This window comes from Malus domestica, chromosome 05 (assembly GCF_042453785.1).
Source record: "Malus domestica chromosome 05, GDT2T_hap1".
Lineage (NCBI taxonomy): Eukaryota > Viridiplantae > Streptophyta > Magnoliopsida > Rosales > Rosaceae > Malus > Malus domestica.
The window spans coordinates 34,657,131-34,780,892 of NC_091665.1; the positions used below are offsets into that span (position 1 = coordinate 34,657,131).

At 36.6% G+C, this 123,762-nt stretch overlaps 10 protein-coding genes across 14 annotated transcripts; 5 read left to right on the forward strand and 5 right to left on the reverse strand.

The window, feature by feature from the left end:
- Window positions 1-9,260: 9,260 nt before the first annotated feature.
- Window positions 9,261-10,853, reverse strand: LOC103427947 (zinc finger protein CONSTANS-LIKE 5-like). 2 transcript variants are annotated; one of them, XM_008366031.4, is made up of 4 exons: window positions 10,327-10,853; window positions 10,027-10,173; window positions 9,656-9,820; window positions 9,261-9,503 (listed from the first exon to the last, which is right to left on the reverse strand). In XM_008366031.4, the coding sequence occupies exons 1-4, from the start codon at window positions 10,840-10,842 to the stop codon at window positions 9,426-9,428; spliced, it is 906 nt and encodes a 301-aa protein (XP_008364253.3). In that variant the 5' UTR covers window positions 10,843-10,853; the 3' UTR covers window positions 9,261-9,425. The 2 variants fall into 2 exon arrangements, with proteins under 2 accessions (XP_008364253.3, XP_070678727.1); XM_070822626.1 differs by having other exon boundaries at window positions 10,027-10,149; window positions 10,327-10,836.
- A 7,656-nt stretch (window positions 10,854-18,509) lies between these two features.
- On the reverse strand, window positions 18,510-22,531 carry LOC103409043 (uncharacterized protein At4g15545-like). The gene is made up of 10 exons (XM_008347865.4): window positions 22,055-22,531; window positions 21,292-21,360; window positions 21,014-21,067; window positions 20,813-20,864; window positions 20,595-20,666; window positions 19,878-20,135; window positions 19,573-19,618; window positions 19,399-19,477; window positions 19,162-19,291; window positions 18,510-18,787 (listed from the first exon to the last, which is right to left on the reverse strand). Exons 1-9 carry the CDS (start codon window positions 22,355-22,357, stop codon window positions 19,199-19,201), a joined length of 1,026 nt encoding a protein of 341 aa, XP_008346087.1. The 5' UTR covers window positions 22,358-22,531; the 3' UTR covers window positions 18,510-18,787; window positions 19,162-19,198.
- Window positions 22,532-26,960: 4,429 nt separating this feature from the next.
- On the forward strand, window positions 26,961-33,923 carry LOC103419851 (peptidyl-prolyl cis-trans isomerase CYP59). Its single transcript, XM_070822627.1, has 17 exons — window positions 26,961-26,996; window positions 27,126-27,179; window positions 27,533-27,639; window positions 28,142-28,246; window positions 28,385-28,502; window positions 28,674-28,724; window positions 29,450-29,541; window positions 29,651-29,750; window positions 30,190-30,312; window positions 30,419-30,496; window positions 30,580-30,626; window positions 30,730-30,785; window positions 31,041-31,081; window positions 31,721-31,823; window positions 32,773-32,908; window positions 33,009-33,782; window positions 33,875-33,923. The coding sequence occupies exons 3-17, from the start codon at window positions 27,542-27,544 to the stop codon at window positions 33,900-33,902; spliced, it is 1,950 nt and encodes a 649-aa protein (XP_070678728.1). The 5' UTR covers window positions 26,961-26,996; window positions 27,126-27,179; window positions 27,533-27,541; the 3' UTR covers window positions 33,903-33,923.
- A 183-nt stretch (window positions 33,924-34,106) lies between these two features.
- Window positions 34,107-40,739, reverse strand: LOC103435416 (cyclin-T1-3-like). 2 transcript variants are annotated; one of them, XM_008373809.4, is made up of 7 exons: window positions 40,579-40,739; window positions 38,223-38,537; window positions 37,591-37,672; window positions 37,087-37,221; window positions 36,154-36,329; window positions 35,917-36,068; window positions 34,107-35,574 (listed from the first exon to the last, which is right to left on the reverse strand). In XM_008373809.4, exons 2-7 carry the CDS (start codon window positions 38,447-38,449, stop codon window positions 34,592-34,594), a joined length of 1,755 nt encoding a protein of 584 aa, XP_008372031.2. In that variant the 5' UTR covers window positions 38,450-38,537; window positions 40,579-40,739; the 3' UTR covers window positions 34,107-34,591. The 2 variants fall into 2 exon arrangements, with proteins under 2 accessions (XP_008372031.2, XP_028958619.1); XM_029102786.2 differs by having other exon boundaries at window positions 38,223-38,533; window positions 40,579-40,737.
- A 9,883-nt stretch (window positions 40,740-50,622) lies between these two features.
- LOC103435415 (cyclin-T1-3-like) lies at window positions 50,623-57,038 on the reverse strand. Its single transcript, XM_008373808.4, has 7 exons — window positions 56,868-57,038; window positions 55,323-55,620; window positions 54,065-54,146; window positions 53,142-53,276; window positions 52,499-52,674; window positions 52,270-52,421; window positions 50,623-52,021 (listed from the first exon to the last, which is right to left on the reverse strand). The coding sequence occupies exons 2-7, from the start codon at window positions 55,523-55,525 to the stop codon at window positions 50,967-50,969; spliced, it is 1,803 nt and encodes a 600-aa protein (XP_008372030.2). The 5' UTR covers window positions 55,526-55,620; window positions 56,868-57,038; the 3' UTR covers window positions 50,623-50,966.
- Window positions 57,039-58,310: 1,272 nt separating this feature from the next.
- LOC103435414 (uncharacterized) lies at window positions 58,311-60,479 on the forward strand. The gene is made up of 3 exons (XM_008373807.4): window positions 58,311-58,664; window positions 59,021-59,209; window positions 59,482-60,479. The coding sequence occupies exons 1-3, from the start codon at window positions 58,482-58,484 to the stop codon at window positions 59,971-59,973; spliced, it is 864 nt and encodes a 287-aa protein (XP_008372029.2). The 5' UTR covers window positions 58,311-58,481; the 3' UTR covers window positions 59,974-60,479.
- A 148-nt stretch (window positions 60,480-60,627) lies between these two features.
- LOC103435413 (acetylornithine aminotransferase, mitochondrial-like) lies at window positions 60,628-62,902 on the reverse strand. The gene is made up of 3 exons (XM_008373806.4): window positions 62,277-62,902; window positions 61,608-62,042; window positions 60,628-61,322 (listed from the first exon to the last, which is right to left on the reverse strand). The coding sequence occupies exons 1-3, from the start codon at window positions 62,694-62,696 to the stop codon at window positions 60,783-60,785; spliced, it is 1,395 nt and encodes a 464-aa protein (XP_008372028.2). The 5' UTR covers window positions 62,697-62,902; the 3' UTR covers window positions 60,628-60,782.
- Window positions 62,903-73,967: 11,065 nt separating this feature from the next.
- On the forward strand, window positions 73,968-78,927 carry LOC103409042 (probable potassium transporter 13). 3 transcript variants are annotated; one of them, XM_008347863.4, is made up of 10 exons: window positions 73,968-74,149; window positions 75,234-75,465; window positions 75,562-75,810; window positions 75,910-75,960; window positions 76,163-76,423; window positions 76,517-76,569; window positions 76,846-76,960; window positions 77,352-77,606; window positions 77,691-78,228; window positions 78,326-78,927. In XM_008347863.4, exons 1-10 carry the CDS (start codon window positions 74,108-74,110, stop codon window positions 78,780-78,782), a joined length of 2,253 nt encoding a protein of 750 aa, XP_008346085.2. In that variant the 5' UTR covers window positions 73,968-74,107; the 3' UTR covers window positions 78,783-78,927. The 3 variants fall into 3 exon arrangements, with proteins under 3 accessions (XP_008346085.2, XP_008346086.2, XP_070677327.1); XM_008347864.4 differs by having other exon boundaries at window positions 77,706-78,228; XM_070821226.1 differs by lacking the exon at window positions 73,968-74,149 and adding an exon at window positions 74,934-75,070.
- Window positions 78,928-80,937: 2,010 nt separating this feature from the next.
- Window positions 80,938-81,828, forward strand: LOC103427945 (uncharacterized). The gene has a single exon (XM_008366029.4). The coding sequence runs from the start codon at window positions 80,997-80,999 to the stop codon at window positions 81,603-81,605; it is 609 nt and encodes a 202-aa protein (XP_008364251.2). The 5' UTR covers window positions 80,938-80,996; the 3' UTR covers window positions 81,606-81,828.
- Window positions 81,829-120,631: 38,803 nt separating this feature from the next.
- LOC103435412 (auxin-responsive protein SAUR71-like) lies at window positions 120,632-121,484 on the forward strand. The gene has a single exon (XM_008373805.4). The coding sequence runs from the start codon at window positions 120,832-120,834 to the stop codon at window positions 121,249-121,251; it is 420 nt and encodes a 139-aa protein (XP_008372027.1). The 5' UTR covers window positions 120,632-120,831; the 3' UTR covers window positions 121,252-121,484.
- The last annotated feature ends 2,278 nt before the right edge of the window (window positions 121,485-123,762 follow it).

The following is a 123,762-nucleotide window of genomic DNA, read 5'->3' on the forward strand; positions in this document are numbered from 1 at the left end:
TGTGGTACTGTGGACACTCAGGTAAGCTCAGGTGAGTTATGTTTGGTTATGTAAATTATCAATGGTGTGATATGTGATTGAATAACGTTGAGCTCATCAAACTGCACCTAGGGTGATTGTGATTTTAGCCAGAGATATGGCACAGGCCTGGTTATTATGTCACCTCCCGCACCATATGCTCATATTGGATCCAATTTAGGTGCACAGTCATGTCGTATAGACCATCTTAGGTGGTTCCAACTCGTAGGTGACTAGCGATTTATCGCTCAGTTATTATGTGTGAGTAGTATTGAGCATGATTATATTACACCCATTATTGTCGTACAGACCTTTTCATTTGGTTCCGACTCTTGTGCAGTATAGTGCCGTATAGGTCATTGTAGTGACTCCGGCTAGATTGACATTTAAGCTACTAATTCAGCCATTTAGACTACCACATGGGTTCCGGCTAATATGTTATATTTCTATGAAGTTATTCTCACCTGAATTACTTACTCTGTTATATCTTGGCATGGCATACATATGAATATGATTATGTGAAGCATGATTTGAATTGATATAATTACAAATATATTTATGTATATGCATATATCTTGATTCTGAGAAAAATTATACATGTTTTACAGCGAGGGGTTAGATATGTTGATAAATGAAATGGTTTTGTAAAACATTTGTTTTTGCCCACTCACGTTTCCTGTTTTGCGCCCCTTCAGGTTTTAGGTAAGCTTGCTGTCGGTGGCCTTGAGGATTTCAGCGGTTCTGACATATCTAAATAATAATAGGACATTCCTGGTACTGCATAAATAGTATTTGTCCTACTGGACTGCACCTAGACTTATTATGCTCTGAATAAGAGTATTTACTTTTGTAATTGACTCCTAACACTTCCTGTTTTCTAGTGCACTCTAGTAGTTTCGGTTTTTAAATATTCGTATATTTCTTATCTTAATTGCTTCCGCACTGTGCACATGGCTACGTCACCCTCACATGACGGCCATCATGTCTTGATCTCGGTTGGGGTGTGTCAGTAATAGTTCCTCAACTAAAAAGTCATGACTATTGGTCCCTTAATTCATCAAAATGTGCAGGTATGATCATTTTTGTCAACTCTATCAAAAAAGATAAGGGACCATTGCTCCAGTTGCGTTAAAGTTGAGGGACTATTGCTACAATTTTTCTCATTTGGTTTTCCATTTTTGCCTCCTGATTCAGCCTCACGTGTATGGCACATGACTTATTTTGACGGATGTTCTAACAGAGTTAACAAAAAGGACCATAACTGCACATTTTGATGAGTTAAGCGACCGATAGTCAAATATTTTTAGTTGAGAGACTGGTGAGTCGATATTATACTATATATTTTACCCTATTCTTAGTTATAATTTAGTGGTTATTTTGTGAGAATTTTGATACTTTGATTTATATTCTTAATGTAGGACATTCAATTTCCTCTGGAGAAAAACGTGATCAGACGGACGAATTTTGGAGTGATTCATATTGGAGGACGTTCATGTGTCTCTTGGTGTGTTCGTATCAAAATTTGGGATTTTTCTACCGAGTGGTTATTTTCTGGCGATGAAATAAAGAAGCAGTGCGCAGTATTGGAAAGTGACGTTTCTGGGCTTAATTGTGAGTTTTGAAGCCCAAGATGACATCTGATAGGTTCGTGGCCTTCTGAATAAGTGTTCAGAATATTCCAAAATTTAAATTGAGCTATTTTGGGCCTGTTTTGGAGCCCTGGAAATCCAAAAACGTGGCTGATTTGTGGCAGTGCACTAGAATAGGAAGGTATTTCTTAGTTATCTTATTCTATTATGTTTCCTAATTTATTTAAATTTATTTGGTTTCCTAGTATTATTCTAATACCTTTCTTAGGTAGGGTTTTATTTTCTAGTAGTATAAATAAGGCTTTTTAGCCATTAGGCTGAGGAAAGACAAAAGGAGAGGAGAATAACGCATTAGTTTTTTTGGAGAACTTTGCTAGACTTTGACAATTTGTATTTCAAGGTGTTTTCTATCCTTTTTTTTATAATTGTTAGTAACTAATTTCCGTTTGCTAGGGCGAAGCCATGAACCTTAGCAAGAATATGTAGTTTCTTTTCAATTTGCTTATGATATTATGCATGCATGTTTGAATTATTAATCACCTATTTATACTGTCTAATTGTCTTAATGCTTAGCTACCATTAAGATCTTTAGAAAAGTAATTTGATGCAATTTTGATCGAAGGTCGGTCCCTGAAATTGACGAATGCTTCTTGTGGTTATTATGTACAAGTTTACTTAGGATGAATATCACGTCTTAAGGGTTGTATGGTTTTTCAAAAGGTTTCACAAAGCTTAACGAGTCATGCATGCTTAGATTTGATCTGAATACCATAGACGGGTTGCATGTTTGATATACACTCTATGTTGGGGGTCCAAGTAGGCATATATTAGGAAAACCTAACCTTCAAAATATGCATATGTAATTCATAAGTAATTGGAAGAACTACATAGGATTTTTAAGGTGACGACAGAATCCTAGGCTTTTACAATTTAATTTTCAAAAACCATTTTCTTTTAGTTTATTTTATTTTGTCACTTTATTTAATTATTTTCAATTAAATTCGTTTTTATTATTTGAAATCACAAAATCAACTTTTTCTCAAACTTTGTTTTAAATAATTAATTAAGATTTGATTTAACATAGATTATTCATTCAATCCCTGAGGAGAACGATCTTGCTAGAGCTGCTATACTACGATAACCTTGTACTTTTGCAAGTATTTAAAGTGTTTTTATCCCTACTTTTGCAGGCGGTAAAAATCCTATCAATAAACTATCGCTCCAATTGAGTTAAAGTTAATAGACAATTTATACAATTTCTTCTATCATCGTATGCGTGTTTGTTGAGATCATCGATATATTATTAGCAAATGCAATTACCTATAATTGACATTCATTTCCCATCAAAAAAATTTGGTCAAACATTTCCCATAAAAAATTTGAACTGCTAATGTGAATACTTTGAGAAATCATGAATTTGTCACTACGTTCAAACCCCCAAGGGAGTTGTATTGTATGATATTGAAATGGGGTCACCTAATCAACATGATGACATTGGTGTGACTTTGGGAGGGTGCCTAGCTAGTGGTTTCTTACGATTGTAAGAATGCTTACTTGTGACACCCCATTTTCCTTTTCTTTACTTATCCCCATTTCCTTTCTGAGACAAAGAAGTGAAGTGTAAACAAAGTAGCCGAAAATACTCAAATTTTTTCTCCTATATATATTGCCTTGTCATGGTCATGTTGACTCAAAATATGTTAGGAAAAAAAAAAAAAAAAACCCCTGCCAAAAACCTGAATCGTTATGACAAAATTTCCAAGGGAGTTAGCCTTGCTGCTTTGCTTTCCTTGTTTGCCTTGGCATGCCTTTAGATGCCAGGGCCAAAGCAATAATCCCCTTCGAGTCAACCCATATCTAAATGGAGAGAGAGATACCCAAAAAACACTATAACATGTGAAGTCTTTTTTTTTTTTTTTTTTTTTTTTTTTTAAGCAAATGATACTATCTACACTAAAATGAGAGAGTGTGCTTATGGCTGGTTTGATATTGCTGTGCTTTGAAAAAAAAAGTTTGTTCTGTTGTGCTGTGAGAATAAGCAGCTGTGAAATAAAGCAGCAGAGTGTTTGGTAAACTTTTTTTTGTAAAAGTGCTTTTGAAAAAAAAAAGCAATATTATAGTGTTTGATAAACTTTTATGTAAAACAAATGTGGAAAAAAACCTGTTTTTCAAAGCTGGGTTTTGCAGCCTTGTGTTTTTTGCTTTTTTTTACCCAAAACTGTGAAAAAAAAAACTGAAGCTGAATGTTTACCAAACACAAGAAAGCTCCCAGCTTTTTTTTATACCCATTTTTTTCAGAATCACCTCAGTACCAAACCAGGCCTTAGTCTCATAAGGGGCTAGCAATAATGTGGTTTAAATTCGCCTTTGGCGAGAATCGAACCTAATACCTCTCACTTACAAGTGAAGAGGAGTATCACTAGACCGTAGTACTAAGTGACATGTAAAGTATGTTTTATTACCACTCAATAATTTTGGGAGAAAGAGAAAATGGTACAAAATCTTTTTACAAGATTCAAAATATAAGGAATAGAAATTGAAATCATTTTGATTTTGGAGTTTAGTGCATTTATTAAAATATGTATAAAAGAATCATTTCACTTCTTAACATTTTTTATATTTTATTTACACGTAAGGAATCGAAAAAGTAAAACTTTCCTTTGAAAATAAGGAACTGGATCGACTAGGGGGCACTTGTTGTTCTAATTCTCTTTCCTTAATTACTTCTCCTATTTTTAAGTTTTTTTATTCCTTCATTTTTTTTTCATTTTTTTATTGAGTAATTAAGAAAATAAATATAAAAGGATTAAGAAAATAAAGGATTTGTCTGCTTGCTTACAAAAAAGCCCAAGAATCGAAAAGCTACGAATCGTTTAAAACTATTTATTTTTTATTTTTAGTTTTTATTTTTGTGTTTGATATAGGGTGAAAATACATGAGATGTTGGGGGAATGCAGTATATATGGTGGTGGGAGGGAAAGAAATAAATAAAGAATAAACAAAAAAAAATTGTTCAAAGTGAACAAATTAAAATTATTTTGGTTTTTTTTATTCTCATTTTGTGTCTCATTCTCTTCATCCATTTATTATGCATTTTCACACAATCCTTCCTTCCTCCAACTCTTATGTATCTCCGGTTTTTCTCATGATGTGATGAAGACTACAAACTCCAGATGAAATGGTTATCAAGAAGCTAGTAACTCAATTAGTTAAAATCATTTTTCCTTGCACTAGATATCTCGAGTTCAAATCTCCTTCCCCCAGTATCACTTATATATAGTAAAGAGAGATGGTTACCAAATGAGTCCTAAGAGGTTAGGCTTGAAGCTTACATATTGACTAAGTCAATAATTGAAAGCTTTAATTAGTCCAAACCAAGATGCCTTACGAAATTGGTGTGTGCGTGTATGTATGTATTTGAGGAACAATGATGAAATTCAATTAAAAAAAAAAATATTTTAACGAAACACTCCGGATGCTGTTCACTTTAACGAAAAAGAACAATTTTACTCTAAAAAATCACTCATGATACTATTCACTTACAACACCTTTTAGTCATTTTGATTAAAACTCAAAATTTACAAGCACTTTTCATTAGTTTTTCTAAAAAAGAAAGCCCAAATAAATGAATTTGGATGAGCTCAACAACCCCAAATACTGGAGGGTTCATATGTTTCTTGACTCCATTAGGATGCAGATTGAAGTGTTTTCCTAGATTTGGGAAGGTTCTCATTTGTTTAGGTTTTGGTTTTTTTCAGATAAGTGGAATTTGAAACATGCATTTAGAGGAGAAGCCGATGGTATTGTGAGTTTTGGTGGTTTAGACCTAGTGGAGATGAAGGCTACGTTCAGATGCTCGTCGGAGTCTGTCGGGAGAAAGGAGTGGCATGCCCTTCTTCTTGGTGTATTATCTCATACGGAATTAGATCCTCTCCGGATCCCCTCATTGGGGATCCCAGGGATCAATGCATAATAATCGTTCATCAAAGATCGTGTGGTCATAATTTTTTATTTTTTTATATTTTTCATGCAAAACAAAACTGCTTTACTTCTGAAAATATAAAAAATATTCAATTGTGGCCATACAATCTTTGATGAACGATTATTATTCATTGATCCCTCGGATCCCCAGTGAGGAGATCCGGAAAGGATCTAATTCCATCTCATACCTTGAATTTGTGGCCAATTGTCGACCGTTGGGTTCTAGATAGGACACTAGTACCATTGTGCGCTGGAGATGCTCATATTTTCTTCTAAATAAGTTGAGATTAGTGTTGATTTTTTTTCCTCTCTGTTCATGCCCTGTATTTTATATTCGTTGTTTATTCTGTATTTTTGAGAGAGATGATTATTGTCTTAAGTTTATGAGCGTACCAAGATATGAGCTCATGTTAAAAGTTGTATGAGTACCACAATGTGAGCTCGTGTTAAAAGTTAGCAAATCAACAATACTACAAGAAAAGCGATAGCTTTTACAGCTACATTTTGATTTTTTATCGTGTTTTTAGCAATAGCTACTTAATAATCATGTTTGTTCCATTATTGTTCTTTTTTTGCTTTTTAGTCAAAATGGTCTTTGAGATTTGCATAATACATCACTCTGGTCCCTGAGATTGAAAATCAATAGAAATAGTCACTGAGATTGCCCACCATCCATTATTTTGGTCATTCCGTTAAAAACTTAAGTGTCCCGGAACTCTTGGCCGGATACTTGAGCAATTTTTAAAGTTTCGTAACTCAATCGTTTCTTAACCAAATTAGACCCATAATATATCAAAATGAAGATAGGAAAGTGTAAAACAAAATTATGTCTATTTAAAAGCCCAATGGTTGCCGGAGATAGCCGGAAAATAGCCTGAAATGTGACTGATCCGCGGGAAAACTGGAAAACTCGCCGGAAACTGGGTAAATTTTAAATGTTCATAACTTCTTCAATACTCCACGAAATCAATCGATTCAAAAACGAAAATCATACTTCTCGACAAGATGAAGAGACTAGTACCTTTCTTGATGGCTAAATGGCCGTGGTTTGGCCGGAAAACTGCTCGAAAGTGGCTGTCTTGGTCTCAAGTTAGCCACTTTTGAGTCGTTTTCTGGCCAAACCATGGAGAATTAGCCATCAATAAAGGTATCATTCTCTTTTTCTCATTGAGAAGTATGATTTTTGTTTTTGAATCAATCGATTTCGTTGAGTATTGAAGAAGTTATGAACGTTTAAAGTTTACCCAGTTTCCGGCGAGTTTTCCAGTTTTTCCGCGGACCAGTCACCTTTCAGGCTATTTTCCGGCCATCTTCGGCAACCATTGGGCTTCCAAATAGGTATAATCTTGTTCTACACTTTCCTATCTTCATTTTGATATATTATGGGTCGAATATGGTTAAGAAACGATTGAGTTACGAAGCTTTGAAAATTGCCCAAACTTCCAGCCAAGAGCTCTGGGACACTTAACGGAGTTTTTAACGGAATGGCCAAAATAATGGATGGTGGACAATCTCAGGGACTATTTCTATTGATTTTCAATCTCCAAAGACCAAAGTGATGTGTTATGCAAATCTTATAAACTATTTTGGCTAAAAAGTCTTTTGTTTTCTTGTATGTATTGGCTTTCGTATGGAAAATGTATTAATGTTGATTAAGAAGATTTATTATTAATTAGTTACCACAGAATAATTAAAAAAAAACAATTATCATACAACCATACTAATTCATTCGTGATTTAAAGTATACTGATTAAAAAATATATATCATACAAAAAAAATTGACTACTTACTGAAAAACTATGTCAAGTATGTGCCCTCACTTTCCAGGCATAAGAACGCATCTTAATCATTTTGCGGCGGTGCAAACGCAAGTTGGCCTAACAAAGTGCGCCGTGCTATCATTATATTTCATTTTTTCCCAGATCGATAAGAATATGACTAACACAGCTAGAGCTAATGACCAGAAGCCCTATATATAGTGAACGTGATCATACATTTTGAGATTTGGTGGGGAATATTAATTATCATGAAAATAACAGCACTAGGAAAAATTCGAACTAGGTGAAGTTGACAGTTATTAGGAAGTGATTGAAGGCTGGAATCAATAGTACTACTACTTTTCCACAATAGCAGAGTAAAACATTTAGGGAATGTTATTTTATCAAACTACATTATGCATGGTAACAAAAAAATACTTATGCTGCAGACTTCGAATTAGACTATTAACTTTGACATGTTACCCTCCACCTCAAGTGCATGCAAAAAGTGATTGAAATTATGGATCCTTGAAATGAATCACAGAATTCACCGTTTTTCACCAAGAATTGAAGACAAGGCAATCTAGGGTTTTAGAGAGAACTTACAGAGAAAGATGAAAGACTGAATTCTCATTTTCAACAACTTATTATCATAATTACAACTGTACATGCTACGCTTATATACTATAGGAGCTAATCATCTGTAAGCTAAACGTAATAACTGATCATGAAAATTGTCCTAACTAACTATATATAATTATATATCTTAACTAAGCACAAGCAATGAGACCCTAGCTAGTATACTTTTAGAACAAGATAGAATCTGGAAGGGAATTCTGTCATACTTTAACATACCTCTCCTGATTCACAAACAAGCCTTGTTGATGATGGACTTGTAAGCTTAGGAAATAAGAAAGGGATCCAAGATCCTTCGAAATCAAACTTATTTCCCATTGTAGAAATCAGAGAGTTAATTGTATCAGTGCTGGTGATTGTGAATCATCGACATAGAAAAGGAAATAAATTTGCTTGATGATGTTTAACAAACAAGGTCAAATCTAAATTTGATTGAAGAAAATTGACGGCTCAGTAAATAACCTTTCCATGACGTTTATAAGGCAGAATCTGAATTTGGTTGAAGAAATCCAAAATTAAGGGGTCATTTGATAATTATTTCGTTTTTATTTTCAGTAGTTAAAAAACAAGTTTTCTATATTAAAAAAGTGTTAAAAAAAACCAAAAACTAAAAACAAAATGGTTATCAAACGTTACTAAGTAAATAACCAAATTGGGTTGACTTGCCATATATATGTAACATGTTTAGTTTACAGACCAAGTTGAGTTGATTTGCATCCACAAAACCTGGTGGCTCTCCACAAAGACATCCTCAGTGAATAGCATGTAATCATTCTTCTCTCAATTTCTCAAATTCTAGGGTTACGATATTGAGAGATTCCACAAATTAATGCCCCCAAGTCAACTAATCTATTCGAGAGTTCGAGTATATTAAAGATGAGTCAAACTCCAAGTCATCATCCCAACGAATTATATTACTTGTTTGATTAATTAATCACGCACAGGGGTGAGATCTACCATGCATACAGCAGTCGATTCCTTTTTTATATATATAATTTAATTTAATTTATTATTAGAGCCTGTGGAGAGTGGGGGCATACATGCATACTGAAGAATATTTATCCATAGTAAAGAGGAATTAGAAACCTTAATCATAGTAAGGTTAATCAAATTATTGTGCACACGCCCTCGTACACGTACGCATTGATCTGATCCCACGCACTAGAACAACTTTTCAAAGCCATGAAAGAATATAATGTCAATGTCCTGGACTGTCTAAAAGCATCAAATTAATGATGGAAATTGTCTTAACTACCTGTACGTATATACTAGAACTCAATGAGAAATTTTGAGCTTTAATATATCGATTGACCAATTAATTTTACAAATATTAGCTAGTTAATTAGAGCGTACAATTCTTCGATTAATATGAAATTCCATCTTCGATCAAATTACTGGTTACTATAACATTGAAATGGAAGCTAGCTAGCTAGGTTTCACCATGTCAACCAGCTGTGACATAAGGGAAGTACATTAGACTTGCCATAGCCTCTTGCAGCCAATCATCATCGTCATATTTCATCTAAATCAACGAGTAAATGGTAAGTAGTTATTGCAAACAAAAAATGATAACTAATTATTGTATGTGTGGGTTAATTTGCATGCATGCATGCACCAATTAAGATATTTCATTTGCCTGGAGAAATGTTATATATTATATATTAAGAACCCTACCTGGACTGTACCGCTACTACAATACAGTTCTGATCGCTGATCTTTGCAGGTTTGAATATTGTTCTCAGTCTTCTCTTGTGCCATTTCCTCATGATTGTCAGTGTTCCTTGCAAATCTCCCACGAACTCGGACCCTTCTATCAGCTAGAGTTTTGCGGCAAGCATACTGTAGTTGCACATACAATTAGTAACGAATTCCTAATTATTGTAAAATTATTGTAAACTGCTTATATTGTCAAATTATTGTAAACTGTTTATATTGTCAAATTATTGTAAACTTAACGCATTAATTAAGTTCTTTTGTCTCATTTTGTGATTTAGATTCACTTTCTAATAATGTGATATCCATGTTTAAATTTTAAATCGTTGTACCTTAATAGTTTTGTTGAAGTTTCTCTGGTTTCTTTTCTTCAAATATCTGTCAATCCGTTCTTTCCTTTCTTCTTCTGAATACCTTCCCACCTTCATAGTAGACTGATCTTCAATTGTAGGCACCTGCTGATTCGCTTGATTAATTGCCTACACAAAATTTTACGCAATTCATATTCTAGCTGAAATCAATTAACCATATGCACAATAACACTATGCACCATATGTATACTAAATGATCGAACACAATAATTAATGCACAAAATCATTATGATGAAATATGATCAGCTAGAAATAGAATACCCAATTTTCTTGGCCAGCAAGGCTAAACGGCTTGAAATCGGCTGACATGAGTCCAGTACAATGATCCTCCCCCAACTGATCATTCATATAAGGTAGGTTTAGTTCTCCACCAAAATGCGGAGTCCCTGCAATTCCATGCATCCCCATATTACCATATTCCGAATATGTACCAGGGACAGCAATATCTTCCGAAAATCCTAGTAGCTCCGGGAACGAAGCTACTATAACAGACGAAGAGATGTTGGATTCTGGTGACACCACTTCAATATTAGCCGCAGCATTGCTAATATCACAAAACGGTACCAAGCTTTCTTCACAAGTAGTACTAGCACTCCACATTGTTCCACCTAAAACTGCAGTACTGCAACCATTTTCTCCACTCACCACTGGAGTCGGGTACCCATAAAAATGAGAAGGGAGTGAATAGTCATTGTAGAATTGATGAGGAATGGAAGCCATGGACAAGAGAGCTAGCTGGTGAGGGGCTAATAAGGAACTGACTTTTTGTGTGCACATAGCGTTGATGAGGCTTTGAACATTTATATAGCAATGGCAAATTGGATAGTAGATACTGGCTTTTTGGACAAGTTGGTCTACCCGTACAGTTTCGGGCAACTGCCGGGGTGCTGCTGCTTAGACAAAAATAGCAAGTTGGAGCTAATCATATAGCTAGCTCCGTGTAACTATCACACTTTACTGCTATTGTGAAGTTGTAAGCGCGTAAACTTTTGGTTTTTAACCGTTTAAGGTTACAGACAAGTTCTACCTAAAGTGCTGTTAATTAACTATTAAGGTACGAATTTGTTCAAGATGTTACCTACACATGTGGGAAGGGGCAGGGCAATAATTAATTGTGCTTTCTCTAGTGATATTAGTGGTGAACCATGTTTGGGCTTATAAAGTTTCTCATGATATTAGAGAAAGGTATTCTTTAGACACATCCTGGGCCGATTTACTGGGATCAAATTTGCCTCCTTAAGTTGAGCTTTCGAAAAGTTGCGCTAGCTCCAACTTAAGGATATTAAATGATGGGCTGACTCTAGTACCTGAATGATGTTGGGGCTCTCGAAAAGTTGTGTTTGCTCTGGTGTAATGATTTGACCAGTTCTCGATGTGGGAATTAGTTTCCCTTGTGACCCTGTGTGTGGTCACTCGTGAGGAGCGTATTGGATAATAGGATTCTACATTGATCATATAACAAGAATTAATATATGGGAGTTTCCATTCCTAATATCACTTAGGCCTTGTGATAAAACCCAACACCTAGTAATAAAATGATTAAGTTGGGACAATATTGTGATATTAGTGATGAATCATGTTTAGACCTATAAAATTTCGCAGTTTGTACAATTAATATTTTACAAAGTAATGTTAACAGTCTTTTATATAAAATAGTAAGGGGTTTGTAACTATCCTTCCCTAATAGTATCTCCAACAAAAAGTACAATAAAATAAAAAATGTGAATTAGGATATATATTTTAGGTCCAATTTGTTATTGTTTTTTTCACTAAAAGCTGCTTCACTTTAAAGTTAAGCAGTAAAAAAAATGTTTAGTAAAATAAGATATCCTACTTATATTAAAAGAAATGACCTCCAAACAACAGCTTTTAGAAGCAGTATGTAGATTACTTTTAAAAGTTACTTTAATGAAAAGCATAGTTGAGCCTTTATTGAATATTTTTAATTACTGTAATATGCTCATTAATTTTAAAATATGACGTTATTTATCCTTCTAGACACATTTTATCCTTAGAGAACAAAGTAACCTCCACCACCATACCACAATCGCACCACCACCACCACCACCACTACAACGATACATGCTAACACTACCACCACAACCACAATTGTCATAACCATTGTTGCCGCCACCAACCGCCACCGCCACCACCATAAACACAAACGTCACTTCTGCCACCACAACCACAACCGCCACCATCGTTGTTGTCGCTGCCCCTACCACCATTGTTACCTCTGCAACCCAACCACCACACTCATTTATTGGCATCACCACCAACATCACAACCATTGTCCTCGCCATCGCCAACATTGCTATCATGTTCATTTTTGTCATTATATACAATATATCAATTTTACATTAAAATTTATCAAATGCTTTTACATTGTTTTTCATACTCACAACATTTTTAAAAATACAATTTATAAAACACTCAACTACTTTAATTTGCTGCTAATTATTCTTAAAACACGTCAAAAATAGTTTTTATAAAAAAAAAAAAGTAACAACATTTCCAAACTAACCCTTAATTGGACAATACTTGACGAAAGTTAATTATGTTCCATGGTAAAATAATTAGCAGCGGGAGGAGTAACTCACCTTCTTATAAGCTTGTGCAAAGTTTCTAACTACTTATCTATCTTTTAGATCAATCTCCATTGCGACCTTCCCTCTTTGGTTTTTTTTTTTTTGTTGACACAAGTGATATTAAGATCGAACACAAAACTTCAAATACAAAATTAAAATACTCTTAACCACCTAAGATATAAATTGATTATCAATCTCATCATTTTTTAGCGTCTCTAAAACATGCGACATTCGTTAATTCTCAAGTACATGAGACTGTTTAACTTCACAAGAAAGCTAGCCAAACTTTGGATGCCTATAGTGCTAGCTGCATACGATTCTATCCTACCGCACTATTTAATCACAACAATGTCTTCTGTTACTAAGCAAGTCCAATCAAACCATGCATGCCCTATACTCATTCAAACACAAGATATTAATGCCTTCAGTTCTACCAATAATAATGCTAAATATAGAGACTTGGATCCCAAAACCCTAGTGTCGTTTGCCTCTCATTAATGTGATACATGATCTAGTAGAATGTTGTTATAAACTAATCCCTTATATATAAGCAAACACCCCTTTAACTATGGTAGGCAATTAGGAGCAGAACTACACTACCAAGAGAGACTATGAAATAATATAACGTATTTTTGTTCATTCTTCAAGACAACTGTTTTGAAGAAGCATACGTATATGATAAAGTAGTGAAAGAATATGTAGGCAACTTAGAACAAAAAGTTGGCCTGATGAGGAGACCAGATAAAGAGATACAGAGGGACTCATGTGAATACTATTCTTAATGTTTAAAGCTGTACACCTATAGGTACTACTAAAGAACTGACCCAGTTATAGGCCAAGAATCTAACACATGGGGCATGTATGGTTTTTGCATCAACAAATCAAGTACAAGATATATGCCTGCCTTAAACTTGATCAATTCCTTTACACATGCAAATACAAGTGAACTATTTCACTGTCATTTGCTTCTTACATGTAAGAAGTGTTTTATGTGTAATTAATTCGGGTTACGGCAATAATATATGAATGCTTCTAGTAGGAAGATATTTGTTTGATACATATGTGTACGTCTGGCAAATGCCCCCGTCGTTTTAGGAAGCTGTTTAGTTCAATATGCCTGAGCATGGGAACATGTTCTGTTTTAATCACATTTTTGGTAGTGTTCTTATTGTTCTTTATTTCTTGTTTTAGGTAAACAAGTAAACATGGTTTTAGCATTGCATGTGAATAATGTATATGTGATTAGATATTAGAATTTATCCTATGTAAAATGGCAAATATATATATATATTGCTCGTTATGCTTGTGAGACATTCTAATGCTAGGAATATATCTCAATCATATCGTGGCCCCATATTACGGCTGTGTAACAACGCCAATAAATCGATTAAGCCTACCATATTATGAAATTAATTATATGTTCATAAAGTTTCTTAGTTTGGTAGAGATTGCTTAATTTTCCTCGTATACAGGGCATGGTCCGAAGAGCTATAGCGCTTTTTTCATTATTAAGAAAATGGATTCTCCACCTATTTCAAGTTTGATTATGCTTAATCATTCACATATAAATATAAGATAAGGATATTTAGCTTAGGTAGGAACACCCTATGGAATATGGAGATGGAATATAACCATATGCTTTTAGCTTGAAAACCAATCATCTAAACACAATTCAAAGGTTATCTTGATTCTTATGATTTGATTGAGTTTTTAAATTGTGAATCCCAGATGGGTTAACCAACCAATCTAAACCATATAAAAATGAGTAGTGTCAAGTTCACCCAAAAGATTTGTGATGTGGAATATTTCTTCTGAATTGACCAAATTACCAACTCAGAAATCATCTTTCCAAATGATTTATTATGATAAGTTAATTATAAAAAAAAATTCTACGTTGGAAGCTAAGAGCTATATACTAAGAAAAAAAATGTTCCCACACATTTAAATTCATTAGGGGTTAGATGAGGTATGTATGCATATGCTGTTTCTAGCTAGACGCATAGTAATTTTCCTTCTTTTTGGAAAGATTAGGAACTTTCGTATGCACCGACTCCCTTTTCCTGATTTTACAGCATCCATTACTTGGGTTTTTAACATTTTGGCAAAATGTTGATGGTGGTAAAATGCAGCAGCAAAGATTGTCGCACAGAAACAGAAACGAAGCACGGCTTCGATCTTCTTATTTATTCTTGTGAAGTTCTGATTTTTGTGAAGGTATCTGGTTCAATAAGATTTCTTGAAGAGGCTTTGCACATTGTCTTTGAAAGATTCTGGGATTTATTTTCATACCAACTCAACTCTTGTATCAAATAAAATATGGAGGAATTCAAAAGCGATCACAAGTTGGGGAACCTGTTTTCTAAGAGATTTCAGAGTATCTGAAACATAATGTGATACACTATGTGTTATAATATGAGTGAAGAGATATTAAAAAATATATACTAAAATGGGACATATCAATCATGTCATCTACTTATATCATAACACGTAATACACCACATTGTATTCCGGACACACATAATGTTTTTGAAGGGAATTTTTTGGTACCATTTTTTGATGCAATTTTATCTGTCACTAGCTATTTGCCACAAAAAGTGAAATTTGAGATAGAATTGAAAGATATTGTGGGCAGCAGTAGTACATAGTATCAGGTCCTCTGGTAAAACTTTCCATGTCATCAACCAGCCAGATTTGCATGCAGAACTCTAACACCCACTTGCATGTGAAACTGTTCCTCACTAAGCAACGCTCTCACTCTTCTTTTGACATTCACGAAAGAATGAAATCCAGACACAATTTGCCCAAAATCTGAGAGATATAAAAGATCTTAAAGAAAAAAAAAAATTATATATATATATATATGATCTTATTAGGCCAACCCCTTATTTCCTAGGGTACATATGTAAGTGCAAGAGCATCTTTAGTGGATTAGATAAACTCACTTTTAAATTCCGTCAAATCAGACACTAGCTTCTGATCATTAGTTAAATCTAGTTTTGTAGACACTGACTAACCTGGCCATAAGAGTAATGTTAGAGAAATTATCTATATAAATTATATTTTGTGAATAATATGACGTGGTTGTTGATAATTGGATTTCACTTAAGTGTTGATTAACATGCTTATTTTCTATTTATGACATATAACATAATTTGCAAACTTGGTCTAAAAATTTGGACTGCTTAGCACTACTCCTAGAGAAAATTAAGTTAGCCAAGTTTTAAAAACTTGAATTAAATATTTAATGTATTTTTATTTAAGTTAGCCAAGTTCTTCCCATGTACAACTTGAAGTAAAAATAGGTTTATTTTTTAAAACTTAAATTAAATATTTAATGTATTTTTATTGACCTGATTGCAAGAGTACATCAAACACGTGTATAAGACAATGGAGTGTTAAATTCTATCATTTGATCTACTTCAATTCTTCTGATCTGACGACCGAAAATTAAAAAGATGTGTAAGAATAAAAAGAGGTGTGTGAATAGCACATCTCATTATCTTATACAAAAGCAACAAATATAAAGGGGCAAAATTTACACAGACATAAAAACCGCACTAACAATTAGAAAATCCACAGAACAAAAATTAAGCCAAATTTCCAGGCAAGCTCACACAACACAGAACAACCTGACTCTAAAGCAAAGCTATAATCCTAAATCATAAGCATATCATCACCACCAAGAGTGCCACTATCAAACCAATCACTTCCAATCAAGAAACAAACAGGATTGTCTCTCTGAGATTTTTAGGATCCTGTGCAAAATTTATAAAAGGGTCCCTCCTTAAGATAGTTTTCAAAAAAAAGTAGGACAATGACCTAAATCAAAACAAACTTTAGAACTCACTAATTGTAAATTTACAATTATTGTTAAATAATAAGTAAGAGGTCTACAAACATAACCTTCACTAATAATCAAATATGTTCAATCTTAAACAACTAAACAAGAAAAAAACCCTTAAAAAAATTTAACTTTATAGTTTCACTTGAATATATAGCATTATTATATAATAACTTAAAAAAATATATCATTTTGAGGGTATTGTTATTGGCATTTCAAATAGTGCACAACGAGATTTTAAAGTGTTAATAGAAACAATTTTTCAATATATAGCATTATTACAAGTAAATTTTACAAAAAATGGGGGGGGAGGGATTTGAAGCCCTATGCGATTGCACCTTTCGTTCCCTCTCAACGCTCCCTCCAGCAACAAATATTATAAAAGAACGAATATTGAAAAAAAAACTGAGTTTGCGACGATTTAACTGGCATAATACCAAATAAGAAGAATCCTTATTTGACGACGACCAAAACTAACAGGAAAAATAGCAACAAAATCCTTCATAAACCGAGTGGCACTAGTTTTAAAGAAAATAATAATAAAGGGAGGATTTTTGGAGAAAGATTAAATTAAAAAAGGGTTTAGGGTTTATGTTTAAGAGATTTCTAACCCAAATTCAATTAGACCAATCCAACATGTTCATGTTGGTACAAGGTGCATGTTGTTTGGAAATAAATCCAAAGGCAGATTTTGTTGGGAGCATAAGATCACCACACCATTTTTTTTTTTTTTCTGTTTCCCATCATTTACCCTTCAAGATCCTCCTTGCTCAGATTTGTCCGGACTTTACAGTACAGGCTAAATCCTCTTCAAGCCTAAGCATTGCCCCCTTTGTATAAATCCCATTACACTGCTTTTTCTTGTTCGTATTCCTTTGGAAGATATGTTTGTGACCAGAAAGATTTTACAAGAAATTAGGGTTGGGGAAGAGTCAATCAATAGATATCAACTGGACATTTGATGTATATCTCTTGAAAATTTTGATATCTATTGGAAGATATTATTTAAGTCTAAACCCTAATTAGAATTCAGAAAAAGTTTCTTTTCTCTTCTTGCACACCTATGTTTATTTATGACATTTCTGATCAATAAATTACGAATGAAATTGTTATTAGAACTCTAAAAATCTCTTTTGGCATTCTAAACTTTCTATAATTAGAAAGAAAAATACACTTGTAAGAAGTGTAGAATAAGATTTTTGGAATGCTAATAACAATTCCTATTATTAAATTCTCATATTTTCTTTCAAATTCAAAAAGCACATTAGCAATATTGTTTTGTTCGAGCGATAAGCTACAGTTAAACCTTAATTTAAACTTGGGAAGAGTAATACGAATATAGATGCATTGAGAGGAGCACTCAGTTCTAACCAACTTGATTGAACTCAAGTCGCCGGCATTTGAAGTATTTCACATGCGCGTGACGTGCCAAAAACTTGCGAACCCCAGATTGTGGAACAGTGAATAACACACTTTATTCCTTGTCTCAATTTTACGGCATGCATTCACATGTTTCAGTACTTATCTTGTACTCGGCACAATACGAGAAGCAGACAGAAAAATACTGCTGAATGCACGCACATCTTGAATCAAATAATCGACTCCGAGCTGAGAAAAAAAACTTTACATCCAATCTCAAATCCAACAGCTCGAAACAAAATGTTCACGATGTCGAGAGCAGATATTATGCTATGCTAAGTCACTGTAGCTGTTCAAAGAGATAAAGCCATAGGAGATGCCTTCCCAATTTCTGTGCCACAGTGACTAGGAACATATTCTGCAATCTACACTGATCATCAATCCGCTTGATTGTTTCTAAACACTCAACATTTATCACGCAGCTCCGACACATTATGCAGCACAATGGTGATAGATGCGAGTGGATATGACTATGACCGAACAAAACAAAGACTAAACTTGCACAGCGGTTGAACTATTTAAGAAACCTGAGACTGGATAGATATTGATATTTTTCGATCTAATATAGTTGAGAGAGAGAGAGAGAGAGAGAGAGAGAGAGTTGAAATGTCAATTAGCTCTGTTTTAAATGAACAGGCAGGTAGTCAGAATAATTAAGCAATTATTTACACGGCAAACCTGCATTCTAGGACATTCTGAAGCCTACAAAACCTTACTCTAGTTTGCTGAAACTCAACTCGATGTTGATTACATCTCAAAAAATGATATGCCACAGAGGACAAGCCATGAACCTTCCATCCAAAGGACCAAAGCAGCCAAGAACAAGCTCAACCCACAGCCTAACCAAGGGATCTGCAAATAACCTTTGCACAACCTGTCAAAAAGGACTTGACTGTTCACTAACATCGACAGGGCCCAATGATGAACTCAACATTCGGGATAATTCAGAAGAATAAACAGTGGTGGTGTATTTTTAAAACAAAGAAAACTCAAAAAATTAAAACCCATCAATTATGGATTTCACAACTTAGAAAAGTAAAACAGAACTGTTTTTTGTTATTAAGGGCCCATACATTGTCCAGCGTCACAGGTCAATCTAAGCCTTAAGGGTGTGCCATCTCATGCGACTCATAACAATGATGTCTGGAGCCTCACTACATAAACTTACATCAATATGGCTAGCATGTGCAAACACACGCACACACAGATTAAGGCCGGGTGTGAGAGAAAAACTAGGGTTTGACATACCGATTATTATCTGCAGCAAGCAACTGCACTGTGAATGCTAGTGTATATTGCGGCTAAGCAACCCTTGGAATGATAAATATAGGTCTTTGTTGTCAGTCCCGAATATTTCTTCTGCTTTCCTTAAAGTTTCCTGAAAAAGATGCACATAAAATTTTAACTACATTGCTAAACATGGGTCTTCTAAAAGTTTAGCTGTATCAATTTGGCAAACCATCGAACAATTGACTATTGCTTTACCTCTCTGGTTTGTTTATGAGCATTTAGTTCCTTGATGTTAGCCAGAAATGCACTGAACTGCTCATATGATAAACGACTCCTGAATTGCAGTATATTTAGATCAGTCCGTGAAGGGCAAGTTACTATTGCAACAAATCAGTCACAGTATACTGTAATTGCAATTATTGCACCAACCTGGCTTGACGAAAGAACTCTTTTCCATCAATTCGAGGAGTGCGCCCTACCAAATTTGCAATGCAGAAGATGAAGAGTTTTAATTCCAAAAGGTAATTCAACATAGTAGAATTAGTATAATTGAGTGTTCATATGGTATCATCAACAACTGACAGTTGTACAGAAAGACCCAGAAATTTTTTACTTTTGGAGTAAGAGGGGGGAGGGGTTGGTTTCGAAACATAACCGCAGATTTGTGGCAAATGATAAAACAGGCCACAGAGAACCAGAAGTTCCCGAGTTCAGGTGCAAAAATGAATTCAAACCTGAATGTGAACGCCCACGAGGTGGAGAGTTTGCTGCTGATGACTGCTGGCTTGATGAGTACCATGAAGAGAATGAAGTCCGTTCTTTATAGGCGGGTTTTTGGGGAGATGTGGCACCAGATGATTGCTGAGGAGAAGAAATGGCAGAATACCCTCTAGGTGACCCACTTGTGGAAATAATCTTTGGAGTTCCAGTTGGAGTAAGCCGCGGAGTGATATATGGAGTTATAGAAAATCCTTGAGTGGAATTCTTCAAGACTGTCAGCCAAGAAGTTGGTTTCATGATTTTCGTTAAAAAGAATAACTGAATGATAATTGAATATGTTACTTCATCATAACAAATTGAGATAATTTAAGTAAACGTACTAGGAACATTTTTTTAAGAGAAACAAGAAAAAATATAAAAATAGAAATAGCCGGATACAATTGTGTGTTCACCAAATTTATTAACTAATCTATCAGTGCCCACCCAAAGAAACCAGAAGGTCCAATGTCACAAAAGACACCAAACTGGCTAAATTATGGATCCGTACCCCCTACAAAATTCAAAAGATTCAGCATCACAAAACCCTTCGTTAAAATTTCAAAAATCACCCACATATTCTTTTCTAATCCAACAAAAAACTATGCCTCAGAAATGTTTGTTGCAATGTTACTTATTCTAACAGGCATACAGGCAGGATCAAGGTCCATGGACATTAGAGTCAGATTATGTACCTTCATCAGTTGCTCCCTTATCTGTGGAACCACTTGAGGAATATTGTCCTATGTAGCCATTTGTCTCCTCATCTGTAGCAGAACAGAGACACAATCCACATTAACCACCAAATGAAAGGAAATAATAAGAAACAAAGTTAGAATCTACACCATTGGGCCAAAAATGCTAGACATAAAAAGAAAATATGGAGCACTTGGTCAAGTCAAAGAAACCGTACCCTTATCAGGATATGCCTTCGGAACAGTGCCAATATCAACAGTTTCAGCTGGCTATAAACAGAAAATATAGTGAATGAGTTCAATAAAATATATATAAGAACACAAATTTCCACATGAAAACGTCCATCACTGGATGAAAAAAGACAGAATTAGATTTCCAAATATAGAAAAGAAACCATAATTGGTAGAGAAGTCCTTACAGATCCATTATCATCATTTAGTGACTGCATTAGTTGTCTCTTAAATGTCTCCAACTGTTAACAGGGTGAAAAAAAATCAGTCCATAGGTTGACATGCTACAAGAATGAAAACATGTTGAAGAGCAAGTTTGCAATATTACGAGAGGTGGAAGGATGAAGGAACAAGAAAATAAATCATGAGTTAGCTTCAATTTCGAAACAAGAATACTACATGCATTAGGATACACTTGAGCAACAAAGAAAAAATCCACATCCTTTAAACAACTAACAAATCGCACCTTTGATAAGTCACGGCTGAGCTTTTTAGTAGTCAATGCCAACGAATCTCGCTCTTTGGAAAGCTTCAACTTCATGAACAACAAGAACATAACAAAGTCACAGTTAATGCAAGTTTGTTTCAACATGAAACTCAAAGGTGATGCACCATCCATTGTCGAGGATGTGAAGTTAACAAGAAAACAAAAACAATGCTTGAATCTTGAACACTAATACTCTTTTGTTTATTGAGAGACAGTAATACAGCAAAAAGAAGGTGCATCCACCTTACTGAATGTCACAACAAGCTGATGTAAATGTGATCAATGTTTATCCTTTTCATAAACCAAATCGAAAGAAACACATGTGCATGTTTATTACAAACAATATACGTATTCTAACAATTCCAACCAATTTACTCAGCAACCAACCAACCGAAAATTCCCACCGGAATCAAATTCAAAAGCAAGGTCTTACATTTTGCGGATGCTAATTTTTTGGTCGAATTACTTGATGGTAATTTAAAAAGGTAGACAACAGTGATAACCTTCGACCCCCTCCCCCTTCGTCCAGATGAAAAAAAAAAAAAAAAAAAAAAAAAAAAGAGATTAAATTGTCTCCCTTCTCTTCAATTTCCACCAATTTTCAGCAGCCAAGCAACACATAAAGGTTAAAATATACAAAAACAATAAAAAAAATTGGGGAAAAAGCTCCTGAATTTCAAATCCAAAACAAAAGGAGATGAATTTAAAAAAAAAAAGGAAAATTGGGGGTTGAAATTCTTACATTCTCATCCAAGGAAATTCTCAGGCGGGACTCAGCCTCGTGGTTGGCGTGCTGGAGGCGCGAGACCCTTTCCTCGAGCTCAAACACAACCCTATCTTTGTCCTGCAGCTTCTGCCTCATCTTCCCCATCTCAGACTCCAGCTTCGAAACCCTAGACGCTATGGCCATCGACGTGATCTTCCGCGCCAGATCCAGCTGGTCGTACGGGTCGCTCGGTATCACCGATAAGATCTCGTCCGGCAGCTGAAAGTCGAGCCCACCGCCACCTCCACCGCCGCCGACGCTTCCACTGCCCTGCGACATAGCTGACTCCTCCTCCGAGCTTCAGAGTCTCCGCGCGGCGATTGCAGTCGTTGGTTTGATTCGATTGTTTTATTTTTTTAATTTCAATAGTTTCATTTGAATAAATTCCCACTCTCTGGCCCTTCCTTTTAATTTTTTTTAATTTAATTTTTAAATATATTTTTTTTCCAGCTTACTTTTGGCCTTTCCGGGGTTGCTGCCTTATTTCGAAATTTGCGTGGGGTTTCCCTCCAAAATCCAAACAAACATTAGGCCTGAGACATATCGTGTTTGAGCCCAAAACAAACCCCGATTTTACAATAAAGGCCCACCAAAAAAACCTTTTTTTGGGGCCATCGGAGCTTCTCCTTTGGTGTCAAATTTTAAGGATTTGGATCCTCTCCGAGGCAATTGATCGGGACCTTCCTGATCGGTGTCTGTGGACCGTTGAATTTTTATCTAACGACTACAAATATGAGGTCCTCTAAAAGTTATAATAATTGTAGCTGTTAGATAAAAATTCAACGGTCTACAGACACGGGTCAGGAGGATCCCGACCAATTGCCTCGGAGAGGATCCAAATCCAAATTTTAAAATGTAAAATTTAAGTTTAACATCTTATGTGAAGTCACATGACTAGTAGGGGTATTTCTCTTTAGTTGTAAGTGAAGGGTTTTAAATTCGATTTTTATCAAAAGTGAATTTGAAGCATATTATTGTTAGCTCATTGTAAGGCTAAGTCCACGCCTCTCTCCCTTATGTATATAATATTTTTGTCAAAAAAAAAAGTTATGTATATAAGTTTAACAACCTATGTGACGCCATTTAGTATTCTTTTTCAATTGTAAGTGAGATGTCTTAGATTCGATTCTTGTCACAACCCGTCCCAAAATTATATTTATTGACGGTGTGAAATGACGGAAATACCCATGCACGTTAAATTGTGTGATGTGGTCTAGGTGTTATGCATGGATCATTATTCTCAAATTCTAATTATTTTGGACCAATTAGGATTAGGTATATTATGTGTTTTGAATTGTTGACCAATTCTAGGCCATACACCCACATCCACATCACCCTCTCTCTCTCACTCCCGTACTCTCCCTCTCGGACTCGCTTTCTCCTCCCTCTTCTTCGTACGGACAAGGTCGAACCAAGCCAAATTTTCACAGATCGTGGCCAAATTTAGTATCATTGTGTTCGTGAGGACTATACGAGTTCAAAGGTACCATTTCAGGACAATCCAAGCTTATAGTGAGCTTATTGAGGTCCCAAGGAAGCTCGGAGTGCTTCGTTTGAAGGTTTTGGACGTCGGGATCACGAGGTTCGAAGTTGGCCAGTTTTGGTGAAATTGTCCCGATGAGTTTTCGAAGGATTTGGAAGTTTTAAAAGGTGAGACTTATCCCGAGGACGAGCGTATCCACGGGCGAATCGGGGGTTACGACCCTTCGACTTATCAGTGAGTAGGCTTTTGTTTTCAGTATATAATTATATACTTGATATAATTCCCAGAAATGTGTTTTAAATGAAAATATGCTTTGAAATAATATGCCAAATGCCATTATATTTTGAATATGCATTTCATGGTTGCATATATATATATATAATTGTGGTGCTGTGGAGACACATGTAAGTTCAGGTAAGTTATGTTTGGTTCATGCGAACTACGAACGGCTTGATCCCTATTTATGGTACGTAGGCAGCCTAACGAAATGTTAGGTGCAACCATACAATATATGACATGAAATAATTGAGATATAAGTTTATTTGAAGAATTAAATAGCGTGATGAATATGTTTGGTTGGATATATGAGATGTGACTGAGAAACGATGAGCTCATAAACCTGCACCTCGGGTGATTGCGATTTAGCCAAAGAGAGTTGGCACATGCCTGTATATTATGTCACCTCCCGCACCATATGCTCACATTGAATCCAATTTAGGTGCACAATCTTGTCGTACAAACCACTATAAGTGGTTCCGACTCGTAGGTGACTAACGTATAATCGCACAGCTAGTATTGAGAAAGTAGAATTGAGCATAATTGTATCTCACCCAACCTTGTCGTATAGACCTTTTTTAGTGGTTCCGACTTATGTGCAGTATATTGCCATATAGGTCATAGTAGTAACTCCGGCTAGATTGAGTTTAAGCTATGAATTCAGTCGTACATACTACTCAGGAGTTCCGGCTAACATGTCATACTTCTATGAAATCATTATTACCTAGATTGCTACTTATTATATTTTGACATGGCATACATATGAATATAATTATGTGAAGTATGAATTGAATTGATATGATTTCATATATATATTATGTATATGCTTACATCTTGATTATGGGAAATTTTTTACAGGTTTTACAGCGAGAGGTTAGATATGTTGATAAATGAAATGATTTTGTAAAACGTTTGTTTATGCCCACTCATGTTTTCTGTTTTGCGCCCCTCCAGGTTTTAAGTAAAATTGCTGTTGGTGGCTAGATGACGTCGGCAGTTCTGACTTATCCATATAATAATAGGACATTCCTGGTATTGTATAACTAGTATTTGTCCTACTGGACTGCACCTAGACTTTATGATCTGACTAGGAGTGTTACTGTTGTACTTAACTCCTACCACTTTCTGTTTCGAAGTGCACACTAGTAATATGATCTTTAATTATTCGTATGTTTGCTATATTTATCGCTTCCTCACTGTGCACATGGCTACGTCACTCTCATGTGACGGCCAGCATGCCTTAACCTCAGTCGGGGTGTGTCAATTCTCGCCAAATGTAAATTTGAACCAAATTAGTGTAGATAATATAATTTGTTATAAATAAATAAAACAGCTTATGTGACAATTTAAATTTTAAAATTTGCTATCATATGTCAAATTAAAAGTATTTCATAAACAATTGAAAAAGAATAATAAATATTTATAAAACAAAAAAAATAATAATAATGATAAAACATTTAATAATCTATTAAAAAAAGGGACATTTTGATCCAAGTCCAAAAAATTCAAGTCCAGTTTTATTTAATTTGTTATTATACCGGTTTTGCTTTTTAGAGTAAAAATAAAAATCGATTTGAATTTCTTAGATTTAAAATTTTATATGGCTTTATCTACCCACTTCCTAATAACAAACATTTTAAAAATTCATATACTATAAATATGATAAGTTTATCACAAATTAAAAATTGTGGGAGGCAAGGAACCTGTGATATAAATATAATTAAGGATCTATAACATAGATATATTAAAAAGAAGAAAAACATGTGAGGTAGATTATAAACAAAAACCTATTATATAGGTAGACAAACAAAAGTATTGTCTACCTCCATATATACATATGATATAGGAAGGCAAATACGTTGTATCTAAAAAGCAGATATACTCTACAAACTATGAGCAAAAACCTTTGGTACAAATTGATAAACATTTAATTTGAGATAAATTATCAAAAACCTATGATATAGGTAGATAAATTACTATTAATATATAATACAAAGAGTATATAAGAGGGTAGATTGATTTAAAATAAAAAATAAAAATCCTATAATACAGGTAGATAAACACCATCGAAACCAAAAGCGCGTTTACTAACCCGTAATTGGAATAACAATAAGGAATCCGATTCCGATTACAGATTATACATGTGTTTACTAAAATTGGGAGGAATCAAAGGCGCATGGAGCCCACACAAAAAATGGAATCCAATTCCTGAAATTGGAGGATTTGGATTCCCAACATATACAATGTATTTGGATTCCGGATTGCCCAAGCAATCAGAATGATAATTTTTTTCCCTTTATGCCCTCACTTACTTTCATTATTTCCAAGATTATCCTTTTAACCCTATACTTATTTTTCTTTTCACCCAACTCCTAATAATTTCTTTCCATATCCTTCTAGCTCATTAAGCATAATTTTATGCTCATTCACATTATGCACAACTTCATACATAAGTCGAAGAGAAAAAACTACAACTTTAGCGAGAAAATTTAAATATTAAAGTCAATAATTAAATTTATAAAAAAAATTAAACAAAATCATTTTAGTATGTCTATAAAATAAAAAAGCAGTTTAATTTTTTCTTACTAATATATACTATTTCAAATTTTATAAAAAAAAGTATATAAAATATTTGATTTGAGACAAGGGCATTTTAGTAATTATATTGGTTTATATTCCGATTCTGCTGAATTAGTAAACAGCTTAATAAAATTGTATTCCGATTCTGGACAGTTTTAGTAAACAACTTCGATAGTATTCTGATTCTGATTCCACCTTATTTCAATTCTCCTCAATCCAATTCCTCTTCAATTCAATTTCTTTCAATTTGATTACGAATTAGTAAACGCGCTACAAGTGTGGCATCCGGATCACTTTCCCACGCCATACCTTGCATATGAGCCACACTGTATACTTCACTTTAACCATCATTAAAACGGACACAAGAAGTTAAATGCAAAAAAAGCACCCAGGTGGAAGGATCATCATCATTAAAACGGACACAGGAAATTAAAGCCCAATAGTATTTGGGCCACAAACAAAGCCCCATGTTGCAATAAAGGCCCACAGAACAAAGATTTTGTATTTTGGCCCATAAAAGAAAAACCATACCCATCCCTCTCTGCATCCAATTGCTTGGGACGTAACTCGAATAATCGAGTGAGTTCTTCAGACCCCTAATTTCAATCGTGAAATTTCCCGCAAAAATTTGTTGTTCTTTGCTATCTGTTGAGTGTTGAGGGTTTTTCTTAGGTATTTTTCTTCCCATTCTCTGTTGTTGCATCGCAGAAGGCTTACAATAACAGCTCTTCAATCAGCAGCTTCAACAAGGGAAATCGAAAGGTTCGTCAAAACCCAACTGTTATTTTTGGATTTAAAGGATCTTTTTTTTAATGTGGTAGATTAAAGCTGTAATTTTTTGGGGATTTTTTTGGTAATGCAGTATTGGGTTGTTAGAGTTTCAAGCTAATGAATTTTTCCGGGTTTGTTTTCGATATGTAGTGCCCAATTTCTGTTCAAGAATAATGAATTGAAAACAAATTAGTAAATTATTAATTGAAAACGTAAGTTTTGGACTAAAATTTGGTGCAATTTGGATTTTTCAGCTGTATGTAGTGTAATTTGCATCAGGAGGGTTCTGTTTAGCTTCAGTAATTATCAAAAAAGCGAATTGAATTAGTTTTGTTTTAATGCAGTGAGAGACAATGTCAGTGCTTATAGTGACAAGCTTAGGGGAGATAGTTGTGGATTTGCATACAGACAAGTGCCCTCTCACTTGTAAAAACTTCTTGAAGCTCTGCAAGTAAGTCGATATTCATTCTTCACTTGCCCTCTAGTTAATAGCATTTGGTTTACTTTTGGTTTTTGTCACTGATTGATGGCAGGTCGTCGTTATTTCAGCTATGAAACTTGGCAAATAAATCATGATCTAAGGCCTAAGCTTTTTTCTTTATTAGGTTGAATTTCATGTATTTTCTCTCAGCAATCAAATATCTTATTTCTTGATCTATGGATATATGAGCCTTGAGCATAGAAAAGTGGGTTAAGTTGCCCTTTATTTGATGAGTCTTGAGATTCTAGTCAGCTTTGTGTAATTACTAGTTTCTTGTGCAATTGCTTACGTGTTGTTAGAAATATTTTCTGAATTCATAAAGCTTCTTACTTGCCTCAGAATTTTTTGTACATCATCATTGTTATGGCTCATTGGGACATGAATCATAGGTCTTGTATTTATTTAATTTGTATTTTGGCATATCATCTCATTACTATCTTTTTCTCTTTTCTTAACCTTTATCTTGATTCAGGATAAAGTATTATAATGGGTGCCTTTTTCACACGGTTCAGAAGGATTTCACTGCACAGACTGGTGACCCAACTGGAACGGGTTCAGGTGGCGATTCAGTTTACAAGTAAGAATTTGCATGATCTGTTCCATGCAGCAACTTAAGTTGTGTTATGGTTCTCAATTACTCTACTTGACAACAAGTTAAGTGACTAAAGTTTTTAGATTACCGCTCAAATCACCTTGGACCATGTTCTGCTTTCAGATTTTTATATGGTGATCAGGCTCGCTTTTTCAACGATGAGATTCATCTTGATTTGAAGCATTCTAAGACAGGCACTGTTGCGATGGCTAGTGCTGGAGAGAATCTCAATGCTTCTCAGGTATGAGATTAATGTTTTTCTGTTATAAGTTTGTTTTCCCTGCATCAATCTTTTTGAGAAAGGGGTTTTATTGAGTTGAGTTGTGTATCTTTGTAAACTTATGCTTTTGGATGATGAACTTTTAATTTTTCAAAAACATTGGAGTGATGCACTGATTTATTTTTTGTTCAGTTCTACTTGACATTGCGTGATGATCTTGAGTACCTCGATGGGAAGCACACGGTAACTGTCCAGTCCTATCTACAATTGTTTTACTAACTATATGTCTTGGATTTTTTATTACTCAACTCTGTCAACTACACAGAATTTTATTTCTTTTTTAATTCTATGCTGGGTGAATGGATTCTTAGGTCAATTGAGGCATAAAGTTAGATAGGTTCAGACAAGTGAACTAAAGTATTGTGATACGATAGTTTTTTCCGGTCTTAATGTCTTTTAAAATATTATGTCTAAACATGTTAGCAATATTTCTTGGTTTCTACATCTGCTAGTTAAGTGCTGGATTGTGGGAGAGGGATTTCAATCTACTGCTGCACTGCTTAATGTGGAAAATAAAAGTGGTTATCACCTTCCTGTGCATAAGTGCTTATGAGTTTGTGTTTCATATGTGAATTACAGCAAAGCTTCCTGTGCAATAGTGTTCTCTCTGTTTGATGGTTTACATGACTATCCTTCCTTTGTGTGTCTTTATGTAGTGTGTATTAGATATATTTATAATTTTATACTAATAGATAGCCTCTCCAATAAATCTACAAAATAAGCATGCAGATGGCGTATGCCTGTGTGGTGATTATTCAGTTAGTCTACTCCTAAATAAGCCAACGGCAAAGGGGTTTGAAATATAAGCTGAGCTATATATGTTCTCCTGCCTTCTGCTAGTATGGAATTGTTCTCTTTGGTTTTTTGTTTTATGTCCAGCATTATTCAAGCAATGTATGTTATTGCAGGTTTTTGGTGAGATAGCAGAGGGGTTTGAGACATTGACAAGGATCAATGAGGCTTATGTGGATGAGATCAACCGACCCTATAAAAATATCCGGTCAGTTCCTGTTTGGCCTTGCATACATTTTATTTCCTGTTTGTCTCGATCTAGATTCTAGATTGACTTCCCTTTCCCTTATACTGTCACTTTTTATTTGTGTTGGCAGAATCAAACATACTTACATATTGGATGACCCTTTTGATGATCCTTCACAACTAGCTGAGTTAATTCCTGACGCCTCCCCTGAAGGAAAACCAAAGGATGAGGTAGTGACGTATTGCTATTTTTATTCCATATTTATCGGGTACTATGAAAAACCAAAATAAGATAACAATGAGAAATGTATTCCTCATGACACTTGAAATCATGCATTCTTCGATAGCAATGCATGGTTGTGGATCTGCAGCATAAACACAGGCCTCCTATTTTGGCTAATTCTGATCAACTTTAGGATGTGAACGGTAATTGTTTTATATTCCACCCTTACATATGGGTCTCTCTCCATCACTGGGCCGTTGAACATTTAAATCCAGCTTTTATTGGAAAAGTTCAGTTGTAGGGATCCGAATCAGAATCTTATTCTTTGATAGTTGATACCATGATAAGTTTGTTAGTTAACCACCATTCCCAAAAGCTTAAGCTGAGCTGACAATTAATATATATTAAAAAATTGTCAATGTTCTTACTCATCTCCATCCTGGCTAGGTTGATGATAATGTGCGGCTTGAAGATGATTGGGTTCCTCTGGATGAACAATTAGGTCCACAAGAACTTGAAGAGCGTCTTCGTGCCAAAGACGCACATTCCAGTGCGGTTGTGCTAGAGAGTGTAAGCACCTCAATCATTATCCCATCCTTCTAGTTTCAGAGTGAGCTGTTGTGTAATCACATGTTAATCCTCTTTTACCATTTTGCTTGTCATATCTGTACAACAGATTGGGGATATTCCTGATGTTGAGATAAAACCTCCCGACAATGTGCTTTTTGTTTGTAAATTGAATCCAGTCACTGAAGTAAGTAGCGTTTCCTTTCCCATTTCATAGTCTAACTTGTGGAGTGGTGCATGTAATTTTTGCTCTGGTTGCTTTTGATGCAGGATGAGGATTTGCACACAATTTTTTCGCGTTTTGGAACTGTTCAAGCGTAAGTATTGACCTTGTTTGTTCATTATTGATAGACTTTGGGGTTGGTGGATTAGGGATTGTAAAGTTGTGTATGTAATGTAATGATATGTGAATGATGGCAGGGCTGATATAATTCGTGATTTCAAGACTGGAGATAGCTTATGCTATGCATTCATAGGTGAGTATTTTATTTCTGTTTGTAATAGGAAATACACTATCTCTTGACTGTTATGCTGGAGAATGTAGGTTTTAGCACCTTTGTTTGATGAGTCTTCGGACCGATATTTCTGTTTCACAATTTAGTTATCCACCTTAATGCTCTTTGTCCTACTTATGTTCATCTTTCTCTTTATTCTCTTTTAAACTTTTTTGAATTAATATTCATATTTCTAAGAATGAAATCTAATCACTATGATATATTTTGTAATGCCAGAATTTGAGACCAGAGAAGCATGCGAACAAGCATATTTTAAGGTACTGTGAAAGAAATAAATGTACTTACATGTTGAATCTAACATGCATCTTCTGCCTGCATACCTGCCATTCCTAGTTCGTGCTCCAATCATTTCATTCTTATTTTAGTTCTTAGCTATAGTCAGTAACAACTTTTATAGAGTTCATTATGATTGAAATCTTGTAGTTATGATTATGGGAAGAAAAAAAAAAAGAGAAACTTTGTTGCCCTACCAACAAACCCCTTGACATTTTTCTGATTCACTCTATACATTTAAAAGAAACCTAATGAAAGGGGCTTGAAAACTTTGAGTTTGAATCAAAAGGACAAAAATGTGTTGTAAGTGAATAGTACAAGGAGTGACTTTTTAGAGTAAAAATGTCCTTTTCATTAAAAGTGAACAGTACTGGGAGTGTTTTGATTTAATACCCTTATCTATTGCATTTCCACGTGCATTTTTAAGGCATGCTCAGATAGTCCTTTCCAGTTCGGATTGCAAAGATACTTGTTGCAGAGCTTACGTAAATCTTGCAAATATTTTTGGCTTCTCTTCTCATCTGGATGCAGTTCCATTAAAAAATAAAGAATGAAATCATTAGAATTTATGTTTTGTATGAACCCATTTTGCTTTGCTCGTCTTGTATGATTTCTTTTTGTAGATGGATAATGCTTTGATTGACGACCGGAGAATACATGTGGATTTTAGTCAAAGTGTTGCAAAACTGTGGTCCCAGTACAGGCGCAAAGATCAAAATGGCAAAGGTATAGACTTTAAGGCATGCAGAAAACTCATATGTTGGGTTTCTTTTTGGCCATTTTTTCAATATGTGCTCAGAAGAAGCTTGCTTAATCACCTGCTACTTGAGGGAATGGTTTGAATATCTTTTTGTATGCTATTGTTTTTTCTGTTCATTATGTGTTATTGTTTACTCGTCCTTTTTTTCTTTTTTTGACTATCATTATCAATTAGGCCTACATGTGGCAAAATCGAAGTGGACCTATGAAAAGCAACTTAGCCAACATATGGACTCGTTTATTGTGCTGTGTAATGAATAGCACGAACTTCATATGTCATAGTTGTGAAAAAAAATTTGTAGCTTGCCCTAAAAAAATAATTGATTGTAGATGTAAAATATCAGTAATAGGCTGTGCAAGTTTATTTTCTTGCATGATGGAATATCCAGAAGTTGTTTCATTCTTGTGGTCTTTGTTGTATCATGTACCATGGTAAGTCTCAATGTATCGGCCTTTAGCTGGCAAAATACGGAAAAAAAAGAATGTAAACATGTAAATTTAAAATGAGTTAGTAATATCTTGGATCAATCATGTTGTAAAGTGGTAAGTTTTCATGCAACCTATATTTGTTTGATTACTACCTGAATGAGGAAGTAGTTATTCGGCTGACAGATCAATATAGATATGCTTATATGCTGTAGGCACCTAGATGGTTCGGAGTTGAGTTTCGGGTTATGATGTTCTGATTAAAATAATTAAAATACGGTAAATTAAAGATGAAATTGGAGAAATAAATGATTTATAAATTCGTTGGATGCCTTTTTATTGGAAGGAATTTGCTATATGATCTTTGGTTTTAGTGAAATTCCTGGATTTATTGTCAAAAGGTGTCCTGTATTTGAAATTGCATTGAATCCTTTCTCCTCTAATTCGAAAACCTGGGAGTTAATCGAGTTCTATGTTTTTGTGGTTGTAGGCAAAGGTTGCTTCAAATGTGGTGCACTTGATCACATTGCCAAGGATTGCACCGGTGATCCTGCCAACAAACAGCAACCTCAAAAGTACATATTGAAGGATGATAATGTACAGCGTGGTGGTGGCAAAAACTCCAGGTTGGTAATCTTTCATGCTCTCTCTCTCTCTCACACACACCCACTCACACACACACACATCATATAAATATATATATCTGATATCAACTTGTTCTTGTAGTTATGATATGGTATTTGATGGAGACACTCCAGAAAGTCCAAGGCAAGAGAAGAGAAGTCAGGGTCACAATAATGACCGTGGACTTGAGAAACAAAGGATGAATAGGCAGAGTTCCGAGGACCTAAGGCGTAGGGATCGAGAAAATAAAGACTCAAGTTATAGGGAGAGGCACAGTGACAGAAGTAGAGGGTACATAGAGGATTCAAGTCGAGACAGTAAAGCAAATCGATCCAGTGGAAGCAGAAGTGGTCGAGATCATCTTGAAGAGGGAAGGGATAGAGAAAGGCGTAAGGACAGACAAAGAGACACAGATGATAAAACAGATCAGCGTGAGAGCAGATATGGAGATGATACCTATGCAGACAGGAGGGGTGATAGAGATTACAGAAAGAGGAGTGCAGATAGTGATAGAGAGAATCATAAGGAGAGGCAGGGAAATATAGATGATAAGATCGATCAGCTGGGGAGTGGAAAGAGAAATGCAGATGGTGGTGAGAGGGGTGAGGTAAAATACAGGAGTGCAGATAGTGATAGACTAGCGGAACGGAGTAGTGACAGAGAGTACAGAAAGAGAAGTGCAGCTGATGATAGCCTTCGAGAAAAGAGGGACAATGGAGATTATAGAAAGAGAAGTGTAGAGAGGAGGGATGAAACAGACTATAAAAAGAGGCATGCAGATGGTGACCGTCGAGACAAGAGAGACGAGCCAGTCCATAAGAAAAGAAGTGCAGATGTTGATGCCTATAGAGCTACAAGGGATAGAGAACATAGAAGGTGATAATGGCATCTTGATCCCGAGAAAAACTTTTCATGATGTATAATTTTGACCTCCGAATATCGACTCAGACTTGTTTTTCTTTTTGCAGCAATGTACTTTTGTACCAAAGAAATTAAAAACTTTGGAGTTGGCATCTAGGTCTGTGTCTGAATTTCTGAATCAATTCGTTACAGAGGGCGAAAAATTATGGTGTTTGGTATTAATCCCGCTATTTGAAAGTGAATAATTATTGGCACTACAAAGAAGTCATTTCGCACTCTCAAGTGCAAATATATAAATCCCACCTCGGAAAAGTGAGCATGTAAGAAAAAATAGGTTCCTTTGGAATGTAACAGGAGCAAATATTTATGAATTATGACCGAGTTTCAATGTCTGAATCGTTTAGAAAAGATATCCAAAAGGGTTTCTTGTCTATTTTTACTGCTATGATTCTACAATAAAATTATCATCATTTGAACTATCGTACACAGTTTACATCCAAACTTGTTTAGTAAGACGTGAGATTCAAAAGGAACCTGTAAACTAAGTCCTTTTGGGGCTTTCATGAGCCTCTTCGACATTTCTCAATGGCCGAGGATGTTGTCTACATGGAGGCAGGTCAAAAACATCAAACGACGGAGCCTCAGAGCACACAAGCACAAACACGACTTCATATTCCTTTGGAGAATAACCGTTGGCAAAAATATTTGCAGCAGCTTGCCTGTATCCATGATCATCACCAAAGAAATCGCAAAAATCTTGGACGTGAACAGAAATTGAGGGCTGAACAAAAACCTCTGGCGAGCAGCAGGCATGAAACACCACCTCATAGATGATTCTCATGTGCATGTCTTTTGTTATCTCTTTCTGTGTGGCCAGCCCGACCCACTCTGTTGTGATCATCTGTATAATCACTGTGATTGCGGTGAGCACGGTGATCATCTGGTGGGCTTCCTGCCCTTCTCTTGCGACTGCTTGATTTGGGTGAATGAAATTCATGTCCAGAATCAAGTGCCGATACCTCACCTTCTTCTATATTGTTTAATTGTGGTCCATCTCCAAGTTCTGGTCTATTTGAGGGCTTTGGCCAGCTTTGCCTCCGGTCTCGCTTGTTTTTCTCACTCCCCGAAGCCAGTTCAATACCATCTTCCAGTTCTCTCTCAATCAAATCATCCTCATCCAGAACATCTGTCTTTCGAGTGACATCGGCAACAGATTTCCTTCGTTTCTCCAGTGCTGCCCTTACCTTGTCCTTGTCAATTTTTTTGATAGCTTCCTGAGGTGATCGGCCGTGTGCACTTTGCCTATTATCCAGATTTCGGCCAAAATGTTTATCCTTTGGTTCCCATCCTTCCCTTGTTTCACCTTTCCCGATATTGCTCTCTCTTTCTTGACCATCTTCACTACGTCCCTCTGATACAAACCTTGATGCATTTTGAGCTTCACCCATCTTCTCCTGGTGCCGCGCTTCAGGGGGTTGAATATCTTTCACTTCAGCATTCATATTCTGCTCCAAGGCACCTTTCAATTCAACGTTTCTGTAGTCATTATTTTGACTTTGGGTAATTCTAGCAGGTCCACCATTCTCAACATATGAATGCTCAGACCCTTGCCTCGACGCTAGCTTTGAGGTTCCAGGTCTTGTACTTCCAGCCTGCAAGTAACTGTTGCCAGTTGCTTGTTCATCATTGCTAGTCGCAGGTTTTGCAGAAGCCTGGTGATTAGCACCACTCACTGAACTTCCTTCAACTTCATTGGAAGGCGGTAACCGATTTTGTTCATATAGTTCCAGCATTTGATTGCTAACCTCTGCAGAAATAATGATCAATTAAAACTCATACCAACATACTAAAACTGACACCAACATATTAATAAAGAATCCTACAAAAAGAATCCTAACTAATAGTTTAGACAAGATCACAAGATTGTACAAAGGTAGGAGGGAAGGAGAGAAGAAGAGATTTCACTACTTTCCGAAACATTTTCTGTGCTATGGATTGATTCGACAGTGATTAACAAAAAGAATAAGAGGGCCAAAAGTAATGAAAGAGTGATGGAGTAAATTCATCAGATGAAGAAAAAGAAGGATGGCAAGGAACAATTTTGATTGCTCTGCAGCATCACTTATTGAAATAAAGCAAGGACACCCACCCTCCAATTGGCGTGGGGTGACATCAAACTCTTGCCACCAGACCTTCTCGCCATCTGATGGAAGCTTTACTTTGAGGAACTTAGCAGCAAGAAAAATGGCACCAGCCGCAATGTGGTGGGGCTTAAATTGCAGGCAAAGTGATGTCCGAAGTCTGCATGCCACATACCAAGTTCAAGCAAGAAGAAACTGAAGAAAGCCCAAGAACAAGAAAGACAGATGAACTAGGAGATCCATACCCATCATTTACAAAATTCCATGCAACTTGGGCAAGGGCATTTTGAGCTACTTTGAATTTCTTTATTGCCTCAACCAGGGGTTTATACGGATGGTGTACATTAAAATCGAAAGCAAGGGTTCCAAGAACAACCCTCTCTCCTAGTAAAATTAATTCTTTCTGCTGTTCGTATACCTCCTGCATAATCATTGCAAACGTATGAATAAACTAAGCAATTACAAAGAATGAAAGAGAAGTAATTGCATAACAAAACAAACAATAAACTAAATATCGGATTTGGATAGAGTGCGCATATCTGGGGAACATCCAAAAGTAAGTTCTTTAAATAAAATAAATAAAAGAATGAAAGGGGGAAAAGTTGTTGGAGCGTGTTGAGAGTGAATCCAACATTGGAGAAAGGAGGGACCTTGCATGTGCTTATAAGTAGTTGGGCTACTCTCCATATTGCCAATTGGTTTTATGGTGGAACCCCAACTACTTATAAGTCCATGGTGGAACCCCAAAATCCGGTGTTGGATTCACTTCAACAAAAGCAACATAGACATGTGAGGTAGACAGGATAAAAGAATAATTAAAATGAAAAATAGAAAAGTAACATGGAGGTGTGAGGTAGACGAGAAAAAGCAAGTTGGTTTTTCAATCTATGTGATTTAGCAGCTGACTACACATTACTATTGCAACATGGGTACGCAGAGTCTTTGTACTTAACCTATAGATAGCACTTAGATATGGTATAACAGAGGGCTGATAGTAAGCAGCTGAGAACTTGGGGGAAACAATAGACAAGAAGAGTAATGGTTCGAATCTCAGAATTATCTTTTTAAAAATTAGGAAGACCTAAACAAATAGAATCAGCAACATCAAATAAATGTTTTTGATTGATAAAAGTACAGCAATGCCAGGTACAAGAACTAAGTGATAAGTTGATAACTACCTTTTGCTTGATTCTATGAACTGCTGCAGGATCCTTTTTATGAATAATTTCATATGAGACAAGAATAACATCTTTCAGTGGCCTGGGAGTTTCTTCAACCTTCCCAGCGAGAAACATACACACCGTTGCGATGGTCTGCATAACAGTATTACAGAATTTAGTGAAGTACAATAAAAACTTCCCTTTTTCAGTAATAGGATTCATTTCTCTATTACTTGTTAGATGGGAACTTCGTGCATTTTCAACTTAGAGTATGAAATTTTCCTATTTATTCAACCTTCCCTTAAAGGATCTCATCTGTCTCAAATCCTGACAGACAAGATACTTTAAGGGGCCTCTGGGGGTGCGCTAATGTGTGTAGGCGTCAATTATGAAACAGGTATAAACAAGTGTGTTAAAAAAAAAAAAAAATGAAACAGGTACACAATTACATATTAGTTTAATGATAACTTAGATATAAGAAATCATAGGGGTTGGGGGCCATTCAAGGTTGTTCATACTCACCCATCTATCATTCTTTGCATGGGATTGGCAAAGGAAGAATCGGTGGCAGAAAATTATGGCCGTCGCAATTGTTACCTGAGGTCTGCATAAAAAAATGTTCAGGTTCAGAAATTATTATCATAAATTATGCGGTAGAATTTAAGTCACAACAGAAATTGGTATCAAATCTACAATGATACTCAGTTCCAATCACTAATATGCTCCTAGAGTTAAATACCAAAATATTGAGTAAAACTGAATTCAATATTTATTTAGGTTTTAGAAGTTAAAAAACATTTTGTAAGGAAACTAGTGAAAGGAATAGAATATTCAGTGCTCATGACTAGCCTTTTAAAAGCCATCTAATTTTTCGTATGTACATATACAGAATATAATGACCTTCAGCAAGGTGTCAGAAAACACAATTACTGTTAACTAACATTGTATGTTATAAGTATATTAAGGCACTGAAACATCAAAGCTCTCATCCACACCCAAAGCTAGATTATCAATTCCTTTTCAACAGGGTATAATAAAGGAAAATGCACAAAGGTTTAGATAAAAAACATAGAATGACAATCAAACAACGGTAACACTATTAGTTTGGAGATAACAAGTGAAGGAAGAGAAATTTATGGATAAGGCTTACTCACACTTTAAGTCTCATCCCCAGGTCTTGTAAAAAAGTACAGTATGACTTGCGCAGATATGCCTCTTTTTTTAAGTCAATGCCATCTTGTTTAGATGGAGAGTTTTCTTCAATTTCCTTCCTGGAAAAATACCAATTGGCTCCTTCTTCTGATATGTCATGAGCTTGTTTATAGGAACCACTTTCACTCATTCCATAATTAGAGGAATCACCAGACAAGAAAGAAGCCATATATATCTCTGTTCACCACTTAAAAATGTATATGACATAGACAGTTCATAGTTCAGTGCTAAAACTGTGAACAAATAACAGAATCTTCCTGCCAATAATAGGTCATCAACAAAAGTCAGGAAGGTGTCTTAAGAATATCACAAATGGGAATCAAAGAAAAGGCAAGACATGAACACATGTTACTTTATCATTAAGTAGGAAGCATCTCAATGGTATTATTCTTCCAACTTTTGTTTATTAGCATTACTTGTGTTTTGGATGTGTGTTTTACTGGGGAAGAAAAGTCACAAACAGCTACTGCCTGAACATAAGTTAAGACGGCACATAGTTTTTTTATTTAGGAAGAGTTAAGACAGCAGATAGTTGCATACATAGTTACATACTATTTTCTATAGTCTAATTGTTGTTCTGGATTATGTCCACTGTTAGATAGTGTATTGCTTTCTATATTGATTAGTCTACTTGATAATTATGGCCGTGAGCAACTTATCTATAGTGGTCGTACAGTATCTTGGCTTTAATAAAAATTTATTTCTTATTTTAAAGACAAATATATAGGGCCACAATAAAGCTCAAGAGAAAACTTAATAGGGCGTGTTGTGTGATCGTTGTATACCACTAAAGTTTAAGGGAAAATTTTATAGGATGGCAATAAAGCCAACAATGCTTTATAGCACGGAATCTTGGGTGGTCAAAAAGCAACAAGTACAAAAAATGAGTGTAACAGAAATGAGAATGCTTCGTTGGATGAGTGGGCACGCGAGAAAGGATAGGATTAAAAACGAGGATATCCGAAGTAAAGAAGGAGTGGCTGCAATTGAAGATAAGATGAGAAAAAATCGGTTAAGATGGTTTGGACACGTGAACCGAAGACCTATAGGTGATCCGGTTAGAAGATGCGACTATGAGACAGAGGCTCATGGCAAAAGGGGTAGAAGAAGACCTAGGAAGACTTGGAAAGATACTATAAGAAAAGATATGGAGTACTTGAAGCTAACGGAAGACTTGACGCAAAATTGAGTGTAGTGGCGTTCTAGGATTCATTAAGCCAAACCAAGATCCAAAAGAAGATTTTGATCCATTACACAATGAAGGGATCCATATTCCAATCACACTAAATATGAAAAAAAACTCATAAGCAACACATTATGAGCAAACAAAAAGCAAAGATAATAGCATGCACACATATGATAAAGAAGTATAAAAAGTTTAAAACAGTCACCCAATCCATCCTTTTGAAATCCTATGACAACCGCTCTTATCTCTATACATGGTAATGAAAATACTTCCACAACATAACTTTTGAAAGTCCACGTTTTCATGTATCAAGAATCCCTCACTTCCAATCACAAAACAAGACCAGTTCCACTACCAAAGATTTATAAACCCTATAATAGTTTTATATAAGAGGTCGTAACAAGCTCTATCATATGACCTATATCTTTGTTTCATTTTAAAATGTTCAAAGCACACCAAATTATATGGAAGACTAATTTCCAGAATCAAAATAACTATTCATCCACTTCTCAGGACTGCCTCAATCCTAATCAAGGTTCAGAAGCATACAGAGTGGAGCAATTTATTAAATTTCAGAAAATGCAAAAGAAACCCAATAATTACCACACAACACAATTTATACATGCATTCCTTATCACTAAGAATCTCTTAAGCTACAAAGACCAAAAGGTGTACCTGGAAACCAAAAAATAAAAAGCTCACTAAAGAAACAGTGTACTCGTCTTGCACATTGTCATCTCATTCAATAAACAACCAGATTAAAAAAATATAAAACTCTTTTTAAAGGTAAATTCATTAAATTTTGATACTAATTGAATAAAATAAAACCAACATAAGGATATATGGCTAAAAAGCATTATCAAAAACCCCTAATTTTTTCAAATTATCGAAGGGAAAAGGAAAAGGATGCACACAAATTCCGCCAAAGTCAATCACTTTTCTATCGAAACCGAAAAGACCCGATATTTGGTGTGCGTGAAGTAGCAATTAACCCTAAATTTCATACAATTTCCTTAAACAATAAACAGGATCAAATACTACGATTCGTGGGATGGAATTAAATAGTGGAAACAGAAAAGAAGAAAAAAAAAAGTTAAACGAGGGATTGTTACCTTGAATTGACGAAGACAAAGAGCAGTAGGGCAGGAAAGTTGGCGAATTTTCCCAATTCGAATTTCGAAGCTAGGGTTTTGTGGTGTGGAGCGAGAGCAAGAGGGAGAGACAGAGATCGATGTTTCAGTGTTTTGAGGGCCACCCTTTGGCTTTCCTCTTTTGTTTTGGTTTTGGTTCCTTTTATTTATTTTCCTTTTTTTACTTCTCGTTGCTCTATTAAAAAAATTTAAAAAAATATTATTCGTTATGTATTTAACAGGGATTTTAAAAGATTTTATTAAAAATATCGGAGAGTTCGATCATGATATTTTACAAATAAATTTTAGTTTAACTAGAATTTTAGAAGAGTTTATATGACAGTCGTTGTATTATCGAACTACTATTTAAGATATTCGAACTTAAGATTTCTTCTTGTTTGTACCATACTTGACCAATCCCGAAACTACTGAGCACCGGTCAACGTTATACCGTCAAGGACCCAGAAAAGTTTCCCTCCAACCAGGAGGCCAATCACAGTGCGACACGTGTCGACATCAGAAGCCAATCATAACGCGACACGTGTCAACATCAGAAGCCAATCATAACATGACACGTGTTAATGTCTGAATGAAACTAGAAACTCTCTTCTATAAATAGAGATCATTCTCTTACACTATTTCCTAATGTCATTTGTACTAAATCATTCACTAGTACTCACAAAAGGAGAGCCTGAACCTATGTACTTGTGTAAACCCTTCACAATTAATGAGAACTCCTATACTCCATAGACGTAGTCAATCTTGTGTTTGCTTCACTGTCTCTATCCATTTACATACTTATCCACACTAGTGACCGGAGCAATCTAGCGAAGGTCGCAAACTTAACACTTTATGTTGTACCAAAGTCCTCACTGATTTTGTGCATCAACATTTGGCGCCGTCTGTGGGAACGACACTTATTCCCACTCTTTTTAGCTTTGCCAAACTAGTTTCCACCATTCATATACTCTCTTTTGACCAGACATCCCTTTCCAACATGGGCAACGAAGGAAGCCACAGCACACAGAATGACACCCCTCTTACACCTAGTGCGAAGCAACGAAAGAAAGAAGGAAAGAGGGTTGCTCTTCAAGCTAAAGTCGATGAGCTAGAAGCTCAGAACAATAAGATAGCAATGAAAAATGAGGTTCTCCAGGAGCAGTATAAGAAGCTCCACAAAACTAGGCGTACTCAAACATGCAAGCTCGTTGCCCCTGTGGACATCAACCATTATCTGGGTGCCCCCCAACACTGAGGGTCACCTCCCTTCGACATGGGTTTCCCTAATGAGGAGCGAGCTAATCATCAAAACATTGATCAACATGAGACTTCTCTCAACCCAGATGCTTCGACCCGAAGTAGAAGAAGTGGAGGAAGACACCTCCTTGCAGAAGGGTTGGAAGGATCGAAAGTCGTTTATCATGACTTCCGAGACTTCCTAAAGCAACGTCGAGAGAATCCCCTCCACATATGCTCGAATATCAATGACCCAAGGGTTTCTGAAAGACTCGGTGCCCTCCCACGACCCAGGTCAGCTGCCAATCTAGGGAATGAACGACATGTCTCAGAGGAACATGAAAGTACGGGGGACTCTGAGGTATTCCGACAAACTCGCCCTAGAAGTCAATACGGTGAGTCCAAGAAAAAACCACATGCCCATGCTCCAACTTTCCTACTTCCAAGAGGCGATAGAAACTTACGAAAGAAAATTCCAGTGGTACATAACTCCATTCATGACCCCCTTGTCCTACATCTTATTGAGGAAGTAAACAAGTTGAAGGCCGAAAGTCAAGCCAAGATACCTGACTGGAACTAACCCAGGCCTAGCCCTCTCACAAGAAGGATCATCGACACCCCCTTCAAGCGAAAACAAAACAAAAGCTTAGTTTACAACTCTATGCTGGAAGGGATGACCCAATTGAACACCTTAACCTCTTTGAATCCACCATGACATATCGGATGCACACCGACGAAGAGCGATGTCTTCTCTTCCCCTCCACCCTCTCTGGCGGAGCTTTAAACTGGTATTTCCGTCTTCCACCTGAGACAGTAGACTCATTTGATGAATTGAGGAAACTGCTTGTCTCTCAACACATCTTCCAGACCGATCACTTGCATTCTGCAGATGACTTGTACACTATTCACTAGAAGCCAGACGAGTCACTACGAGAGTATGCCGGTCGCTTCAGCCATGAGTATTCTCGCTGCGCTGAGGCATATGACAAGACCGCCCTTAAGGCCTTCACGGCAGGCCTACGTGATTGTTTCTTCAAGTACATGATCAATGCCAACACTTGGAAGACTTACTTTGAGGTGATGGCACATGCTTACAACCACGCCTCCGCCGAAGCAAGGACATACCAATGGAACCCCCATATAGTTAACCCCTATCAACAAATGGGAAGTGGAAGTCAAGTTCTACCAAGTGAGGAGATATTGGCCATTCAGACATCCATTGCATCATCTCCTGCCTCATTTAGCTACTCGCTAAGTCACCAAACGTATTTGTCTTTTGGTAAGAGGAAGGATTTTTACTCTCAGCAAGCCTATTACAACAAGAGGGATAAAAGTTCGTATCAAGACAACCAGGGGTGAACGTACCGTCGACTATTATGACTATGGGGCCAAGCCTCACTCTTTCAAAGTGGAGGACTAGGTATTGAAGAAATGCTATTATAAGAAGGCATACACATTACAAATGTTTTGACTCTCAACCGCTTGAGATCTTTTGTCACATAAGTCATTCGGCAAATATTTAAAGAAGAGGGAATTCAGACAACTTCTTCTGAGTCTTTTGCGTTCCTAGCACTAGAACAGTTGGTCTACGCTGACCTACCCTTATACTCTAACTCAGAGCTTCAACATGCTTACTTTGACACAAAGTATGTGATACTAAGTGTTACAACCAACATGGTTCACATATCAAAAGCATGGATCCCTTCATGCATAGCAAAAATTCATAAGCATCACTCATATCAATCAACATAAACATCATACATTCCAACACATTCATACATAAACATCATACATTCCAACACATTCATACATAAACATCATACATTTCAGCACATCCATACATAAGCCAACTATGCTTCGAAAGGGTTCAACATACTTTGTGTCTTTGACACTCACTACAATGTGCCTCGACACCTTGCCCTTATTCTCACCAACCATGTGATGAAATGTGAAGAAGGAACTCATCTTCATGCCACAAACCAGGTGATGAAATGTACAACTCGTACTCTCCTTCATGCCATCAACCAGGTGATGAAATGTACAACCCGTACTCTAATATCATTTGGCAACTTGCCACTCATGCCACCAACCAGGTGAAGAAGGAACTCATCTGCATGCCACCAACCAGGTGATGAAATGTACAACTCGTACTCTTCTTCATGCCACCAACCAGATGATGAAATGTACAACCCGTACTGTAATATCATTTGGCAACTTGCCATTCATGCCACCAACCAGGTGAAGAAGGAACTCATCGTCGTGCCACCAACCAGGTGATGAAATGTACAACTCGTACTCTAATATCATTTGGTAACTTGCCACTCATGCCACCAATCAGGTGAAGAAGGAACTCATTTTCATGCCACAAACCAGGTGATGAAATGTACAACCCGTACTCTCCTTCATGCCACCAACTAGGTGATGAAATGTACAACCAGTTCTCTAATATCATTTGGCAACTTGCCACTCATGCCACCAACCAGGTGAAGAAGGAACTCATCTTCATGCCACCAACCAGGTGATGAAATGTACAACCCGTACTCTCATTCATGCCACCAACCAGGTGATGAAATGTACAACCCGTACTATAATATCATTTGGCAACTTGCCATTCATGCCACCAACCATGTGAAGAAGGAACTCATCCTCGTGCCAACAACCAGGTGATGAAATGTGATGAAGGAGTTCACCTTCATATCACCAACCAAGTGAAGAAAGCAACCCACCATTCATTCCACCTACCAGAAGACGAGTGGTACAACTTGTACATGTGAACTCCTAGCATTCACAAATAATAAAAAATCATCAAGCTTGACAACTCAACTAGGGGAACACTTATGTCCAACAAGAGTTATAGTCACCAACAAAGTCTTATTGCAAGCCAACAACAACTTCAGTGCATGACATACGAAGATTAAGTTATTCAGCCCTCTTGCATCTGCTTCAGACATTTCCACTCTGTAACAATGCAAACACTACAACTCGTAGAAAGCTTCACACTCTTGATCAAGACAGTGTGAAGCAAAACCAATTTATGGTGCCAACAAGAGCTACATCAAAGGAGTTCAACCACAATTCTCAAAAGTTTCACACACTCTTGATCAAGACAATGTGAAGCAAAACCAATTTATAGTGCCAACAAGAGCTTCATCAATGGAGGACAACCATAATTCTCAAAAGCTTCACACACTCTTGATCAAGATAGTGTGAAGCAAAACCAATTTATGGTGCCAACAAGAGCTTCATCAATGAAGGATAACCACAATTCTCAAAAACTTCACACACTCTTGATCAAGACAGTGTGAAGCAAAACCAATTTATGGTGCCAACAAGAGCTTCATCAATGGAGGGCAACCACAATTCTCAAAAGCTTCACACACTCTTGATCAAGACAGTGTGAAGCAAAACCAATTTATGTTGCCAACAAAAACTTCATCAAATGAGTTCAACCACAACTCTCAAAAGCTTCACACACTATTGATCAAGACAGTGTGAAGCAAAACCAATTTATGGTGCTAACAAGAGCTTCATCAATGGAGGGCAACCACAATTCTCAAAAGCTTCACACACTCTTGATCAAGACAGTGTGAAGCAAAACCAATTTATGGTCCCAACAAAAGCTTCATCAAAGGAGTTCAATCACAATTCTTAAAAACTTCACACACTCTTGATCAAGATAGTGTGAAGCAAAACCAATGTATGGTGCCAACAAGAGCTTCATCAATTGAGGGCAACCACAATTCTCAAAAGCTTCACACACTCTTGATCAAAACAGTGTGAGCAAAACCAATTTATGGTGCCAACAAAAGCTTCATCAATGGAAAACAACTACAATTCTCAAACCTTCGAGGCAAATTCAAGACTGTTCGAAGCAAATTCAATTTATATGGTTCATCCAAACCTTCGACTACTACAAGGTGTGGCTTGCATCACAATCTCTTGCTCAACAGTGTGGAAGCAAAATTTGTATATGTTATCTCTCCCACATTTTCAAATTTCTAGTTTCCCAGAAAAAAAAATTGAAATTCAACAATGCTTCATCAATGGAGAACAACTACAAATTCTCAAAAGCTTCACACTATCTTGATCAAGATAGTGTGAAGCAAAATCAATTCGTGGTACCCAACAAAGCTTCACCAATAAAAGCTTCATCAATGGAGGACAACTACAAATTCTCAAAAGCTTCACACTATCTTGATCAAGATAGTGTGAAGCAAAATCAATTCATGGTACCCAACAAAAGCTTCAACTCCAAAGCTTCACCTACAAAGCTTCAACTCCAAAGCTTCACTTACAAAAACTTCACCCACAATAGCTTCACCTACAAAAACTTCACCCATAAAAGCTTCACCCACAAAAGCTTCACCTACAAAAGCTTCACCCATAAAAACTTCACCAACAAAAGATTCACCCACCACAAAAGCTTCACCCACCACAAAAGCTTCACCAACAAAAGCTTCACCCACAAAAGCTTCCCCCACAAAAGTTTCACCCACCACAAAAGCTTCACCTATAAAAGCTTCACCCATAAAAGCTTCACCAACAAAAGCTTCACCCACAAAAACTTCCCCTACAAAAGCTTCCCCCACCATAAAAGCTTCACTCACAAAAATTTCCCCCACCACAAAAGCTTCACCCACAAAAGCTTCACCCACAAAAGCTTCACCTACAAAGCTTCAATACAAAAGCTTTACTTACAAAAGCTTCATACTATCTTGATCAAGATAGTGTGAAGCAAAATCAATTCATGGTACCCAACAAAGCTTCAACCTCAAAGCTTCACCTACAAAACTTCACCTATAAAGCTTAATATATATATATATATATATATATTCGGAAATTCAAAAATTTTAAAATTCGAAAATTCGAAATTCGAAAATTAAAAAAAAAAAAAATTGCCTAGGCCTCATCTTCTTTGGGCCTAACAACTTTCATAACAAATATATATGAAAGAGGAGTTTTGGGCTACCATTTAGAAAGGAAAATGGTGAAGTTTTGTTACTTTGGAAACTTGGCTACTAGCAAGACACCTCATTCGTCAACTCCTTCAACCGGAGACTTGGGGAACTCCTACCATATGCTACTGCACCTTGATACTCGGAAGTCTCACGACCACTCAGTGACTTGGATTTTTTCAAGTCTCCAACCGAGAAGTTTTCCTCACTCGGGAAATGAAGGGAGCACTACCTTAACCTACATGCTTCACTCACAAAGCTTCAACATACAAGATTCAACAAAAGGAAAAATCGAAGAGGCACCACTCTTTGGATTTCGAAGAGGCACCACTTTCCACACGCAACATCAGCTCCTCAGGTACCATAGATAATTTTGCCAAAGATCTCTGACAAAGTTTAGACATATAAATTTTGAAGGTCCAGCTACCCTACTATTACCTACAAGGGTAAAGGAACAACACCACTGCTTGATAACTAGAAAGTCTCAATATGTGTCAACCTCCGTGCTCCGTGGCAAGGCATACTGTAAAAAATGCCCAACCTTTACTCACATTCGAGAAAACACTCCCAACAAAATTGCTTGCTCGAAAATCGAAGAGGCACCGCCCTCCGAATCTCAAGAGCCAGACTCACAACAGGATTACTTTCTAAAAAATCGAAGAGACACTGCTATCCGAATCTCAAGAGTCAAGCTTCCAAGGATTGCTTTCTCAAAAATCGAAGAGGCACCGCTCTCCGAATCTCGATAGCCATACTCCCAATAGGATTACGTGCTCAAAAATCGAAGAGGCACCGCCCTCCAAATCTCGAAAGCCAGACTCCCAACATGATTACTTTCTAAAAAATCAAAGAGACACTGCTCTCCAAATCTCAAGAGTCATACTCCCAACATGATTGCTTTCTAAAAAATCGAAGAGGCATCGCTCTCCGAATCTCGAGAGCTAGACTCCCAACAGGATTACCTGCTCAAAAATTGAAGAGGCACCGCCTTCTGAATCTCGAAAGCCAGACTTCCAACAAGATTACTTTCTAAAAAATCGAAGAGAACTGCTATCCGAATCTCAAGAGTTAGACTCCCAACATGATTGCTTTCTCAAAAATCGAAGAGGCACCGTTCTCTGAATCTCGAGAGCCAGATCCCTTACAGATACCACATACCATTTTTTTCAAAGTGCTCTGACACTGATCTCTGAATCTCGAAAACCGAAGAGGCATCGCTCTCCGAACTTCGAGAGCCAGATTTCCTTGGATAAAGCTTGTATGCAATCGTCACACGCAACATCAGCTTTCCAGATACCACAGACCACTTTTTCAAAGTGATCTAACAAAGTTAAAACATGTGAAGCTTGCAGCTCCCACTACATTACTATGACCAAGAAGGGTAAAGGAATAACACTACTACTTGTTGTTAGGGAGACTCCTATATATGTCGACCTCCATCCTCCATAGTCAGGCAGACCTGTAAATAAAAAAAATGCTCAATTTTTCTTCACATCCGAGAGGGCACTCTCAACAAAGTCTTTCGAAATACTCAGCTTTTTTTCCTCCCGATAATACCTCTGCAAACAAGCCACACCAGAGTAAGAGTATCTCATATCATCAGGGTTAAAAGCAGGAGTATCCCATATCATGCTTTTTTCCTGTCTTTTCCTTTGGCCTTGTTCTGACCTGCAAGACAAGGAGAAAGAGAGTAATCAGTCAGCACTTGGAATCAAGCTTCCAGTCAGGAACTGACTGCCTGGAACCCCTTGCCTGATTACTTACCTGACATTGCTCTCGAGTACTCATCTTCAACATCGTATGCTTCCAGAGAAGATACCATATCTGCCTAAGGAACAGATATGGCAAGTGAGAAGGATACAAGGAAGCATGTGGACAAAAGCGTAACAACAAAAGTATCTTATATCATCAGGGTCGAACGTACTCTAGATTTGATGGACTTGTTTTGACCCTCAAATTCTTGAGTCGGCCTTATACTCTGGAGGAAACCAGAAAACCCTCCAGCCCAGTTCAAGAATAAATATGTGGAAAGTTACTTTTTCAAAAGCAAAAGTATCTCATATCATCTCTTCTTCATTTGCTTCTCCTTATCCTTGTTGCTGTTTACGACACAAGGAGAAGAAGAACAATCAACCGGAAGCCGAAGTCGAACCTCCGATCCAGGTTGCTTGCTTGGAAGTCTGATTGCTTACCTTATCTGTTACCTCATTCAACAAATCTCCTAGCTCGGCGACTTAGGGGACTCCTACTATAGGGTTTGTATCGCACTTGACCAAGCCCGAAACTACAAGTAAGCTTCAAGTGAATTGATACATTACCTTGTGCATCTTCATCGGTTAAAGATACCACCCTTAGATGAATGAAAAGTACTTCCAGAGAAGATGCCACATCTACATATGAGACAGATAAGGCAAGTGAAAATGATACCACACTTCGGTACTTAGAAGTTTCGTGATTACTCAATGGCATGGATCTTGCAAGTCCCCAACCGAGGAACTTCCCTCACTCGGGAACTTAAGGGAGCACTGTTTGTACCATACTTGACCAATCCCGAAACTACTGAGCACCGGTCAACGTTATACCGTCAAGGACCCATAAGAGTTTCCCTCCAACCAAGAGGCCAATCACAGCGCGACACGTATCGACATCAGAAGCCAATCATAGCGCGACACGTGTCAACATCAGAGGCCAATCACAACACGACACGTGTCAATGTCAGAATGAAACTAGAAACTCTCTTCTATAAATAGAGATCATTCTCTCACAATATTTCCTAATGTCATTTGCACTAAATCATTCACTAGTACTCACAAAAGGAGAGCCTGAACCTATGTACTTGTGTAAACCCTTCACAATTAATGAAAACTCCTATACTCCGTAGACGTGGCCAATCTGGGTGAACCACGTACATCTTGTGTTTGCTTTCCTGTCTCTATCAATTTACATACTTATCCACATTAGTGACCGAAGCAATCTAGCGAAGGTCACAAACTTAACACTTTCTGTTGTATCAAAGTCCTCACTGATTTTGTGCATCAACACTTCTCATTGACAAATGAATAAAATTATTACTATATGGTATTTCTAAATGACTAGCTCTCTATTGCTATAGACAAAAAAAAAAATTATCCTAGCAATACATTGGAAACTAATACTTTGGAGGGACTCATGCTCTGTTTAACCCTTTATGAATGCAGACGTCTTAAAAGTACATATGTATTCGATTAGGATTCAATTTTATAGCATATTTTCTTATAAGAAATGAATGTAAGAAATGTGCATCATTTTCATTCATGTATTTATTAACGACTAAAAAATGAAAAAAAAAATGTATATGGGTATCCCATGCCTTCTCATAACCTCGAAGTGAAGTAATAGAATCATCCAAGACTGGAGTTGATATCCTATACCCACTCATTCACATCCCATTCCTTCCACTATAAGTAAGCATGCCGTGGATGGTTTTGGTGAATTTAGAGGAACTTTAGAGCGTATTTAAGTTTTAACAAATTCAGCATCTCTACGAGAAAATTCTCTCAAACATAAAATCTCTATAAATCAATAAAACTTTATCAAATATAAGGATTATAGACTCTAAATTGAATACACCCTTTTAAATGCCTAATTTTGATAATTAAAACACGGTACAAATAATATGAATCGAGTATCTCGTAATTAAAACTAAACAAGTCAGTGGAGAAAGTTGATGAACTGAGGTACTGTGAGACACAAGATGAAATTCATTGCGTACACGAAATTCATCGAAATTAGGGGGGAAAGTGTAGAAGGAACAGAAAACCAAATCAAATATGGATCATATGCAGAGGGAAAAAGATGCGCAATTTGCTAATCATTGAATTATATAATTGATGGATTCAACAATATGCCAAAAGTTTCTTCCCTACTTAACCATTTCCATCAACAAAGTGTCAAAAACATTCTTAGAATAAGATGAGATGAAATGGTCTCGTAGACCTCGCATTCATCCCAATGTTTATATCCGCAAATGATGACAGTGGGGAAGAAATATACGGAAGTCAGTAAAGGCACCGAAGCCAACGGATTAGAGCATACCAAGGACGGTCTCTGAACAAATCACAATATACACTTGGACAAGAAGAGAGCTTGCAAGTGATTATATCAAGACATCTTCAGCTACTGCAAGCGGTACACACCACCTCAGACAGGATTTTCCTGTACTGGCCTTATGTGATCCATATCAGTGTGTCCGACCAGGCCCGCCCTGCTGTGATCTTCTTTATGATCAAACTGATTATGGTTCGGGGTTCCAGGTTCATAATCATGCCGCTGCTTCTTCTCTACATCATCAAGTGGAGCGGTTACTGCTTTTCTCTTGCGGTCACTTAAAATGGAAGATCCTTGGCCACCATCAGCGAGTGCAGATACCTCACCTTCTACACTATTTAGATCAGTTCCATCATCCCAGACACCCTCTTGATGTTTTCCTGGATGCAGGTCCACATTTTCTGGTGTGGTTGAGGACTTAGGTAAGCTTTGACTCCCGTCTCCCTTGATTTTCTCACTCCCAGAACCCAGTTCAATACCATCTTCCAGTTCCCTCTCAATCAGATCATCCTCATCCATCAAGTCCTTTTTTCGACCCATATCCCCTTGGCTCTTCCGTCGTTTTTCCAATGCTGCCTTCACCTTGTTTTTGTCAATCTTCTTTATAACATTCTGAGGTGACTGGCCAAGTGAACCTTGCCCATTTTCCAGGCTCTGACCTAATTGTTTGTCCTTCAACTTCTGGGTTTCTATTGTATCAAGTTTCCCATTATCTTCTTGACCTTCTTCATCACGTCCCTCTGACTGAAATTCTGATACGTTTTGAGAATCTCCAATCTTCTCCTGGTTGGATGACAATGGTGCAGCGTGTTGATTATCTTTGGATTCTACATCAACATTCTGGTCCAGATCATATTTTATTTCAGTACTTCTGTAGTCATTATTTCGACATTTTGTAGTTCTAGGAGATCCGTCATCATTTCCAACAACTGACTGCTCAGGTTCTGGCGTAGATGATGCAGGCTTCAAGGTTTCAGGCCTTGTAGCTCCAGCGTGTAGATGACTGTTGCTTGTAGCATGTTCTTCATTGCTAGCTGTACCTTTGGCTGGAGTCCGATGAGGGCCACCACTACCTGCACCATCTGCCACTTGATTGGAAGCTGGAACTCGATTTTGTTCATACAGTTCCAACATTTGATTGCTAACTTCTGCACAAATAAATGTGTACAATTAGAGCTGACACCCATACGATCACATGATCATCTAACAATTTTCTTAATTTATTTAAAACTCTTTTAGTTCATCCTCAAACCTACAATCTATATCGAGTAACACAAATAATTAGAGGGATGCAAGTAAAGGAGTAATCTGGAGTGATGAAGATATTGTGAGAAGGTAAGGACACTGTTGATTGCTCTGTAGCATCACCTACTGAATTAAAAATGAGGACACCCACCCTCCAATTGGCGTGGGGTGACGTCAAACTCTTGCCACCAGATTGTCTCGCCATCTGACGGGAGCTTTACTCTTAAGAACTTGGCAGCAAGAAAAATGGCACCAGCTGCAATGTGCTGGGGTTTAAATTGCAAACATAGAGATGTCCGAAGTCTGCATGGCACATTCCAATTTCAGGAACGGAATGAACAAGGGCCAAAAATAGCATATATGATCTATGATAAGCATACCCATCGTTAACAAAATTCCATGCAACTTGAGCAAGGGCATTTTGAGCTACTTTGAATCTCTTTATCGCCTCAACAAGGGGTTTATATGGATGGAGTACATTAAGATCAAAACCAAGAGTCCCAAGAACAACCCTCTCACCAATTAAAATTAATTCTTTCTGCTGTTCATATACCTCCTGCAGGATTTCAACTTGGATTATGCCACGAGTCAAGCAGAATTAGATAGAGAATACACATTCTAGGATCATGCAATAGTATCATTTTCAGACAAAAAGAAATACCAAAATAAATGGAAGAAAATAACAGTTAATCAAAGTTCACTCTAGAAGATTTAGCAGCTCATTATTTTTTAAATAAGAAACAAACTTTTGTTTATAAGAAAACAGTACATCTTGTTTTGTAAAATTGCAACACAAGTATGCAAATGTCTAGTCCACCACTCGGGTGTGTTTAGTTGACATGTCATTCCATAACAAAAAAATAAGGCAAAACAGCTGATAACTTTGTATAGTAGACCAGAAAAAACAATGTTACGCACACCATGACTACCTTCAAAATAATAAAGATCTGAATGAGTTAATACCAGATAAATAGCATCAATAAGAAAATCTTAATATATGAGGTAGACACTCTAGTAAAACACCTTTTGCTTGATCCTCTGTACTGCTTTAGGATCCTTCTTGTGCATAATTTCATAAGACACAAGGATAACATCCTTTAATGGCCGAGGAGTTTCTTCAACCTTCCCAGCAAGAAACATACACACTGTCGCGATTGTCTGCGGCACATTTGAATTGAGTTTAGTGAACAAAATTTAATCATTTGTCCATGACTCTTCTTTCTATACCAAGATTAATAAAACCCTAAATTCTACCTGCTTCCTACGACACATGTACGCCACAGGTGCACATATACAAAGGTTGAAATTGAACTTTGCGATGATATAAGTAAGTCTGGTTATTTCCTTTATATAGCGACAATGTAAAGTTTGAGAAAGAGTTCTCTGATACATTGACTCCTGCAGATTTCACATTTATGAACCTTAATACTTTATCCCCCACCCCAAATCCCACCTAAGTAAAACAACAAGATATATCCTTTAAAAAGGGTGGACAAGGTCATTTTCCCTGACCCAGATACTGGGGATTACGGCACACTTGAGGCTAAATAATGGGGATTTCAAGAACATCATGGCATATTTGTGAGCCATTGCGTATACTCCAACAAATAAGAGAATCCCCTGACTGTATGATAAGATTTATGTGCTAAACGGCTTAATACCATTGCTCCATTAATAAAAGTCATCAGAAATCCACAGGTGCAATAGAAAGCATGGCTCGGTTATACAAATTGCAAGGTACATGGATTTATGACATCAATTTATTCTCCCATTGCCTTGCTTGCTATTAGCAACACAAGTACAATAAAAGTTAGACGAATCTTCAAGTTTGTAGTAACTAATGGGTGAGCGTTCACCCCAGGTAAAAAGTCTAAAGCTAACTCAGACATAGAATAATAGACAATGCAAACTATAGGGGGTGGGGAATTCAGGTTTCAAGTACTCACCCTTCTATCATTCTTTGCGTGTGATTGACGAAGAAAGAATCGATGACAGAAAATTATGGATGTTGCAATCGTCAACTGGGGTCTGCATAACAAAGTATTCAGGATCTTCATCATGCTGAACCAATGAGTCAAAACAAGATAAAAGATATATATAAACATACTATATGGTAGAATATTGGCAATGATCATTCCAGTGGTTAACATGAGGATTTCAAACCTACAGGGCTATTGAGTAAGATTCAACTCAAAGTTAATTCTGTTTTCAAAATTACCATTTAGAAGGGACTACGAGCATGCTGGCTACCTTCAGTGCTGATGACTAGTTAATTCAAAACATATATGAATATGTCTATGTCTAAACTTACATGCATAATAACCTCTTTTGACTTTTTAAAAGAACAACACGTCTCTTTTGTCAGGTAACTGTATGAATTGGATATGTGTTCAATTAGACTTTTTCCCCTCATAAGACTTAAATAATCCTAATTCAATTCATACACAAATCAGGATTAAAGAAAGCATTCAAACATAGTACGTTCCTAAGGTAAGAATGCTCTCATATCACCCAAAAATGCATCCTCAATCTGAACTGCATTTCAAATGGGTTATGCTTTTGCAATTTGCATTTGAAACTATCCCATCATCCACTCGTTAAGTTCCAAGAAAACATGATTCTGCTTCTTCTTCTACTTTTAATTCGTTAGGTGCTTTACAAAGCACTAGGGAATTCTTTCCTAAAGCAACTAATGCTTTGAAATTTTTATTAGACACATGCACCATCATGTTATATCACTATTATCAATTAAACCCATTGATGCAGTATATATACTGCACTATCACTTCTAGAATAACATTTAAACAAGACACTTATCTACATATACATAACCATTAACAAATACTTGATCAATCCGTTTGTCACAAGAGTCTCCTTTATACAGCTACTTTTTTTTTTTGTTCGATAGAAGGTTTAGTAGCTATTGCGTAGGGAATGTTGGAGTTTATTGAGTAAGGCTTTGCATTTCTTAGAGGGTTTAAGTGATTTAGATCTCTAAATCCCCTAAGACTAAACCCTAAACTCTAAGCCCTAAACAATATCCAATAATGAAATAAAAAGAAAATCAATTGAGTTACATAGATTTATTCTTAGTTTAAGATTAAAAACATACTACTAAAGACGGAATCACAACTGACAGAAATTTGATTGGTTGAGACAAAGGAAAAGTGAAAACAAAATAAGAGATAATGCTCAAAAACTCACACTTTAAGTCTAATACCCAAATCTTGTAGAAAAGAACAGTATGACTTGCGTAAATATGTCTCTTTCTTCAAGTCAATGCCGTCTCGTCTAGATGGAGAATTTTCTTCAATTTCCTTTCTGTAGAAGTACCAACAGGATCCTTCCTCTATCCTGTCCTGAATGTCTTTAAGATGAGTGGCTTCAGCAGGGGAAAAACTAGCCATATGTATCCCAGCTCACCAAATTAAAATTAAAATGATATAAACAACTTCTGTTGTTGAAAACTGTAAAGACTATATCACCAAAGTCCACCAGATTCCTGTTCATGGCTTACCAAAATGGGTCAGAAATACTATATGAAATAAGATAAAACAAAATAAATAAAAGTAGTTGTAATCACAAAGTTTAAAGTGAAAAATAAACTAAAATAGGCTGTATTTTCCCCCTGCATATTCTACTTTGTTCACCGCATCTCCTACAAAAACAAGCATTCTAGCTCTTTCCCCACAGTTTAAAGTTTTGCTTCCATTTCAGTGGAATTTGCATATCTTTCTATTTCTCTTTTACTCTCGCATAATGATGCATATTGGTCAAATTTGGTGTTTTCCTTTACCTTTATTCATATATGGATGATTCCGGTCAAAACCAAAATGATAATAACAAATGTCACAATCTAAATATTCAACAGAAAATCATAATCCTTCTTTGATTTATTCAATGCTTCCCCTATTGCAAGACAATTTGAAGCTACAAATGTCTAGAGTTCTTCCAATCCTTCTCAAGTCCTTCAAAAGCTATCCTATCTGTATACACTAGTGGAAAACAATGTAGTGCACAACATGAATCAACTTTATCAAAAGCCACCATTTTCTCAAATTCACCGCACCCTTACAATGCACGAGACAAGAAGAACCACTTTCGCTCATAATTGAACCATAAAAACAATATCATATTTCTATCTCGGAAATAGTACCAAGCTTCTTATCAGAAGTTTGAAAACAAAAGAATAACAAAATTGTGCATGTAGGAATTCTAAAGATCTAGACAACTTAACAACTTCGCTACCTCAATCGTTGCAAAACATAATTTGTACACAAGTGAAGTGAATGGTGTCCTTGTTACTTCTTTGGTTACATGAAAACTCAAAAAATTAAACAAAACCCATCTTATGAGTATAATCAAAATTACAGCTATCAAACTACACAAAATATAAATATAACGCCCGCCAACGAAAACTAGAACACGTACACACTCACACATATTCTTCCCCATTTAAGCCATAAATCCACCCCCGCTTCTTTTCTGCAGCCTATTTTTCCAAATTGAATTAAGATAAACAGAGGATTATCCCAAAACCCCAAACTTCCACAGATTACAAAAAGAAGTACAGATACAGATAATTCAAACCAAACAAACAAAACCCAATATTTTGTTTGTGTTTTTACGATTTCGAATGAGCTAATTTACGTAAATAATCTCAAAAGGGCTCGAAGAATTCGAAGAGCAGGAAAGTTTGAATGCAGAAGCTAAAAGCACGAAACCGATGCTAGGAGAAATTAACGTTACCTGTGAATAGACGAAGACGGCAGCACTAGGGCAAAATCCTACCCAATCTTCCCAATTTGGATTTTAGGGTTTATGCAGTGCAGACTTCTTTTCAATAATTTGCGACATTTCAATAATTCTTTTGCGACCAATAAAAAAAATAAAACAATTTCCTTTGTGATTTTTCTGATTGGTATTTTACCGTTGCCACGTTGGCACATTCAGATGCGTGAGATCTCTCATCCCATAGGTTCTCCTTGCTTGAATTAAGTAACACGTGTTCTATTTTTGTCATTTTCTTTGTTCTTTAATATGGTTTCTAAAAATCTCTAAAAATATATATAAAGGAAAAATTAATGAAAAGGATTTGAAAACTTTGAGTTTTAATGGGAAGGATAAAATAAATGGTAAAGTGAATAGTACTATAATTGATTTTGTAGTGTAAAATTTGATTTTTCGTTAAAGTGAACAGTATCGAGAGTTTTTCATTAAAGTTTCCAAATATAAAAGCATCGCCAACCATTTTTTTAAATGTGATTTTGCCAACGTGACAATTCAAAGAATGTTGAGGGTATAAGGATGTGAGCCAAAACGTTCACGTTCCCTATTTCTAAGTTAACAAGAACTGCGTCCAAAGCATCTCGATGAAAAAGCAAGTTCTATATTGTTGTTAATCCATTACCTTTGGAGTAGTGTTATCCACACACTCACTTCTATGTTTCACACAACCCTCTTAATTTTCAACCATCAAATTGGAATAAATTGAAGAAGATTAATGATAAAAAATTAACAAATGTATATGAAACGTAAAAATGGGTCCTACAGTAGTATTTACAGAAAGAAAACAAGATCATAATACAAAAATAAGGGCACATCTAGCTCTCATTAAGGTCGTTATTTAACTTAAGGGATGCCCACAATACCTAAATTTGACTTATTTACAATTGTTCTAATATGACCAAATTACGTGAAGTTGAAACCCCCTTACCGAGTATAACACAACGTTTCATCTCATTTCATCTTCTCTCGCATTTCAACAAAAATCAAAATGTCATTTCAACTTTCCATCAGAACCACACCTTTAGCTCTCTCTATTTTTGAAGAGAGAACGGAGAAATATCTTCTCACTTTATCACTTATAGTGTGATTGCTTTTATTTGTATATACTCTACGCCTTTTAATTTTTATCACTATGATGTGTTAAGCCTTAAGAACTTCTCCTTGTAATATATTTCAAAAAAATGACAAAAAAAATATTCATACTGATTTTTTTTAATTAAATTTGTTTATTGAACTAATTAGTAATTTGGTGGTGTTTTTCTTGTTAATAGTACTGTAACCACCAAACGGGTTTGAACTCCTCCCACACTCGCACTCGTTTTGCCAGGTTGAATTCACGTGCCGGCAGCCACGCTCACGTGACACCATTAAATTTAAATAAATAAATAAAAAGTCAAAATCGCTGTCTCAGACTCCAGCTTTGTAAATCAGCAATTCGAAATCTCCCCCGACCGAAACTCTCACTCTCTCCGATTGATTTGCCGGTGGCAATAATAACAACCGAACACTGACCAATTCTGTGAAATTTCCGGCGGATGAGATTGGCCGGCGGAGGCGGAGGAGGAGGAGGACACGATGGCGTCGGCGGCGCCGGTGAACAGGATCGAGCGGGCCCACCAGATGCACCGGGAAGGTAGCTACTCGGAGGCGCTAGGGTTTTACACCGAAGCCCTGTCCATGGCCAGGACCAAACCCCAGAAGATCGCCCTCCACAGCAACCGAGCTGCTTGCTTCTTGAAGCTTCACGATTTCAAAAAGGTTCGCGCTTTTTTCCCTCTTGCTGTACGAAATTGTAGATTTATCAAAATTTTGATCTCTATGAGTTGATTAGAACAAGCAATTCGTATTTTGGAACGATGATTGCAACGGAAGTGTGGATATTGAGAGTTCAAACCACGATTATTCAGTTGAAAATTGCGCAGTTTTCATAATTTTGATCTTAATGAGTTGATTATGGCAAGTAATTTGTGTTTTCTAATTACGAGTTCAGCTGAGAATCGCGTTCTGGATTCTCGATTTTGATTTGCAGGAAGAAATATGGAATTGATGGTAGGAATTTCGTTGTGATTAAAAATAATTGATTTGTTGGTTGACTTCATTTGACTATATCTTAGGCAGCAGATGAATGTACCTCAGTTCTTGAGCTTGATTACAATCACACTGGAGCATTGATGTTGCGGGCGCAGACCCTGGTGACCCTCAAGGAATATCACTCGGCGCTCTTCGATGTTCATCGTCTTATCGAGCTAAATCCATCATCGGAAGTTTATCAAAACCTTCAAGCCCGTCTAAAGACACAAGTGGTATAATGCCCTTCTTCCTTCTGCTTTTCTCATTGTTTTACACATTGTTGAATTTTCTTGTTCAGTGTTATTTGGGAGATTTTGTTGAATTATAAGCATCATAGTCATCATTGTGTTTGTGTTTGCAATTATGAACACCGCTGTTCCAAAAAATTTACATATATGAACATCACCATCAGCAGCAGCAGTGCAGTCGGTGCTGAAATCATAAATTTGCAATTGTCATTTTCATGGCTGTGAGTAAAGAGTTCATTTTTTCTGCTCGAGGAAAGTCACTTGCTCCAATACCTGAATCCGAAGCAGAGCTAGAAGAAGAGGAAGACGAGGAGGAGGATGAAGCAGAGCCAGATAGATATCAGGAGAAAGAGGAGCAATACGAAGAAAAAGAAGATGTATTTTCAGGTGGAGGAAGGGATCAGATTCCTGAGGTTAATGAGACAACTGCTGTTGCCAATGTTATTGCCCCTACGACACCAGTAAACAGGGAAGTTTCTCAACAGGGAAGGGATCCAAAAGGTAACTCGATGAAGACCACTTCCCCAGCTGAAGTTGTGACCCCTCGTGCAGAGCACGTCAAGGCATCGTCTGAAAAAGAAAAAGACAAAGGATGGCAAGCAATCCCGAAGCCAAAGGGACACTCTTCTCTGGACTATGCACGGTGGGACAGAGTGGAAGATGACTCTAGTGAAGATGATGACGATGAAGACTCTCAACCTCAGTATAGATTCCGTGTAAAAACTGTTGGTGTCCGGCCAGTGAAGTGAAGAGGAGGCTGAGGAGCATATACACAGTACTCACAATCGATAGCCATCATATGAGCCACAAAGTAAAAAATCACAGTGAAGTAAGCAGGATGGGAAAGTTGTGGTAGTTCCAAGTGCAGAAACTTTGTGAAAACTATGAGAATCTAGCTTTGAAGTCCGGGCGTGCTTTGGCAGTGTATCATTTTAAGAAAAAGAATTCTGCATTTTAGCACTCTGGCTCAATGGATATCTTGACTCTCTGCAGTCCCTACAATCTTCAAACGATTCATGCCGTGGCACAAAAATAAGCAGAGGCTCGGTCTGCAAACAGTTGAATTCCAACTTGTCCCGGCTTACTAGTGCTTACAGGGTCAGGTAAAATTGTTTGTTATGCGATGTAATTACATACTTTCGTAAATTTTTGATGCAAAGCTTGTAAGAAATAGCATATAGGTTTCCAGGTTAAAGCAACTTGGCTTCCTGAAAGATGATATAATCTTTCAATATTCAATTTATTCTTTACTGCATTCTGGTGTCTTATGTAGTATGGAGTTGTTGATTAGTAATCGAACACTTAATTTCCGGTTTTGATTCTTTTCGGAAAAGAGAGAAATTTTGTGGAAACTTGAGGCAGAACCCAAATAACAAGAAAACTCAACCCAAAAGGAACCATACTAGATGAAATTTCACCACATTTTTTATTTCTAGCAGACAGTTTCAAGATCGAGTGATTACTAATAACAAACTACGCCGTAAGAGCAACAAAATTACAATAATATCAACACAATACCTTGAGAAGCAGCATCTACCAAAATGCAATTTTCATCCTCCTATTTTGAGTTAGTTTCATCAAGTACTGGCAAAGCTTGAGACAGAATGTCGGCTGCAACATCAAGCTCTTGCTCGGTTATGATCAATGGAGGTACGAGCCTCAGAACATTGCCTTTTCCAGCAGTCAATATCAACAGGCCAGAGTTTCGACATGCATCCAGAATGGGTGAGGCAGAGACATCCAATTCAATTCCGATAATAAGCCCGAGACCACGTATTTCTCGAACATGTGGGTTCCCTCCCAGCTTCTGTTTTAAGATGTTTTTGAAGTAGAGACCTTTCTTACTGACACTATTCAAAAAATTGTGATCGGATATTTTTTCAAAAACGGCAAGGGCAGCACTACAGATAAGAGGTGCACCGGCAAACGTACTTCCGTGGTCACCAAAAGCTATGGCGGAAGCAACTCTTTCAGTCATCAATGCAGCTCCGATGGGAAGTCCTCCAGCAAGTGGCTTAGCCAGTGTCATGATATCTGGGAATACACCGTAAGCCTCATGCGCCCAGAGATGGCCAGTTCGACCTAATCCACATTGAATCTAATACAAGATAATCAGACGCATCATGCGAGAATTCATATTTCATGTTGGAAAAGGGGAAATACAACACATTTACTAGTGAAATTTTCAATGTGACGATGGGTCGAGGTCATAACGACCATTATCCAAGGGATCAATGAAACCAAATCATCCAGTGCAATTACCAACCTAACCAAACCAAGTCAGAACCATTTTGCATAAACCATAAAACTATAGTGTGCTAATGTTAACAAGAGAAGCCAGCACAAAAACACCATCTAGTTTGTTCAAATAGCTGCTGCTTACCTCGTCAAATACCAGAAGAGCACCGGCATCATCACAAGCAGTACGGAGAAACTGCAGAAACTCCTTTGAAGCACTGTAAATTCCCCCTTCACCCTGAATCGGCTCAACGAAAACAGCGGCAGTCTTTCCAGGCTGAATCAGTTCTTTGGTAGCCTGTATATTTCCATACTCCACAAACGTGACTCCAGGCATGACAGGCTCAAAAGGGGACCTGTAATGCTCTTTGCTAGTCAAGGCAAGAGCGCCCATGGTCCTCCCATGGAAGCTGTTTGTGAAAGATATGAAGCTCGTGGCCGGCTCTTTCGCATCAGAGTGAGCATGTCTCTGAAACTTCCTTGCAAATTTAATGGCTGCTTCGTTCGCTTCGGTTCCGGAATTCGTGAAAAACACACGGTCTGCAAAACTAGCACCCACCAGACGCTTTGCCAGCTCCACCTACAACACACCAACCAATTCCCATAAGTCCATAATCAGAGTTAACGACGCCGTTTAGACGCAAAATGCAATCTTTCACATTTTTCCTACACTTTCTCGGCAACCAAGCGATACCCACAAGTCCAAAACCATACTAACGACGCCGTTCATGCACAAAATGCAATCTTTTACAATTTTCCCACACTTTCTCGGCAACCAAACAAGCAATAGAATCCAAGTTGATAAAGGGCAAACCTGAGGGATCGAATAGTAGAGATTGCTGACGTGAGTGAGGGTTCCGGCCTGATCAACCACAGCCTTCAACCAGTCCTCGTCGCCATGGCCGAGCGCGTTCACCGCGATCCCCGAGCTCAGGTCCAAATACTCTCGCCCCTCGGTGTCGTACAATTTACAACCTTTGCCACTGGTGAGCACCACTGGAGTCCTCGCGTAGGTCTGCAGCAGGACCTTTGCCTCCATCTCCATAACCTCGTTGCTCTTCAAAATCTCTAGTTTTGAGGTGGTATCGGGTGCTTCCACGTCCACGCTGAGGCAGCCAGTGACCGGTCTCCGGACGTTGATTAGTCGGACTTCCCTGCCTAAGTTGGGGCTGAATCGACCGCGGAGATTGAGAGTCTGAGAAATGGTGTTTGGGGAAACGTGAAGGGAAGACATACTGGAGAGGATGGAGAAGGTGTGGAATCCCGGGGGCGGCGGCGGAGGAGGCTTGGCCGGGGGAGAGAGGGTAGGAAATTGGGTCAGAAACTCAGGATCCCAATAGGAAAGGGCTAAATTAGATTTAAACGCTCAAAACTTAAAAAGTTTTTTTTTTTTACCAGACATAAGTGCCTTTTAGGATTTCGATTAAGACACTAGGCATTAGGCCACGGCAAGGGGTTTAGAAATTTATACCGTTAAAATTTGATTTAACGACTACAAACCTTTAAAAGTTATAATAATTTCAGTCATTTAAAAAAATTTCAACTTCCCTAATTTGGTAGATTAGGAGAAAAGAACCAGAGAGGATCCCTTCCCTTAGGCCACGTCAACATTTCTTTATTTATCAATTAAAAATATTATTGTAAATTTCAAAATTAAAATTTATGTGTTGGTTTCTTAATTTGTTCTTTAATTAGTTGAACAATTTTTTTTTGTTTTTTTTTTTTGAATTGTTATTGGCACTCTAAAAATCTCAATTCGTACTCCAAATTTTCTATAATTAAAAAGAAAAATACATTTATAAAAAAAATAAAATAAAATTTTGGAAGTACTAATAGCATTTTTTTTTTTTTTTAAGTATTAAGAAGTTGTGGACTCTTTGTTTAGGAAATTCCATGTCCAAAAGACACCAAATTTCAATTCCCGCAAAGAGAAAGCTATTTGGGGAAAATCAACGTGTCCAGATTTTACATCAAGTGCACCAACGGCACTATCGGAATGACCTACAAAACCGACCCCCATAACTCGTACAAAGTCGAAGTGTTCAGATTTCACAAATGTATTTGCATGATTGCTTAGGCAAATGATTAGTATAGCTACAATCCCAAAAATTTTAGCATTTTCGGCACGCTAATCGGATATAAGGCACTCAATGCAGGATGTTGGCAACTCAGCAATGTGACATTCCGCTCAGATTAAGTATTTTTTTTATTTGATAGAAGCATAGTGTGTTTCATTATTAAGAACAACCAAATACAAGAGGTAATAGATGGATACAATTTCTTGATTTGGAGGTAGTTCGCACAAGATGCAAAGATTTTAAACCCCTATACGACTATCACAATAAACCAACACAAACAAGAGTCTCGTGTAAAACTGTCAAAAAGATGGTAGACGTGACAGTCCTAACACCGGTACCCTGACATAAAGTTATCAACAACGAAGCCACATAAATCACATAAGCGACACAATCAGATCATAAGAGCAACACAAAACCTACTAATCTAACCCACTCAAAGTGCTACAAAAAAAAAAAAAAAATCTTAAAACTTAACTAAAGCCAAACTTAACTAAAGCTGATGAAATGTCCATAAGTGTGTCCACAAGGAAGACATGATACAAACATGGTAGGAGGCGTGGACTGCAGGACCACGTGGGTGTGTGGGTAGCAAGGACAACAGAGGTTGCAGATCCCACGACACGACAGAGCCACTGTGGACATCGTCGTCATCCCTGCCACCAAGAGCCCAAGGTAACCTGCATAAAATCTTTAGCACCAACAGCCGCCAAAGGTTTCCGCCGATTGTGAAAAAAGATAAGATTTGTGGACACTAAGGCCACATGGATTGCAACACAGCAAATTGAAGCAACAATCCTTATATTGAAGCAACTATTTGGGCAAGTGTCACATCCCCGCCTGGGCCCCCACCACATCTCGGGCTCAACTCCACTATAGCACGATATTGTCCGCTTTAGGTCCCCGACCACGCCCTCATGGTTTTGTTCTGGGAACTCACACGAGAACTTCCCAGTTAGTCACCCATCCTGAGAATGCTTTTGCGCGAACTCGCTTAACTTCAGAGTTCTTACGGAACTCGAAGCCAATGAGCTCCCAAAAGGCCTCGTGCTAGGTAGAGATGGGAATATACATATAAGGCTTATAGAATCCATTCCCCTAAGCGATATGGGATGTTACAGCAAGTGTGCATCAAATTTCCTATGGCAATGGCAAAGGCCTCAACTTAGAGGCCATGTACTTCACCGTAATGAAAGGCATTGTGTTGTAATGCACAAACCCAAAACTAAAGGATCGAGTTGAAGCTTTCAAAGGGTGTGCCTCATCAAACACAATCCAACCGATAGAAAGCCTCAATGGCTTCAGATATTCGAATCAAACCACTTACAAATCAAACCACATGTTCACCCGAACTACCACCACCGTGAACACGACCAACACGCTCAATAGTGTAGGAGATACAAAATTAGACCATTATCGATAGGAAGGATAATAGCCTAACTCCACCCAACTAGAGAGAGGTGTTGAAGTTGAATACATAGGGCGGAACAAACATGATTACAAAATAATAAGAATATTATTAATAGACAAGAATACCGAAACGGCTACAAAACCTTAACAGGCTACATCGTGACTAATTTGTTAATCATACTAAATTATAAACTATATTTATAAAAAGCAAAACCTAGAAACCCTAATTCTGATGGGCTAAGCCCATATACTAAAAACCGTCAAACTCATAGCGGTATAGGACATGGGTTTGCAAACAAGCAGATGCAGATTGGCTCCGTTAGGCGGACTAGCAAGCAAGCAAACTTGACTGGATTGGCAAATTGATTCTTGTTGGCAAGCTAATTCTGGCTAGCAAACTGATTCTAATTCAAATTGGCTAGTGTTAAGAGTATAGAAAGAACCTATCACTAAATGGACGAGATTTCCATATCTCAATTGTATCAATGAATGAACAAACATAAACACTATCACTCTAGTGGTCACAATTCTAAGCACTTGAATGACTGTCACAAAACAATCTCAAACAAGCCAACAACTCATGTGAGCCTCAAAGACATCAAACCAAAAAATGGCTGGCAAACAGCCCACAACCCATTTTTCCTCTTTACCCGTGTGGGTCGAAACCTCAACAATTTTTTTTTGTTCTGACATTTTCCTTTCACCCGTTCCTTTTTTTTTTCTTTCCTTTTTCTTCTTTTCTTTCCTTAACTTCTACAAAGCACAGACTGGTTTGCAGAACATGGGTCTATAGGTAGGAGCACCTGCGGATTTTGTGCCTAATGGGACAACAACAGGGTGCAGATCAGAGCGGCGGCAAGGATGCGTGTACAGGGAGTGCATCAGTGGATGGCAATATGGGCGATAGGCGGGTATGTTGGGCGTGGCGGCGATGTGGGTACGTTTCTAGGCTTCGGTCAATAGCAGCGGCAGATTGCAGAAAAACTAGGCACGACAAGTTTGAAGCGGCGGTTATTGGCTGGGGTTTCGGGTATGCAGGGACCTGCAAGTGGTTCCGAGCAAACATACTCAATTTTTTTTTTCAAAAACTAATACTGAAAACTAATATCAAACAAACAACATTGATACAAGAGCAAAATAAATCCCGAAAGATCAAACCTACTCTGATATCAAGTTGAATATCATAGTGCGGAACAAATATGACTACAAAATAATAAGAATATTATTAATAGACAAGAATGTCAAAATAGCTACAAAATCTTAAGAGGCCACATCGTAACTAACTTGTTATTCATACTAAACTATAAGCTATATTTATAGAAAGTAAAACCTAGAAATCTTAATTCGGATGGTATAATCCCATATATCAAACTAACTATAATCATATAAGATACTAATTTTTTCCAACAGTTAGACCCGGACAGAGGAAGAAGGAACGGGATAGGAAGAAGGAATTGCTGATTAGTGCAAGTTCTGCAATCGATTAAAACTTCAAATGCATGTTCCACATTTTACTCAAACCCAAAAAATTTAGACGTTTTCCTCAAATTGTTGTAAACTTACAATATAGTTGAGTTTGGCAAATTTGGGTCAAGATATTGAGAGAAATTTCGTTGTGGCGTATACTCATGTGGTGCCTCTTACACGGGCATAAAAAGTGGGTATGGGTGATATACAAACATATAAAGTCTCGAGTTTGATCGTTTGGCCATAGTAACACATGATATGACTGTTCTACGTAATATTGCTTTTGAAATAGTACTTTAAGGGGGTGTTTGTTTCACCTTCTTAAGTGGGACTGGATTGGCTAGGATTATTGTCCCATGTTTGGTATGCTTAGGGACTAACTTAAATGAGACTAGCCCGGACTCGTGTGGACTATCTCCCTCGTTAGGTCGTCTTTACAAAGCCCCCTGAAAACCACGGGACTGCTAAGACCTGCTTCATCTCTTTTGCGCCGCTTGGCGTCTTCCCTCTACAAAGACTTTGCTTCGTCTGCGTTGCGTCCTCTCTCCAACGAGATCACAACACCACACCAAGACCATTCCCTCGTTTCTAATTCGAGAGAACTACAGCGATATTCTCGATGACCTGACCAAATTGCAGTTGCATAGAGCTCCAACAATGACTCCTTTGCTGCAAACCTTCGAGGAAGGTCCCGCTCTCGCCGTCGTCCGATTTGTTTGAGCTCACTTGGGCCCTCGCCGTTAGACAAAAAAAGATAGCTTGACATATTCAAATTTACCCAGTACTCAAATCCCCAAATTCAATTCAAACATGCAAATTTGCAGAAGAATCTTCAATTCTTTGATGAAAAAAAAAGGTGAGAAAAACTCGAAAGAATCACCTGAAATTCTATTAGTTTGATGAAAAAAAAAAGGTGAGAAAAACTTGGAAGAATCACCTGAAATTCTATTAGTTCGTTTCACTTGATTCTAAGTTGTGAATATTGATTTGGGATTGTTGATGGAGTTGCTTGAGATTATAACATACATACATATATATATATATATATATATATATATATATGTATGTTTGAGAATTGGGATAGCAATTTTAATTTGTCATATTCTATATATGGGTTTGAATGAATTATATATTACTATATATCAAATCGTTGCTCAAAGGCCGTGGTTGCCGTCGAGGTTGCAGACTCAGATGGGTTTCCTACCATTCCATAACCGTGAGATGACCAGATGCTCAAAGTTCATGTAACGTAATGCAGCAATGGATATCTTCTCGATCTGGAAATATTTGATTGTGGTTTGCTTGCTGCTGACTACATTCTGCTTCTATTGGGTTGAATTTTTTGTTCTGTGGGGTATTTGGGTTCTCTTGATTCATTGGAAAGATTCAATTCTGGGTTGTAAAATGTAATATGAGGTTTTCAAATTGATTTTTTGGTCATGCACATATAAGTGAAAGATTTGATTTTTCCGGAGTGGTGATCATCTAGTTATGATTTTTCTGGAATTTGGATGTTAGGATTTGGATTTGGCAGAATGTTGATGTTGTGGTTCAATTTTTTGGTATTTGTATAAAATTTTGTTGTTATATTGCTTCTTAGTCCGACACTGCACCAAACGGTTCACTAAATTAGTCCAGCTTAGACCTAGTTTGGGAGTGAGGTGCTTAAAAAAAAAGCACCTATGAAAAAAAGCTGTGAGGGTTTTAGGTGTTTGGTAAACTGAAAAAAAAGGGCTTATTTTGGAAGCTGCTGTGAGAATAAGTTGAAATCAAAAGAAAAAGCTGAAGCTGCTATTTGTAGCTTTGGAAAACTGGTTTTTTTTCAAAGCACATGGAGCTACAGTGCTCCTTTAATGAAAGGACCCACTATCAGATTACTTTTTTTTCCAAAAGCTTTTTTACAAAAAAGTTTACCAAACGCTCTGCTGATTTATTTCACAGCCGCTTATTCTCACAGCACAGCCGCTTATTCTCACAGCAGCTTTTTTTCAAAGCACAGCAATACCAAACCAGCCCTTAGTCTAGTCTAAACCAATTCAGTTTAGTCTCTGAAGCTAGTCCAGTCTGAGACAGGCCGGTGCAACAAACGCACCCTAATTGTTAATTTTCTACTAGTATAGTTTAGGACTCATTAAACTGAGTCATTTCATTATTTTCCGGAACTTTTTAGACTTCAATGAATGTTAGTCAGCGTAGGTAGAAGGCCAAGTCCATATGTGAAGCCCATGAGCAGCTTTGTCAGTTGTCACCATATAAACACTCATGAACTTCCAACTCATTCTGATTAGCCTTTTGCACTGACGAGGGGATAATAAAAAATGGAAACGGTTATTAACATTCTAAAAATTTCATTCTACATTTTTTATAAGTGTATTTTTTATGGGAACTGTTATTAACATTCTAAAAATTTCATTCTACACTATTCATAAGTGTTTTTTTAGGGTAAATTACATAGTAGCCCCTCAGGTTTGAGGTCTATTGCAATCTTATACAACATCTTTAAAACATTTCACTTTCATACCTCATTCATACAACCGTTAGATTTTCCATCAATGGATCTGTTAAATGCTGACGTGGCTGCCACATATATAATGCGTGGCTGCCAAATGTCTGTCACGTGGCAAATAAAATATTTTTTTAATTAAAAAAAAAAAACATATCTGCCACTTATTCTTTCTTCTTATTCTTCTTCTCTTATTCTTTCTTCTTATTCTTCTTCTTCTTCTTCTTCTCTTTCGCTTTCTTCTTCTTCTGGGTTCGGACCCTTTTTTTTTTCGCTTTTTTTTTTTTTTTTTCCTTCTTCTTCTTCTCCCTCCTCCTCCTCTTTCTTCTTCTCTTCTTCTTCTTCCTCCTTCTTCTTCTGGGTTCGGTCCCTTTCTTTTTTTTTTTTTTCTTCTTCTTCCTCATCCTCCTCCTCTTTCTTCTTCTCTTCTTCTTCTTCCTCCTTTTCTGGGTTCGGTCCCCTTTTTTTTTTCTTCTTCTTCCTCCTCCTCCTCCTCCTCTTTCTTCTTCTTCCTCCTTCTTCTGGGTTCGGACCCCTTTTTTTTTTTTTTTTTTTTTCTTCTTATTCTTCTTCTTTCTCCTCCCTCCTCTTTCTTCTTCTCTTATTCTTCTTTCTCCTCCCTCCTCTTTCTTCTTCTCTTCTTCTTCTTACTCCTTCTTCTGGGTTCGGTCCCTTTTTTTTTTCTTTTTTTTTTTCTTCTTCTTCTTCTTCTTCCTCATCCTCCTCCTCTTTCTTCTTCTCTTCTTCTTCTTCTTCCTCATTTTTCTGGGTTCGGTCCCTCTTTTTTTTCTTCTTCTTCTTCTTCTTCTTCTTCCTCCTCCTCCTCCTCATCTTCCTTCTCCTTCCTCCTTCTTCTGGGTTCGGACCCCTTTTTTTTTTTTTCTTTTTTTTTCTTCTTCTTCTTCTTTCTCCTCCCTCCTCTTTCTTCTTCTCTTCTTCTTCTGGGTTCGGTCACTTTCTTTCTTTTTTTTTTCTTCTTCCAATTTCAGGTTTTAAAAAAAAAATTAAAAAAATTATTTTATTTGCCACGTGGCAGACATTTGGCAGCCACGTCAGCATTTAACAGATCCATGAATGGAAAATCTAACGGTTGTATGAAATTGAAATAAAATAGTACTTGAGGTATGAAAGTGACATGTTTTAAAGATGTTGTATAAGATTGCAATAGACCTCAAACCTGAGGGGCTACTATGTAATTTACCCTTTTTTTTTAATTATAGAAAGTTTGGAGTGCCAAATGAAATTTTAGGAATGTTAATAACATTCTCTAAAAAATAAAATAAAATAAGCGGTGAGCTAAGTGACATAATGAATCATTTATAAATTAGGTATCTAACAAAATACATATATAATATATTTTCATCATTCATGTAAGTCAAACATGATACTTTTAATTTATTACTGAAGAAGAATACCATTAAATTGTAATAATAATTAGTTATTCTGATTACCGTTTTGCACGAAAAAAATAGTGTAATAAAAAACACCACATGATAAATATCTATTGAACAAGTAGTACAACTTTTAAACGTGACAACCATTTATTAGACTGTACATGCCACTAAAATCAGATATTGGCTGCTATAGAACATTTTCCCTAAAAAGAAATCTCAGCCTGAACTAGTCATAAATTCATGGTTAAATTAAAGGAAGACGAGTCAAATAATCTACTTCTCATCCAATTTATTAACTTGACAACCAAAAGGGACAATGTATCCTAAATGAAGTCTAAAAGGTTGGCAGTGTACCAAATCAGAAGGCTGCAGTTACGATGGCCACCAAAATCCCATAAATTCAAGTATTTTTCCCATCTGTCCAAATCCCATAATAATTCCTCTTTGTTTTATGCGGATTGGAGTCTTGTCTCTTGTGGTTTACTTCAACTGCCAAGTTTGAAATCCAGTTAACTTAGGTTCAATTTTCATGGTATTTACCCTGCAGAGATCACTTATTGGTCAACAAATTTGCAAAAGGTGCCAAAAAGATTTTTAAAAATTTGTAAATTAATCACAACAAAAAGAAGCAAAATTTGGATTTCTCAATCGAATCAAATTATATTAAGCTCCGTTTAATCTTAGTTATTATATTTTAATTAAATATCCAACAGTTAAAAACTATGAAGTATAATGTACCTTGTAGGTTTTTAACATACTAAAAAGTTCTTAAATGAAGTATAGTTTTCTTTTGCAACGGCCAACATAACCATGATAAAGTCTACGCTACTACAATGAAACCACCTGTAAAGGTACTGAACTTGTTAATAAGATATATATTGTTATTGAGTTCTAGTCAATATGAGTCGAACGTTAATTTTCTCCAAACACGTAAAGATAACTATCATAGTTTTTTGCATTTGTTTCTATGAACTGTCTTGCTTTTCCTTCCAAGTCAGCAAACCCAATGAGACCTTAGGTGTAAACATGTAAAAATCAAACCTCATTGGGCGAAAAGCTACATCATGTTATTTTTCCAAAAATCAAAGTATGCATGCTCAATAATTTGTCTAATTCTATATTTCCAAATTAAGTCAATATTTATTAGCAAAGAAAATTAAGCTTTCTTAATCGACCTTCCAAGATCACAAGGAAATCCAACCAGAAAACGATGGAAATTGCAGTCGACATGCCTAATTGTACAAACTACAAAAATTAAACATAGATTAATTACAGTATCCAATGACTTCAAATGGTGTACACCTTACTTTTGCTTATTTCATGTAGGTCGGCAGTAAGATATGGTAATGTGAACCATTTGACTTATGTGTAAAACTTTCATTTGAAAGCCCCCACCCCATGCAATGAGAGACCATGCAAACCACATTGACGTTTTACATACGTGACATGCAAAGCTTTTTATGGTAGGTTTAGTCAAATTTGCTCCAACAACGTATTTTTTTTATTTGTATTCAAGTTTGATTTTTTGTTTGACGAATTACGATGAATTTTCTATTGATAATGTCAGCATTTGTACTGAAATTGAGCCAAACTAAATTTTGTTGGTCAAAAACTTGATACACTCTGTGTTTGCCACTGCTTTAACAAAAAGAAGGTAAGCAAACATTTCGTCCAATTGTGTACTTAAGATGATTTGCTTAGCCCATGCATTGCATTGTTGGAACAAAATTTAGGAAGTGATGGACCTTCTTATCTGCCCCACATGCTACGCTACAGAATATATTGTGTTTATTTATTTTTTTGTTGAAGTATGAAGTATCATACACCCTAAGGGTAGGACTAATCCCCAGTTGATTATTTTGTGTTTATAAAGTTAAATAATTTTGGTTTGTTACGTAACATAAGACAGATGATATATGTAACAGTAAACAAAATTCCACATCAAAGATATAACAAAATAATAAACAGTTTATTGTGGAAAGTTCACCATCCATTAATATTTGTTAGTAGAACTCCTGTCCTATTAATATGTAGTTACGTCAAGAACAACATCGGTGATGTAAGTTCTGGGGCATATTGGGACTTAAAATGCTTATCAAAATATACCAAAAATGATAACACATGTGACAGAAAATTAAAGGAAGACAAAGAAAAAAGGTAAACTGACTTCTCCCATCTTTTGCAAAATAATTTTTAGTTTTTTACGGCGCCATAGTTCACTAGCTTTGGAGTCTTCAAGCTCTCCCTCTCCATCTGATATTCCAATGCAGAGAAAGTAGTTGCCCGGCCGTCTCTCAGGATACCAAGTAGTAGAAAGGAGGGCTACGATTGATACTTGCCATAGCTTATTATACTTTCAATAGAGATTTAAGCGTACACTTTCCATCATATATCACTTCCAAAGCCAACTTGGAGCCTCGAACACGGGATCTCCTTTTTTTTTTTTTGTATTGTAGTATCCGAAATCCGCACCTTATCATTGGGTCACTTGATGTGATTCCGTCATATATCACTTAATTAATGCATATTGCCGTACATGAGTATCTATTAATTTTGACAGCCGTACGAGATAATATAACAAAACAAAAATTACAAAACAGAAAAAAAATGAACATAATAGAATGTTGTTCGTTTATATATGGTTTCCTTCCCCCACCTCGGTGGAATGAAACTCTTGTTGGATTTTATACTTAAGTTTTTTCTTCTTACACAAAACAATAAGATGTGTAAAGAGTGTATCTAGTCCTTTCACTTTGGATGGTGAGAGTTTTCATGTTCAACTTATATGAATCGAAAGTAACATATTATATTTATTTGTGTTGAATTCGACATAGTTATTGGATGACATTAGTTGGCCTAGCCTAATCTTTCACTTCTTAAATTAGAATATCCTTATTCTAAAAATAAAATAGTAGAAATTCGGTGAGTCTCAAACTTAAACTTAATGTGCAATATTCCTATATATAAGATTCTATACGACCTATTAATAGAACACTCTTTATTAACTGAAAATCAAGAAAAATATCATTATACAGTTTTATGTATAATTAAAAGAAAATATAAAAAGAAAATCACGAGCATTAAATTAATCTCATACAAAAAAGTTTTGAAGAAAAAGAAAATTATGGCACTCACACGATCCCTCTCTCGTCTTCTCTCTTTCACATTTCTCTCCAATTTTTCTCTTTCATATATATATATTTTAATTTTGTATATTTACTCACACTATGTGTGTGAAATTCATCTAGTTAAATTTGCCTTAATCACGTGAAAAACCTTACGTAAGTAAAAATCGAACTTAAAACTTTTACCGAAATTAAGTATCGAACAAATCAAGGGAGAGTAGTAAATTGTTGAGTCAGACAACCAAAAATATATGTACTTCACAAAAATACAGAGATCGACCACCTTTAGCAAGAGGTCTAAAAATAAGAAAAGCCACGAGGACGCTTTTCTCTCGACACGTTGTAAGTTGTAACTTGTGCACGTAGCGATCCCTCCTCGAAAGCTCGAGTCTTTATAACAACTGCCTTTCGCCTCTTTCCCTCCCTCTTTCTCTTTCGGTTTATTCGCTTTTTGCCAAAACTGGGTTCTTTCTTTCACCATAAATTTCACTTCAAAAGTCTGGATCTTTAACTTCTGCTTTTCACCTTTCACTGTGTCCTTTTTGGGTGCCCTTCCTTTTCACCATTAATTCAGAAAACCCCACTTCAGTATAAAAAGCTTTGTTGGCGGAAGACTAGTCTGTTGGACTTCACATTGATTCATAGCATTTAGGGTCCGACTGGAAAGGAAAATGGACCCGGAATCGGCTTCCCTTTCCGGAGGCTTGCGGCCGGTGAGCGTTTGGTTATGTTGCTGTGTGTGTTCATTCTTTTGTTTTCTTTCCTTTTGTGTTTGTTTCCAGGTAAATTGAGTAAGGAATAGAGGAAATGTAAAGAGTGAAGTTTTGAGTATTTTTAATACTATTTTTGGTTTCTGGAAAATGGGATTTTGTTGTTTTTGATTCCTAATGAATGCTCTCTCAGTCTTTGCAATGAGTTTGACTGTTTTCTTCCGGAATTTTCTCAGCAACCAAACAGAAGATGCATTTTTGTTTTCTGAAGTTTTATAATTTAAGTTGGTGTGGCCTATGGAATCTCTTTCTTTATTTTTATTTATATTTATTTTTATTGCTTTTTGGTGTACGACTGTGTATGGATCTTATGGACTTAGACCGAGTATATCTCATACAATTTTGTATTCTTGTTGGAAGAATCTGACTTGACATTTCTTATTTGTGTTGCAATCGGTGGCATTTTCCATTTTTCATGTTACTTCTAAGTGTAATATAGATTTTCTGACTTTCCATTTATTTGGTCACTTCACCCGATTCGGGTTTTGAACTGTTAAATTTGATCCTGATTATATTTATTTTCTTAAGATACATTGTATCAAGGCATTTAAGTTTGAGCTATTTCAAGATAATATTCTTCTTGCTTCCTGATTGTCTTCCACTGGTGCTGTACAGACTAGAATTTTCAGCGTTTTCGTCGTTAAATTCTCTAATTCAATCTACCTTTATTTTCCATGTTAATTTACTAGTTACTGTACTACTGCTTCATTTCTGAGAGATCCTCTTGTATGATCATCATCAATCTTGCATTGAGGACAGAGGATGTGAGAAGAACTCAATGCCCAAACTCCAAAATAGTTCAGGCTGATTTTGACATCGACAATTATTGTAGGCCTAGTGATTTTAACTATAATCATGGTCGCGGTATGGTTTAACTCATTACAGCGGGCAAGTTTTGTCCTAATTATGTTTTTTCATTTTCTTTTTGTTTTTTCCACTGTTCCTGCTTGGTTATATTTGTAGCAGAATTCAATTTATGTTATAATTTGTAAGCATAATAACACTTGTCTTACTTGTTTATGAGCAGAATTTTTACAAGACCACTCTATGCCTTGCTTATCAGAGCCTTGGTATTGTTTATGGGGACCTTAGCATATCCCCCATTTACGTATACAAAAGTACATTCTCAGGTGATATGCGTCTTTATGAGGAGGATCACGAGATTCTTGGCGTGCTTTCAATGGTTTTCTGGACTTTGACAATTATCCCTCTTTGCAAGTACATTATATTTGTGTTAGGAGCAGATGACAATGGTGAAGGTGCTTACAGTAACCTCAGTTATCTTATAGCATTTTTTGAGAATATATTTTGGTTGATAGTTGTCGGACATTAGAGATTCACTTTTAGTTTTACAGGTGGAACTTTTGCCTTGTACTCATTGCTATGCCGACACTCAAGGATGGGCCTTTTGAACACAGTTCATCTTGAACATGAACACATACCATCGTACTCTTCTGTTTTATCTACCAAGGATACACGAATGAGCTCACTCATAAGAAAATTCTTTGAGAAGCATAAGAGTTCTAAAATAGTATTGCTGCTTGTAGTTTTTATAGGAGTTGGCATGATAATTGGTGATGGTATCCTCACGCCAACAATGTCCGGTATGATATTCTTAAATGCTCTCTCTGGCCCTACTGATTGACCCTTTCTGCAATTACTGATGTTGACCTAATGAGGTTTTTTTTTATGTATGTTGGCAGTTCTTTCTGCAGTTTATGGAATTAGAATCAAAGCTCCAGATTTACATGAGAGTAAGTTAATCATAAATGTGTATATACATATATATATATGTGTATTCTTACATACTGATTTTCACACTGGCAATACATGGAGTTGAGGTAATGGATATAGTGCAGCATTATTTGTTGTCTGATATCATGCAATACACTTTTTTCTATTCAATTTCCATGGAAAACTACCTTTTCTAATTACTTTTACGTCTGTACATGGCAGATTATACTGTGCTGATAGCGTGCATCATCTTGGTTGGACTTTTTGCTCTTCAGCACTTCGGGACACACAAAGTTGGGTTTCTTTTTGCTCCAATCATGTTAACATGGTTACTATGCATTTGTGGGGTAGGCATTTACAACATCTTCCGTTGGAACCCTGGTGTTATACGTGCTCTGTCGCCCTACTATATTTATAACTTCTTTAAAATAACTGGAAGAGTTGGCTGGAGTTCCCTTGGAGGCATTGTTCTTTGTATCACAGGTTGGTTTGTAGGAAAAATTTCCAACAACTTCTGCAGTCGCCTGGAAAACTTTATCTTCTTTGTTAGGCTAAGACATTATTTGGCCATGACAGGTACAGAAGCAATGTTCGCTGATCTTGGGCACTTTTCGAAACTGTCAATCAGGGTAGCTTATTCTCAACCTTTAATTTTGCTCTTTGAAGCAGAAAACTGCTCAGTACTTTTATGGTTCTGTTTTTGGCTGTTCAAAATACTTTTTTTTGTATCGTAATCCTCGGTAGTTTTATAGTCGAGAAGAAACACAATTTATCATGCTTGTTTCTATTAGTGTCACATGTTGCTAACTATGTAGCTTTCTTTTCTCTTTGGGCTTCATATGTTATTTACTTTACATTTTTATTATTTTATATATTTATTTACTACTAGTTCTTTCGTCTTGCAGTTTGCATTTACAGCGCTCGTTTACCCTTGCTTAGTTCTGGCATACATGGGAGAAGCTGCTTATCTCTCCAAGCACAAAACGGATCTGCATAGCAGTTTTTACATGGCCATTCCTGGTAAAGCTCTTATATTCTTATTGATGCAATGTTACAACAACTAGTTGTTTAACGTAACGTCATTCTTCTTATTAGGAACTCAAATGATTTCGACCAAGTTTAACTTGCACTTTAGGCATGCCATTATTCTTCATTATAGCAGTTTTCAAAGTATACGGCCATTATTTTTAGTGTTCATTATATTATTTGCTTTTATCTGCTACATGTTATCTGCATTTTCATTTGAACAAATGTACAAGAAAGACATCTATCTAACCTGCATCTTTAGAAACTTCAATCTCCGTGAATGCCTGTATCAGTTTTAGACTTTTAATTTAATTTTATTTCATCAGATGCTACCGGTTTTGAATTTGATCTGATATTTTCTCTAAAATATTTTCTTTCCATTCAGAGGTTATGTTTTGGCCAGTCTTTATTATTGCAACTCTTGCTTCTGTGGTGGGAAGTCAAGCAATCATTTCAGCTACCTTCTCAATAGTCAGTCAGTGCAGGGCCCTTCAGTGCTTCCCGCGTGTGAAGATCAAACATACATCAAATCAGATACATGGGCAGATATACATACCTGAGGTGAACTGGATGTTGATGGTATTGTGTCTTGCCGTCGTTATAGGTTTCAGAGACACTCGTATGATAGGCCATGCATACGGTCTGTGCTCTCTCTCTCTCTCTCTCTCTCTCTCTCTCTCTGTCTTTGTGCATATGTGCAATTTTGAAATAAGCGGTTCTACAGCATTTGCATTTACAGGGCTTGCTGGAGTGACAGTGATGTTCATCACAACCTGCTTGATGTTTCTAATTATTAGTACAGTTTGGAAGCAGAAGGTTCTCGTGGCCTTTTTGTTTCTTGTAACCTTTGGATCCCTTGAACTACTCTATATCTCCGCCTGCCTTGGAAAAGTACATCACGGAGGCTGGCTTCCCCTTCTATTCGCTCTTCTAATAGTGTCTTTGATGTCTATCTGGAATTATGGGACTGTAAAGAAGGATGCATATGAGCTAGATAACAAGGTATCGTTAGATAGACTTCTAAGCATTGGGCCAAGCCTAGGTATTGCAAGGGTCCCTGGAATCTGCTTAGTTTACTCTAACGTTGCGTTTGGTCTCCCTCCAATGTTTGCACATTTTGTCACAAACTTCCCTGCATTTCATCACACTCTCATCTTTGTGACCCTTAAGTCTCTGATGATTCCAAAAGTTCCTGTTGGTGAGCGTTTTCTTGTTAACCGGATTGGCCCACCAGAGCTGTCTATTTTCCGGTGTATTGTAAGGTACTTTCCACAAAGTTTCTTTGGTATGAAGCCAAATTTCATTGAATTTTTGCACAAATATGTAGCTCCGAACTTCTCTGATGCTATTATTGGTCAGGTATGGATACAAGGATGTGAGAGATTTCTACAACTTTGAAACCCAACTGGTCGAGAAGGTGGCAGAGTTCTTGAAACAGGAGAGTAACAGTGACGAAATGGCGGTTAGAGGGCAGTCACCGAACCAAACATATGAAGCAACTCGAAATGAGGTTTGTGGCGGCAGTGCTGTGCGTTGGAGTGATGAAGTTAGTGGCGGCAGTAACGAGCAGTGGAGAGATGAAATTGGCAGTGGCGAGCAGTGGATGAAAAAACTCATGGAGGCACGGGAAGCTGGTGGAGTGGCCTACATGATGGGGAATCCTTATGTTGTGGCGAGTGAGGTATCACCGTTCCTGAAGAAGTTTGCAATTGACATTGTCTATGGTTTTCTGAGACGGAATTGCAGGCGTCCAGCAATTGCACTTGGAATTCCGCATGCCTCACTGATCGAAGTGGGAATGCTTTATAAGGTGTAAATATAGCGTGGACGAAGACAGAGTAAATAAACTCAAAGGTAAGACAGGATGCTTGTGGATACCAAGTACATGGAAAATGCTTAGATGTGTACATGGTGCAGGTTGTAGTATGATCATGAATAAACAATAAAGTTTTGGCGAAGAACTCACGGATGTTCACAGCATTATCCGTTTTATGAAACATATTTGCACTAATCCACTCCCATGTTAGAAGACCTAGACCCAGATTCTGAACTAGCGTTTACTGAAGAGGTGTACGTGAGATTTTTTTGAGCGCCAATAGGAATCCCTGCACTTTTCATGCAAACGAGGATTGGAAATGCGGTAACTCTGTAACTTCTTTATTTGCTTTCCTTAAAGAAAGTTGGAATTCTGGTTTGTATGATGAGTTACTTTCACAAAAATTGACAATCCACCAAATAAAAGCCATGAATTAATGAGCGGCCTTAGAGCACTCTAAATGAGATGTCAAAAAGTTCAAATCAGCAATTTTAGTTAAAAAAAGACAACATTAGTGTTTTCCAATCGAAATGCCAATTCTTATATGGTATAACGTGGATTGGCAGTAAAGATGGTTGTAGTCAAATTTGACAGCAACTTCAAATCCATTTTTGATTGATTAATAAATACTTTTTATCACGATTATAAAAAGTAAATAATGCAATAAATAATAGTTAAATTTAACATATAGAGCGAAGAACAAAACTTTAAAAAAGATCAAGTGCCACATAGACTTTTTAAGTTTAAATTTTATGTTTCAATTTAGCATCTTCTTTGAAGATGCTATTAGAGCTTCAAATTAGGCTAATAATTAAAGTTTTAAACTTAATTATGACAGTTTTAAACTCAATTGTGTGACCACAAGTCACTCCCTTAAATCAATGCCTGACACTAACAAACAGTCCAACCTCACACTTTTGTTGCCTTCAAAGTTTTTTAGGATTTCTTTTCCATTATATAGCTTCTCTCATGCAAGTATGCAACCATCTATTTCTCTAAGTTCCGATGGCCGGTCGGAAGAACATAATCCTCCGATCTAGACCCAAAAATCCCTCCCTCCCCACCCCCTGCAAGTAGGGCTAACCCATCTGCAAACTTTTGTGTTGGTCGCATTCAACTGGTTGGACACAAGAATTTCTCTCTCCTAGCAAAAGGGTTTAAGGGTCCTAAAATGTGTAATTTGTCATTGGCTGCCCATATCATTTTCTTCAATACATCTAAGGTTATATTTATTCTTGCTCTACTTCTTTCGGTATCACTTTATGTCTTTTTACTCGTTGAGAAAGTGAAGACTTTTCATGCATTAGCTGCCTTCGGTCGCGAGCAAGAGGACAGCAACTTGGTTTATCTCCGGTTTCAAGAGACTACTGCATATAATCGGTCAAGGTGAGATGACCGCCACCGTTGCTTTAGGAGATCGAAGGCCTGGACGGTTGTGATCATCGGTTGTCAGCCATGGGGTTTGATATAACATATATCATGCAAAAGCAAATTTATTATTTGCTTTCAAATAATAAATATATATGTAACAAGTAATTCTTTTTGTTTTTTTGAAAAACTATTTGTAGCAAAAATGAATGATGGGAAATTATTGAAAACTTTTTGAACTTTTTTTCTTTAAATACCCCTAAATTTTTTTTATCTATCTTTTGGTCTTTAATTCAAATTTTGTGCGGTTAATTTTTTATGAATGTCCAATTTTATACACAATTACATTAAAAAGGTTGTGATGTGTAACTTTTGTAGCTTAGCTTAGAGAAAATTTGGACAGAAATTTAGCAGTTATTTATAAATATTAAAGCGTAAATAAAATCATAACCATTTTTTTTTGTTGTTGTTAAAATAGAAAACCTATTTTCTAGAAGGTAAACAAAATAGAAATTAAAAAATAGGGTAAATTATAAAACTCCAAAATTCAAAGTGCAATGAATATTTTGGCACTTATTTAAATCATCATGACCGTTGGAGCGTGCCAGTTCAGGGGACAAACAAGAAATTTCCCCGTACAGATCTGATGATCTGGAACCATCCTAGCCGTTACAAAAGCTCGCGATCTCGTCAATACCCGCATATGATAGGGGTATTTCCGGTAATCTACTGTGAAATTATTCCAAATTGGACCGTTATAACACTCGAAGCCCTCGCGGCCGTTTCAAAATCCCACTCACGACTCACCCCTCAAACCCTCACTCCCCTTCTCTGATACAAAACTCCATGGCCGACGGGAGAACAAACCAATCGATCATGGAGCCAAAGCCCTCACACCCACTTCACCAAATCGCTCAGTCGCCGAGCCACAAGCTTCTCCTGAAGCAATGGCTGAAAGAAGAAGAGCTAAATCTCAACAGGGTCTCTCTCAAAGAATCCCAAATCGACTCGGTTCGAAAGGAAATCACGATTCTTTTCATTATCTTCTTCCTCTTCCACTCCACGGCCCTCACCCTTCTTTTCAGTTCCTCATCGTGGGACCCGCGCGGGTTCGCATGCCGCCGGTCCTGGATCCCTTCGCTCTGCTCGCTCTGCTTCTCACTGGGGATCATTTGGGCGATTAGGTATAAAACCGACACGGAGGGGCACCTGGAGAAGTTGTTGGAGAGAGAGAAAGAGGATAAGAATCTTCTGGGAAAGTGCATCGAGGAGCTGAAGAAGAAAGGGTTGGAGTTCGATTTGTTAAAGGAGGTGGACGCGCTGAGGAGGGCCAAGAGCTTGAGAGTCGAAGCGAAGGCAGTAAGGAAGTGGAATGCGAGGGATTTTGTGACACTGTTTTTCTTCACTGTGTCTTGCTTTGTGATCATTGTCACAAGGGTTATTTTGTGTAACTAGGAGGGTCGAAATCGGGTTGGATTTCGGGGATTAGATTGGTAAATTCTTGGGTTTTGGATAAGTGGGGGGGTTGCAGAATGTTTTGTTCTGCGATTTGTAATATGGGGAATTTACATTGGCATAATTATGAAACAAATCTGGATGACTGCGTATGTTAGCCTTAATATGTTCTTTGTAATTTGAGTCCTTAAAATCCCAAATAAAAGTATAATTTTGGTGTGAAGGAAAGGCATCCTCTGCAGTTTTCCATTTGCTGTTGATGTCATGACTGAAAATTTCGTAAACTTGCAACTTATGGAGTCAAAAGAACTTTGTGGGGTTGGGTGCTAAAGTGGATTTATTTTTAGGAACTTAAACGAAAAGCTCTCGGTACTGTTCACTTTAACGAAAAACCACATTTTACATTAAAAAGTCAATGCTGTTACTATTCACTTTCTCCTTTATTTTGTCCTTATCGTTAAAACTTAAAGTTTTCAAACATTTTTCATTAATTTTCCTTTTTATTTTTTGACAAGTGAATATTCACTTAATAAAAAGGGAAAAAGAGCAAGGTTTGCAGTTTTTCTTCAATACAAGTGAATATTGGGGACCCGAGGGCCAATTCGAACAGAAGACCTCAATCAAGTGCAAGAGTGAATGTAAGCTACAAGAACTACACAAAGTGGCATAACGAGGAGAAGAGAGGGTGGAAATTTGGAATATAGGAAAGAACTAGGCTACCCGAGTTAATAATAAAATTCCCAAATTGGAACCATCCGGCATCCAAATTCCAAAAAGAGGGAATCGGATTCTCTCCCTTCCAATCTTCTCCTTTAATCTAGACCGTTCAAAGGAACAACATCCATATTTCAAAACATTGCCACTGCCATGGATATATGTTTTCAAAACATTTATATGTTGTTAAAGCCCATCAAGGCAATGGATAATAATCGTCGCGGTGTTTTTTCTAATTTGGTAGCATTCTTTTCAAAGTTTTTGCGTTTTACTATGCACTTAGATTGATAGACAAGATTGGATTGTTTCCATATAACTTTAGCTTCTTGGACTGCTTGGTTCACTGGTATGAAACCCTTCTTTGACTGCTTGGTCCATTGGTGTAAAACCCAACATTGTCTCACTTTATTTGGGTTGCTTTAGATTCTATTCTACTTGATTATCGTCTTTCAGGCGTTCCTTTTTCTTATACATTCCAATTTTATGCATTTATCTGTTGATTTTTTTTGCCTGACTTCCATTTTTTTGCACTTTGTTATGTGAATGCCGATTTTGTGTAGAGTACAGACATACTCTTTTGCTAAAGATTGCATCTGTAAGAGAAGTGGTGCTAGGCGCTCCATTGCAAGGGGTTCAGAGGAAGCTTGCTGCAAGGATTGTTGTGTCCAATATTGATGGGCTTGTTGTGTTGTGTTTGGCTCATACATTTGTGAGTAATTATGAATCATGTGTTGACAACAATTGGAGACATGGTGACTACCACAAGCAAAGTTATACTTTATAAACTAGGTATAGACTTTGGTGCATGCTAGGTAGGCTAGGTGATAATTATGTCATGTGAACTTAAGACTTTTTTGTCTTGGTTGTTGGCATAGTTGCTAGTGTATGCCTATAACTAGATGCAATATTTGTGCATTTAGTAATGCTTAGAAAGTGGGAAGGTAAGCATCATAGCATCCAAGGGAAGAGCATCCGGCTCTCCCATGGGAAAGGTTGAACATGGGTTGAGAGAAAATCAAGAGAGTTAGAATGAAAAGTATTCTAGTGAAAGAACTTTTGGGGTAGAGTGAGACTCTTGGGAAAATTCTATGAGTGGGTGTGCAAGGGATTCGGGATTGAGTTATGTTGATTTAACTCATGTGTACTTGTACTGTTATTCATAGTGAAGAACAATATCTCTCCGGGGACGTAGGCATGTTTTTGCCGAACCTTGTAAATTTCTTGGTGTCTTTATTTCTTGTATTTTATTCTGTTCAATTGAGTGTGATTTGATGAGGTTGTAATCTGAATCTCGTTTCCGCACTAATGAACGGGCCAAGGCACAACAATTGGTATCAGAGCATCGTTGGAGGTCTAGATTTATTCACCATGGAATTTTCAGTTGAGCAGTTTAATGGGAGTGGCTGTTTTACTCTTGGCAGATGAGAGTAATGAAGCCCGAAGAAATGAAAGACATGCTCAGGGATGCTTGGATCAACTGCGAAAGTTGATGTTGAGGAAGAAGACAAAGGCCTTTTTCTTCTTACCTCACTTTCAGATTTGTACGAGAACCTTGTGAAACTTTACTGCATGGAAAGATACAATAAGTTTGGAGCAGGTGCAAGCTTCTTTGGTGTGGAATGATACACAAAAGAAGATGACCATGGATGATGGTAGGCACGAGACTGCTTAAGCTATTCAAGGTTGGAGTCGTGGAAGAAAAATGGAAAGAGGATCTGAGAGAGACAACAGGTTCAGATCCGGTTCCAGAGGCAAGGGTCCACAGTGCTACGATGCAAGGCCGTGTTGTAGCAAGTTTGTGGCATAAGGCTTTGAGTTTGCCTTCTAGGTACTCGAAGCATCACTTCTCCTGATGATGTTTAGTCTCAAGTGTTGTAGGGGTTTTGCAACAAGTGGAGCTATGGGATTCACAGGTGATGAGATGGTCCTGAGGTAGGAGGAAGTATGGGAATTTTGTCTGGCTCGATGGGTTGTTACTGGAAACGGGCGCGCTGACGAGTTTCTAGGTTGCAGACAATGAAGAGGAGGAAACCTGTTGAAGGAGACGAGGATGTGTCGAGATCCTGTCTGAAGCTAAATGGTGATTTTTAGCTTGCAGCAGCTGCACATGCATTGGCAGTGACTGAATCGGAACAGGATCAACGAGGTGGATTCAGGGTGTGTATGTTGGTACGTAAGGCCAATGGGCTTTGGTGACAGGTGCAAGGATTTTTGCATGGTGTATTCGCCAAGGTGGAGATTGTTGTGTTTGGCTCATACATTTGTGAGTAATTATGAGTCATGTGTTGACAACAATTGAAGACATGGTAACTACCATAAGCAAAGTTATACTTTATAGACTAGGTATAGACTTTGGTGCATGCTAGGTAGGTTAGGTGATGATTATGTCATGTGAACTTAAGACTTTTTGGTCTTGGTTGTTGGCATAGTTGCTAGTGTATGCATATAACTAGATGCAATATTTGTGCATTTAGTAATGCTTAGAAAGTAGGAAGGTAAGCATCATAGAAGCATCCAAGGGGAAAGCATCCGGCTCTCCCACGAGAAAGGTTGAACATGGGTTGAAGGAAAATCAAGAGAGCTAGAGTGAAATTATTCTAGTGAAAGAACTCTTGGGGTAGAGTGAGGCTCTTGGGAAAATTCTATGAGTGGGTGTGCAAGGGATTCAAGATTGAGTTATGTTGATTTAACTCATGTGTACTTGTACTGTTATTCATAGTAAAGAACAATATCTCTCCGGGGATGTAAACATGTTTTTGCTTAACCTCGTAAATTTATCGGTGTCTTTATTTCTTGTATTTTATTCTGTTCAACTGAGTGTGATTTGGTGAGGTTGTAATCTGAATCTCATTTCCGCACTAACGAACTGGCCAAGGCACAACATGTTGCTCTTTTGAATTGACCAAACGAGTCCTTTTTTACTTATTCCTTAGGTAAAATTACATATTAAGGCTAACAGGTTATCATTTTGCTCTTTCTAGCTTTATGTGATCTCTACTTTAGCTACTGAGAGGGACTGCGTGCAATAGAAACTTATTCTGATATAACTTATCTGATAAGCTTTTATGTTCCATTTATTTGTTTTTCGTAAATATGTTTGTAATCCTGATGTAATCTGAAGTTGTTATAAATATATCGCACCCTGTGTTGTTGAGGGTGTGTAATCTGAAGTAAGATTTTTTTTTTCTTTGTCGAATATGTTTTTGATTTGTCTGGTTTACTCTCGTTTACAGCTCGTCGTTCAGTTTTCCTAAACTTCATTTATAAGTAATGTTGGACCAACTTTTTCACGCTGTTAGTCCTTGTTCTGCACAACTTTTTTGTTCTGCATATTCTTTTACAGTGTTCAGAGGGTTTCAATCATACAAGGTGAGAAGTCGCGTGGAATATTGGTTGAGGTAGTATTTTCCCTTTCCAGTACAATTTAAGCTACATTATCTATATTTATTTCTTCAGTTGAAGGAATAAATAGAAAAAGAAAAAAAAAATTATAAAAGAGAACTTGAAGGAAAATGGAAATAGAAAAAAATTTCCCATCTTCCAGCCTCCCCTTCTCCCTCCCCTCTTCGTAGATGCACATCAACACATGTTTTGTTAATCAGTATTTTGTATCACAAGCAAAGAGATCGAACGCAGCTACTCTTTTACTTAGGTTTGATCCCTAGTTTGCAATGAATCCCATCTGAAATGAAATAGCACAAATGGAAACTCATAGCCTCTAAATAATGCGAAGAAAAGGAGCGGAATGTAGATCTTAATACATAATTGTTTGTGAGAATATTTATTGAGAGATAAAATTCTTTTATTCAATACATAAGTTGCAAGTACCAAAAACACAAAAGAAGAAAGGGAAACACATCATCTCTTATATATTATAATCAAACTTCAGAAAAAAAAACCTTTGAAAACAAGTCACTTTCAATGCAGCTGCTAGTGTTATCTTATATTTGATGTTGTCGAAGAATTGAAAATAGGCATACCTCCATGATGTCTTTAAGATCAATGTGCCGCATACGCCCCAAAAACCTACGATAAATCCAAGTACCAAGCTGACATAGAACCACAACTTGTCATTTTCATCTTCTTTCTTGTCTTTTGCATCCTCATCAGTAAAAGTTTTATCTTCGGGGCACTTAGTTGAAAGAGGAACACCACATAGTGATGGATTTTCATATAAATGGATGGAAAATTAAGCGTTTGAAGCTCGTGTCCCCAAGGAATTATTCCGGACAAGTTGTTGTAAGACAAGTTCAAGTGGGACAAAGAGGTTAAAGATGACAAGTTTTGAGGAATCTGTCCCGTCAGGTGGTTGTGTGAGAGATCAAGAGTTTTGAGCCAACGCAAGTTTCCGATCTTGAAGGGGATCTTTCCAGTCAATTGATTCATGGACAAATCAAGATGCCTAATAGAATAAGGCTGCTTATTTCTTCAGGGTTTTCACATGGTGAATTATTTGATGAAAGATCAATACTCTTTACAAGATTTAGAGTCGTGGTGTACACAAGTTCGCTTCCTTTTAGTGTCAGTATGGCTTGCTCAATATAAGTATTAAAGTTTGTATCTGGACCATTGACCATCGAAGTCAAATTATTTAAACACATGGGAATAGTACCTGAAAGACTGTTGTGACTAAGGTCGAGGATATGAAGGTTCCGAAGATTGCATAGTTTTTGAGAAATATGTCCACTAAAATAGTTGGACCGTAACCATAGCTTATACAACTTGAATACATTTGATCATCCTATCCATAGAGGTATGTTCCCAAATAACTTTTTGTCACCCATATCAATACTCCCCAAAAGAGAACAATTTTGCAAGGAATCATGAATTTTCACCGCCAAAACTGTTGTTGTTGAGCTTTAATATTAACAGTGAATTGAATACTCCCAATGAAGTGGGAATATTACCAGAGAGATTGTTGTGACCAACATCTAGAATCACTATATTGCTCCCCACAATCCACGTACAAGGCAATTCTCTAGAAAATTCCTTAGAGACAAGGCTTGCAACTGCTGCAAGTTGCTGATATAGGGAGAAATAATGTCATTCAAATGATTTTCAGAAAGATACAAACTTTGCAAACCGGGCATCATCTGAATTTGGAAATTTCAAATGGGATGGAAATTTCAAATGATATAGTGGGAGTGGGCCATCCAAATGATTATGACTCAAATCAATAGAATCTAAATTTGGAAATTTCAAATGGGATGGAAATTTCAAATGATATAGTGGGAGTGGGCCATCCAAATGATTATGACTCAAATCAATAGAATCTAAATTTGGAAATTTCAAATGGGATGGAAAGTTTCCACGAAATTGATTGGAAGACAAATCTAGTCAAATGACTATGGAAGATATCTTCAACAACTATTCCTTTGGTATGGAATCTTGAGAGAATTCATTACCACGAAAAGTGACGTCCAGTAGTTCAGTTTGAGATTGAAGCCATATCCCAAAACCAAGACTTACCCGACAATTTAGGATCCCAATTGTGTAGAGCTTGAAAGGAGGAACCCAATTGTAAGCCCTGTTGAAAATGAGGGACATTGGTCCTTTTGGAAAATCTTGTAATCTAGTAAGATTTATGAAATGGGCTTATGTTAAAATGTATTCCCATGAATTATAAAATAGATTTAGGGAAACTAGATTAATGAGTTGTCCCACACTTTGTGGAATGAAGCCATTCATATTATTATCAAAGAGGACCAATGTTTTGAATGATGACAATTTTCAAATGGAATCTGGAATTGAGCCCAACAAATTATTGTATATAAGGTTGAGATACTACAAACTTTTTAACATTCCTCAGGAGGCTGGCAGTTGGCTTTGTATCCAACAAAAAGATAAATCTAGCGAATCTAATGTATTATTTGGACAACTTGAGAAACTCTTTCAAAACTCTTCAATTCCCCCATTAAAATTGTTTTGGGTAAGACTTAAAAACATTAGCTTGCATATCTTTCCAATTTCCTAGGGAATTTGACCGATTAGGCCCGTATAAGACAAATCAAGATATTCTAAAGATTTGAAGTTTGCAAATTCACTTGGAAAATGATCACTCAAATCATTCCCAGATAGATCAAGTGTTACGAGGCTGGTAAGGTTATAAAACCAACTTGGAAATGAACTTTTAATATTGTTATTTGACATATCAAGGACCAAACGTGATGTAAAGTTAATCCTTTATAGTGAGAGTGGAAGGAAGTTAATCGTTTGCAGTGAGAATGGAATGCTTTCACTTTGGCACTAAGATAAGTGTAACTCTAACAATGAAGGAAACATGTTAATATCATATGCCCAACTCGTAACAACCTGTCTTGGAAATTACAGAACATAAGGGTATTTTCGTAAATTTTTACTTTGGACTAGATATTTTGAAATGGGATTACTTTTGGTCTTAATTGGTGTGCCCGAGGGGCCCACCCTTGATTTTGTTCCCCGAGCCCAAATCCTTCATCTATCTCTTTTCCCTCATAACTCTCTCACTCCACAACTCTCTCATATCTCTCCCTCACTTTCGGCTATCTCATTTCTCTCTCTAAAACCAACCATCCTAGAGGGTTTTCACTTAAACAACAACCTAGACTACACCACGACCTTCCCTCATTGTCCCTACGACTTCATGAACTAAGAAAATAGAAGAAAAACCGTTCGAAAACTCACCCCCGAGCTGCACTGTTCAAGGAACTTCTCCGGCGATTTCTCGTCATTTCTGACAAAGGAACTCGGAAAAACTCAAGGAAAGTCAATGCACAAATATGGAAATTTCCAGGCCGTGGTTGTTTGGCCATCTTTCAGGCCATTTTCAGATCAACTCCGGCAACCACTCGGTCCCCACTTGTTAACCTAGAAATTCCGACGAGTCAATAGTTTTCTCACGAACAGTCACCTTTCGAGGCGTTTTCCAGCCAAACCACGACGAGTTTGCCATCATGCAAGGTGCATATATTGTGGTGTTTCCGACTTCGCTAGTTTGCGTGGCTCTTCGACGGCGAAGTATCTATGCGTGGACTCCTTCTAAAATGCATGTTTTAATAGTAGAATTGCATACATGGAAAGCATGATTTAATAGTTATGTTTTATGAAACATTTTACGAGTAAATTAGATTTAAACTTTATAATTATCATGCTTTACTAAGAATATTTTGGAATACCATACTTTATCGAAACTTATGTTCTTTGTAATATATATGGATGACTATATACTATTTATGAACATGTTTTTACACTTCTTTGTAGTATATATGATGGATGACTATATGCTATGAAGATGATTTTGAGATATATGTACCTATGTTTGGAAAGATTATATTCAATGGTTTTGTGTGTATCTAGTAGTCATTGTTATGCCTACAGGCGATGATACTTATATTGCCTTCGGGCGGGCGTGTGTAGGGCACTGTTTTGTGCGTTCAAGCGGAAGATATTTTTATTGGCTTCGACTAGAAGAGTTCTATATGATTTTGGGCAATACTGATACCATTAGTTAGCACATTATATACGAGATATGTTTTATGAAAGGTTTTATGGCATGCTAGGGTTTTCGGCAAATCTATCACCTATTATGCTATTAGTTTTCATAAAACTTTGGGGGTTAGTATGTTGAATAACTGTTTCCGTATTATTTTATATATAACTTGGTCCACTCATGTTTGTTTTGTGCCCCCTCAGAACTTAGAATCGAGGCATACAATCCCGGCGTCAAGGCACTCTCGCATCGGCATATTCGAGTCCTCTCGGTGTAGGACCCACTCCTTTGTTCATTCAATTTTATATTATTTCTTTTTAGTGTTTTAGATTAGTTGTATACTCTGAACACATTCCTCATTTGCATATTAATTACAATTAAATTTATAAGTCTTATTTATATTCATAGTTTTCATGCATCCTAATATGGTTTCGTCACCTTCGAGTGTCGGCCAACACGTGTCTATCCTGGTGAACTTATGTGTCCTATATTGTTGCTACAAGACAATATTTGTGGCATTAAAGGTCGAATAGGTCTTCTCCAGGAGATCTTGTTCGATTAAGTCCTCTTTACAGAACTTAAGCAGTGATCATATTTTACAAACTTCAGAGTTGTATTCATTCACAGACTTAAAGTCTTGGAACCGTAAATACTATTAGTCATGTCTTGCTTCAGGCAAGATCGAAGCAATCGGCCAGAGCGAGCCAGAGGGTATATGGATATTCCTCTGCGAGGTACACGGTCTACAGTGCATCATGGATGTGTCTTCAATAAAGATCATAGCAGTAGCTTTTTGAGCTTCGTCGATTGGTTCCTCGATGATAGCTCTAAGACTATTTGCAGTAAGATGGAGCTTTAAGGCTTGAACCCACTTCAAGTAGTTTCTTCCAGAAACTTCTAGAGTAGTGTAATCGAGCTTGTTGAAATTCGACATGTCCTGAAAACAGAGGGTACAACAAAACGTGGTTAGTCATACGGTAATCCCTAGACCATCGTAGAACATACATGTTCTATAGACATGTATTGGTTTAATTTAAGCATGAAAGCTACGGGTTTCATGTGGTAAGTTTTGAATGAAACTTCAGGTTTCAAAGGCACTAAATTTGAAACTACAGGTTTGATTTAGTTATGAACGTTTAGTTCATATAGGGGTACCTGCAAGAACATAAAATACAATATACAATAAAGTGTAGTGAATTTGTGAATTAGTTTAGGAACCCAAGTGTGAGTCTGTCAGGACTACGAAAGATAGTCAACGGTTCAAAGAAACGAAATAATTTATTGAATCGTTAATTGCCAAAAAGCGAGCTTCAGGCCAATAATTTTGAATTAATGGACTGTTGGTCATTTTAATTAATTCAATAGGTTGGACCATACATGGTCAATCATAGAAGCAAAAAATAATAATAACATTCGGGTTAAAATTATTTAAAATGCCAAAAAAAAAACATTGGATTCGAAAAACCATAGCCCAATAACAGTTGGGCTCAGGTGCCGTGAGTAGGGCAAAGCCCTAGAGGCATATAGGCCTCGGGTTTGGCTGCAAAGCATCCCACATGTGGCTACAGGCCGCTGGCCGAGGGATGAGGTAGCTCAGTAGCAATGCTGATGGCGTTTTGGTAGGGGTGGGCGCGGTGCGGTTTGGTGCGGTTTCGAGTGAAACCAAAACCGAAATCGAAACTTTTTGCGGTGCTGTGCGGTGCGGTTTTGAAGCCAAAACCAAAATGAAACCAAACCGTTTGGTTCGGTTCGGTGCGGTTTCAAACGGTTTCGGTGCGGTTTCAAATGGTTTCAAGCGGTTTCAAACTTAAATACAATCCCCCAAAACATGCACCCACTCTCTGCGACCAAACCCCTCTCCTCTTTCCCCAAAATCCCAAAATCACGCCCCTAAATCTCTGCGTCCAATATGAACAAATCAAAACACCAGTAAACCGAAAGTGAGAACCAATAGCAGAAATGTTCTAATCATGCAGTCTAAGCCACTCAGAGTTCGCCATCACCATTCTTTAACGCAAAATCTCATTGAAAATGTATGTAAACGAAAAGAACACCATTTTCAGCTACAACCTTACAAATGCAAACACATAAATGGCTTTGCTGCAGAATTTCAGCTGAAACTAACAGAGGCTGGGCAAATATAAACAAACAAATCCAATCTCAACCTCTCTCTCACCGGAACTCTTCTCTTCTTCTTCTTCTCCCTCCCCGCCCTCCTCCTCCTTCAAATCCAGCGTCTGCAACTCACCAGCTCCGTCATCCTCCTCCTTCAAATCCAGCTTTGCAACTCACCAACTCCGTCCTCCTCCACATTCTCTGTCGAATCCAGCTTCTGCAACTCATCAGGTTCTCCATCCCCCTCCTCCACCAGCTCTTTCAAATCCAGTTTCTAAAGCTTGTCGAGGACCGCATGATCTAGATCAGACGGTGTGGGATCGGGATCCGGGGAGGAAGGCAGAGACCCCTGGTCGGAATGAGCGTGGTTGGTGCTGGGGGTTTCGGGATTTGGGGGAACAACAGAGGTTGCTTCAGAGAGTGCCATTCTCCCTCCACATTTCAAAACCCTAACTTTTTCAGATATGAAAATGAACTGAGTCTATCTTTGACCGAGAGGGAGAGAAAAATGGAGTTGGCAGAAGCAGTCGCTCGCAGGCAGGCAGGCAGAAGCAGATGCAAGCAGGCAGTCAGGTGACCAGGTCGCAAAGGCAGATGCGGAGATGCAAAGAGGCGGCGCAGAAGCAGTCACTGAAAGTGCAAACCCACTCGGTGCAAACCCAGAACCGCAAAACCAAATGTATAAGTATAACCTAGTTGAATGAACTAAATAAAAAAAAAAAGTGCGGTTTCGGTGCGGTTTTGAAAACCCAAAACCGAAACCAAACCGTTTTGTGTGCCGCGGTTCGGTTTTGAAACCGAAACCGTTTCAAAACCGCAAAACCAAACCGTTTGGTGCGGTTTGATTCGATTCGTGTTTCGGTTTCGATTTTCGGTTTCAAGTGCCCACCCCTACGTTTTGGGCCAAAGAGTGCACGGGAGCAAGCCTAGCCAAAGGTTGGCTTGTGGGTTAGCGCTCGCTAGGCCCAGACGAAGCTAGAGTCGAGGCTTTGGGCCGGGGGACAAGCCCAGCTTGCTGGGCTGGCTGCGGTACATGCAGGCCGAAACGATAACAAGCCCAACAAGCCAAAGGCTTGTGATATCTGGGCTCGGGATGAACCGGGGCTTCAGGCCCGTAGGTTAGGCAACCCAGGCCGAGGCTTGGTTGGGTTCGAATGGCAGCAAGCCTAGAAGGGCTGCTGTGGCTCGGTCTAGGGTGTCAAACGACATCGTTTCCCCACGCGGCAGGCCAACGCGGTGGTCCGGTGATGGTGCGACGGTGGTGCGATGATGGTGCCGCATAAATCCCAATTTCCCTTTTTTTTTCTTTCGAATTTCAAGGGTTAAAACCTTAATTGCTTTTAAATTAATTTCGATGCTTTGACTCACAAATTTCACATAGCATAATTGCGTATTGCATGAACAAGTATATATATTGACAAAATATATGAACATATATACAATATATATATATATGCATCATGGGGAATGTTTTCATGCTTCAAGGTCGTTTCAAATATCTTGATTTATTTTAAAAGAACCTGATTGGCAGAAAACAATTGAAAGCCTTTGATGTTGTAAAAGAGAGCCTCCTCATACGATCCTTCAGTTCCTTAGCTTCTGGTAAGAGTGTGCTAATAACGTGTTGTAGGTCTAATTGATTGAACTGTATTTAGGACAGAGAGAGAGAGAGGCCGGCGGCAACAGAGAGAGAAGAGAGATATGTAATTCTGAGGTGTGTGTTGTATCACTCCCTTATGCCTTTATTTATAGTAGTATGATAGTTAGAATCCTTACCCTAATAGGATTACATATCTAATAGGATTTAAACTACTTATATGAATATAAAAGATATTCCTAGATACATTAGGATTTACATAATCACATTCCTAATCTGATAGAATTGCAACGTTATCTTATAAATTTAGCGACTTAATAATTTAACACGTTATCCCCAAATTAGGATTGACGAAAAATATTATTTAATTAAAGTTATTAATTTATGGGTAATAAATGATTGAGCTTCTATGCATTATAAACCAAATTTGCAAATCAAAATTGAGAAAACTAAAAGAAGAATTCAAAAGCAAAATCACTATCAATGTACTCAAATAAACTTCAAACCAAATTAAACCTACTTAATCCATACTAAAGCCAATACAATACTAAACTGAAACATAAAATGGAAATCAAAACAAACGGATTCCAAATTAAACCTACATAATCCATACTAAACCCAACACATGTTTATTTTGATAAAAACTTGAAGGTGAAGATGATGTCCATTTTCGGGAAACTAGTGCTGCTGCTGCTGACTTTTGACTAAGGCAATTGACAGGCATTGGAAATAATGTAATCCCTGAAAATTGGTTGTTAAGTTGGCTTGCAACCTAGGATGATAGGAACTAGGTCATCGAACCACTTGGCTTGTTTAAACTTATCCCATGTGTAATGTGTTCGGTTATCATGCCTAATCGAGTTCAATATTGAACTAGCTAGTAAGTTAATTGACTTATTATTTCATTACCAATCAATTTAGTCACTAGTCCGACCTTCCAAAGGGTGTCACCCAATTTTTATGCTATAGTATTACTAATAAAAATTTGGCTCCTTATACCAAAAACAAGCTTTATTTCAGTACTTCTATAATCAGTCAAATTTAATTGTTAGTATCATTTCAAAAACGTTAATTTAATTTTTCCAATTCATGTTGAAGCGTAATGTTGTTTTTCTTTTTTTAATATACAAGCGACATTAAAAGAAGAAAATTCAAACACAGAACTTTGAATGAAATGATAACTGTTCATCAACTTGAACTCTATATATTCCGTGCATGTAGAAGAAAAAAAAAGGTCCAGTGATAACTTTTTGTTTTAATACAAGTGACAATTTTTGGTTGGTGGTTGATCCATCTTACATTTTGTTGCTACTCAGCTCATTTGGTAAAGAAAGAAATATAAATTAAATGAATTTTTTTAATCATCAAGGGAAAATGAACTTGAGATATTTGTCAACATTCGAAATACTATTCGATTTAGAGCTTGAATAAGTTTATTTTATTTTATTTTTTTGGGAAACGCTTGAATAAGTTTAATTTGATATAATTGATCCAACACGTTAGCCCTTGGCCACTTAGCAGATTGCTTTGGATTATTAGGCCATGGGCCTTTGAGTCGAAATGGAATGAAATACTTTGTGAGGCAGGCATCCAAAGCCCAAATTGGCCATTACATTTCTGTAGGTATTAAATTTGTTTTGGATTAAGAATACACTGTTTGCACCTGTAAATAAAGAAGTAGCACATCTCGACTCTTTCTCCAACATCTGTTTATTATTCCCACTTGTATGATAGATGGCTAACTACTCCTACATAGGTTAAGAAGACATGCACACTGGAAATTCCTAACGACAATTCATCCCCGTTTATGAGCAATTGTTGGTCGTTGATGTATATGTACAGTTTAGCATAAGTTTTGTATGAATCAACAACTTTCTTTTGACTGATTAAAGCAAAACTCTTAATCCCAACCGAACGGAGCCAAATCTTTGCCCTAACTGTATTCAGAAACACAATTTGAAGGAACAGAGAGATCGACTTAAAAAGTGGTTGCTGTGTTGCTTTCAGATACTAACGTAACCTACTTGCTATGTTAATATTTGTTTTGTCCCAATTCCAAACAATTTCCCGTGACTTATGAGTACTAATGTACCTTAAACGACACAAAGGGCCACCCTCTTGACCTTTTTTTAACATTTTCAAATCCTAATTATCTCATCCCTTCACTCTCTGATGTCTTATAGGATCATTTCGTTTTCTGGGTATCCATTCTGAGCTTGTTAGACATTATATCATAATTCAAATATTTTACTACAACTTGACTTGTCAATTTGTGTATTCTCTGATTAAGAACCCACACCTTCTTTTTCTTCTTTTTTTATTTCTCATTTATATTGTTGGCTTTAAGAGAGGAAGAATATCAAATTAGTCTATTTATGAAATGGGAAATTTAGCTATAAATTAAATCAACCAAAAAATTTATGGGAAGAGATCGGGCCGTGTTGTGCAAGGCAGTTAGTCAAACAAATATTAGTAGGTCAATACAAACGACAGAAGAGGACGACTGGTGCAGATTAGTCATTACCAGAAATGATAAAACATCCCAACAAGCATGTTCATAGTGGCCCATGCACGGTTGGAATGCCATATTTCCCCCAACAACTCACTCTTGCATTATTGAGGATTAAACTCAGATTGGAACCACTGTTTTCCAGATTCCAGTTTCCGATTTTTGTTTTCTGTATGCAAAGTTACAGCACGAAGTTTGGAACATGTGAAACCGAAGCTCATTTGATTCCTTGAATGACTGATTTTGATCTCATTCCTTATTTTGAATTCAGAAGTACTTCAAACATATATGAATCAGCTTCGGTTTCACCCATTGATTTAGGACAATAAAACTGAATTGATTAAAATACTGAAACTCTAGAGATTAAAAGACTAAAACAACTGTTGATTTAAAACAATCTCGATAATAATGGATTGAGTCTTCTTACTTGTTACAACTTACAGGTGTAGTAACATTTCTAATTTTGCAATGGGGTAATTTTTGAAATGTCATATGAATTTATACACTTTTTTGATTGTCATATGAATTAAGATTTTAAGCAATTTTTCATATAAACTTTTTGAAATTATTAATTTTTCCTATTCCTTCAAGTTTTTTTATTCAAAATAAGTCATGTGCACATGACTTGTGTTAAAAGTTATTTCGGAAATTTCAACTCTCCACTCCCCTTCTAACAAGTTGCGTTAGAAAAAAAATCCAGGGTTTCAACAAACCAGAAAATGAAAATGATCATGCCATGGAATAATATATATATATATATATATATTTGATATGATAGAATAAATTGAAACTTACTATAACGACGTGGCATAGTCCTGATCAAGTTTCTCTCAAACAATATAGCACTCAAAACATAAACACATGTTCTTGAAGTAAAATCCTCTAAAACACTGGTAAATATCAAATTTGTCATTTTTACTAAATTATTGCTTATGGCAAGCAATGAAATGAAATTTAAAAAAAAGAAAAAAAGGGTCAAATATTCGAAAGAACCTTGAACAAAAAGCAGATGTCACACATGTATTACAAATGTTATTGGAATTTGAATGGCCATTGCTTTTATATCTGCATGAAACACGAAATTAAAAAGAAAATGACAGAACTAAAAAAGGAAGATATCTATATGCCGAGCTCTTTCCGCCTTAGCTTTTACTAAGTGATGACGATAAGAAGAGCACATGCAATGCAAGTGGGTTTCTTTTTCCTTCGATTTAAAGCACAACGCGGCATTGTGCCAATATTGCTATCTTTGGCAATTTGCCGGCACTGTCACAATTCCATTTCTTTTTCCTCGATCAGTCACTTTCTTCTCTCTTTTTACGTTGTCGATCTAAAACCGTCGTTTGGGCCAGGGCAGACCGTACGGAAAACATCCATAGTCTTTCGTATTAGGATTTAGGGTTAAAGATTTAGTTAACTTTGTATGATCATTTGGGAGTCGAACACATGGAGTGTAGGGAGCCATATATGATTGAAGTTTGTGGCAATTGACAAGACAACCACCGACCAATTTGCTCAAGGCTTAGTCAGCCCTTGCTAAGCAGTGGGCCGATTCGATGAGATTACTACACATGTATTTGAATTAAGCAGTAGAAAAGAAAAAGAGAAAATTATCGTTGTCTTCAAACAAATTCTATGGAAAGGAACTTGAAGAAATGCGGGCATGCATGTGTAGTCTTTTTCCAGTTAAATTGCTAAGAAAGTATGTGATGTGAATTTGTACGTTTGGATTTGCCATATCTTGGACTTGAAAAGGTTGAAATTATAAAATTTGAGTTTCTAGAAACACTGTATTAGCAGCAGTTCAAATCTCTAAAAGACTATGATGCATGTTTAATTTCCATGTATAATCTCATTCAAATTTAATCATAAATCACGCATATGATAATCAAATATTTATCTTTGATTTGTAAACATCGATTTTTTTAATAATATTTAAAAAATTCCATTTAGCTTTTCAGATCACAGCGATATAGTTCTCATACACATCTCTCACTCTCACAACCAAATAATATTTTTAAAATGATATATTGTGGTCTAGCTTGCTTTCTTGAATTAAGATTGTTTTGGCACCAAATGACTTGCTCAATTTAATTCGCGGTTTCTCTAACATAGGTTGCATGCAACTAAGTAAGGACCGTTGTAGCTTAAATATTTATATATTATTTAGCGGTGTATGACTCTTTGACGCTCTATCCTATTAGACGTAAAATAAAGGTGCTCCTGATTGATCCTCTGTGCGTGTTGCTGATTTGCACAGTGTTAGATGTGACTGTGCACGTCCTTTTCTTTTTTCTTTATACTTTTTATGAAAAGAAAAAAAAAGTTTAATTTTAATTTTGGATGTGCGTAAGAGACAGGTCATCCCGCAATCAATTGGTCGGTGGTGGGTGGGTAGGGTTTGGTCTTTCCGTACTTGTGACTGCACGGCACCACCGTAAGGCCAGATAAGGTGTACCATTCTAAAGTAAGTATTTTGAAAGCGTCCATTTTCAATTGTCAAAGCAAAACCAAAACCAAAACCAATCAAGTATCAAGTATCAAGTTTCACCATCAATTTAATTAATTAATTCGCCTTTTAAAAACAAATTAACCAAAAGGAAGATGCTAGGTAAACCATGTGGCATGTATCCCTATTTATGTAATATATGTATTTAATAAACTCATTATCTGATGGTCAGATATATTCATATAAATATATGTATTTAATAAATCACAATCTAATCGCCGAGATAATGATTGTATTAAATATATGTAAGTATTGTAACTAAACCACATTCAACAATTAGTCTAATAAATATTGATTGAAATCAAGTTGATGGGTCCCGTTCTCTTCGTCAAGATTCATGATCGCCCGCAGTTGAATTTAATATTAGATGTGCAGATTAAATTAAACACTTTGTAATGGTTATTTAGCTGGGATTTTTGAGATGCTATTGACTGTATATTGAACATATGGTCAAGTATTAGGTAACCCTAGTGTTTCTTGCTTGATGCGTTGATATTGATGGAACCTCTCCTTCTAGAGGCTCCTAGAATTATGGTTGTTCCCTTCTCTTAAATTTGCTAAGGAAATGTTCAATAACTTAAAAAAACTGAAATCCAATTGGATATAGATAATCATATAGTTTGTAGTACTTGGAAAACGTGGGTTGCCTTGGGTGCTCCCTTAATTAATTAAGTTGGCTTAATTCCAAGATAAGAACACTAGTATATATAATATTTAGAACCCAACTTTATAAACGTCACTGTTTGACTGCATGAACACCTGCCTACGTGGGTATCACACTATTAATTAAACTACGGTTCTGAGATCAGCAAAACACCAATGTTAAAGCTCTATAATATATGGATAGATCCAAAAGAGCCGTTGAGAAATTATGAGAGTACAAAACAAATAAGGCTTTTTAGTCAAAATGGTTCATGAGATTTGCATAACACATCACTTTGGTCCTTGAAATTGAAAATCAATAGAAACGGTCCCTGAGATTGTCCACCATCCATTATTTTGATCATTCCGTTAAAAACTCCGTTAAGTGTTCTGGAGCTGTTGGCCGAAAGTTTGGGCAATTTTCAAAGCTTTGTAACTCAATCGTTTCTTTACCAAATTCGACTCATAATATATCAAAATGAAGATAGGAAAGTGTAGAACAAGATTATACCTATTTAGAAGCCCAATGGTTGCTGGAGATGGTCGAAAAATAGCCTGAAATGTGACTGATCCGCAGGAAAACTGAAAAACTAGCCGGAAATTGGGTAAACTTTAAACGTTAATAACTTCTTCAATACTCAACGAAATCAAGTGATTCAAAAACAAAAATCATACTTCTTGACGAGACGAAGAGAATGATACATTTATCGATAGCTAAATCGCTTTGGTTTGGCCAAAAAATGGCTCGAGAGTGGCTGTCTTGGTCTTGAGTTAGCCACTTTCAAGCCGTTTTTCAGCCAAATCACGGCGAATTAGTCGTCGGGAAATATACCATTCTCTTCATCTCATTGATAAGTATGATTTTTGTTTTTAAATCACTCGATTTAGTTGAGTATTGAAGAAGTTATGAACGTTTAAAGTTTACCCAGTTTCTGACGAGTTTTCCAGTTTTCCTACAGACCAGTCACCTTTCAGGCCCATTTTCGGCAACCATTAGTCTTCTAAATAGGTATAATCTTGTTCTACACTTTCCTATCTTCATTTTGATATATTATGGATCGAATTTGGTTAAGAAACGATTGAGTTACGAAGTTTTGAAAATTGCCCAAACTTCCGGCCAAGAGCTCTGAAACACTTAATAGAGTTTTTAACAGAATGACCAAAATAATGGATGGTGGACAATCTCAAGGACCAAAATGATGTGTTATGCAAATCTCAGGAACAATTTTGTATAAAAAGCCAACTAATAATAATGCTATTTTAAGCCAAATTAATTCAATAATGCATACAGCCACTAAAGGAGTGAGGGCCACTCGCTCTTGGAAGCCATACTACATAGTTTTAATTGAACTGTGCTTTGTCCTGATGTTCTTGTGGACTCTAAACTCATCACGCTTCAAACATAGTATGTAAACCATATTCTATAAAATGAAATGACCTAAAAAAGAACCTGACAAGTTTTTTTTTTTGGGTCGAATTGTAGAGAACATTCATAAAATAGAGTCTAAAACGGATAGATAACAATATACATAGCCCTAAAAAAAGCTGACAAAAGAAAACGTCACTTACGCAACTAAAGAGCAATATTAACAATGCAACTAAAGAGCAATATCATTGATACACGTTGCAATCACATCCAAAATTCAAAGAATATTGTTTCACTACTGATGGCGAAATGAAAATATGTGACTCGGGAAAGTGGCCATCCAACTAAACAACTGATTAGCACCAAATAACACTTTGTCTTACTTAGGACTGAAGACTTTCGAGAGAGAGAGAGAGAGAGGAGTATTAGTAGGCTGCTGCGCTGCAGTGTGTAAAAAATTATATAACTATGAACACTGTTTGTCTCTTTATATAAAGAATCAAGTATTTTTCGGTATCTATTCATTTATATAATAAAATAATCCTAAAAAATTTCGGATTTTTCTACAAATTTTCTTGGTCAAATCTTGAAACTTCAATCAAAATTGAATCTAAATCTAGAAGTTTGTACCTCTGACAAATATTATAATTATATGTAATTCATGAAAATCCAAAGTATGTAGGGAACTAGTGTGGCCTATACGTGTTTTATCATAACTGATACGGGAGCCGACATGAAGCCAGTCAAGTACCAATGTGCTACCATGTATAAGCCATCGGAGCCAATCTGATAAGATTATTGCAGCACACATTTTTGAATTTCAGACCCACAAGAAAATGAAAAATAGGAAAACTAAAATACGAATCTTTGACTGGAAATCTTAATATAAATCTTAATATAAAAATCTGATAAAAGAGACTATATAATTAGAAAAATAGGTTATAGCTCGGTATGTTCCCGGTAGAAGTGGAACATGCACGGATTGAGTTGGAGAGTTGATTGTATTATTTTTTGGGATCGTTTTGAAGTTTCAACTGAAAGCTAAGTGCTAACAAATATTTATAGTTCAACTCAAATTTTTGTTTCCATTGATGGCTTGGATCGAGGCAGTCAAGCTTCGACTCGACCAAGTATTTTATCTAGATTAATTGTAAATATACCCCATATATGTGCGGTCATTGGAGTACAATATTGCTCGCCTAAGGTCCTATTTTTGAAGACTTGAGGATCAAATACATATTAGTCACAAGATTATATTAGTTTAGATCCAAAAACTTATTATCTTTGAAACCATATCTTTTACATCAACTTAATTACTTTCGTTGTGGAACTGCTTAATATACTAACTAGTTGAGTAGTTTTGTTAACTTATATGTCATCAACTTAATTACTTTCACTGGAAATGTTAATGGCTTATCTGACATTTTAGTGGACCTAATGGTTAGGTTGGGCATTGTTGTTAATTTAACTAACAAATTAGTTTTGTAAATAGATATAGCTCGATTATTGTCAATTCAGTTCAGAGAAATCTTAATGTACAGTATGCTCGCCTATTCCCGTCCTTGTCAATATCAAATCATTTTATTTAAAAAAATAGAGATTTTTATTGAGAAAATTAGTGCAATGTGCTCGTATTGTCAATATGCGGAAAATGTAAAAGAGGTTTACAAGTCCAAAGAATGAAACACTGTCAAAGGCACGTTGGAGGAGAAAGCGAAGGCCGCAAGGCTCGCAATGAATTTTCCAAGTGGGTAATCAAGGGTGTTGATGGTGACTTAAATGTCTTTTTCTTTGTATTTTATGCTGGTCGGGGTTGGTCGTTGGGTCGTTCGGTGAGTTTAATACCGACTCATTATATAGAAAGAAAGAGTACACTCTGCCAAATTCGGCACCGTTTTCAACGGGCTGTGTAGGACTCTCTCTGCCTTCCCTTTTACAAGACTCAAGCTACCAATTGGACCTACTTGCTCTTCGATGGTCTTCCAAAAATTAAACTAAAAACTAGCCTACAATTGTTGAATTTTCCCCTATTGTTTATATATGCATCAATATCCTACTAAATTCACCATATACAGTCTTAGACTCGAATCCCAAACAAAATCACACACAATGTTTAAGTCAATAGTATGTGATTTATTTAGAGTTTACATCTAAAAATCGTATGTAATTTTGTTTAAGGTTTACATCTAAAAATATATATTGACAATGTGTGTGATTTTGTTTAGGGTGTAGGTATGAACCAAAGTCCCAAAAGAACCTAATCTATTTAGCGACCTGTTTATATGAGTAATGCTAAGTAGACAAACTTTATAGACTAAACTTGCAAACCATATTATATTGTGTCACTAATAGAAAATAAGCATTTTAATCTATAAACATGAAAATCCAAATTTCGATGTCTACTTAATCAACACTTAATTAGTAATAATTCAATCGTCAAACATCATAGAGTTTACAAAAAAAAAAAAAAAAAAAAAAGCCTTTGTATTTTATGTGTTTGACAAGTACCTTTTAGATGCGAATGGAGAAAAAGCCTTTGTGCCTACGAATAAGGGGCATATGTATTAGATGATGAGGAAATCTTATGGAATATATATCGATCAATCCAATAAATCTTGTGGACATATGTAACCTTTTGGTTTGAGTCATTGATTTTGCAATTTCTTTTTCCAACCTCTTTACGTTGAAAGTAAATATACCTTTGCAAATAAATACATTTTGATCTCATATTTCTTGAAGCTACAGGTTCAAGATAGCCAACAACAGTAAGACAATTCCATGGCTACAACCAATAATTACATTTAATTTCATGACTTCGATCAATTCACGGCTTACGCGATTGTATCTAAACCACCTTATGGTTAATTTAATAGTAAAGATGTAAAATATATTAATTAATAAATGTTAGTGTGCGTCTGATTTGTTTGTTCTCATCCGGAGTGTCTAGCTAGTAGCCATCAGTAGAAATGAATCTCTTAATCGGTCTGTTGGGTCCCTATTAATTTGTATTTACCAATAAACTCATTGAAGAACTATTCTAAATTCAATAAATTTTTTATTCAAGAATCTGTTGCCTTGGTGTATAATTTCTTCTGGTACCTTAGATTCTATGTAGCTCATTGAACTTTTCAACCCAATACAGATTTTGTTTTTCATTTGTATCAAGATATCGATCTTAACTATTGGAACGGAATGGTATTGATCATCAGTTGGCGAACTGGACTTTTAATATGAATCTAGTCAAGCTTGTTTTCGCTCATGCTTAGATCAAGTTAGCTCTTATGGAGTATTATTTTGGTATCTGTACAGTGCGTTAGGTTTGTACCCCTGACTTACCAAACAACAAACATGTATATATATTAACTTATTAATTTCTCTTGACACTATTAAAAACTAAATGTTTTAAACATAACATGAAAATCTAATATTCAACAAGACACATTATTGATATTCAAAAAATAAAGCATGGACTTCTACAATTTTTTATAAATGTATATTATATAATTCATCTCATTGACAAACAAGAAGAAACTGAAAACCCCGAAAATCTAGCAAAGATATGCGTACGTGAAAATGGCGACGACTGACACCCTTGATCAATGCAATATGTATCTTGCAAGGAATAATCTCTTTGTAGCTTTCAAGTACAACGCAACCCAAACGTCATTGTTTTGACAACCATATAGTGGAATTAATAGAAGTGCTTTTGGAATTTTGGGTATTCTCTAATTAAAGTGTGATTAATTGTCTTCCTCCACATAATATTGCTTTCCAAAGTTCATACCCCTGGATTTTGGAATTTTCCTACGTCTAGCCCTAAGAATTCTTCTAGAATCCAATGCTATTAATAAAGTAATATTATAGGACTTCTTATAAGTGCACCGGAATATTAACAGAATAGATGAAAGGTGAAGATGGTATATGATAATATGATTCTTAAAATCTCACCGTTCATTTTACGTTGTATTAAAATAACACGTTACTGTAGATTTCACAAAGTAATTAGATTAGAAAAGTTGAAGCAAAGTTAAGACAGACCTGAAATATACAGAAAGTCAAGGACGGTGAGTGAGCCCTAGTACTCCTGAATCCTGATGCAGAGAAGCTTACGGAGGTCCATTCCCTGCAGCTTGCTCACAATCAATGAGGATTTTCACTATTTATTTTGTATCCATTAAATATGTTTGGAAGGTTCATCAGAGTCGTGGAATTTTTAAATAATAAGAACTAGGTTTGCATGCACGATTGGTAGTAATTAGAACACGCTATATCCACGCGGTGTGGAAACGGTGATATGTATCTAGGGTTTTGTGATGAGCTGCCCTGCGAATGATTACGGATGACTTTTGTTCAAGCTGGCCTCTCTGTTCATTCAGAGTTCAACGATTAAGGAATAAAAAAACTATATATTACTGGAGTTTGAAAAAAAAAAAAAGGAATTATATTATAGGAAAACTAATGAAAAGGGCTTGAAAACTTTGAGTTTTAATGATAAGGACAAAATAAAGGGTAAAGTGAATAGTACCAGGATTGACTTTTTAGTGTAAAAATGTGATTTTTCGTTAAAGTGAACAGTACCAAGTGCTTTTCGTTAAAGTTCCCTTATATTATTCTGCGGTGCACCGTGATGGTAGCATCAACATGGGTTCTGGGGTTTCTCATTTAAATAAGCATATAAGTGACAGTTGGTTAGTTAATTTTATAAAGAACATGGCGTAGTTAACAAGTTCAAGGACTAAATATATGTGATTACAAAAATTAATTGGATGAGATTAATGAAGATCCAAATTGAGTTCACATTCGGCCACCTTAAATTCTAAAATACTTTGCGCTTCATCTCCAAGAATGAATCCCGTAGTATATATTGAATATTAACAAATCGATATATGATTCCAATCATTGGGACTTAAAGATTAAAAAACAGATGGAATTAGCATGAGCACAATAGTCCGACATGTTTAACATAGCCACAACATGTTTTTATGAATATATGTTGTGATATAATTAGATTGCTAGAGTTTTACTGAACTTCAGCACTCTAATCATGTGCGATAACTGTGAATAATTCTCAATGTGAAAAAAATAAAAAATTGGATGTGATGGTCATACCTAGTGTATGGCCATGGTACAATTGTGCTAGTATCAAATCTAGTCTTTATATATAGTTAAGCTAAAATGCTAAGTATTTAGTAAATTAATATAGAACTAACCAATTAATTAGACATATTCCACAATTTAGTCTCAGGAAACAAACTCTTCATTTTTAGATCATAAATCAAATACCGTTCTTGCTAAAATCCAACCAAATTGGAAATCATTTAACCATTTGACTATTGCTGTAAAGTTCTCATTGTTTGTCGATACCATCGTGTTTGTTTGTAAGTGATCACAATTATACAACTAAATATGTTTCGATTTGAGTGGATTTGTAAGTTTGATCTTTCAACGATATTGTGGAGTGGGCCAAATGTGTAGCTATTTGCTGCCGTATTAACTTACTAAATTGCTAGCACTCAAGTGCGTTAGAGCATTTATTTTTTCACCCAAAGTTCAAAGTTCGAACTCTTTTCCCAATTGTCAGTTATTAAAACCAACAAAAACAAAAACAAAAATAAATCAACCGAAAATCGTCTTGACATTGGAAGTGGAACATATAGTATTTAGGACATTTAATTAAGAGAAAATTAGGTTCACATCCTTCTTTTTGTTACTCTATTGATTAAAATTCTATTCATTTTGAATTTTTGATCAAGGTCTTTGGGTACTAATAACATCATTGATTATGTGAATAATAAAATATTTTTATTTTTAAATATATTCTTTTAGTGTTAAAAATGTTGCAAATATTTTTTTAATTTGTACCAATTTTCTTTTCATTTTTAATTTGCACCCATATATTAGTTTCTTTTTGTGCCCATATTTTTTAAAGTTTTATTTGTGTTTGTACTCATGTGTATACCGTTACATGACATTATATATTTAATCAATGATAGAAAAATTACATATGGTATATTTATGTTTTATGCCTAAACTTTGTATCATATATTTATATTTTTAGTTTGTACCCACTTTTAATTTGCAACATATTTTTTTTAATTTGTAGTATTTTTTTTTAGTTTTATTTTGTACCCATATATTAATTTCTTTTAGCACCTATATTTTTAAAAATTCATTTGTACTCATAATTTTTAATCTTTTATCTGTACCCTAATTTATTTATAATGTACCCATTCTTCTTTATTAATGTACCACTTTGTTATATGTGAAATGTACCAATTTTTTTGTAAAATGTACCAATTTTTAACACTATGGATACATTCTTTTGCCATTTATTATTTACATAGTTTTTATCCATTTATTCAATCAAAATGTTTGAATTTTTTTATTGTAACCGTTTCTAATAGTATTATAATGAGGGATTTTAAAGTTATAGGATTTTAAATCTCATAAAATATCAAACAATTAATGTCAAAACTATAAAAATATAAATATTAATAGTAATATAATGAGGTGTACAAAGTCAATGAACCTTGATCAAACTTTGAATACTATTAAGGTTTTAATCAAAAAATGTTAAGGATTAGGGACCACATCCAAAGTATCCTTTTAATTAATAATAATACTTTGAAATTTCTTGGCAAAACTCTCATCTGCTAAATATATATTGGATGACATGATGAATGTTGATTTTTGTAGGTCAATTTAGTACTTGAAATTTCTTGGCACTCTCATCTGCGCTACATGATGGGCATTGATTTTCGTAGGTCAATTTAGTTTAGTCATTGTAAATGATTAAATTCAATTAAATACACGCATAAAGGATAATGCTAGAAAGATTAAATTTTAAACTAAATTTACAACGAAATGATGTGTCACCAATAGAAACTAAGCACGTTAATCAACATTTAAGTAATAATCTAATCATCAATAACCATATCATTTAGTTTACAACACTTAGATTTAAAATTTAGTCTCTCTAGCATTATACATGCAGAAAGTATATACATATACCGTGCCTATTCAATTATGCTAAATTATTTCAAGTCTTTATCTTTTTGGCCAGCAAGAGCATGGCTTTCCAACTACGCAACTGACTAAGCTTTGTATAAATCTATAGATAATTATAAAACAAAAATCTCCATAGCCTCCCTAGCTAGCTATCTGGTTCATTACCTTAGAAGGCTAACTAAGCTTTGTCAAGTTTTCGACATTGTGCGCTGATTGACACACTCCGACCTAAGTCAAGGCGTGCTGGCCATCACGTGAGGGTGATGTAGCCATGTGCACAATGCAGAAATGATAAGGATGATAAATATGCGAACAAATAAAAACTGAAAGTTACTAATGTGCACTAATAAACAGGAAGTGCTAGGAGTGAGATACACGTGTAAATACTCCTAATCAGAGCATAGAAAGTCTAGGTGCAGTCCAGTAGGACAAGTACTAGTTATACAGTACCAGAAGATATCCTACAAATATTTTATTCTGTCAGAACCGTCAATATCCTCAATGCCACCAATAGCAAGTGTATCTAAAACCTGAAGGGGCGCAAAACAGAAAATGTGAGTGGGTAAAAACAAAGCTTTTCAAAACCATTTCATTTATCAAACGCTCTAACCCCTCACAAACATCCTCATATTTTTAGAAAAATTTTCCAACCCCTAACGCGCCGGCCAAGGCACAGCCAAATGCGCCACACACACGGGCATGTGCCTGGCACACTGACGGTGGCAGTTAATGCCATCAGGAATATTCCGTTGAAATCTAGGATATTCCATCTAAAAACTAACGGCGTTACCTTATGCTGTTAGCATATTCCGTCAAAACTGACGGAATATGCTTCTTTTTCCCCGATGAGTTACCGGACGCCAACGACTGTTCGCCAGTTTCTGGAAAAGTTTCTAACCCTGATTTCTCTCTCATTTTAACACCAAACTTCATGAAACTTGAACCATTTTGAAGATCTCACCAAGATGAACCAAATCATACCTGAGTCGAGCCCTGAAACCACCAGAAACCCGCGGAAAAAGCCTCGATATTCCGACAAATCTTAAAACTTGTCGTTCTCGATGATTTGACGTCCAATTTCTTCCAATGAACCACTTCGAGCTTCGTGAGAACCTCCTAAAGCTTCTTGTGAGCTTGAAATCCCAAAAAACACACGATTTTACGATTGCATGAATAGTGACAAAAATCGGGTTAGGGTTTTCATGAGTTTTCGAAGAAGTTCTTACCTAAAAATGGTACCATTCAACTCGTTTGAACCTCAGGAACACAATGGTGCCCTTTGAACCCTCGATATGTGCGTGTATGGTTGGTTTTGAAGTTCATCTGTAAGTTTTGTGCGGATTTTCTGAAAAATTCGAGAGGGAGGAGAGAGAGAAGGCAAGGGAGAGAGGGAGAGTTTGTGTGAGTGTGTGTGGTCCATGTGGGTCACCAACCAAAACCAAAGAAAACACTTCGAGTCCTAAGTGTTCCAAAACTTAGGAAAAATTTAGAATTTGTCCAAATAAATTTAAACTTAAACCACACCACCACATAACTCAATTATATCTCAACGTCCAAAGGTAATTAGTAACTTCCTCGCCATTGATAATTTATTTCGGGAGGGGCTGTGACACTGAGGTTTTAAAATTGTATCAGTTTACGCCTTTTGTCTTTTTAAATGTCTAATCATCTATTAAATTGTAGATATTTTATGTCAAAGTAGTGCAAATATGGCTTACAAGCTAAATTGGAAGAGAGAGCGGAATGGAGGAGATACAGAGAGAGAGAGAGAGGAAGAGGAGGAGGAAGAGGAGGAATGACTTGAGTCAAATATATGATGCCACGTGTTGCGTTTGAGTGGCAAAGGAATACCAGCATGTTTGTCCTGGGGCCAGGCAAGTCGTTCTTCTAATATAAGGGTCTCAAGCTCACTACATCATTAATTTAATGAATTATTATACAATCAATCAAACTGAAAGATCAAATTAATACAATTTGATTATTTTGAGCTGTAACGAGAAACTTGAAACTTTATGATCCATTATAAAAGTCGCCACAAATCTAAACGGTATAAATTGTAGTTAACCCCTACTTTATGCTAGGATTGGGTTGTGTGATCTAAATTTGAATTTCGTGATCCATATATAACTAGTTGCACTTCTTTAACCATGTGTTCGTGACTAAATTATACATAGGACCTAGCTAGGGCAACAAGGGGTACTTAATTCTAAACTATTGTTGGTTATGTTGTAAAAAAGAATAGTATTTGCCTTTCCACAAATTTTGTTCATACATGCATCACGCAAATAAAATGTAGTGGTTAGCGTACGCGCCAACGACAACTAGTGTTGATATAATCCAATTTTTTTTAAATTGAAGCCAGTTGTTTTATACCAACGTTTTAAATTCAGCATGGTTCATCTTTAAATTGATATTATACGGGTACACATATGTATAGGATAATGTTATCCACACATTATATTTTGCAGTGCCTATATTTTTTTTAATTTTTGACTATCAGATTGAATTAATTGAAGAAAATCAATAACAAAAAATTATTAAAAATGTGTGAGACGTAAAAATGAGGGTAAATAGCAATTTTCATGTAAATATTAGTGTCAAAAATTTAAAATCGAAAGTGAAATCTAGCCAGTTAACGTAAAGCATATAACTCAAGCTCTTTTGCAACTATAAAAAATTGAGTCGATAGTTTCGTTTTCTTTATTTAGAGGATTATTTTGTTATATCTATTTATTTGGTGGCTAAGGGCTTAAAGCACTCAATTTTGAATGATAAGGTTAAAAATATGCTATAGTCGGCCAGTACAGACAGATTCAAGTCGTACAAAAATAAAGGGATACACGTGGCAATCCCACTAGTTTGTTAACTTTAGAAGCTTGCCTGAATAGTTCCATTCAGAGTAGAATTATCAGCTCTTCAAATTCTGTTCTCCATTAATCTCCTCCGACTTGAACAATAACGATTAAACCCCATAAGCATATGGTGTTGACCTTTTTATAGAAAAAAAGAAAAAGAAACATATAATCCCTAATACAACTTACTAAAGTGTATTAACATGTCAAACGTTTTTATTACTTCACAAATTTGATTTTTAGTTTGGGTCATGAGGATCTAAAGTTAAAAGTATAATATAAATTGTTTATATCATACTTAGGGTCTCCGTATTTAGATCACGTACAAATACTCGGAGGACTTAAATGTAATTATGTAATAAAGGAAGGAGTAAATATGTAATAAGTGAGGAACCCTTATTCTATAAAATGACTCATCACCCTCACAATAAGGCGAGGTCATTTCTGAAGCCTTCTCACCCCTCTCACATCCCCTCTCATATTCAGAGGTTCTCTCCCTCACCTATTAGATAAATACAATATCAGTGTGGACGTAGTCCAAACCTTGGGGTGAACCACGATACATCTTGTGTTATTTACATTTCTTGCAGATTCACGGTCGGATTCACGTTGTTCCAAGACCTCCGGTTTTGTGAATCAACATTTGGCGCCGTCTGTGGGAATCGACACGAAAAGTTATTCGTTTCTCTCTCAATTTTCCACCTCCGCTGTGAATCTGCAAAATCACAAAAACTCAGAAACCCAATAACCTCTCTCTGTCTCGTACTTTCATTTCCTTTCGTCGACTGTTCACCAACTGAAGTCTAGTCAAATCCACTGAAATCATCAGAGCAGCAACATGGTCAACATTATGCTTTTCAGAACATGGTTCAACCACATAACCAACATCGTCAACAGTTTTATCTTCCTCCATATGGGTATATGCCTCCACCAGCACCAAAGTACCAACAACATCCTCCGCAATATCATTCTGCAGTGCCGTCGCCACCATCCTTGCCAATGAACCAACAGCATCAGAATTCTGCAGCACCAAGGCCAGCACCCTCATGTTCTACGTCCCCAGGATCTGCACCTTCAAGTTCTGGACCTTCGGAATCTATTCCATCTGGATCTGGGTCTGCACCAACGGGGTCTTCAGCGCAGGTATTACTTGGGTCGTTGAGGATGGCGAGCAAGCTCACGGATCCTATGGTTAAGTTCAACCCGGCCGCCACAAAACTGATAGATCCCGACTCCCTCTCCCTCAAGCTTTGCAAGTAGATTGTTCCCGACTCCCTCTGCCTCTTCGAGCTCATCCACCACTTCCTCCAAGATGACGAGTCGTCCGTCGCTGTTTTTCCCGACAACGAGTCCGACTCGGACCAAGTCGACTCGGCCTCCGACGCGGATCAAACAAAGATGATGGAGCTGCTTATGATTTGAGGGAATTGGATAAAGCTCTTTTTCTCTACCTTGATGGACAGTCATAGAACCATCACAACCCTTCAATTAATCATGTTCATCATCAAGACCAACGACATCCTCATCAAAATAACTCGTCATCTGGAATGAGGCCTCCAACTTTGAATATTTTCCCATCTCAGGCGATGCATGTAGAGCCATCATCAACCCAAGCAGCTGGAACGAGATTAGTTTCTTCTTCAAGTAGTGGTTCAAATAGACCATCATTGCCGTCTATGGAGTTGGCCAACCCACGCAATGATTCTACTGCCCCTTCTCCTCATTCTGGACCTTCTCAACAACCTGCCAAAGCTATCAAGCGTGAGGGTAACAGCTGCGACTTTTTGTGGACAACTGCTTGGCGCATTATGATGAAGTGTTGAACCCCAAAGGCATGGTTGACAAGACCGATGTGTTTCATATTGTTTCTGTGGAAGAGTGCCAGCCAAAAGAAAGAAAAACAAAGATGGAGGAAAGCAAAAGCAAAAGAAAAGCAACTAGGCCGAAAGCAACCAGGCCATCCCTTCAGCATTAAAGGAGCCACGTGCTCCACCGAGGCCACGAGAACCCCTACCAAGATGTTTTCTATTTCTGTCACGATTACCCCTTAATTATGTCATCAAGCGACATATCCAAAGCAGAAAGCAGAAAGAAAAACAATCAAGTGAGCTGCGGCACAAAAGCAAAAAACAGAGACGCAGTGGAGAGAAAAGAAGAAAAGCAAAAGATCTTCATATTATTATGATTCCTTCTGTTTGCCAGATGAAGAGACAGAGAGAGTACAACAGAAAAACACAAGCAAAAGCAAGGAATAAACACCCGCACTGCAAAAGCAAGGAATAAACACCCCACCAAAGTGATGTGGTTTACTTTCCTTATTTTTGAATGATGTAATTTATTTTTCGAATCTTTCAGAGATATCTGTATAAACCCCATCAGAGGGTAATAAAAAAAAAAAAAAGGCAAAGCCCAAAATAAATGGGTTGGCATGTTGTGGAGAGTGAAAGCCCATAAGCCCAAAATATCACCAACCAGGTGAACCAAAGTACGTCCAGTACCATAGAAAATTATTCGGCACCCTACCGCTATTATCGCCAACTAGGTGATCCAAAGTACGCTCAGTACTTTAAAATTATACATGAGCATCACTCATATCAATCATACATAAACATTCATGAGCATTACTCATATCAATCATACATAAACATTCATGAGCATCACTCATGTTAACATTCATGAGCACCACTCATGTTAACATTCATGAGCATCACTCATGTCAACATCCATGAGCATCACTCATGTCAACATCCATGAGCATCACTCATGTCAATTAACATAAACATTCATGAGCATCACTCATGTCAATTAACATAAACATTGCATCACTCATGTCAATCAGCTTCAAAAGCTTCATTTACAGAGCTCTAACTTCAAAAGCTTCATTTACATAACTCTAGCTTCAAAAGCTTCATTTACAAAAAGCTCTAGCTTCAAAAGTTTCATTTACAGAGTTCCAGCTTCAAAAGCTTCATTTACTAAAAGCACTAGCTTCAAAAGCTTCATTTACAGAGCTCCAGCTTCAAAAGCTTCATTTACAAAAGCTCTAACTTCAAAAGCTTCATTTACAAAGCTCTAGCTTCAAAAGCTTCATTTACAAAAAGCTCTAGCTTCAAAAGCTTCATTTACAGAGCTCCAGCTTTAAAAGCTTCATTTACAAAAAGCTCCAGCTTTAAAATCTTCATTTACAGAGCTCCAGCTTCAAAAGCTTCATTTGCAGAGCTCCAGCTTCAAAAGCTTCATTTGCAGAGCTCCAGCTTCAAAAGCTTCATTTACAAAAGCTCTAGCTTCAAAAGCTTCATTTACAGAGCTCTAGCTTCAAAAGCTTCATTTACAAAAAGCTCTAGCTTCAAAAGCTTCATTTACAAAGCTCTAGTTTCAAAGCTTCACCTGCAAAGCTTCACCTACAAAGCTTCAGTGCAGGGTATACAAATACCACATCCGAACAATCACCACTTCGGCCCATTCATGGATTCAATTTGAAGTCTCTAGCCAACAGACTCTATTGACCGAAGACTTGAGGGACTACAATATGTACCATATATTGGGCCTCAACTGGGCCCCATGAAAAATACTTAGGGGACTCTAGCCCATTATTTATATATTGAGGAGCAAGCCTTTATTCTATAAAAAGAACTCCTTCACCATTATTAGAGAGCATCAACTCTAGCCCATTATTCATGTATTGGGGAGCGATCCCTTATTCTATAAAAGGGACTCCCTCACCATCATTAGAGAGCATCAACTCTAGCCCGTTATTCATGTATTGAGAAGCAAACCCTTATTCTATAAAAGGGACTCTCTCACCATCATTAGAGAGCATCGTCACCTATTGAGCAACCGCCTCACCGCGAGCATCAACTCTAGCCCATATTTATGTATTGAGGAGCGAACCTTTATTCTATGAAAAGGACTCCCTCACCTTCAAACGCCACAAGCCGAGCCAACCAAGGCAACATAAGCTACAAGTAGAGCAATCTCGCAATATATGCTACTTCTAGTTGAGCATCATTTCAGATTGGGCACCGCCTCATATCGAGTATCAGTTCTAGACGACATCTAGTTACTTCGGCCCACACATGGACTGAATTTCAAGTCTCCAGCCAAAAGACTCTCTTGATTGAAGACTTGAGGGACTACTGTTTATACCATACTTAGGGCATCCGTATTTAGATCTTGTACAAATACTCGGGGGACTTAAATGTAATTATGTAATAAAGGAAGGGGCAAATATGTAATAAATGAGAATCCCTTATTCTATAAAAGGACTCCTCACCCTCACAATAAGGGGAGGCCATTTCTTAAGCCTTCTCACCCCTCTCATATCCCCTCTCATATTCAGAGGTTCTCTCCCTCACCTCTCAGATAAATACAATATCAGTGTGGACGTAGCCTAAACCTTGGGGTGAACCACGATACATCTTGTGTTATTTACATTTCTTGAAGATTCACGATCGGATTTACGTTGTTACAAGACCTACGATTTTGTGCATCAACATAAATAAAAAGGTTAAAGTTTAATGTGAAACCACATTGAAGAATCTTCACAAAGTCTCATTTTTCGACTGAGGGAGATCACTATATATCCATATCCGAATAAGTTTGGATGTTGCCAATGCCGCTATGGCTACATACACTAGATACCGAGTAGTAACCATATTCTTTTTCTACCCTCTTTTCACTCCACCATGTACCAGAATAAATATATGTAAAGAATGGTAGTATTTTATGATGCAAAAGATAAACTGTACAAAATATTCCATATGTTGTTCAATGGATGATAATATTTGCATTCGGTAATGTACTATAAGTATTGTTCCAATCAAAGGGAAGATCTCACCACCAGAAGACAATATATTAACGTGTTTAAAAGTTATTATTGACATTGTAAAATATCATCATGCTTTTTGCATTTTCTTAAAGGAATAGTGCGCGACAACTTTTTGAAGGATTACTTGCATGATATTGTCACATTACTATCACAAGGATCAACAACATTTAGATAGGAGAAATGCAATTAGATAGGGGGTATGTAATCTCATATGCTCCTCTAGCTTTCGTCTCTCAGCGTCAGTGTTAACCCATCTGAGTGCTTTCGTCTCTCAACGTCAGTGTTAACCCATCTGAGTATTTTCAATGTTGATGTTCTTTTCGATCTCTACGTATTTCACCGCTCTTTGAATTCTCTTAACATTTCGTATAACAACAAAACACGTCAAATCGAAATAATCAGATAAAATCTTTGCTCAAAATTTACACCAACCATATATTCTTGGCAAGTCTAGGCTATACCCACTGACGTGACAAGACTAGGCAATCGAAATGTGACATACATGCGACTACAGAACGTGGATTCACCTCACCATATTTTCTGGTGCCAACTTGCTTTGATTCCCCACAAATGCACAACTCCCCTTTTTGATCTTAAAATCCCAACTTTATCCCAAAAAAGACGAACATAAAAATCCCTACTTTTTATCCAGGCTTTGTAAAGCAAAATCCCAACTCCACCCGCAACCCGCGATCGTGCCGGACAAATCGATCTATGCGGCGGACTGCAATTGGGGCGTGGGAAGAATGGGAGGAGAGGCGGGTGATGAGAAGGGGAAAGTGACACGTAAGGAAAAGAAGCAAGAGGACAACATGCGTAAAAAAGCGTGAGTCAGAGTCACGGAACTGTACCTGCAACGGACTACGGAAAGACGACCCGTCCGGAAACCGCTAATTGCGCTGCCATCTTTTCGCTTTCGCCGAGGCTCCGCCCCTTTTTCTTCTCTTTTTCTGCCTCTTTTATTTTTTTTCTCTTCATCTTTTACTGTTTTTTGGGTTGATTTTCTTTTACCTTTTTTTGGCTAGCATTTCCAATTTTCCACTACAAAATATAAGTTATATGAAATGACATCAAAGGGAAAATTCTATATGTACCCCACAATTAATCCCTGAAAATCCACCCCATTTCAGCAAATTGTAAGGGAACTAAAAAACTCACCTTCATTTTCTAGAAGATGCATGAGTAACACAAAAGTTTATTCTTTTTTATTTATTTATAGAAAAGATCAATATATATTAACGAAGAAATGAATTACAATTAAAGTGGAGCCTATCGCGAGTCCAGGGCTTGTGTGCCCACGCCTCCACACCATTCAAGTTGTGTTGTCCACGTATTTAGCTTTAAAATTTTTTATACATGAATAAATGTGTTGAGAATATTCAGTGTGTGCAATAGCAATTAAGGTTAGTAGAGTTTATTTTTTCTCCCCGAGTATGCAACAGGGCAGCGCATCTAGTGGCTTCTTTTGTCTCAGAATGGGTGGCTCCCATACATATGATTGTTTTTTAGCCAAAGTGGTTGTTTAATACTTTGGTTTCTGATGTAAAAGTTTCCATTTGGATTTAATAATATTTCTTTTTCGACAAAAAAAGAAAGAATAAATGTGTTGAAAATGAATTCCATGTTGATGACAGATTTGACGGTTCATGAGTTTATAATTAAATTGGGTTACCCTTTATATTTCCAATTTATTTTATAACAGAACTTCAAATTTCTTTAGTTTTTATTAATTTATCTTACAACGGGAGAAAATTTGCATCTAGGTCGGGGGTTGTGTAAATAATTTTTAATTAATTGAAGCAATTGCTTGTGTTTTATGAGTGCGTAACAACTCTTGGTTTATATAAATAGGCAAGTCTAAGTGGTTAAGAGTTTTGAATAATTAATATGTAGGCAAGGTTAGAGGCAATAAGAAATATGACTCTTTATTATATATAGTGGCGCTCATAGAATTCTAATGAGAAATCAACTAAATAATAGAATTAATTTCATTTGAATGGAATAATTTTATTAGCAAGTTTATTTGATCCAATTAATTTTATGACGGCATATATATATATATATATATATATATATATATTTTCTATTACAAGTTCATACATGGTCACTTACACCATCTCTAACCCTGGCCTATAATCTATTTTTCCCCTTCTATTCCCCCCCCCCAAAAAAAATAAAAATCAACCCTGGCTTATAATCTTTTATGTGTTTCATATTTTTTTCATAGTGTTTAACGAGTTTCATGGTGTCAGTTAGTGATTTTTCAGTATTTGTCAATCTAAATATTTTTAGGTTAAAATTTTCATAAAATTAAATTAGGATAGTCTACATAATTTTTTTTTTAAAGTTACTTTAAGAAAAAAAATTAGCCTAAATTCATTCTTTAATAATCTGGGGCTAAAATTTTAGGCCAAAATTGTTGGAGTAGAAAAGTTGTTTCTGGGTTAAAATCTAAATTTTTTGGGCTAAAAATTTTAGGTTTTAGGCCAAGGATTGGAGATGGTCTTACAAATCCAATAGGATCCTCTCCGGATCATTTTGGTGAGGATCCTGAGGATTTGTGATTCGTGTCCATTCATCGTATATCGTGCGATCCGTTTTTGTCAGGTATTGTTTGTGTTTAATATTAAATAAAAATATTTAAAATAATTTCTGACTGCATGATGTACGAACGGACACGATTCACAGATTCCCGGGATCCTTCCAAAGAAGATCCGGATTCCTTACAGAATTGCATCACCATGACTCGGACAAGTACGTATCATCTTAAAACGCAATTTTCTACTTGCTCGATTTTATTTCAATTATAAAAATCCCTCCAAGTAAAGTAGAGGAAGCAAAAGTTCAATAATTAATGATCAAAATGTAGCATAACAAAACATACTTTTATAATCATGTGATAAAAGAAGGAGATTATTAATCGGAGCTACACGAAAAGGTTTAGTGACTTCTTTGGGCAACCGCTAATTGCGACCAGGTTTAACATATATCAGCACTGTAAAATTCCAAACCCTAATCATTACAGTATAGATTCATGTTAAAGGAGATTGAGGTTCTACTCTGAAACAAATTGATAACGAGAGAACAACTGTGCACATTATTATAAGTAAATGCAAGGTTGCTTAGCTTTCCAATGTGAACTCTTCATATATCCTCGCATGTCTCTTCAATTGTATTTGACACAAGCCAAACAGGTGGAGAATGCGTAGTTGGTTGCTTTACAGGTGAGCTAATATGACTGTACTACGAAATAAAACCAATTACAATAAAAAAGTAACCCAAGTGATGGCGAGAGTTTATGTGTTAATGAGGTAGGATTAGGCATATCTCAAATGATTGAGTCCCTTAAATTGTAAGGGAAAAAAAAGGTATGCTATGGAAGAACACAATCCACGCATATTAATTATAATGGATTTGAAAATCTTGTCCTTTTTCATAGCATTTTGATTTCCATGATGACAAAATCGATCACATAAAGAAGAAGAAAAAGAAAGAAATAATGACATAATTGTAACTACAAAAGTGGTGTGGAATGAATTCTAGAGGATTGCGATACATAAACGATAGAAAAAATCAGACCAAAAAATAAGGAAAAAATGGGTAATGTAAAACTTTTATCGTGTCAACTTTGAGGCAGTTTCCAAATTTTGTTTGCTCAGATTTCTTCGAGCAGATGGCATACATGCCATAGAATCATTCCGTGATAGTTTGTTTTTTTGTGAAATATGTTTAAATATGTGAATTGAAGAACTACATATATTTCGGTTAGACGATACAACGTTGAGACGGAAATCAAGACAAAAGAGGTATTGAAAGACTTGAAAAAAATATTTTAAGAAAAGATATGGATTATTAGAAACTAATGGAAGACTTAGGGAAAAACTGAGGGTATTGGAGTTCTAGGTCATACAACCGACTTTATTTAATAGGATAAGACTTGGTTGATGTTTAGTTTTGGATTTTTTTTTTTTTTTTTGCATGTTTGTTTCGAATATATTTATATCTGAAAAACACCAATTTTGTGGCAACAAATGATAAGAACATGCAAAGTTTCAATAGCAACTTGTCGTGCATTAATCTATATATGCATCGATCTATGCCCCGATTCCCTTAATATATCCATGTTAGTTTAAGGATTCTTTCATCCACTGATTGAGATTTGAAGCAGGAAGCCGCACACAGTTTCCATAATCCACATTTACATGTCTGTTACGTTTTGGAAATGCGTTACTTATTGTTTGCTAGCTAGTCAAATTTTAGAATTTAGATACATTCACTTGTACATTCGACTGTATTATTTAAAAAACTAAAATTTCTATTCTATATACCAACTAATGCCTAATCTCTTATTTGTTTCATAATTAATCTTGCTTTGAAACCTATTTATTCTTAAGAAATAATGATAAATTTTGTGGAATAGACGATGCATTGCGCCGACTTATTGCGTAAATTCTCCGTACTTACGTTTCGTGTAAACTTTATGTACTGACTTCTCATGCCCGCTTTTCTCGTTGACTTCCTGCTTTGTTTTCTTAAAAAAGTTGGGTTGACCTTTGGCGCCGATTTCATATTTACAAGCAATTTCAGGTCATGCATATACAACTGCAAGTCTGTCGGAAGTCGCTAACGTATTACATTGGTCTCACTTAAGATTTACCTCAGCTAATCAAATACATCCGCATAACGTCGTTCAACATCTACAATTTAGAGATGTTTATATTACTTTGGATCACAATTTTAGTGTGCCAAGGTAAGCGAGAAAGCCGGATATTCATAATACTTTTTTATTTTGTTAGGATAAATGAAGGTGATTTTCACTCTCATTTACAATGTAATTTTACACTTTTATTCTATCCTTATTCACTCTCGAGAGTATTAATCTCACATAAAAAATAATGGATTTTACATGTGTTTATAAGTAATTGGAATATTTCTCATATTTTCGTTACTCCCTACCGAACACAAAAAAGAGATATTTCAATTAATTTTATAATAAAACCTCAACTTTCGTTGGCCACTACCCGAAGGCAAATATAAGGGAGCGGAGTCACATCAGAAGCATTCCTTTTATTTTATTTTGTTTTTGTAATAAAAACAAATTAGATTAAAAGATGAATGGCAAACATGCAGTGTTACCTGCTATGCTAAATGCTAATGATGGTGCCCAATTAACACGCAATATACACCGAAAATCTAAAACAAAAGAAGAAAAGAAAATACAGTAATTTAAATATCCAATAAATAAAAAATGATCCGTGAATATTAAATTATTTGTTTTAAGAATAATTAAAAAATGGTAGGTAAAAAGGAAAAATAAAAAGAAAAGTCCGTCTTGCTTATTGTACCTTCCAAGTACGCCTAATTGTACCTCCCAACCTTCTCTCATCACCACCTTTCCATGTCCCAACATTTCACTATGACTCTATGAGACTCTCTCTCTCTCTCTCTCTCTCTCTCTCTCTCTCTCTCTCTCTTTCTTTATTCCATCTCTTGCCCTTTATATATTCCCTTCCCCTCCACACACCTCACACACCCACTACTCCAATTCTCTCTAGAAAAAAACTCTTCAACTTTCTCTCTCTTCGTCTCCTAACGCCGTCCGTACATCAGCAAACACCATGAAGCAGCTCATCCGCCGTCTGTCCCGCGTCGCCGACTCCTCGCAGTACTGCCTCCTGCGCTCCCCGGCGGACGCAGCCTCCCGCCCGCGCAGAAACGAATCGTTCCGTGTGAAGCTCCGGCGCCGGAGATCCTCCGCTGGCGAGCCGGTGGTCCCCGAGGGCCACGTCCCGGTCTACGTCGGCGACGAGATGGAGAGGTTCGTGGTCAGCGCCGAGCTCCTGAACCACCCGGTCTTCGTCGAGCTCCTCAACAAGTCGGCCCAGGAGTACGGCTACGAGCAGAAGGGCGTCCTCCGGATCCCCTGCCACGTGATCGTCTTCGAGCGCGTGCTCGAGGCGCTCCGCCTCGGACAGGCCCCCTCACATGACCTGCACGATCTCCTGAACTCGATCTCCGACGACCTGAGATCCTGGTAGATTTTGTAACTTAGGGAAATGTTTTGGCCTTTTATGTAAATACGGTCGGGGTTTTCGATCCAAAGGAAGCGAAGCGAAACGTTTTTTAGGAAGTTTTTTTGGGTGTTTGTTGTAAAGGGAAGGAATACTGATGAAACGCAAGAGTGCGCGCTAGGTGCTGGTCTCTCTGTGCAAATTAAACTGAAATTACAGTCATGGCAGAACGGAAAATACTTGTACTTTTTTGTCCCAAATTCTGTGTCGCCTTTTCTGTTTCTTCCTATCTTAATTTTCTGCTTGTGATATGGATGAAAAATGGTAAAAAAAGAAAATCATGTAACATTACAATTGGGATTAGCGTGGTTTTTTAATTGGGATTCCGTACATGCCAATTTCGAGGTTTTAAAATTTTAATTTATACATTTTGTGGGAAATTTAGTGAAGAAATTATTTATACGATTTGGGGTTACTGAGCGGTGAGTTGTATTTCGAGTTGGTGGTTTGCATTTTCTGGCAGTCCAAACGGGGTCGAGTTTTCCGGGAAAATAAGGGCGGCAAGGGAAGCCGGACACGAAGCTGGGACTAAATTACGGAACTGGGACGGTATTAATTTCGGGGGTTGTAACGTGCCAAAGGGATCTGGAAAAATCTGACACGAAACGACCAAGTTGGAACTGTGTCCTCTTTTCTGTAATTTTCGTGTTTTCTGGTGGCTGTTTGAGGTGAGGGATGGCTTCTTCTGTATGGATTTTTCTGGTGAGGGGGTGCTTTTGGTCAATTCGCGTGGATGACGGTTTCGGCGGATTATGGAGTTATAAGAGGAGACGGTGGGACATGCTGTTTTAACGGTGGTAGATCGAAGGGCTGGAGAAGTACGAGCATCTTGGAAAAAGTATAGTGTCATCCTTGTGGATTAGTATGTAAGTTGGCTTTTCAAAATTTGTATTTTTTCTAGTGACATTGATATTTTGACATTAGTGAGAGGGATAATTCGTCTAAGTCACACAATAAGCAGCTTAATTTAGTATCGAACTTGCTATCTACAAGATTCGAAAGAGTTTAGTAGTCAATCAAGTCATATGTGCTGTTTTGGTTCAATAATTTCTTCTTACGTGACATTATATTATTAAACTGATACGTCACACGATAATGAATTTGTTTATGGTAGTTGATGCATTATGGGTTCTGAAAGGTTTTAATTAAGTTATTGTTAGGTAAGTCGTCCGGAGTTGATACTAACCGTTGATTTATTGTGGGTTTTAAAGGTGTCAATCAAGTTAGAGCTAGGGGCGAGCTGAGTAGAAATGTTACTGACTGTTGATGCATTGTAGATTTTAAAGGTTTCAATTAAGTTAATGCTAGGTGAGTAAGAGAGATGATATTGATAGTTGATACAACTTGTGAGTTTCGAAGGTGTCAATCATGTTAGTGCTATGACACAAGAATGATCTGATTGTTAAGGTAAGTAGAATTCATAATGCATCAACAACCAAAACCAACATACGCGTCGTGGAACTCCTACCAAAAATGTGGGTGATGCCGTCATAAACTTGCATGCTTAGTATAGCATTAATATTTCAGAGGGAACAAAAAGAAAAAGAGCAAATATACCAATTACGGCCGAACATGCACATAATCCAGCAGTTAATCTTACCTCAACTCAATGATTAAAAGAAAACTGTCAAAACAAACCTCATTCAACGCACCAACGATTTAGAGTCCAAATTAGATGCAGATACACAAATCAAGGCATGCATTGCATGTCAAGTGTCAACGTAAAGCATGACACCGTGATTAATTCCTTAATACATATGCTACCTAATATGATTAATTATTATTAGGTATCCTCACCCGGTAGGTCTGCACAGTTCATGAACTGATCACTGCTAAAATTATTAAACAGTAATTACTAATTAACATTTAATTAGTAACATTATATATTGATTATACAACTACAGGGCTAGAGAGCTTAACTTAATTGGTCACGTATTAGTTGAAATGCAGATTGATTTGGGAGAGGAAATTTCGAGCAAGCTTAATTACCATGCAAGATACATCACTGAAACTTGTCAAAGATGCTTTGGTGGTATATGCCTCTAAAACTTGTCAAAGATTTCTAGGTAGGTGCATTTTTTTTTTTTTTGAAAAGTCAAATTTTCAAGCAAAGGTACCAATATTATTACTTCAAACTTTATCTTGAGTATGTGATATTAATAAAACATTTCTCGCACCGCTGAGGTTTCTTTTCTTAAAAAAAAAAAGTGATATGCTTGTCAGTTATATTTATATGCTTGTATATATCATGGGTTTTATTAATTTAATTTAATTTTCGTTTTTTTATGAGAATCTATATATACTTAGTTAGACTTTTGTAAGTATGTATTTGTTTTTCCATGTAAAAACAAAAAATCCTAATTTGAGCACAAACAAGAACGGGAAATACAAAGTCTACCTACTTCTCGTTAAAACTGAGCTTTAAACATTGATCATAACAATAACTAGCTTAAATTCCATGCATGGTCTTTGATCTTG

Excerpts from the sequence above, each read along its gene's own strand:
- LOC103427947 (XM_008366031.4), bottom strand. The coding sequence starts at position 10,842 with ATGTGCACACAAAAAGTCAGTTCCTTATTAGCCCCTCACCAGCTAGCT. Across the intron at positions 10,174-10,326 it reads TTGCTGGCCAAGAAAATTGG|GCAATTAATCAAGCGAATCA; the intron begins GTATTCTATTTC and ends AATTTTGTGTAG. Across the intron at positions 9,821-10,026 it reads ACTTCAACAAAACTATTAAG|TATGCTTGCCGCAAAACTCT; the intron begins GTACAACGATTT and ends GTGCAACTACAG.
- LOC103409043 (XM_008347865.4), bottom strand. The coding sequence starts at position 22,357 with ATGTCGCAGGGCAGTGGAAGCGTCGGCGGCGGTGGAGGTGGCGGTGGG. Across the intron at positions 20,667-20,812 it reads GAAGGCATATCCTGATAAGG|ATGAGGAGACAAATGGCTAC; the intron begins GTACGGTTTCTT and ends GTTCTGCTACAG. Across the intron at positions 19,478-19,572 it reads GAGTTCTTTCGTCAAGCCAG|GAGTCGTTTATCATATGAGC; the intron begins GTTGGTGCAATA and ends ACTGCAATTCAG.
- LOC103419851 (XM_070822627.1), top strand. The coding sequence starts at position 27,542 with ATGTCAGTGCTTATAGTGACAAGCTTAGGGGAGATAGTTGTGGATTTG. Across the intron at positions 28,247-28,384 it reads GGTGGCGATTCAGTTTACAA|ATTTTTATATGGTGATCAGG; the intron begins GTAAGAATTTGC and ends TTCTGCTTTCAG. Across the intron at positions 28,503-28,673 it reads AGAATCTCAATGCTTCTCAG|TTCTACTTGACATTGCGTGA; the intron begins GTATGAGATTAA and ends TTTTTTGTTCAG.
- LOC103435416 (XM_008373809.4), bottom strand. The coding sequence starts at position 38,449 with ATGGCTTCTTTCTTGTCTGGTGATTCCTCTAATTATGGAATGAGTGAA. Across the intron at positions 37,673-38,222 it reads CTGGGGATGAGACTTAAAGT|ACCTCAGGTAACAATTGCGA; the intron begins GTGAGTAAGCCT and ends TTTTTTATGCAG. Across the intron at positions 36,069-36,153 it reads TGGAATTTTGTAAATGATGG|ACTTCGGACATCACTTTGCC; the intron begins GTATGGATCTCC and ends TGTGGCATGCAG.
- LOC103435415 (XM_008373808.4), bottom strand. The coding sequence starts at position 55,525 with ATGGCTAGTTTTTCCCCTGCTGAAGCCACTCATCTTAAAGACATTCAG. Across the intron at positions 54,147-55,322 it reads TTGGGTATTAGACTTAAAGT|ACCCCAGTTGACGATTGCAA; the intron begins GTGAGTTTTTGA and ends TTTGTTATGCAG. Across the intron at positions 52,422-52,498 it reads TGGAATTTTGTTAACGATGG|ACTTCGGACATCTCTATGTT; the intron begins GTATGCTTATCA and ends TGTGCCATGCAG.
- LOC103435414 (XM_008373807.4), top strand. The coding sequence starts at position 58,482 with ATGGCGTCGGCGGCGCCGGTGAACAGGATCGAGCGGGCCCACCAGATG. Across the intron at positions 58,665-59,020 it reads AGCTTCACGATTTCAAAAAG|GCAGCAGATGAATGTACCTC; the intron begins GTTCGCGCTTTT and ends ACTATATCTTAG. Across the intron at positions 59,210-59,481 it reads CCCGTCTAAAGACACAAGTG|TCACTTGCTCCAATACCTGA; the intron begins GTATAATGCCCT and ends GCTCGAGGAAAG.
- LOC103435413 (XM_008373806.4), bottom strand. The coding sequence starts at position 62,696 with ATGTCTTCCCTTCACGTTTCCCCAAACACCATTTCTCAGACTCTCAAT. Across the intron at positions 62,043-62,276 it reads TCTACTATTCGATCCCTCAG|GTGGAGCTGGCAAAGCGTCT; the intron begins GTTTGCCCTTTA and ends GGTGTGTTGTAG. Across the intron at positions 61,323-61,607 it reads CTCTTCTGGTATTTGACGAG|ATTCAATGTGGATTAGGTCG; the intron begins GTAAGCAGCAGC and ends ATCTTGTATTAG.
- LOC103409042 (XM_008347863.4), top strand. The coding sequence starts at position 74,108 with ATGGACCCGGAATCGGCTTCCCTTTCCGGAGGCTTGCGGCCG. Across the intron at positions 76,570-76,845 it reads TTTCGAAACTGTCAATCAGG|TTTGCATTTACAGCGCTCGT; the intron begins GTAGCTTATTCT and ends TTCGTCTTGCAG. Across the intron at positions 78,229-78,325 it reads ATTTTCCGGTGTATTGTAAG|GTATGGATACAAGGATGTGA; the intron begins GTACTTTCCACA and ends ATTATTGGTCAG.
- LOC103427945 (XM_008366029.4), top strand. The coding sequence starts at position 80,997 with ATGGCCGACGGGAGAACAAACCAATCGATCATGGAGCCAAAGCCCTCA.
- LOC103435412 (XM_008373805.4), top strand. The coding sequence starts at position 120,832 with ATGAAGCAGCTCATCCGCCGTCTGTCCCGCGTCGCCGACTCCTCGCAG.